The 121,896-nt window shown below is 47.4% G+C and overlaps 2 protein-coding genes across 24 annotated transcripts in view; both read left to right on the top strand.

Moving 5' to 3' along the window:
- Positions 1-609: 609 nt before the first annotated feature.
- Positions 610-70,120, top strand: PUF60 (poly(U) binding splicing factor 60). Of its 6 annotated transcripts, none has more exons than XM_040355080.1 (12): positions 610-714; positions 12,540-12,635; positions 18,043-18,132; positions 24,239-24,289; positions 33,179-33,295; positions 35,868-36,029; positions 39,470-39,562; positions 48,095-48,308; positions 58,830-59,020; positions 63,061-63,196; positions 65,763-65,998; positions 69,690-70,120. In XM_040355080.1, the coding sequence occupies exons 1-12, from the start codon at positions 694-696 to the stop codon at positions 69,987-69,989; spliced, it is 1,707 nt and encodes a 568-aa protein (XP_040211014.1). In that variant the 5' UTR covers positions 610-693; the 3' UTR covers positions 69,990-70,120. The 6 variants fall into 6 exon arrangements, with proteins under 6 accessions (XP_040211014.1, XP_040211013.1, XP_040211017.1 ...); XM_040355079.1 differs by having other exon boundaries at positions 39,470-39,652; XM_040355083.1 differs by lacking the exon at positions 33,179-33,295.
- A 25,952-nt stretch (positions 70,121-96,072) lies between these two features.
- Positions 96,073-121,896, top strand: part of SCRIB (scribble planar cell polarity protein) — a 265,308-nt gene continuing 239,484 nt past the window's right edge. For 9 of the 18 annotated variants that reach the window (XM_040355076.1, XM_040355064.1, XM_040355062.1 and 6 more), the window contains exon 1: positions 96,073-96,852. In XM_040355076.1, the coding sequence (XP_040211010.1) occupies positions 96,694-96,852 (159 nt within the window). In that variant the 5' untranslated portion in view covers positions 96,073-96,693. The remainder of the gene's footprint in view (positions 96,853-121,896) is intronic. The other 9 variants (XM_040355072.1, XM_040355068.1, XM_040355071.1 and 6 more) reach the window with 1 other exon arrangement.

Genomic DNA, 121,896 nt, shown 5'->3' with positions numbered 1-121,896 from the left:
AGGACAGAAGGACAGGGGTCTGGGGTGTGGAGGACAGAGGGACAGGGGTCTGGGGTGTGGAGGACAGAAGGACAGGGGTCTGGGGTGTGGAGGACAGAAGGACAGGGGTCTGGGGTATGGAGGACAGGGGTCTGGGGTGTGGAGGACAGAGGGACAGGGGTCTGGGGTGTGGAGGACAGAGGGACAGGGGTCTGGGGTGTGGAGGACAGTGGTCTGGGGTGTGGAGGACAGAGGGACAGAGGTCTGGGGTGTGGAGGACAGAGGGGCAGGGGTCTGGGGTGTAGTCTGGAGGACAGAGGGACAGGGGTCTGGGGTGTGGAGGACAGAGGGACAGGGGTCTGGGGTGTGGAGGACAGGGTTCTGGGGTGTGGAGGACAGAGGGACAGGGGTGTGGAGGACAGAAGAAGGGTGAAGGTGTTTTAATGTCATGTGACCTCCTTTCCATCATCTATTATTAATAGGGACACTTTTGCCGCCATGAACTGTTGTCGGCTTTCTCTGTACTCAGTAAAGTTTTGTCAAAGGAAAAAAAAAAGAAAAAAAGAAAGATCTCGAATCGCGGCCTTTCCTCGCGAGTATTCCGCCTCGCCAGCGCGAAATCTCGCGAGACGCCCCATTGTCTGCCATAGACCCCCCTCTTCAAGTCTCGCGAGATTTGCCCGTCGTGAGGAGACAGAGGAGCCGGAGGAGCTGATGGCGACTGCAATCATGTTGGTGAGTGGGAGCGGAGGAGCGGGCACGGGTGTGATATGTCCGGGGGACGGTGTGAGGGGGGATATGTTTTCTGTGTGGACCTCCTTGTAGGGCTCATAGCGCCTACATGGGCTGTAATGACGTTTCTACACAGAGAGAGGCGATCATATGGTGGGGGGATGGGAGGAGAGTGTCGGTGTGCCATACACTGAGCAGAGGAGCTTACACTCTAATGTCTCCCCCCCACAGGAGTCGCACACTATTATTATATATCTCTGACATATACCGCAGTGCAGTACAGAGAGTCTATTATATACATAGAGGGCACATCTAGTAATGCTTTCCGGTCCCTGGGATAGGACCTTTATATTATCTGCCAGTCTCCTCACTTCAGCCAATCAGAGGAAGCCTTGTACTCCTTCATAAAAAGAAGCCTTCCTCTGATTGGCTGAGCAGCACTCGTCCCGTCCTTGATTCGGGGGGGGGGTCACTGCGTCGCTTTAACTGACAATTGCGCGGTCCTGCGTGACAAAATTTGTGTCCTTTTCCTCCCACAAATAGAGCTTTCTTTTGGCGGTATTTGATCACCTCTGCGTTTTTTTTTTTGTTTTTTTTTGCGCTATAACCGCTTCCTGCCCGGCCTATAGCAGAATGACGGCCGGGCGGTGGTTCAGTTATCCTGACTGGGCGTCAGATGACGTCCAACAGGATAACAAGCTTTCTTTTGGTGGTCTATTTGTGGGATTTCTTTTTTTTTTTACAGGTTGCATGTTTTGAGTTAGAGGAGATCCAGGGCTAGAATTATCGCTCTCGCTCTAACGTTCGCAGCGACACCTCACATGTGTGGTCTGAACGCCGGTTTCATATGTGGGCGGGACTTGCGTGTCCGTTCGCTTCTGTGTGCGAGCTACCGGGGACAGGGGCACTTTAAAATATATATATATATATATATATATATATATATATATATATATATATATATATATATATATATATATATATAATTTTTTTTTTTTTTTTTTATTGTTAATTTTACTTTAACCACTTAAGACCCGGACCAAAATGCAGCTAAGGGACCAGGCCCCTTTTTGCGATTTGGCACTGCGTCGCTTTAACTGACAATTGCGCGGCCGTGCGACGTGGCCCCCAAACAAAATTTACATATTTTTTTTCCCCCACAAATCGAGCTTTCTTTTGGTGGTATTTGATCACCTCTGCGGTTTTTATTTTTTTGCGCTATAAACAAAAAAAGAGCGACAATTTTGAAAAAAAATCAATAGTTTTTACTTTTTGCTATAATAAATATCCCCCAAAAATATATATAAAAAAATTTTTCCCCTCAGTTTAGGCCGATACGTATTCTTCTACCTATTTTTGTAAAAAAAAAATTGCAATAAGCGTTTATCGATTGGTTTGCACAAAATGTATAGCAAAATAGGGGATAGTTTCATTGCATTTTTATTATTTTTTTTTTTTTTTTACTACTAATGGCGGCGATCTGCGACTTTTTTCGTGACTGCGACATTATGGCGGACAATTTTGACACATTTTTGGGACCATTGTCATTTTCACAGCAAAAAATGCATTTAAAATGCACTGATTACTGTGAAAATGACAATTGCAGTTTGGGAGTTAACCACAAGGGGGCACTGAAGGGGTTAAGTGTGACCTCATATGTGTTTCTAACTGTAGGGGGGCGGGGCTGGACGTGTGACATCATTGATTGTGATTCACTATATCAGGGAACACACGATCAATGACGGCGCCACAGTGAAGAACGGGGAAGCCGTGTTTACACACTGCTCTCCCCGTTCTTCAGCTCCGGGGACCGATCGCGGGACTCCAGCGGCGATCGGGTCCCGCGGTCACGGAGCCTCGGACCCACGGCTGGGCACTTAAAGAGGACGTACAGGTACGTGCTTGTGCCCAGCCGTGCCATTCTGCCGACGTATATGTGCAGGAGGCGGTCCTCAAAGCGGGGGTTCACCCTAAAAAAAAAAAAATTCTTTATCTACCATCCCATTCAGCATACTATCGTCAGCTACAGTATGCCTTTATTTTTTATTTTTTGCGCTGTACTTACCGTTTAATCTGTCACTTTCGTTTCAGACTCCGGCGGGGAAATAGGCGTTCCTATGAAGCGGGGAACATGTTTGACGTCCGGCTATGGCGCGTCACGCGTTCTGAAAATAGCCGAAATAGGACTCGGATATATACGGCGCCTGCGCAGTCAGCTCCTAGTCTGTGCGCAGGCGCCGTATAGCGCCGTGAAGAGCCAAGTCCTACTCCGGCTATTTTCGTGACGCGCCATAGCCGGACGTCAATCATGTTCCCCTCTTCATAGGAACGCCCATTTCCCCGCCGGAGTCTGAAACGAAACTGAAGGATTAAACGGTAAGTACAGCGCAAAAAAAAAAAAAGCATACTGTAGCGGACGCTAGTATGCTGGATGGGATGGTACATAGTTGTTTTTTAGGGTGAACCTCCGCTTTAAGCGGTTAAAAAATATATATGTTTTTTATTGTTTTACTTTAAACTTTTTACTTTAACACTTTAAAAAAAAAAAATAATAATAATTTGATCACTTTTATTCCTATTACAAGGAATTTAAACATCCCTTGTAATAGGAATATAGCATGACAGGTCCTCTTTGCAGTGAGATATGGGGGTCAATAAGACCTCGCATCTCACCTCTAGGCTGGGAAGCCTGAAAAAAAAAAACGATCACCACTTCTCAGCCTAAGCGTCGCCGTTTTTTTTTTTTTTAATGCAGAGGCCGGGTGTGACATCATAACTTTGCGCCCGGCCTCAGAACGTTCATAGAGACTCCGGCGACCATCTGGTCCGCCGGAAATATCTATGGTGGGCATCCGGGGGCCTGCGGATCTGTTCTCTGACTCACTGATCGCAGTGGTGAGTCAGTTGAAGCATCAGAGGGAGGGGGGCGTCCCGTCTTGCCACCCATAAGAATGATCAAGCGGCGGTTCTCACGGTGCACAGAATTTCCGGCTCTAAAAGATGATATCTGAAATTAAGCGTCGCCTATGGGGATTTTTAAGTACTGAAGTTTGGCGCCATTCCATGAGTGTGCGCAATTTTTAAAGCGTGACCAACAGGTCACGCTTTAAAAATTGCGCACACTCATGGAATGGCGCCAAACTTCAGTACTTAAAAATCTCCATAGGCGACGCTTAATTTTTACTCCATAGGCAACGGTATCTATTTACTCGGCGTAACTTCATCTATCACATTATACAAAAAAATTGGGCTAACTTTACTGTTTTGTTTTTTTAATTCATAAAACCCCCCCTTCCCCCCCCCCCCCAAAAAAAAAGCGTTTGAAAAATTGATTGCGCAAATACCGTGCGAGATAAAAAGTTGCAATGACCGGCATTTAATTCCTTAGGGTGTCTGCTAAAAAAAACATATATAGTGTTCGGGGGTTCTGAGTAATTTTCTAGCAAAAAAACTATGAAGTGCCAAAATAGGCCAGGTATGGAAGTGGCTTTTAATAAACATACACTCACCTGCTCCACGTTCCAGCGACGCGCCGGCCGGGGCTCCACTCCCACCCCCCCCCCCCTCTCCGGCCGGCGTCTTCATTCTAAGTGTGGGCACCCGGCCGTGACAGCTTTCGGCTTCACGGCCGGGCACCCACTGCGCATGCGCGAGCGGCAAGCCATCCGATTGGACAGGTGATCGCCTGGGACCTGTCACGTGTCCCAGGCGATCGCCTACAGGGAGGGGCTGCCAAAAGGCGATTTAGATTATTCGCCTTTGCAGCCCCTCGGCGGAAGGAGGAGGTGGAACAGGAAGTCCCACTCCTCCTGAAGCCCCCACTTCCCCCCCAAAAAAATGACATGCCAAATGTGGCATGTAAAGGGGCGAGGAGTGGATTAAGCCGAAGTTCCACTTTTGGGTGGAACTCCGCTTTAAGAAACAAGTGTCCAGAAAAAGATTTAGACTCTAAGTGGTTAAACTTCCTGCATTTACACACAGAAGTTTGATCTAAGAAGGAAGTGTTGGTTACAATGTTTCATGTTGTTACAAACTTGGCGGACTTCCCAGATTTTTTCTTTACACGCAGAAGTTTATCCCTTTTGATCTAAGAAGGAGCGTTAGTTACAATGTTTCCTGTTTAAAAACTTGGCAGACTGCCCCAATATTTTCTTTTGACAGCTGAAAGTCTCTCCACTTGTTAGTGCCTGAAGTCGGAGCGTCTTCAGTAGCGTACGGCTCTCATTCACTTCCTCATGTCGCACGACTTGGGGCAACACAAGTCGCTGTAGTGTGAACCGTCACTTGGAAAGAATCAGCAAACTCTGCTTCGGAGATCGTCGGGGGGGGGGGGGGTTGAATTGAGATCGTGATTTTTTTTTTTTTTTTAGCGATTAATTGTGCAGCTCTACTAGGTACGTGATTCGGCACAGGAGATCCACTTTGCCGCCATATGACGTCGGCAAGTGGTTAACCACTTAAGCCCCGGACCTTTATGCAGCTAAATGCCCAGGCCAGGTTTTGCAATTCGGCACTGCGTCGCTTTAACAGACAATTGCGCGGTCGTGCGACGTGGCTCCCAAACAAAATTTGCGTCCTTTTCTTCCCACAAATAGAGCTTTCTTTTGATGGTATTTGATCGCCTCTGCGATTTTTTATTTTTTGCGCTATATACAAAAATAGAGCGACATTTTTGAAAAAAAATCTATATTTTTTACTTTTTGTTATAAGAAAAACCAAATAAACTACATTTTAGTCAAACATTTAGGCCAAAATTTATTCAGCCACATGTCTTTAGTAAAAAAAAAAAATCGCAATAAAAAAAAAATAGCTACCTAGCGGGAACAGCGACACTAATACAGCGATCAGAAAAATGATCGCTTAGTGACACTGGCAATAGGGAGTAAAAGGGTTAACTAGGGCGGTGATCAATGGGTTAAAACTTTATTAGGGGGGGGTACGGGGGCAAACCTTGAACCTAACACAAACTGGCTGTCACACTGACACTAAATGCAGTGGTCAGTACATATATGATCACTGCATTCAGTGACACTGTGACAGGGGGGTGATCGTAAGGGGTTAATGTGCCTATGTGTAGTTGGGTGTGTAGACGTGAACCGCCGCATGTACCGGGGGGGGGGGGGGGTCCCGATCCGATCGGACCCCAGACCCACATCTAGGCAGGGATGTATGTACAGGTACGCCAATGTGCCTGTCCGTGCCATTCTGCCAACGTAAATGTACATGCGGCGGTCCGGAAGTGGTTAATTGTGCAGCAATTAACAAGCAATCTACTAGGTACGTGATTCGGCACAGGAGATCCACTTTGCCGCCATATAACGTTGGCAAGTGGTTAAAGTGGAAGTCCATGCAAAAACTAAAATCCCTGCATCTATAGACGGCGCCGATCCAACACTAGCCTTGTAAAGAAAAAAATGAGTATACGTACCTTTTTACAAAGCCGCTCCGACCCGATCGGTTCCCACGCTGAGCTGTCAGCCGCGGCTTCTCTTGTGTAGGCGGGTGCAGAGGACAACGGAAGCCCCATACTAAGTCTATGGGGGTGACGTCTCTTCCTATTCATTTCACAGCCATTGTGAGCTGTGTATTCTCTGCAGCGCTTCCGCCGCTGGAGATCGGGATCAAAAAGGTATGTATACTTTTTTTTTTTTTTTTTTCTTTACAGGGCTAGCTAAGTTCGTGTTCGATCGGTGGTGCAGGGATCTTAGTTTATGCGTGGACTTCTACGTTAAAGCAAAAGACATTTGATGTCAGTTGTGGCGTGTAGTAATCAGATGGTGATCTGTGACTGTGGACGCCCTCCAAGTTCTATAAACGCGTATTGGGCCAATCAATTTGGGAGAAGGAAATAAAGAAATCCTTCACGGTAGAACTTTAGTCTGCAGCTTTGCAATCCTCCCACCAACAATCTGCATAGCCTTTTTTTTTTTCTTTACAAATGGCTCAACGATGATTCTAGCATAGGGGGGGGGGGGGGGGACAATTCAGTGTCAGGTCACTTAACCACTTCAGCCCCGGACCATTTTGCTGGTCAATGACCGGGCCCCTTTCTGCGATTCGGCACTGTGCGCTTTAACTGACAATTGCGCGGTCGTGAGACGTGGCTCCCAAACAAAATTTGCGTCCTTTTTTCCCCACAAATAGAGCTTTCTTTTGGTGGCATTTGATCCCCTCTGCGGTTTTTATTTTTTGCGCTATAAACAAAAATAGAGCGACAATTTTGAAAAAAAATGAATGCGTATTCTTGTACATATGTTTCGTAAAAAAATTCGCAATAAGCGTTAATTGATTGGTTTGCACAAAAATTATAGCGTCTACAAAATAGGGCATAGTTTTATGGCATTTTTATTAATATATATTTTTTTTTACTAGTAATGGCGGCGATCTGCGATTTTTATCAGTACTGCGACCTTATGGCGGACACTTTAACACATTTTTGGGACCATTGGCATGTTTATAGCGATCAGTGCTATAAAAATGCATTGTTTACTATAAAAATACCACTGGCAGGGAAGGGGTTAGTTAACACTAGGGGGTGAGGGAGGGGTTAATTATGTTCCCTATAGTGTGTTCTAACCGAAGGGGGGGGGGTGGGACTGACTAGGGGAAATGACAGATTGCTGTTCATACATTGTATGAACAAACGATCAGTCCTTTCTCCCCCTGACAGGACCGGGAGCTGTGTGTTTACACACACACAGCTCCTGGTTCTCGCTCTGTAAGGGCGGTGATCGCGCCCGCAGGGCACTCGCACCCCTAGTGGCCGCGTGGCAAAATCACGTTATATTACGTGATTTTCACAGCCGAGCCGACCTGCCGCTGTAAAACTATGGTGGGCGGTCGGCAAGTGGGTTAAGAAGACATGCGGCCACTCATTGAAATTGGAGGAGAAGCAGTTTAATCTTAAAGCAGAGTTGCGCCTAAAAAAAAATTAAAAGTCAGCAGCTTCAGTATTTGTAGCTGCTGACTTTTCATATGGACACTTGCCGCTTGCCACTGGTCCTTGCTGTCTTCAGGGATCTGTATGTCTCCCAGAACACAGCGGGGGGCGGAGTAGGCGCCGCACGTGGCAAAGGTCACAACTCTGATCTATGCCTGGAAGTGGGAGCAGTTACCTGGATTACACAGGTATCTGCTCCCTCCTCCCCCCCAAAAGGTGCCAAATCTGAAAGCGGAAGTTCAATTTTTGGGTGGAACTCCACTTTAAAGTGATACTAAAGTCTTGTGTTTGTTTTTCTGTTAACAATAACAAACATGATTTACTTGCCTGTGATCTGCCAATATGGTTCCGGGCTAACGAGAAAGTTCCTTTTAAGGACTGCGCAGGCGCAAATTTGCCGACGGAAATCTCCGAACCTCGGCCGGCATCCAGGGCGACGTGGATTTTGAGGAAAGTGGCCAGTCGGCCTCACGTCATCGCTTAGCTCGGACCGCTCGCTCGGCCTCCTGGCTCTTTTTTTTAACATCCTCCAATCCACGGGGATGTTAAAGAATGAGCCTGGATGCCGGGCGAGGGTCGGAGATTTCCGTCGGCAAGTTTGCGCCTGCGCAGTCCTTGAAGGATCTTTCTCGTTGGGGGGGCACCTTAAGGACAAGTCACCTGCTCTGTGTAATAGTTTTGCACAGAGCAGCCCAGATCCTCCTCTTCTCTGGTCCCCCGCCTGTGATCCTGGACCCTCCCTCCTGTTGAGTTGCCTCCACAGCAAGCAGCTTGCTATGGGGGCACCCGAGCCGCAGCTCCCTGCGTCCGTTTAGACACACAGCTACGGCCTGGCACTGCCCCACTCTCTCCCGACAGGCTCACTAACTTTGCCAGCAGTGGGAGCCAATGGCATTCACTGCTGTCTCAGCCAATGAGGAGGAAAGTCCCGGACAAGTCTCTTGTGCAACATCGCTGGGTCGAGATGGGGCTCAGGTAAGTATGGGGGGGGGGCTGTTGCGGCTTCACTTCCTGGTTACCTACTGTGCATACCCAAGTCGCGCTGTGCGTCGTCACTGGTCTCCGCTGTCTTTTGGGATCTGTGTGTTTCCCAGAAGACAGCGTAGGCGCGGGAAGTGGCGTCTGTCAACGCGGTGATCTATGCCAGGAAGTGGGAGCAAATAACTTTATTACACAGGTATCTGCTCCCTCCTCCCCCCTGAAAGGTGCCAAATGTGACACCGAAGGGGGGGGGGGTGGAACTCCATTTTATAGACTTGCCACAGTGAGCAGAGAAGTCTCTACACTTGTTACATGAAAGATTCGAGAAACCCTGCAATAAAGATTGTGAGAGGAGTTGAATCGAGATCAAGATTTTTTTTTTTTAACGATTATTTGTGCAGCTCTACACTGCGGTATATGTCAGAGCTATATAAATGTATAATAATAGTTTGTGATGGGGGGGGGGGGCATTAGAGTGTAAGCTCCTCTGGTACATAGACCGATATGACTGGATCAGTGTTCCCTGTACAGCACTGTGGTATATGTCAGAGCTATATAAATGTGTGATGTGGTGGGTCATTAGATTGTAAGCTCCTGTGCTATAGAGGAGACAGATATAAATGTCTCTCTGTACATTTCTGCAGAAAGTCTTGTGTGAAAACTATATGATTAAATAGATCCAGGTATTGGGTGCGCCGGTTTAAAAGCAATCCATGTATTTTCTCCTTTGATGTGTATCTAAACTCAATAATAAAAATGTGATATGTTGCAGATTACCAATCCTTAGATGTGGTGACTGCATTTGCTTTCTTTCTTGCATTTTTTTTTTTTAACCTGGTGAAACTGCCAGTAACTCACTTCCTGTCCTAGAATGACAGCGCTCTCCCACTGTATTGTATGTTTGAAGCATTGTCACCTTGGGATAGGAGTACAGACCCCACCCATCCACCCCCTCCCCTCCATTTTCTGGGGGGGGGGGGGGGTTGAAGTTACCATTGTTTTTGATGGATACAAGGATGCTGAAATTCTGGTGGAATAAACAGGTATTTTCAGGACAGTGGGTGGAGCCATGCAAATCATTCTATTATGCCCCAAAAGTCAGGTGCACACCCAGAACCGCTGTTGCATGTTGCAAATCTAGACAATAAATTTAAAGGAACACTAAAGACAGATTTAACATGTTACTTACCTCCGCTGTGCAGTTCGTTTTGCACGGAGTGTCCCCGAATCCAGTCTTCTGAGGTCCCTCGGCGGCTATCTCGGCTCCTCCTTGCAAAAGCTTTCCACGTTCATGCGAGCTCCCTCACATGGTGGAAAGCATTTGCGAGCGCGCTCCCGTGATACAGCGGCGGGCATAGCCGCCGACTGTATCACTCGGCCCCGCCCAGTCATCCGCTGTGATTGACAGCAGCGCCAGCCAATGGCTGCGCTGCTATCAACTCGCCTAGCCAATCAACGGCCAGGCGGGGAACCGAACGAGATGACAAGCAGGCGCCTGGGACTTTTGAACGGTGAGGTAAGTAAAACGGGGGCGGTGCTGTCAGATGTTTTTTTACCTTAATGCATAGGATGCATTAAGGTAAAAATGTTTACCTTTACAACCCCTTTAATCACTGCGTTAATGTCTATTCAGCAGCTAGCATAAAATATAGGTAACAATATTAAAAAAAAAAAAATTGTGTAAAGATATGCAGTAGTAGAAATACTAACAATAACTATGTAAATAAAAATCCACTGTCGTTGAGCGTAAAGAGTCCATGTTACAAAAAATGGCATCACCCACAGTGTAAATATGACAAGCTGAGGTGAACTATAAAATCCTCCACCGCACACCAACACATCGGGTCCCTTACCGCAGAAAATGTACCACTAGGTTATAGGTGGTCAGATAAGCATGATATATCCACTATAGCTCATAGGGTCATAATAACATGGAGTAAATCCACAGGTTCATATGTAGGATAAGAGAAACAGCTCCTCATAGTGAAGTATGTTAATTCAAGATGATTTTATCAACCGCTGCACGACTGTTAACGTCGGCAGAATGGCACGGCTGCGCATATGGACGTACCTGTACGTCCCCTTTAAATTGCAGGCGCACGTCGTCGCAAGCACCGTGACCGTGGGTCCCGCAGATTCCATGTCCGCCGGGTGCCTGCGATTGTGTAACGGAGCTGCCTGTGTAAACAAGGCATTTCCCTGTTCTGCCTAGTGACAGGACAGTGATCTACTGCTTGCTGTCATCGGGATCAGTGTTGTGTCACTGGTAGCCCAGCCCCCTCGCAGTTAGAATCACTTCCTAGGAAGTGGTTAACCCCATCCCTGCCAGTGTCATTTACAAAGTACTTTTTATAGCACTGATCGCTGTATAAATGACTGGTCCCAAAATGGCATTAAAAGTGTCCGATGTGTCCACCATAATGTCGCAGTCACGATAAATATCGCAGATCGCCACCATAACTAGTAAACAAATGCATAAATCTATCCCATATTTTGTAGACGCTATAACTTTTGCGCAAACAATCAATATACGGTTATCGTGATCCCCCCCCCCCCCCCAAAAAAAATATATGTAGAACACGTATCGGCCTAAACTGAGAAAAAAGCCTTTTCCCACGATCGCGACGAGCTGCGACCGGGGCAGCGGCTTCAGCCTAGTAACGCGGGGCGCTGACCGATGGGGGGGGGGGGGATCGATTTGATCAAAATCTGAATCGATTTGCCCTCGCAACTCGATTCAAATTGATTTTTTTCCCCAGCCCTAATGGAAACCATGGCTTCTAAGGAGTTGGGCTCGGGACTCATGGAGAAAATATAACCACACAGGATATGGTGTTGCAGTTTGGAATGATTGACTCTATGATACTCTGTTATATTTGTATTCTACACCAGCATGGTTCTGGATGTGCATTTGGCTATTGTGGCGCCCACTGTTCTGAAATGAGAAATAATACATTTTTCAGATATTGGAAGGAATGGGACATTGGGAATAGCTTCTTTTTCCCTTTTTTTTATTTATTTATTTATTTTTTTTTTTTGAGGCTTCACACTGGGGCGACATGACAGGCGGCTCAGCCGCCTGACGTGTCGCGTCCCATTCAATGCAATGGAACCGTTCTAATAGGAGCGACGCAAGTTTTGCAAATCGCCTCTGAAGTCGCCCCCTAAGTCGTGCCTCTGCTGTGTGAACCGACTCTGCTATGCTTGTTTTTTTTTTTTAAACAAACAATCATCTGTCTGGTTGTGGTGGAGGATGGGCCTCTGCTAGCACAGAACACTCTGATTTTTTACCAAGAAATTTCATATTTTTGCCAAAAATGTGATAGCTTTCAGCTTGTGGTTCAATCGACGTGCTGCTGTTATTGTAGGGAGTGCTGAGAAACATACCAAGTAGTCTAATAATTGGGTCAGCCTGCTTACTTAGAACATACTACCCCCTGCTGGTGTTTTACAGCATTGCGCACAAGGCTCTGAAGCTTGGAGATGGCTCTGTTACTTCAGTCTGGGTTCAGACAGGATCGGTGCTGTACATTGCATGCGATTCGGACAGGAATGACACGACATTCCTGTTCAAATTGCTTGGGATTTTTGGAGTCCGATTTGAGCCCATTCATTTTGTATGGGCCCAAATCGCACGGCAAAGGTATCGGTATTCTGTATCGATGAGTACTTGAGTACAAGTATCAGTACTCGTACTTGCCAGTAAAAAGAATAGTATCAGTCCAGACGTAATAAAAATGTTTGCTTTGACCATGTCTGTGTTAAAAATGAGCACGGCTTCCGTCCAGCTTGGCCCTGGGGAGATGCTTGAAGTCTGACTCAATAATCAAGAACCTATTTAATCATTTGTTTTTGTTTTGGTGGTAAATGAATGTGGAAAGGTTACGCTTCTGTTTTCTGTCCTCAGGGTGTTGACTCCATCAAGCTAGAAAATGGACAGAGCACTTCGTCCAAGCTGGGTCTTCCCCCTCTCACCCCGGAGCAGCAGGAGGCTTTACAGAAGGTGAGCAATCATGTGACCTAATACTTTGCCATTGAGAGCCTGTCTGGGCACTGCCAGAGGTGCTGTCATTACAATGCACACCGATAGTCTCTAATTACTGTGTGTATGGATTATTATAACTCCTTATTATTACTGTGAAAGTTGGGATGATGATGTTTGAGTTTTTTTAAGAGGTCAGGAAGTTCCGCGGTCAATGTAAACCCGTCGTAGAGGCAGGCATTGATGATCTACTTCTAATAATGCTGTCTGTGGTGACCCGGTGGGTTCAGTACCTTGAGCCACTGACCTGGTAGAAGTGTGCAAAGCAAAGCTCCTGCTTACTGGTGCCGGGTCAGTGACTTAAAGTATTGAACGAAGAGTGGCGTCATGGCAGCCATGATTTTCTAAAGGGCAGGTAAGCAATGACCGCTTGCATGTTTCTCTCATGATGGGCTTACTTTATAGCAGAATTTTATGAAAAGAATTAAAGATGTTTTCTAGTTACTGGAGGGCTTAGTAAATGTGTTTTTAAAATGCTGATTTCAATTCCCCAAATCTGTGCTAACTTTACTTGGCCCCCTTCAACTGCAGAAATCAGGTTGGGAATTTTTGAGGCACTGTGAACCAGCCAGGCTTCACCGCACGGTGCACAGTGCTTGGGCCTGTCAGTTATGTTTTAGACACTGCTGGTTGGTGGTTTTATCGATGGCAGGAGGTGTTTTGTCACTACGGGCTGGTGATGGAGGTGAGGAGTGGTTAGGCACTGCAGGCTGGTGATGGAGGTGAGGAGTGATTAGGCTCTCTGGGCTGGTGATGGTGGTGAGGAGTAGTTGGGCACTGCGGGCTGGTGATGGCGGTGAGGAGGGGTTGGGCACTGCCGGCTGGTGATGGCGGTGAGGAGGAGTTAGGCACTGCCGGCTGGTGATGGTGGTGAGGAGGAGTTAGGCACTGCCGGCTGGTGATGGTGGTGAGGAGGAGCTGGTGATGGCGGTGAGGAGGGGTTAGACACTGGTGATGGCGGTGAGGAGGAGTTAGGCACTGCCGGCTGGTGATGGTGGTGAGGAGGAGTTAGGCACTGCCGGCTGGTGATGGCGGTGAGGAGGGGCTGGTGATGGCGGTGAGGAGGGGTTAGGCACTGCGGGCTGGTGATGGCGGTGAGGAGGGGTTAGGCACTGCGGGCTGGTGATGGCGGTGAGGAGGGGTTAGGCACTGCGGGCTGGTGATGGCGGTGAGGAGGGGTTAGGCTCTCTGGGCTGGTGATGGTGGTGAGGAGGGGGGTTAGGCACTGCGGGCTGGTGATGGGGGGGGGGTGAGGAGGGGTTAGGCACTGCGGACTGGTGATGGGTGGGGGGCAAGGAGGGGTTAGGCACTGCGGGCTGGTAATGGTGGGGAGAAGGGGATGGCGGTGAGAAGGGGTTGGGCACTAAGGGTTGGTGATGGCGGTGAGGAGGGGTTAGGCTCTCTGGGCTCTTGATTGCGGTGCTGGTAATGGTGGTGAGGAGGGGGTTAGGCACTGCGGGCTAGTGATGGGGGGGGGGGGCGCGAGGAGGGGTTAGGCACTGCGGGCTGGTAATGGTGGAGAGAAGGGCATGGCGGTGAGAAGGGGTAAGGCACTGCGGGTTGGGAATGGCGGTGAGGAGGGGTTGGGCTTTCCTGGCTGGTGATGGTGGTGAGGAGTGGTTAGACACTGCAGGCTGGTAATGGCAGAGAGGAGGGGCTAGGGATGGCGGTGAGGAGGGGTTAGGCGCTGCAGGCTGGTAATGGCAGAGAGGAGGGGCTGGGGATGGCGGTGAGGAGGGGTTAGGCGCTGCAGGCTGGTAATGGCAGAGAGAAGGGGCTGGGGATAGCGGTGAGGAGGGGTTAGGTGCTGCGGGCTGGTAATGGCAGAGAGGAGGGGCTGGGGTTAGGCGCTGTGGGTTGGGGATGGCAGTGAGGAGTGGTTGGGCACTGCGGGCTGGTGGGGAGTGGTCAGGGAGAACAAAATGGCTCCGCAGTAGAGTTTCCCCCCATCTACACATTCGGCATGTCCCTGCTGAACCGGCCGAATTTTGATCCCTGTATGGACAGCTTTGATAGGGAGCAGGGAGGGATAGGAGACAGACATTGGCTTAGCTTACCTGCAGGCACCTAGCTACCTTCAGCAGTGTGCAATCCCTCCAAAGCTTCTTCACTTCCTGGTTGTTTTCAATGTTTTTAAGAAGAAAAGGTCTTGAGATTTGGGTGTAGCAGCGGGGGGGAGGGGCTTCCATCCTGCTGAAGGTATGTGCATGCACCCACTTGGTGATTGCACTTTATATTTGTTAACAGTTTAGGTGTTTGCTTTTTTTTTTACAGAGTCACTTTAAATATTGGTGGCACCCTCCAGCTATAAAGTATGGCAGGTTTGTTGGTTGGCTGAACACAATTGCAAATAAATATGCATTTCAACTGTGTAGGTAACTGTTTAGGTGGAGGTCTTGTTTAATTCAGCTGACTGTGGTAGTTTGAAAGGTCTGGAAAATAGAAATATTTCTCAATCTCTAGTTTGATATCCGTGGCTTTCTAAGAATGATAAACACACCAGACAGCTATGTGCATTGAAGCTTCATTTTCACATTGGTGCTGTCAGAAATTTTACAGTAATGGGCATTAATTAGGGATTGAGGGATCATGCAACCAAGAGGTGGGTGGGAGTCTGGTGGACTGAGCCACATCTTCCCTCTTTGTTTAACTCCTGGGCACTTCACTCGAGATCTCCCACTATAGTTCTTGGCTCTTTATCCACACACATTGGACATTTGTTAGCGGTGTGTAGAACTAATATATATAGTGTGTATGTGTGTGTGTGTGTGTGTGTGTTTATATTGCATTGTTCTCCCCAGAGCCTTTTAGCTGGGCAGGTGCAGAGGAAGGAGAGGCTCCTGCCTTGGGCACTGTGGTCTCTGTAGGAAGGGGTTCAAGAGGGATGTGAGCGCCTCCTTTTGACAGCGTCTCTAGAACAGGACTGGCTGTGTAACAATCAGCAGATTACAATAGAGCTACTCTCCCAGTGCAGTATGCAAGGCTGCTCCTATATGAATGAAGCTTGCAAACCGCTTGCAGCCTTCATTCATAAATTAAAGCAGTAGTAACTTCATGAATGGGGGGGGGGGGGTTGTGGTTTTAAGGGTGTTTGGCCTTTAAAAAAAAAACCAATCATGTTATACTTGCTGCGTGCAATGGTTTTGCACAGAGCAGCCTGATCCTCTTCTTGAGTTCCCCGCCAAAACTCTTGGCTTTTCCTCAACCAGTGCCCCCATAGCAAGCTGCTTGCTATGAAGTCACTGGTGCATGCTCTCTCCTAAGCCCTGCTCTGCATCCATAAGACACAAAGAGCCATGGCATGCTCTCTCATTAGCTCACTGGCTGTGATTGACAGCAGTGGGAGCCAGTAAGGAGAGGGAGTCCAGGGACAGCCGAGGCTCTCGTGAACACCGCTGGATAAAGAGGTGGCTAAGGTGAGTATTAGGAGGGGCTGTGGGGTGAGCACACAGGTGTAGGAGTGCACCCCATACTAGCACATTATGAAAGACTTGCCTTAAAACAAAGCCCTTCAGCGGCACTCTGTCACCGCTGCTGGGGCTTTCATCTTCACCCAGACTTCCTTTCAGCTTTACAGGCTCCTGATGATGTCTGAATGGCAGAGCCACGATGATGTCACTCCCATGGGAACCATAATCGCAGCACATCCATTCAGATAGCAGTGCTCATTGCGCCGGTAACGTCACCAGCTGCTACAAATGGGAATATCTCCTAAACAACGCATGTTTCGGAGATATTCTTTGTACCTACAGGTAAGCTTTAAGTACAAGCTTACCTGTATGTATTAGCGATTAATCTATGTTTACTACCGCTTTAATGCTTGTGTGCAAGTATTCTGGCCTCGGTAATCACGATCTATCGCAGCTTTGAAGGTCGTCAACCTCCCCCCTTATAGTATCCTAATCTTTAGTCTGGCTATCGGGGGACCTTGTCCTAGTATTGGTACCAGAATTGTGAACTCTGGCAGCCATTCTGTGCGAACCTGTGTCGTAATTGGGCACTGCTCTCACTTGGCTTTGAGGCTTGTTCTAAGACCCCTTTCACACTGGCTCACTTTGCAGGCGCTGTAACACTAAAAATAGCGCCTGCAAAGCCACCTGAAACAGCCGCTGCTGTCTCTCCAGTGTGAAAGCCCCGAGGACTTTCACACTGGATAGGTGCACTAGCAGGACGGTAAAAAAATATTTGGAGCGGTGTGTATACCGCTCCTCCACTGCTCCTGCCCATTGAAATCAATGGGCACCACGGCTATACCGCCAGCAAAGCGTCTCTGTAAAGGTGCTTTGCGGTGGTTTTTACCCTTTCTCGGGTGCAAGCGGGGGTAAAAGCACCCCGCTAGCGGTCGACTAGCGCAGCAACATTGACGGTAAATCGCCGCTAAAAATAGCGGTGCTTTACCGTCGACCGCACCCCCGCCCCAGTGTGACAAGGATGCTAAGGCAGGAACAGGGGCTGTAGTGGATAGGACAATTGGGGCAATCCTGTCATTGGCAGCTACTTGCGCCTCATTTACACCTGCATTTGAAGGGGTGGGAAAAACATGTTGTCCCACCCCCTCCCCCACTTTTTTTTTTTTTTTTCCTATCATTTCATATTGACTGCCCAGCTACCTTCATCCCACCCAGCTGAAAAAAAAATTCTGGGGAGAACAATGTGTGTATGTAAGGTATGGATGCGTAATCTCTTCTGTGCCAAACAAAGCAAACGCAAAGGGTAGGCACATGTAGTAGTGGCCACTGACTCGACTCCCGAGTTGTACATGAATTCATGATTTTTTCTTCAGTTTGATGCTGTGTGTGGAGGGGTGTATTGTGTGGAGGGGTGTATTGTGTGGAGGGGTGTATTGTGTGGAGGGGTGTATTGTGTGGAAGGGTGTATTGTGTGGAGGGGTGTATCGTGCATGGTGTGCTGTGTACGGCTCTGGTTTTGTGTTTTTTCCTGTGATAGCTGGGTATATGTTCTCACATGTGTTAAGACATCCATATAAGAAGCTGGTCAGTTCTTTGTCACTGAAGCTGCCACACAAGCAGACCCTCCTGGGCTTCTCCCGCTTCTATTTTATAGGGGTCCCCCAATGCTGGATGAACACCGTGAGTGGGAAAGGTAACCAGGCCTTGGAGGTGGCTGCTCCTCCTGGCCCAAGTCATAGCGAGGTAAGGTAGGGGCCCTGTAGATCAGAGGGTCCCTTCAGAGTGCCAACCTCGGCCGAAGCATATGCTGTGTGATGTGGAAAATAGATGGGCTGGCGGAGGCCCTTTTATCTGTCTTCTGCAAGTTTTTTTTTTATTTTCGTTAAAGACGGTGAGGAAACTGTGCTTGTTATAGGATCTTCTTCCCTTTCTGATATCATGTCACTGCTTTGTTATAGGCCAAGAAATATGCAATGGAACAAAGCATCAAGAGTGTCCTAGTAAAACAAACTATTGCTCACCAGCACCAGCAGCTCACCAACCTCCAGGTATGTATCCTGCCGCATGACCAACCAAGATCATGTCTTCAGTATAACTTTGATTGGGGAAAGTTTTTAAACTTGTCATTTTTTTCTCTACTGTCTTTTTATATATTTCAATGTTGTGATGTGAATTATTCCTGTTTTTATTGGAATTTTCTACCATTTTAGAAGTCATTGTTTTTTTTAGACTTATGTTTCCCCCTCCCCAGAACTATCCTGTTAGGTCCCTCCTGTTCCCTGCCACTGTCAGCTATGGGGTGTCTGCCTCCTTTTTTTTTTTTCTTTTTTTTTTATCGAAATTCCCTGTAAATCTATTGTTTTCCCTTCCCATGGACCCCCATGAGCTGTCCTTATGAAGGGCTGTGTCTGAGGTCAGACAGCTGATAATGGAGCAGAACAGCCCCACGTCTTGGCTTCAGATCGGCAAACCTTAGAGCAGAAAGATGATTTTGGGGTTGATTTACTAAAACTGGAGTGTGCAAAATCTGGTGCCGCTGTGTATGGTAGCCAATCAGCTTCTAACTTCAGCTTGTTCAATTAAGGTAAATAAAAGGTGGAAGCTGATTGGTTTCTATGCAGAGATTTTGCACTCCTGTATTAGTAAGTGAGTGAGTGAAAAATTGATATAGCGCTACACATGCAAACTGAATCGCCTCTGGGTGCTTGTTTGACCACTTCTCCCTTGAGCTCAGAAGAGGTGGGTTTTGTTAAATCAACCCCTTTATGACAAAATATCCCACTTGTGTATTTTGGATCCCTCTGGCTATTAGTAGTATCAGACTTACACATTTTGGATGCAGTCTACAGCAACCCGGGCAAATTTTGAGCCATCTATCGGCAGGCTGGCTGTACTGAAGTTGATCCATCGATTGACTTGAGCACAACCAGCCTGTTTTTTTTTTTCTTGCCCGTGGCTATCACAGTATCGCTGTGGGAGGTAGTTAGTGTTGATGGGGGAATCAAGCAATTTTCTTAGGCCCCGTACACACGTCCGAGGAACTCGACGGGCAAAACACATCGTTTTGCCCGTCGAGTTCCTTGTGAAGCCGCCGAGGATCTCGGCAAGCCGAAATTTGCCATTGAACAACGAGGAAATAGAGAACATGTTCTCTATTTCCTCGCCGAAATCCTCGTCGGCTTCCTCGGCCGAAAGTGTACACACGGCCGGGTTTCTCGGCAGAATTCAGCTCCGACCGAGTTTCTGGCTGAATTCTGCCGAGAAACTCGGTCGTGTGTACGGGGCCTTACCTTCAACCCATGGTTGAAGTGGGAAAAAAATAGTTTACAGTAGAAGTTCAGCCTACAACTAAAATCCCTCTAATTCTACTCAGACACAATCTAAGACTAATCTATCTAGCCCTGTAAAGAAAAATCGCTATACAGTACATACATTTTCTGAAGCCACTCCGATCTGGTCCCACACTGAGCTGTACTCGGCGGCTTCTCTGTGCAGGAGAGGCAGCCGACAACGGAAGACCCATAGTAATTCTATGAGTGATGTAATTTCCCAGCCATTGTCGGCTGTGTCCTGCACACAGCTTCCACCGCTGGAGACTGGACCAGAGCGGCTTCAGAAAAGGCATGTATAGCGTGTTTTTTTTTCTTTTTTTGCTTTATAGGGCTAGACGGGTTAGTCGTAGATTTACAGACTTTTTTTTTGTTTTAGGGTGAGCTTGGACTTTATTGCGTGGCCTGCCTTGGTGCAGCAGTGGAGTAAGCTCATCAGAGATCGGGATACTGCAGCGAATATTAATATTATAATTACGTTAGTTTAGCAATATCTACTATTGCCTATATCTGCATGTTATAAATAGTACTATTTATATCATTTAGACATGGGGGAATTCATAGCAGGACGACCGGTGAAGCTATATGCAGGTCACACAGGGTTCTGAAGCCTGTCGGAACAAGAAGGTGGGGCATCACACCTTTTTCTTAATCCCCCTAGAGTTAACTAGCATGTAATCCTTTCAGGGGTTGTCATTATCAGTTGGGTTTTTAAACCCTTATTATTGGGGCACAGATTACAAAAGTGAACTTGGAGGATTTAACCACTGCCTATTCCACCCAAAAAAAAAGTCTTACCTTTTTAAAGTGGAAGTAAACACTCTTAAAATAATCCATAAAAAAAAAAACACCTACAAGGGAAAGGCATAATGAGCTAGTATGCATAGCACTTACCTGAAATCGAAGCCCCCAAAGTACTCCTCGTTGCCCTCCGCCACCATATCCCCTTAGAGCTTCTTCCTCGTATCGCCGATCTGGCGCTGTGTTTGGCCAGAGCGGCGATGACGTGCGTGACCGGCATAATCCCAGAATGATTCCATTCAGAATGATGCTCCTGCGCAGTTGTCTACGGCGGGAATGCGCCGTGGACATCGGTGCAGTGTTTTCTGCATATATCTCCTTAACCGTGTAGGTTAAAGGGTCACTAAAGGAATTTTTTTTTTTAGCTAAATAGCTTCCTTTACCTTGCTGCAGTCCTGGTTTCATGTCCTCATTGTTCGTTTTTGCATTCATGTTGCTGTAAATCCTCTCTGTTCTGGACACTTCCTGGTTGCCTGTTTCCTGATAACCACAGTACTGGGAGATTTCTCACGGTGGTCACTAATCAAGGAGGTGTGAGTAAAACGAAACTGGATTGGTGCTGAGGAGTTTTAGACAAAGTATCACTGCTCTCTATTGGCTGACTGCCCTCTAGTGGCTCTCTGTACATCAGAGAACCAGGAAACAACAGCAAAAACGAAACTACACTGCAGGCACATTATATGATTGTTTTTTTATCTATTTTTAATCATTTTTAAAAGGAATCAGTTAACTATTATGTCTCTATGCCCTGTAAACAGTCATTTCAGCAAAAAAAAAAATTTCCTTTAGTGACCCTTTAAAGCGGTGGTTCACCCTAAATAACATTCTACCATAAAATACAGCATACTAGCGTGAGCTACAGTATGCCTTTATTTTTTTTATTTTTTTGGCGCCGTACTCAGTTTAATCCCATAGTGAAGTTTCAGACTCCCTGCGGGGAATGGGTGTTCCTATGGAGAGGGAAGATGATTGACGGCCGGCTATGGCGCGTCACGATTCCCGAAAATAGCCGGAGTAGGTCTCGGCTCTTCACGGCGCTATACGGCGCCTGCGCACAGACGCCGTGAAGAGCCAAGTCCTATTTTGGCTATTTCCGGAGAAGCGTGACGCGCCATAGCTGGCCGTCAATCATGTTCCCCTCTTGATAGGAACGCCTACTCCCCAAGGGAGTCTGAAACTTCGCTACGGCATTAAACTGTGAGTACGGGGCCAAAAAATAAAATAAAGGCATACTGTAGCTCGCACTAGTATGCTTGATGGCATGCTAGAAAAAAATAAAAAATTCTTAGGGTGAACCCCCGTTTTAAGGAGATATTTCTTGCACCTACAGGTAAGCCTTAATCTAGGCTTACCTGTAGGTGCAAGTTGTGAAAGTGAGTTTACAACCACTTTAAAGCGGAGGTTCACTGAAAATAGCAACTATATTCTATCTTAATCAATGCATCATCTACATCACTGAATGCCACATCATTTTTTTAAAAGAAAATGTATAAATACCGTGTTTTTTCTAATCGCAGTTAGACTTCCGGGATACGTCTCCCGCGGGAGTACGCGTTTCCAAGCTTTTCCCCGGGCCCTGCAATGTATTCTGGGAGCACAGTTCCAAGATACATTGTGGAACCCCGTATGTGAAATCTCTCGATTTTCGCTGCACTAAGTGACACCGCTTTCAGGAAATGATTGCTTGTGGGCTTCACAATGCCCACAAGCAAAATGGAATCTCACAGGAACGGATTTTATAACTCCTTTTTTCACACAAAAACGGACAGCGGATAATTGCAGGGACCAAAGAAGTGAGTGTACCGTAGTAATGTTAATCCCCATAGAATGCTAGGAAAAAAAAACGATCTGCCACAGAACCCCCGCTTTAACGGAGAAGTTCACCTTCTGTAAATAAATAATAAATACTAAATGCACATCTTTTTTGCAGGTAAAAAAAGTGCATTTATTATTTTTTCAAATTGCAAACATTAAAGCAAACATTAAAGCATTGCACCCGGGATCAGCAGATCGAAAGTGCAATTTGTGGATCCTGCAGACACTCGGTAAGCTGTCTGCCCGTACCTCTGATCTGGGCAGAATCGATTGACTACGTTGTGTAGTACCAACAGCTTTTGCTTTACTTAATAGAGGCAAAGACAGAGTACAGGTACAATACGAGATGGATCGGAGGGCCCTGCTCCTTGGAGCTCACCTAACCGTGGCAGTATTTTATTTGATGGGCCTGAAGCTGAACTGCATCACAACCAATGCATTTTACATCCAGGATAGGAAATGTGCAGAAAGATTTAAAACACTCTGCAGAAATTGTGAACTTATCAATGACCATACTTGGGCTGAGATGAGTGGCCGAGAACATGTGAGCGGAAGCATTTCTTGTCCGGTAAATAAGGGAGGGTGCAGGAGAATTAAAAGAAATGGGAGCCAACAGATCAATACAACTAGCCAGGTGAAGTATCTGGATTCAAATCTAATAGACAGTAGTGGCAAAGCAAATGACGGTAGCCTGTAAAGGTGTTTGAGGAAACATTGAGTATCCTCCCAGCAGGGCAGGCCAGGGGTAAGGTAGTGTGCATTGTAGGGGCAGGGAGAGTGCAGTATTGGGTTGTCTGTCTATCCTTGCGGTTTACAAAACATTGTTCTTATGGCCAAATCCATTTGATACTGATGCCAGATCTTTCTGCTACCTCATGTCCATCACTATGATATTAGGTGTGATTATTGCTAGCGGCTATCCCTGGCCAGAGGGGGGGGTATGCACAGGAGGGGCAGCAGGATTCTTCGGCAGGTTGTGTGCCCCCTTTTTCTTTTTTTTTTCTTTAAAAATACCTTGTCACTTCAAGCAAATGGGCAACATGACATTGGGTTTGATTTACTAAAACTGGAGAGTGCAAAATCTGCTGCAGCTGTTCATGGTAGCCAATCAGCTTGCAAATGTTATTTTTCCAAATATTTTATTAATTTTTGAATAAGAACAAAAATGAATATAACAAATTCACATTTTGTAACAAACGATAATGGATGCAATAAATACCATAGTTAGCATTGAATAATCAGATTAATAACTTTGCTATATATAGTAAGTTGTATAGCAAAGGGGGGGAAAGAAAAGAGAAAAAAAAAGGGGGGGGGGTAGGGAAAAAGTGTTAGTTTAAGGCTCCATTCACATCTATGCGACAAAACGCCGGACACTTCTGCCGCTAGAGGGGAGAATTCCCATTGCTGTCTATGGAGATGGTTCACATCTCATAGACGCCGAACGCCTGTCGCCTGAAAAAAATTCCCGGACCCTTTTTTTCAGGCGACATTGGCGTTCGCCCATTGACAGCAATGGGAATGCTTTGTCAAAAAAAAGTTTCACACTCGCGGCAAAATACGCCGTTGTCGCATAGATATGAATGGAGCCTTATTGAACAAGCTGAAGTTAGAAGCTGATTGGCTACCTTCCACAGCTTCACCAGATTTTGCACACACTCCAGTTTTAGTAAATCAAACCCATTGTAGATCTGCCATGGATTGTAGTATAAAAAAACAAATTAAATGATTGCCTGACTTATTTTGTGGTTATTATACTCTGTACAGTTGTTTAATATGTTTTTATGTGCATCATTTGGGGTATTTAAAATGTTAAATCTGCATTAACACACTTATACCGCATTTTAATTTCCAGAAAAAAATGTAAAATCTGCAAGCGGGAGTTTTTCTATTGTTTTTTTTTTATGTATCGTTCAACTGCTAAGTCTGCCTTGATAGTAATCCAAGATGTGGGGCTGTCCTGTCATCATCCTTTTGTATCTGTGAAAAGCATTAGACTGTGCACCACCGCAGGGGTGATTTGTAGTGCTAGTTGCGGGTTGAGGGGTCCTATAGCTGATAAAGCCCCTAGCTAAGTGAGCCCCCCCCCCCCCCCTTATCTCTATATGTAGGCAGGTTCTCTGTTGCTTGTGTCTATTTGAATCTAGAGCAGAGAACGTATTACACAGAAGGCGGCAGCAGACTGAACTCTGTCTTTACTGTCTTTCAGATGGCAGCAGTGACAATGAGCTTTGGAGATCCTCTCTCACCTTTACAATCGGTCAATAGAAATATTCACTTCTTCTGGGGCACGGCATTCCTCTGTGGGTGGAGGGGGGGATGTTTATCTCTTTAATGTTCTTTTTTTTCCAGGGTCTGCGGAGGGAGGGGGGAGAAATACCATACCTGTCCACCATCACATTACCTATTGCATTGCCCGTTATCAGAGAGAAGTGCATAAACACAGAGCGGGCATAGAAGATGGAACCTTGTTTATATGGTCACCTCTTGGCATGTAACGTGTATTTTTCCATGACGATCAAATCCATTACATGTGTGTTGTCAGTACGCAGATCTTCCCACGAGGACTGCACCATTAATACCCCCCTGTTCTAGTTAAGTTGTTTTAGTGTCTGGTGTAATACAATGGACCAAATGGGTAAGGAAGGGTCCTCCTTGCTGCATGGAGATGATGGGATGTGATAACGTATCATCTGCTCTCGTCCCATGTCGGTGAAACGGGGGAGCATGTTATTTTGTTAGTCATTTGGAGGTGTCCTGTATAACAAAGAACTGTAGGATGTGTGGCCTAGAAGAAAGCACTGTGCTTCTCCAGGTCTGTTCTCAGATACTAGCCCTTTATCTCCCATCAGAAGGTGCAAGTCCCATTCATTACCGTGAAGACTTGGGAAGGAGAAAGTGGATGGCTGCACACTGCTGAATTGGAGATCTGTAAACGTTATCGTATTAATCCAAAATTAAAAACTTCACAGCCAGTATTTGGATCTCTGATTCAGCAGTGTCGTCATTAACTTGCGCTTTTGCAAGGATGTGTGGGCTAGTTTCCCCTCTTATTTTCCTCTCACCAACTCCCCACCACCAGCAGTGCAAGTAGCAATCTGTCCTATGCTGAGCTAGCATGGTCGACAGCATGACCCTACTTGTTTGTGTGACTGGGCCCTGCTGGTTTCTCCCTATGGAAGATTTGGCGGCTTGGCTCCGGGTAGCGTTTTTCTTCTTGTTGCTGCAGCAGCAGAGGGGTGACATAAGCTGTGTGGGTGGGTAAGACTTCCACAGTACCTGGTTGTGACCCACCCATAGAGATTAATTGGCAGCTAGTCATGTAAACAAGGAACAGATCTGAGCTCAGCCCATATACACACACACCATGCCATGAATCAAGGGAAATGTAGTGCTGAGTCCATGTCAAATGTGCTCCTCGAGTATAAGTTCCTCCCCAGCAACAGCCCATTTTTCCCCACAGAGCCAATGATGTCAGAGAATAAAATGAGTTATTCCCAAATAAGGATGAGCTCAGGTGTGTTCGCAACCCGAACGCGCAGAGCCAGCCAGGAAGCCGGCATTGCGGAGTGCTAATCACAGGCAGTGAGACCTTTCTCGATCCCTGCAGCCGCGGTTCGGGAAAATGTATTCCTGCTTGCGATTTAGCGCCGCGCAGTGCAGACTTCCTGGCGGTCTCTGCACGTGCGGATTGCGAAGACACGCCTGAGCTTATTCTTATTCCCAAAGTGAGACGTTTTATTTAAAACAAATGTCACAGATTGACACTTTTTTAAGCAATGGGAGATGGCCCTTTAGAAATAAAATAAAAAAGTGGTCTAGGATACCACGGTCCAGCTATAAAACCAATTTTATTATGCAAGAAACATTTTGAATTTATAATATTGTCCTAAAGCGGATATAAATAATTAATAAATGGGGCCCCCAGGCGGTCTATCCCATAATGTGCTAGCATGCACCACTTATTAGCCTTACTTGTCATATGATGCCCTTCAATGCTCCTGCAGGCCAGGGGTGCTGCCATCATCTTCCATTCGCCATTACAGGTCCTGCCTGTTCTCCCCACTTGAATTGCAAGGCAGTAAGGATGTCACTCCCACGCGTGTGTGCATTGGAGTGGCATTGCCTCACTGAGCGGTGCCATAAAGGTACGCTGAGCTGCTCAGGGCAAATTACAGCTGACAGGTGGGAGAAGCATTTTATGACAGAGGAGACCAATATGGTATCTTCTGTCCTAAAATCCCTACCTTTTTAAATGTGCGTTTTAATTCTGCTTTAATGCATGCATTGATATGTTATATATTGATATGATAAACTATGATAAACTGATACAGGCAGTCCCCGAGTTACAAACATCCAACTTTGCATACGACTCATACTTACAAACGCAGGGAGACAACAGGAAGTGAGAGGAAATCTCCCCCTAGGGAGGGAAATTCACTCCTGTAAGAGTTATCATGGGGAAAAAGTCACATGGACATAAAGTGAGGTGAAATCTTCTGAACAGGAGCACAGTCAGCAAAACAAACCCTACAGGGTTAACCCTTCCCTATGTTATCTTAAATAATTTACCTGTTCAGACTTGCATACAAATTCAACTTAAGAACAAACCTATACAATAAAAGCAACCTAAAAAAATAAAAAACAAACAAACCTACAAGACCCTATCTTGTTTGTAACCCGGGGATTTGCCTGTACAGAGGTTTGAACTGAACTGAAGACCAGGCAACATTTTTAAGAGTTGAATGCAGAGCATCAGAGCGTTCCATAGGTCAGAAAAGAGCTCCCAAAATCGCACACAGAAAATTGGCAAGCCCCTTCACATCCATAATGTGAGTTTGAGAGACAATGGGGTTGGTTTACTAAAGGCAAATGTGACCAAGGAGATTTTTCCTAAGACCCCTTTCACACTGAGGCGCTTTGCAGGCGCTACAACGATAAAAATAGCGCCTGCACAGCGCCCTGAAAGAGCGGCTTCTTTCACTCTGAGGGCTTTCGCGCTGGAGCGCTGCGCTGGCAGGACATAATTTTTTTTCCTGCAAGCAGTGTCTTTGGAGCGGTGTGTACACCGCTCCTCCACCGCTCTTGCCTATTGAAATGAATGGAGACCGCCAGCTAAACGCCGCTGCAGCGACGCTTTGCAGGCGGTTTTAACCCTTTTTTGTCCTCTAGAGGGGGTTAAAAAGCACCCCGCTAGCGGCCGAATAGTGCTGCAAATATTACTGTAAAGCGCCGCTAAAAATAGTGGTGCTTTACCGCCGACGCCCCCATCGCTCCCGGTGTGAAAGGGCTCTTAGCTTAGTGAATGAGGTGAACCTCTTTTGACTTCCATCATGTGCAATTAAATATACAACTTTTTTATTTTTTTTTGCAGGTGACTGGGTTTTCTTTGCAACGTGAATTTTCACCACATTGATTAAGCTAATGGAAAATTATTATTATTTGGGATTTATATAGTGCCAACAGATTGCGCAGGGCAAACGTGAGGGCAGACAGTACAGTTGCAATACAATATAGGAGGAATCGGAGGCTCTGCTCGTTGGAGCTTACAATCTGAAAGGGAGGGTCATGTGATAAAAAAGGAAGGTAATGACTGTGGGGGGATGGCTTGATCGAGAAAATAAAAGTACAGTTTTAGTTGGAGGCAGGATAAGCTTATCTGACGAGAAGGGTTTTCAGGGATCGCCTAAAAGTGGATAGGGTTTGAAATAAGCAGATAGGGGTAGTGAATTCCAAAGGGTGGGAGAGGCTCTGCAGAAGTCCTGGAGGCAAGCATGGGAAGAGGTGACAAGGGAACTAGAGAGCAGGGGGTCTTGGGAGGAACAGGACTAGGTTAGTGATGTAGCTGGGGGCCGAGTTGTGAGTGGAAGCCAATGGAGGGATTGGCAAAGAGAGAGAAGGAAGGCAGATGCTGAACGGTTTGTAAGGTGGATGAGTCTGGCAGCAGCATTCATGATGGACTGAAGGCCAATAGCCTATGTAAAGGTAAGTCAATGAGGGAGTGGATTAGAAGCTTTGTGGTGTCATTGGCTAGGAAGGGACGTATTGTGGAGATGTTGAGGTGGCGATCTTTGGACAGTAAATGAATGTGGGGTCAAAAGGAGAGTTTATAGTCAAGGATTATACCTAGGACCTTGGCAAGGGGGGACAAGTTGATGTTTGTACCATCAACTTGTCCACCCTTGCCAAGGTACCAAGGGGAAGGGGCACGTGGGGGAGGAAATATTATGAGCGCAGATTGAGTTTGAGAAAGTGGTGTGACATCCAGACTTGATATGTTGGTCAGTAAATTGGTGACAAGTTAGACTGATGGAATGAGCGGAGGGGGTAGAGAGATTTGGGTGTCGTCGGCATAGAAAAGGTATTGGAAACCATGGGAGAAGCCATGAACTGACCCAGGGAGGAGTTGTGGATCCAGAATAGGAGAGGTCCAAGAACAGAACCTTGGGGGGACCCCAGTGGAGAAAAGAGGGGTGGGGGGAAGTAGAATTGTAAGTGACACTGAAGGTGCGGTGAGATAGGTAGTGTGAGAACCAACGAGGAGCAGTCAATGGAAACCAAAGGAGTAAAATTCCCTTACAAAGTTTACAGCCCATTTGCTCTTCAGTAAGTCAACCCCAGTATCTTATTCAGGAGGACCTGTTGCCTATAGCATCCGGCCAATGGGACCCAATTTAGTCAAATTTGCATACAGAGTTGCATAGTAAATAAGAGAAGAAATGCTGTGCCGTGTGTCGGGGAGTGAGCGTACAACGCCACAACCCAAGGATAGAATAGGAACCATAAAGAGGGGATTTTAGAGGATTTGTACCACACGTGAGGCAACAGAACAAAATAAACGTTTTTATTTTACAAACCCATTAAGATAGGTAATGGGGTCTTGCTTAACTACCTTGATACAGGTACAATCCGTAATATACACAACGTAGTAAACAAATACCAGCCAGACCGCAACATCATACATTTAGTATGACATCTTGTCAGCTCGGTGCCCCCGTCTCCCCAACTTTGTTCCAGCAGGGGCAAAAATCATTGTCTGCTGCTAGAGGAGTCGTCTCCATTCCCTGGGGAAAATACGATTTTTTTTTTTTTTTAAATTAAACCTTTTATTAACTACAATTTTAGTAGATGTTGCAAAGAAATCATCCAGGTCTTTTTAGCATCATAGCATGTGTGGGCACCTTAATCAAATATTATCCAGTTAGAAGTGTGTCTATAATACAAACCTTGTTTGATCAGCTAAGAGCAGGCCGTGACTAGGAGGCCTGTACTGTGATAAGGTGACTTACTGCATGGGGTCTATCTGACCCATAGTGGGTGTGACTGTCTGTCTCATTGTATGATGTGTGAGTGTCTCTTATACTGATTGTGACGTCTTCCAGTGGAACTAAACCCCACTGTACCCTGTGCAGACCATATACCCAGAACTGACCCCACTGTACCCTGTGCAGACCATATACCCAGAACTGACCCCACTGTACCCTGTGCAGACCATATACCCAGAACTGACCCCACTGTACCCAGATCAGACCATATACCCAGAACTGACCCCACTGTACCCAGAACTGACCCCACTGTACCCAGATCAGACCATATACCCAGAACTGACCCCACTGTACCCAGATCAGACCATATACCCAGAACTGACCCCACTGTACCCAGATCAGACCATATACCCAGAACTGACCCCACTGTACCCAGATCAGACCATTTACCTAGAACTGACCCACTGTACCCAGGACTGTCAAAACTAGGTACCTGCTCCCCAAAAAGTGTCCAATAGTTGAAGAGGTGGGGGGGGGCTAATCCAGGTGCACAGTGTCATTGGCCGCTGCTTACCCTAATAACATTCCACTGCCAATGTAGGTCCATAAAATGTTGAGTCAAGAGACCCATTGAGCTGGTAGAAATTACTGAGACAATGGGCATCCCTTTTGTGTGTTTTAGTTCCACTGCAAACTGCAGCACTTGGTTACTAACCTGTTTTTAAGATGAATTGTTTTGTGTTCCGATTACTTTTATTTACTGGGTTGATCCTACCATCTGGCATCCTTCTGTGTTCTATAGCCAGGTCTGTGTATCACCAGCTATATTGGCACTAGTAACCCCTCACCCTCCGGCTTTTATAATTACAAGTGTCCCGCATAAAATTCAGCATTTTAGATAAAAATTATAATCCAGTCTTTTGAATATGTGAACACATTTTCATTTTAAACCTATAGATTTAAAAGTAACAGTCACAGGGAATAGACTGTGTTACGCAGCTGACTTCCTGTGAGTAAACCTATCGAAGGAGACTGTGCATCCTCTACCTGTAGCTTACAGCCACTCGGCACACAAGTCCCCCAGGAGACACACTGGGGGTTATTTACGAAAGGCAAATCCACTTTGCACTACAAGTGCAAAGTGCACTTGGAAGAGCAGTCGCTGTTAATCTGAGGGGTAGATCTGAAACGAGGGGAAGCTCTGCTGATTTTATTGTTCAATCATGTGCAAGCTAAAAGCTGTTTTTTATTCCCCTGGCATGTCCCCCTCGGATCTACAGCGACCGCACTTCCAAGTGCACTTTCAGTGCAAAGTGGATTTGCCTTTAGTAAATAACCCCCATTGTGTTTTATCTGTACACATTGTAACGTTTAAATTCTTTAACTTTAAAAGAGAACCTGTCCACACTAGTCAATGTCTTGTAGGAAGCATCACACACAGGCTGTACTTGCCTTATGCCCAGGTAGGCTGACCGGACGTTCTGTGCAGGTTTGAAATTGCACGGGGTTCTGCAATCTCAGCAGTTCATTCAGAATGTCTTGCAGCCCCATAACAAGGAAGTTTGTACCCTGTACAGAGGTGGGTCTGGGAGGAAGAAAGTGGATCTGCACTGAATCCGGGCACCAAAAACAATATTTAATATTACTAGAACCATTTTCATTTGATATTGTATTCAATGTAAACGCCCCCATCCATCCATCTCTACACTTATTTATTAATTACAGCTACTTGTATAGCGCCATTAATTTACTCAGCTCTTTACACCTATATATTGTACATTCATTCATCAGTTCCAGTCCTCAAGGAGCTTACATTCTAAGGTCCCTAACTCGCAATTCTATATAAACATACTAGGACCAATTTAGACAGGAGCCGATTAACCTACCAGCATGTCTTTGTCCTCATGCTTTTATTTTGTTGAGAAATCACTTTGAAACCCATTTCTGGTCGTGGACAACTTGAGTAAGGGCTCATGATTTGTGCAGCATTTATTTCCTGTGTTTCGTCAGATTTGGCGACCTGTCCGAATCGGTAACGGAAGTGATGTTTCGTCGCCGTCCTCTTGCTACACCTCACATTCCTCCACAGTAAGGATACACTGAGAAGGGGGTAAGCGGACATCTTGTTACACCCAGCAGAGTTTTGCATTTTACACGTGTTTTTTTTAACAGTAAATTGAGTTTATATAGTGAATTACAACTCCGTCTTACTGTTAAGATGTTGCATTTAAAAAGCTGCAGCAAGCCTGCTGATCTTAAAGGTTTGTCCACCTGACAGAAGTTCGCTGCTTTTAAAATTCAACATCTAAACCAGGGATCTTCAAACTATGGCCCTCCAGTTTTTCAGGAACTACAATTCCCATCATGCCTAGTCATGTCTGTGAATGTCAGAGGTTTGCAATGCCTCATGGAATGTGTAGTCCTGCAACAGCTGGAGGGCCGTAGTTTGAAGATCCCTGATCTAAACAGTAAGACGGAGTTGTAAGTCCTGTATTTCACTATATAAACTCGGTTAACTGTTAAAACGAGTATAATGCAAAACTCCGGTGGGTGTAACAAGATGTCCGCTTACCCCCTTCTCACTGTATCCTTACTATGGACGAGTGCGGGGTGCAGCATGATGGTGGTGTCGAAACGTCACTTCTGTTACACTTTCTTACGGGTCACTTAATCTGATGAAAAACCTGAAATCCATCTGCCCTTGGCTCAAGAGTGTGCTTGGCTGGGAAAATCGGGTCTGACACCATTCAAATGGATACACTCTCCCTATCAATATGGATTATTTTTAATCCTCATGTTGTCGGCATTAGTAAATAGATAGGAACCTATATTATACATGCTTGTTTTAAACTTTTTTTTTTACATTTAGTTACTTCCTAGTTAATTGCCTAGGGCAGTGATGGGGAACCTTGGCACCCCAGATGTTTTGGAACTACATTCCCCATGATGCTCATGCACTCTGCAGTGTAGTGGAGCATCATGGGGAAATGTCGTGCCAAGGTTCCCCGTCACTGCCCTAGGCAATAAACTAGGAAGTAACTGAATAAATGTAAAAAAAAACAAAAAAAACAAGCATGTATAATATAGGTTCCTATTTATTTGTTTGTTTATTTTTTAAATACAACAAAACTTCAAGTTTATTTACATAAAAAAAAAAAAAAAATGAAAACGAAAAACGTATTAGTTACAAAAAAAAAAGACATCACGTAAGGAAATTCGGTTACTTCATAGTGTGCAAAGCTAAGAGCATCGTATAGGTTGGGTTCTCCCCCCCCCTCACAGCATGGCAAATTTATTTACTAATGCTGACAACATGAGGATTAAAAATAATCCATGTTGATTAGGTGTAAGTGTAATTCCACTTGAACGGTGTCAGACCCGGTACATTGCACCAGCCTGTAGAATTTTCTTACTGCTCTGTTAGTAGAGAGCCGGGTATAGGAGTCTAGTCTACCTGTGGTGCCACCTATAAATCCAGGTGTGAGCAAGGCATGCTATATAGCAGTGATGGCGAACCTTGGCACCCCAGATGTTTTGGAACTACACTTCCGATATCTCATGCACTCTGCAGTGCCGTTGAGCATCATGGGAAATGTAGTTCCAAAACATCTGCCAAGGTTCGCCATCACTGCTATATACTTATGATATAGTTCAGCTGTAGGATCTTCCCTTACAATGTCCCGCTCACTTGGTGTGCATTGCTTTCTGTCTGCAGCAGATTCCACACTTCTGCAGTGTAATCCCTAAAATTTCTCAAAGTCTCTATGAATTGATTTATAGCGGTAGCATTGTGATGTGTCGCCTTTTTAATATGAACTGTGAATTCCATTATTTATCTGTTTGTGTCTTTAGCTGTGATAAGTAATTGTCCCTTCATCCCTCAGATGTGCCTGGACTACGTGTCAGGTACAACCCTTACGCTGCCATGTCCCCAGCCTTTACCTTTGCGCACAGGTTTATTATGGAATTGGGCTTCAGCCAACTTACCTCTGATAACAGAAGCAAGTAATTTATTATTCAAACAAATCTGTGCTGCCTGCACTTAAATGGGACAATAGATAGAAGGCAAAGCATTGGTACACTTTAGTCTGTAATTTGTACATGCCAGGGGAGAGCATATGTACTTTACATTTATAAAGAATGGGACAAAACTGTGCTCCAAGCCACGTGCCTGACGCAATACACTTCTTCAGGTTACATTCAGCATTGTGTCGGCTGGAGCATTTATAAGGAGAATTTTAAAGCGGTTCCTTTCTACATAGCAATGGATTCTATAATGAACTTGGACAGATTGCCAACCGTCACAATGCCACGTGTGCAAGGAAACCTAAAGAACACGTGAGCCTGCAGAGAAAACTGGGGTTTTGGTGAACACCAACATTGTATACTTTCTAAGATTTATGTATACAGTACATATGTTTAGGGCCAGTGGTTGTCCGCTTGAAATGTATGTAGGGCCTCAGTATGGCCCCCGACACTCCCAGAGGACCACACAATAGGAGCTTGTTTTCGTGTGTGGCTTCAAGCTAGGCTGTCCATTCAAAATGAATGGGCACAGCAACAACATTTCGGTCCTTCTATATTTTTTTTACCCACAATGAAGAGAAAGCGGGAGTAAAATGAGCCCCATTGTTGGTATGAGTGCCAACAATAACTGCCACTACTGGTGTATGTGTATGTAATTGTAATGTCCTGCATTGGTGTGAGTGACTGCAGTACTAATCCCCCCCCCCGCATCGTTCCCAGTGGCTGTGATAATTACCCCCAGCATTCGTGATGGTGGCCATTATATTTACCCCCAACGTTGGTGTAAATCAGGGGTCTCGAACTGGTGGCCCCCCAGCTGTTGCAAAACTACAAGTCCCATGAGGCATTGCAAGGCTCACAGGCTGAGGCATGATGCAACTTGTAGTTTCGCAAACAGATGCAGGGCCGCCAGTTTGAGATCCCTGGTGTCAGTGGCCATGATAATTACCCCCAGCATTGGTGTCGGTGGCCATGATAATTACCCTCAGCATTGGTGTCAGTAGCGGCCATAATTGCCTCCTCAGCATTGGTGTCTGTGGCTGCCATAATTACCCCCTCAGCATTGGTGTCGGTGGCTGCCATAATTACCCCCTCAGCATTGGTATCGGTGGCTGCCATAATTACCCCCTCTGCATTGGTGTCGGTGGCCGCCATAATTCCTCCCCAGCTTTGGTGTCGGTGGCCATCATAATTACCCCTCAGCATTGGTGTTGCAATAATTATCCCCAGCATTGATGTTCAGTGGCATTGTTGTTAAAGCGGAGGTCCACCCTAAACCTACCAGAAATGGCAGATCGTCCTAATCTGCAACTTCCTATTCCGTGGTGATCTTCTGTCTTCTCCTCCTCCGCGTTGCCTCCTGGAAAATTGGGTGCGCTGTCTTGTGGGACCTATGTGTGTCCCAGAAGACAGCCACCCATTCACAAAGCCGACTCGCGCATGCTCAGTAGGAAACGGGCAATGAATCCGTAGGGCTTCACTGCCCGTTTCCGTTTAGGATGGCGGCGCAGGCACACTATCTGAAGGACGGATCGGCCGACGTCAAGGGCTCCCTGGACAGGTAAGTGTGCTTATTAAATGTCAACAGCTACAGTGTTTGTAGGTGCTGACTTTAAAAAAAAAAAAAAAAAATTACCCCCTGCTTTAACCCCCTCCCCACACTGGGGTTCAGTGCAGGGTAATTTAACCCCATTCATTGTTTTATTTACGTTCTCCCTTGCCACTCTCTCCTTGATGACGTTTGGCAGACACTATACTCCCACTGTCAGCCGGAGATCACTCTGTATGACCATACTGGCTCCATTTCGGTACAAAACACAGAGAGCATCCTGCTGCCGTTCTGCGAAATGCCCAACAGGGCACACAGAGGGACCTGGCGAGCCGTGTGTTAAGAACCAGAGTTTAGAGATGTAGTGTGACCCCCCTAGTGCATGTAATAACCCCACAGTGCATGACTTTCAAGACCTTCAATCCTTGACAGGCTATGATGAACAAATGCAGTGTGCTTGTGACAATAGTGTGACACTCTCTCCTGCTATCATTCAGAATTCATTGCAGGTGCGGTTGACCCGCTTTTAGCGGCTTTTGCATTCCCATAGACTAGGCCGTTCTGAAATGAACAAAAGCCCATCCAATACCTAATAGCCATTGTGACCACTGGGTGTAGATCTTACTTGTTTGACCTTCTTTCAGTTGGAGTGCTGGGGCAACAAGGACAGGATAGGTTAGCCCCAGCCAGTAGCCAACAGGCTGCCCAGGGGAAGAGACCCCCCCAACCCTCAGGTAATGGATCCTGCTGTTGTTATTTATTCAGACTCCCTAACCGGTTTCCTCCTCCTGCAGGTCGAGAACGGCTAGTCGGGGCCGCTTGCTGTCAAAAGCTGGCGGTGCTTGCAGTTGGCAGGTGGTGAGATTAAAGGGGGGAGGGGGGATCAGTTTCCTATAGATGGGGGTGTGGGAGGGGGGGACACATGGTTGTCGTTGTTGCGTGCATTGCTTATATTGATGACCTCTCTTCTCCTGACGGCTGTGTTCTTTCTTTTCTAGATGGCAGCTCAAAGGCAGCGGGCTCTCGCAATAATGTGTCGTGTTTATGTCGGATCCATCTATTATGAACTTGGAGAAGACACCATTCGGCAAGCATTTGCACCGTTTGGACCAATAAAAAGCATAGACATGTCATGGGACTCTGTGACCATGAAACACAAGGTGGGTACTAGGTTTAAAGCTAAAATACAGTTTTCCATTGAAAATAGGTTGTCGGGCAGATATGATTCTTAAACGGGTTGTAAAAGATCCTTGTTTGTTGTTTAAAAAAATAAATCATACTTTCCTCCACTGTGCAGTTTGTTTTGCACAGAGTGGCCCCGATCCTGGTCTTCTGGGGTCCCTCGCGGCTGTCTCGGCTCCTCCCTACAATAGCTAACCCCCTCTGGGAAGCTCTCTCCCGAGGGGGTTACCTTATGGGCGCGCTCCCGTGTCATACAGTCTGCGTCTATAGATGCAGAGTGTATGACTCGGCCGCGCCCACGTCATTGGATTTGACAGCAGCCGGAGCCAATCGCTGCGCTGCTATCTATCCAATCAACGCAGAGACTACGTGGGGAAGAGGACGCCGGGGGACGTGCAGAGCAGGTGAATGTGCTCCGGTAAGTAAAACGGGGGGCTGGGGGGCCTGTGATAGCCCGGTGTTTTTTTTACCTTAATGCATAGGATGCATGAAGGTGAAAAAACACGAACCTTTACAACCCCTTTAACACTATAGGTACACTCCAGTCTCATAATTTAGAATGTGAAATCTCTAAATGCACAGAGAACAACCTACTGATCAGGGTCCTATCCCCCCCCCTCATCTGTGAGCAGTGTCCCCCCCCCCCCCTGTCTGTGAGCGTTGTCCCTGCTTCTTCTTGTCGGTGAGTGGGGGAAGGACCCTGATCGGTAGGCTGTGTTCTCTTTGCATTTTGAGATTTCACATTCTAAATGATGTGACTGTAGTGTACCTATAGTGTTAAAAATCCCATCTGCCCAACTACCTACCCCCCCTTATGCACGTAGGCATTTTTTCAAGGGCCTTCTAGCCAATCTTGTCCCAGTCCTGTTCTCCTTTTTGGTCCGATTCTGTGGTCCATTTACTTCAATGGAAACCATTACAAATCTCTTCAATCGGTTATCACACAATTCCAGAAATCGCAGCCATATCCAAATCGTGTCAAGTCACACTGCAACCCCACTTAAAAATCAGAACAAAATCACACTGCATCAGTGTGAACCTAGCCGAGAGTAATGCCTCCTACACAAGATCGGTTTTCCTGACGGGAAAACTGCCATGTTTGCTTTTCGTCAGGAAAACCGTCCGTGTGTATGCTCCACAGCAGTTTCCCCGACCGGTCAACTGCGAGCAAAAAAATTAGAACTTATTTTTTTTTTTTTTCCTTGCTGCGCTTCTCTGCGTTTTTTTTGCTCAGCAGTTTTCCCATGGGAAACACTGCAGTGGAGCATACACACGGCCGGTTTTCCCGACCAAAGCCATCTTGGCAGTTTTCCTGTCGGGAAAACCAGCCGTGTGTACAGGGGAAAAGCAACCGAGCAAGTTCTCTGTTTCCCCTCGGGTTTTCTTTGACCGCCGGGAAAACCGATCGTGTGTACGAGGCATTACAAAGCAAAAGAAAATGCTGGAAAGTAGTCATTGGCTTATGCTTTGAGGTCAAACATAGGAAGTGCCAAGACTTGCTGCCTTCACCAAAAAAGGGAAGGCTTTTAGGTTCCATTTCCCATGTAGGACCTCCAAAAGCATAATCTTTTGCACTTTAAAGGGTTTCAAGCAGGCAACACACTAAGAAGAACAAAATGTGTTGATTATCTGTTATTTTGGAAAACCTTATCAGCTTGACTGCAGCAAAGATGCAGAGACCAGTTATCTGTACACATCACACAACAAAAGATACCAGAAGAAAACGACTAAACAGATTTCTGAAAAATCATTCCAGACCAGCGAGCTTGTTCTATAAATCAGTGGTTCTCAACCTCCGTCCTCAAGAACTCCCAACAGGCCATGTTTTTAGGATTTCTCTTAGATAAAATAACTGCCCAAAATACCAAGCCATTGACTCTGATTTAAAGGGGTTGTAAAGGTAAAAGTTTTTTCACCTTTATGCATTAAGGTGAAAAAACTTCTGACAATACCGGCCTCCCCAGCCTTACCCCTCGAAAGTCCCACGCCGTGAACGCGCTGGCATCTTGGCCGGCTTCCCGGCTCATTCATTGGTCAATTGAAGCAGAGCAGCCATTGGCTCGCGCTGCTGTCAATCGCAACCAATAACGCGGTGGGCTGGGGGCCGAGTGATACAGTCGGCTATGGCCATCGGCTGTATCATGGGAGCGCGCCCGCTAGGACTCCACACCATGCGAGCTCGCTCGCATGAATGTGTGGAGTTCTTGCAGGGAGGACCAGAGACAGCTGCCGAGGGACCCCAGAAGACGTGGATCGGGGCCACGGGGCAAAACGAGCTGCACAGTGGGGGTAACATGTTAGTTATTTAAAAAAAATAAACATTTTCCTTTTAAAGCACCTGCGCAAGATAAAGGAAAACATGGCCTGTTTGGGGGTACTTAGGAGGTTCACCCAAAAAAAATATTTTTAACATTACATTCAGCCGAGTTGTCCTAATGACAATCGGCTGTTTTTTTTTTTTTTTTTTTTTTATCCCCGTACATACCGTATTTTTACCGCCGCTTCCGGGTATGTCTTCTGCGGGACTGGGCGTTCCCAATTCATTGACAGGCTTCCGACCGTCGCATACTGCGCGTCACGAGTTGCCGAATGAAGCCGAACGTCGGTGCGCAGGCGCCGTATAGAGCCGACTCGCAGTCCGGCTTCTTTCGGCAACTCGTGAAGCGCTGTATGCGACGGTCGGAAGCCTGTCAATCAATTAGGAATGCCCAGTCCCGCAGAAGACCTACCCGGAAGCGGCGGTGAAAATACGGTATGTACGGGGATAAAATGAAGAAAAACAGCCGATTGTCATTTTGACAACTCGGCTGAATGTAATGTTAAAAAATTTTTTTTTAGGGTGAACCTCCGCTTTAAGGACTGAGGTTGAGAACCAATGCTGTAAAGAACCTAATGTTTGCTTTTAAGCACCTACTTTATAGCTGAGCGTCGGGTATGGATTATTGGTCTGCTGTGGAAGCAGAGAATTATTGTAATTGTCGCCGGTACTACAGGGATCGCCGCTATCTTCTGCTTGGCACAGGTGCCCATTCACAAGAACACCTTGCATCTTTCCCAAGGAATGCAAAGCGTTCTCTGATTGAATGAGGTAGAGATTGTGACTTCAACACCCTTCTTCACCACCTTTTCCAATCACAGAACATGTTGGATTTATTGCGAAAAATGCAAGGTGCTCTGTGAAGGGTGCATGCCAGGGGCGACCACTTTAGTAATGGCAACTGCTACAGCAATTCTCCATTTCCTGGGGTGATCCCTCAGATATGGCTTATCCATGCTTATAGCTTTAGCCATTAGTAAAAGCTGCATTGATTTTTGTTTTTTTTTTCTTTATTAATAGTGATCCTTGAGTGTGGAAATATTGGATCCTGGCAATCTGTGGTCAAATTACTGACTGTCCTTTTTTTATTTTTCCCCGCAGGGGTTTGCATTTGTGGAATATGAAGTCCCAGAAGCTGCTCAGCTCGCCCTGGAACAGATGAACTCCGTCATGCTGGGCGGAAGGAATATCAAGGTGAGCGCAAATAAGTGTAAATCTGTACCTGAAGCTTCTCAGCACGCCCCGGAACAGATGAACTCCGTCATGGGTGGAAGGATTATCAAGGTGAGCGCATATATGTGTAAATATTAATAGGGAAGCAGCCAAAAAGCGTTGTTAATCACTTTAAAACCAGGCCTGTTCTTTTGTTTACATGTAAAAAAATATATATATGTTTTTGTTGCTAGAAAATTACCTTGGACCCCCAAACATTATATATTTTAAACAAAGGCCCTAAAGAATAAAATTGTGGGTTTTGCAATTTTTTTTTTTTTTTCAAACTCAAAAAGATATACTTTTTTTTAAAATGTAAAAAAACTTTTTTACACCATGTAAATGGATGCCAAACATCACGCTTTAAAATTGCAGAAGTCCATGTAACGGCAACACTACGTACATTATATTATTATGCATAGGCGACACTTTTTAAAATCCTTTACAGGTTACCACATTATATTTACGCAGGAGGTCTAGTGCTAGAAATTTTGCACTCAAACGAATTTGCAGCGATACCTCACTTGAGCTTAAAAAAAAAAAGGGGGGGGGGAATGATATATATATATATATATATATATATATATATATATATATATATATATATATATATATTTATATATATTTATATATATATATATTTATATTATGTGTGAGATATATATATATATATATATATATATATATATATATATATATATATATATATATATATATATATATATATATATATATATATATACCGTGTTTCCCCGAAAATAAGACCGGGTCTTATATTAATTCTGTCTAAAAAAAAACACACTAGGGCTTATTTTCAGGGGATGTCTTATTTATTTATGGTATGTACAAAAAAGTTTCTCCCCCTGTCTGCTCTGGAGTCAGCATTGTGAAATTCTGTTATCCCAAAAATAATTCTTTGTTTAGACCTTATAAAATGATGTAATCCGTTCTGTAAAAAGATAATATCATGTGCAGTGTGTCTCCTTGTGTAAGATTATTGTGGAAAATACCTTATTTACTGTGCCGCTTACCCGCTGGAGCTCAAATACTGCAGAGGGAGGGACCAAAATCCCCAATGACGTCAGCCCCACTCTGAGTACTGCAGTGGGTAGGGGCTTAATAAAGTTTTATTGAAAAAAAAACAGCTGACATCAGCCGAGAAGAGAAGAGCTCTGGCAGGTCACGTGAGCGCCCAGCAGTGCTGTAAATAAGGTATTTTCCACAATAAAGTTGCGAAAGGGAGACACACTGCACATTATATAATCTTTTTACAGAACAGATTACATGTTTTACAAGGACTTTAACTAGGGCTTATTTTTGGGGTAGGGCTTATATTGCAGCCATCCCAGAAACTCACGCTAGGTCTTATTTTCGGGGTAGGGCTTATTTTCGGAGAAACAGGGTATATATGTATATATATATCTCACACACACACATAATATAAATATATATATATATATATAATATAGTGTGTGTATATAATAATTTATTTTTACTGGTTATGTGTTTTTTTTGTTTTTGTTTTTTTTTTTGTAACATCCCTTGTGATGGCAATAAGGCATTAACCACTTCAGCCCCAGAAGAATTGGCTGCCCAATGAACAGGCCACTTTTTGCGATTCGGCCCTGCGTCGCTTTAACTGACAATTGCGCGGTCGTGCAAAGCTGTACCCAAACAAATTGACGTCCTTTTTTTTTTTTTCAACAAATCGCTTTCTTTTGGTGGTATTTGATTATCTCTGCTTTTTTTTTTTTTTTTTCTTCTTCGCTATAAACAAATGGCGACAATTTTGAAAAAAAACACTATTTTGTACTTTTTGCTATAATATCCCCAATAAGTTGGACCGATAATATTCTTCTACATATTTTTGGTAATAAAAATCGTAATAAGCGTATATTGATTGGTTTGCGCAACAGTTAGTGTCTACAAAATAAGGGATAGATTTATAGCTTTTTTTTTTTTATCGGGACTGTGACATTATTGCGGACACTTTTGACACATTTTTGGGACCATTGGCAATTATACAGCGATTAGTGCTAGAAAAATGCACTTTTTACTGTAAAAATGTCACTGGCAGGGAAGGGGTTAATTGTGTTCCCTATTGTGTTTCTAACTGTAGGGGGAGGGGACTGACCTAGCGGAAATGACAGATCGTAGTTCCTAGCCATTAGGAACTCGCTCTGCCTCTCCTCACAGAAGACAACAGGGATGTTTGTGTGTTCACACACCCACGTCCCTGTCCTGCATCTTGTGGCGGTGCTAGCGGCCATCGCGTCCACCGGTCACGATCATTGGCACCCCCAAGATGCAGCGGGCGTGCGCCTGCTATCCAATTTAAAGGGACAAACGTACAGCTAAGACGGTTCGCGGTTAAACATCTATTGGACCCCAGAGCTCTTGTCTGCTCTTAAAAGCATCTGATTAAACCAATATTGGTTTGAATAGATGCTTGTTAGTCACGTATGGTTTGTGCGTAATGTAAACAACCCATACTCGTCACTTCCGGTCTCTTTGGCCGCGTTCACACTGGGGCGCGGGCGGCGTCGATGGTAAAGCGCCGCTATTTTTAGCGACGCTTTAACATCGTTTTTGCGGAGATATTCGCCCGCTCTAGGGGCAGAAAAAGGGTTAAAAGCTGGCGGTTCGGCTGTGTTGCCCATTCATTTCAATGGGCAGGAGCGGTGGAGGAGCAGTGTATACACCGCTCCAGGAGTTTTTTTTTAACGTCCTGCCAGCGCGTCGCCTCAGTGTGAAAACACTCGGGCTTTCACACTGAGACTGCAGTGGAGCAGTTTTTCATTCGCTTTACAGGCCCTATTTATAGCCCAAAAGCTCCTGTGTGAAAGGGGTCTTGGACCATAAAGATAATTGGGGACGTTTCGGTCTCTGATTAGCCAGCGGAAGCACCTACTTTAAAGCGGAGGTTCACCCTCAAAATGAACTTTCCAGCATCCTTAAAGCGTAAGTAAACCAATCAATTTAACAGTTTGAAAAAGAAGTTACATTCCTGGCATGCCAAGTGTGCTAACTGTCAAATTGGTTGTGCTCTCAACCAAACTGTCAAACCATCCAATGGCTGGTGTCATAACTGATCACATGTGCAGCATCATGGCAGTTGAAGATTAAACAGAGGGCAAGACGCGCCTTAGCAGCCGTCAATCAACTCCTCTTCGCTTAGTAATGCCCATTCCCTGCAGGATTCCCCGCTCGGAGCCGGAAAACAAGGGCTCATATAACGATAAGTACAAGTAAAAAAAAAAAAAAACAACATACTGCTGATGTTAGCAGTATGCTACAGCTTATGTCAAAAAGTGGATTTTTGGGTGAACCTCCGCTTTAATCTGGGGCTCCCTAGTTGGAAGAGAAAGTCCAGAGAGGCTGATTAGCTGGTAGGAAAGCTTTTACATTTTCGAACATCGGCAGCTCTAAAAAAAAATAAACGGGATCAAAGTACAGGTTGGCACAGAGCAATTGCAGCTTTAAGGCTTCATTTCCATGGACGTTTTTACAGACACTTTTTTTAGCCTTTTTTACAGCTTAAAAACACCTGTCCATCATCTTTGAGCGTTTTTAACGTCTGGCGTTTTTACAGCTCTAACGCTGGAGCTTCAGAACGCACTGGTCCTGGGTTTTTTTTACAGCTCAAAAAAGTCATGGTGGGCATGAGGCCATAGACTAACATGGAGAGCTGTTTTTAAGCTGCAAAAAATGCTCAGAAAAGTGGCTTTAAAAACGTCCATGGAAATGAAGCCTAAAGGTTGCCTGCTGCACCCACCTGATTTCTCTTCCATTCATTGAAGGACACCTCAGGATCTTTTAATGGTGACTAATGGGTGATTACGCCACCAACAGAAGATCACAGTCTAAAGATGCAGCCGTGTCCTTCGTTGAGCGCAGAGAAAGATTTTACTTTGACAACAAAATCCCATTTTCTCTTTCGTTCATTGAAGGGCACAGCCTGATCTTTACATGGTGACCAAAGATCTCCTACAGGTGGCGTAAAAACCCATTGGTCACAATCTAAACATCCTGTTGTGTCCTTCAATGAACACAGGGAAATGGATTTCATGGCGAGTACACATTCAGAATTTCAGGAAGAAATCTGTAACGTGATTAAAGTTTTACTTTAAAACTGTAAAAGAAAACTTTAACCAACTCCATACCTCTAAGTTTTTATATATGACCTTGTATACCATGATCCTGGCACAATTTGTTTTTAGAGGAGGCGATTCCTGTCAGGTAAAAGTGATCCAAGCAGCTAGGCAACCGCTGGATCAACTTTTACAGGTGGCGGAAGTGTGTTACCGGCTTGTAGAGCGTTTCATCAAACCAATCTTGGTTTGATTAGATGCTTTGGAGGCCAGAAGAGAGATATGGGGTTCAAAAGATGTTCATCCCTTGTTATAGCAATAAAGTCTATACATTTTTTTATTTTTAAATACAGTGTAAAGAAACTTGTACTGTCAGCGGTGAACAGTGCATGGGGAAGTTACAAGTTCCTCTTCTCTCTCTCCCCCCCGCGCGCGGCTTTCAGCTGCTTTAAAATCATTATTGTAAAAAATAATAAAAGAAAAGAAAACACACTGACATGGTCCACCCCCCCCTCCCCCCTCCTTAAAAAAAAAATAAAAAATGCAAGAGAATTTAAAATAATTGTCAAAGATAAAAAAAAAAAAAAAAAACCTATTGACACATGTGCCGCTGTCACATGAGCTTAAAAAAAAAGTATCGGTGAGTACTTGGGGGGGGGGGGGGAAGTATTGGTACTTGTACTCAGTCTTAAAGTGGTATCGGGACAACCATATATATATATATATATATATATTTTTTTTTTTTAAGCACCCCTGTTCTCGCACACAAATGCAAACGCACACATGGGTCCGGCACGCATATGTAAACGGGGATTGCACCACACGTGAGGTATCGCCGCAAACTTAAAGGGGGGCAAAAATTCTAACACCTGACCTCCTGTGTAACCCTAAACTGGTAACCTGTAAATGTTTCTAAAGCATTGCCTATGGAAAAATTTGATATACTGTAGTTCGTTATTATTCCAAGGCCGTGCACGAGAGTGGCATGTTTGGTATCTACTTGCCGTAACATTAAATTTTTTTTATGTATATAATTGTGTTTACTATATTCATTCGCTTTGTGTTTTTTTTTATCTCTGAAAATTTAGTTTTTAATTAACCGCTACATATATCATGTGACATAAAAGAGTAACACCCACTATTTTTATTCTCCAGGGCCTCGGCTTGAAAATATAATGTTTGGGGCTTTGAAGTAATTTTCTAGCAAACGCTGATATATTTTTTTTTTTTTCATGTATGACAGAGATGTCAGAATTGGCCCGGTTTTGGAGTGGGTTAACCCCTTCCAGCCTTTCACTTTAAAGGGGTTGTAAAGGCAGAAGTTTTTTTTATCTTAATGGATTCTATCCATTAAGATAAAAAGCCTTCTGTGTGCGGCAGCTGCCCCAGCCCCCCAAATACTTGAGGCCTCTCTCTATCCAGCCATGTCCACAAGTCCCTCGGCTGTCCAGGACTCTCACTCCTGATTGGCTGAGACACAGCAGCACCAATGGCTCCCGCTGCTGTCAATCAAATTCAGTCAATCAGGAGAGAGAAGGTGTGGACCGAGCCGCAGCTCCGTGTCTGAATGGATACACGGAGCTACAGCTAGACTCTGGTGCCCCCATAGCAAGCTACTTGCTGTGGGGGGCACTCAACAGGAGGGAGGGGCCAGGAGCTCCAGCCAGGGACCCGGGAAGAGGAGGATCCGGGCTGCCCTGGGCAAAACCACTGCACAGAGCAGGTAAGTATAACATGTTTGTTGTTTTAATAAAAGAAATCGAGACTTTACAATCGCTTTAATACACCAGTAGGGTTACATGGGCTTCCTGATTATGTGATTACTGTGATTGGCTTTCACAGTAGTCATATGATGAGGACCCTGTCCTACCAGAAGGGAATATGTACCATATCATCAGCACTTTTTTATATCTGGTTTTAGTGGCTGAAGAATGGACAGAGCTTCTGGCTATAAGGCATTGAATGTTTTCCCAGTCTTGGTCAGTAGTGTTTTTGTCTTGCTTATTTCTACTAGTGATATCCAAAATGTTTGTTCCTCCTCACGCTTTTATAATGGAGCTATAAACTGATGAAAATAACACGAGATGAATGGAGAGATATTATTATTATTTTTTTTTTTTTTACTTGCATGAATCTTTGTTTCTGTTTTTTATATGCAGCGCTTCAAAGAATTGGTTCAGAGGATTGTGAATCCTTGTTTAGACACTTTCATTTATTAGGACCAATCTGAAATGCCTAGTTTTCCAGTGTGCCTCCTGATCCTTTAACCACTTAAAGGGGTTGTAAAGGTACAATTTATTTTCCTAAATAGCTTCCTTTTACCTTAGTGCAGTCCTCCTTCACTTACCTCATCCTTCCATTTTGCTTTTAAATGTCCTTATTTCTTCTGAGAAATCCTCACTTCCTGTTCTTCTGTCTGTAACTCCACACAGTAATGCGAGGCTTTCTCCCTGGTGTGGAGTGTCGTGTTCGCCCCCTCCCTTGGACTATACAGGAGAGTCAGAACGCCCACTAACACACAGCTGCTTTCTCTATCTTGGGGATCCTCAAACTTCGGCCTCCAGCTGTTGTAGAACTACACATCCCATGAGGCATTGTAACACAGACATGACTAGGCATGTTGGGAACTGTAGTTCTTGAACAACTGGAGGGCCGTAGTTTGAAGACCCATGCTCTATCTGCAACGTAGAGGGTGTACTGACACTCCTCACTCTCCTGTAGTCCAAGGGAGGGGGCGAGCACAACACTCCACAACAGGGAGAAAGCCTCACATTACTGTGTGGCGTTACAGACAGAAGAACAGGAAGTGAGGATTTCTCAGAAGAAATAAGGACATTTAAAAGCAAAATGGAAGGATGAGGTAAGTGAATGAGGACTGCACTAAGGTAAAGGAAGCTATTTAGGGGGGGGGGGAATTGTACCTTTACAACCCCTTTTAAGGATTGGGCCTAATTTTTTTTTTTTTGTCACACCGTATTTGCGCAGCGGTGTTGCAGACGACCGGAGCGTGGCGGGAGGGGGGCCTTCCCCTGCCCGAGATTTCAAATAGAAGTGGTCTCCGTGGCAGATTTGCTGCGAGAGAATTTTTTTTTTTTATATATAGAGGACAGTCTGCTGTTTTTAAAAATACAGGGGTTAGGACAGCTAGCTGCTGCCATAACAGTATTTAAAATCAAATTAGCAAAGTATAACGACGGCGGTCCTTTAATAAGGATAAGCTCTAGCGTGTTCGCACACCCCACGTGCAGAACTCGCCAGGAAGTCGGCACTAAGCTAATCACAGACAGGGAGACACTGTCCCGATACGCGGCTGCAGAGATCGGGAAATATCTCGCTGCCTGTGATTAGCGCAGTGCCGACATCCTGGCGGGCTCTGCACGTGGGGTGTGCGAACATGCTGGAGCTTAACCCTTGTCCTTAAGTTGTTAACCCAGCCATTCTCAAGCAGGGTTCCTGTCGGTGGAGGGGTTGGGGTAAGTGTGCACCATCTTTTTTTCCTAGAAATCAGACAGTTGGCTGAGAACGTAAACACCCAGGTCAGCTCTTGAGCCCCGAAAGCCAATACCGAGAGTGGGATCATAGATAAGTAATAGGACTGTAAGGAAAGGGATCTCTAAGGCTACTTTCACACTGGGGTGCGGGCGGCGCTGGCAGTAAAGCGTTGCCATTTTTGGCAGTGTATTACCGATTTTGCGGCGCTATTCGGCCGCTAGCAGGGCGGTTTTAACCCCCGCTAATGCTGAAAAATGGTTAAACGATGCAGCGGCGCTTTACCGGCGGTGCTGCTGCTGCCCATTGATTTCAATGGGCAGGGGCACTTTAGGAGCAGTGTATACAGCGCCTCAAAGTTGCGGCTAGCAAGACTTTTTTGAGCGTCCTGCCAGCGCACAGCTCCAGTGCGAAAACCCTTGGACTTTCACACTGGAGTGAAACGAGAGGACCTTTCAGGGCGCTTCGCAGGCGCTGTTTTTAGCACTATAGCACCTTTAAAAGTGCCTCCGTGTGAAAGTAGTCTTATAGTTCCATGTAATTTATCCCTGGTCTCTGTCTTCTGAAGCATGTCTTCAGTCCCGAAACACACCTGTAGCATATTCCAAATCTCTGACCATCTCTTGTAGTATTTTCTCAGTCTCCTGTAGCGTTGCAAAATATTGTGTGACCCCTTGGTGGATGTCAGTGGCTGTCACATGAGACCACCAGGGGTGTATAGTATAATCTGCTTATCAGAAATCATAGTGTGTGTATAAATAAGCAGGATCCTAGTAAAGTTACAATGACTGACGTACACCCGTGTACTGCACTTTGTGATTGCTAGTGACACCTCGCACACTATTTGCATGCAATTTAGAAGGCAGTCTTCTTTGAAATTAATGCTTTAGCTATGTATTATGCTTGCCATGTTTTACGCGCTCTCTCATCTCAGGTTGGCAGACCAAGCAACATTGGCCAAGCACAGCCCATCATTGACCAATTGGCGGAGGAAGCCCGCTCCTTCAACAGAATCTATGTGGCCTCCGTGCACCAGGATCTCTCAGATGATGATATCAAGAGTGTGTTTGAGGCCTTTGGGAAGATCAAGTCTTGTATGTTGGCACGGGACCCCACAACAGGCAAACACAAAGGTTACGGGTTTATAGGTGAGAATATTGTGCTGCCACGGAAAGGTAGCTCATTTACCACACAGTCGCCTGAATTCCAGGGTCAGGTCACTCTGCCTTCAGTACGTCTTTTGAAAGAATTGCTCCAATCAGAAGTGATTTTTAAATATGGAGTCTGGTGAATCCGGGGTCATGTGCTTGGCGGACGAGCAGTCACAAGGGCCAATACTCCATCGTTTACTGGCTTTGATGACATGTCATGAGGGACAGGAAGGATTGACTCCTCCATTCCTATCCTGCTCAGGGCAAGGTTGACCTCCAAGAATGGGTACCATCATTGAGCCCTATTTTCTTTGATGTGAGGACTATTGCATCTTCTTCCTTGGGTAAAGGCTTTTCTGCAAGGTGTTTTGGGCATTGTTCTGCCTGTCAGGTCCCCGTTGTCACTGTGGGACATTCATTTTGGTAATGTCTGTTTTTCTGTATGCCCCATTTGAACTTCTTCGGGATATTCGTGTTTTCACTTCTTATACGCATAGTTGACTTTTTGTTGGCCATTACTTTGGCTTGTAGGGTCTCTGAGCAGGCTGCAGGAAATGTATTTTTATTTTTTTGGTCCTTTACCGAGATATGTTTATGTTTAAGGCTTCAGTTTTTTTTCTTTTTTTGCCTAAGGTGGTGTCTCCCTTTTACCAGAACTAGGGTATTACCTTATTTATGTTCTAATACTAAACATCCTAAGGAGAAGGTGCTTCACTCCTTGGATGTGGTCAGTGCTCTGTGGGTATTCCAGAACCCTACAGCTTTGTTTCAGGCGTCTGATGTCCTGTTTTTTCATACTGTGTGTCTTTGCAAAGAACCAGTTGCTTCCTGATTTACTATTAAAGGGGTTGTAAAGGTAAAAAAAAATTTCCCCTAAATAGTAGGGTTGTCCCGATACCACTTTTGTAAGACCAAGTACCGATGCTTTTTTCCCCAAAGTACTCGCCGATACCTTTTTAATGTCGTGTGACAGTGACGCACTGATGGCTGGCACTAATGGATGGCACTCACTGATGGGTACTAAAAGGTGGCACTGACTGATAGTTGGGAGTCGGGACTGATGGCTGGCAGTGGCACTGATGGGCACTGATAGGTAGCACGCACTGATGGCTGACAGTGATAGGTGGCACTGATGGATGGCTGGCACATATGGATGGGCACTAACAGATGGCACTGACAGCTAAGCACTGAAAGGTAGCTGGCACTTATGGGCACTGAAATAAATGACATAAGAGTAAAAAGAACTAAATTAGTATTTTGCTATGCTGCCTGCGACTCCCATCTTGGTACACCCTGCACTCGGCCGCATAAAAGCGGCAGTGGGCATCTTGTTGCACCCAGCCCATATAGTTCGGCCTGGGTGTAACAAGATGTCCACTGCTGGCTTAATGTGGCCAAGTGCAGGGTGTACCAAGATGGGCGTCGGGATGTCAAAGCACTGACGGCTCCGGTCACCGATGATGCGGATGCACCCTGCACCTCTGCCAGGCCAGTTTTACCTGCTTGAGGACTTGATCTCCACTCCACCCACTGACTCTGCCCCTACTGAACGCCGCCTCTCCCACCCCAGGTATCGGATTAGGCATCGGTCGCATTTGTGCGATTACAAGTACTCGCACAAATGTTTGGTATTGGTCCCGATTCTGATACTAGTATTGGGACAACCCTACTAAATAGCTTCCTTTTACCTTAGTGCAGTCCTCCTTCACTTACCTCATCCTTCCATTTTGCTTTTAAATGTCCTTATTTCTTCTGAGAAATTCTCACTTCCTGTTCTTCTGTCTGTAACTCAACACCAAAATGCGAGGCTTTCTCCCTGGTGTGGAGTGTCATGCTTGCCCCCTCCCTTGGACTACAGGAGAGTCAGGACACCCATTAACACACAGCTCCTTTATCTGCAACGTAGAGGGCGTCCTGACTCTCCGGTAGTCCAAGGGAGGGGGCGAGCACGACACTCCACACCAGGGAGAAAGCCTTGCATTACTGTGTGGAGTTACAGACCGAAGAACAGGAAGTGAGGATTTCTCAGAAGAAATAAGGACATTTAAAAGCAAAATGGAAGGATGAGGTAAGTGAAGGAGGACTGCACTAAGGTAAAGGAAGATATTTATGAAAAATTGTACTAGTTTCCACTAGTGTGACTTGTCATGCGTCTTAGGAAAGCAGAGTCGCATGACAAGTCATACCCCATGATTTCCAAAGAGTATTGTTCATATCTCAGCGACTTCAATTTGCAGCAAAATCCAAAGTAGTCCCTGCACTACTTTGGTCCCACTTTGATGCGACTTGAGGTTCATAGATCTCAAGAATATACAGGCATTGCTGTTCGTCAGGCTTGTAAGGCTGCTACCTGGTCTTCCGTTTACATGTTTACCAGGTGGGATGTTCATGCCTCTGCAGATGCCAGTTTTGGGCGGAAGGCCTTGCAGACGGCTCTGTGGTGGGGTCTTGCATTGTTTTTAGGCTTGTTGCTATGTTACTCATCCCTCACGTTCAGTGCTTTGGGAAATACGTCATTGTGGATATGATCAAACCACCTGTCGTGTGATATACACTTTTAGTAAATGAGGGTTTTTTGGTTTACCTTTTAAAAGTTTTTCCTTGGCGTGCTTCACAGGACACTGGGATCCCTCCACTCTTTCTATAGTTCCTCATTGCTTGGAACAAAACTGAACTGGAGCAGAACTGGTAGGTTATGCCTCGGGGGGGAGTTGCCTTATTTTGGCCAGTATCCATTTTCCGTATATACTGGAGTATAAGCCGAGTCACCTAATTTTTACCACCAAAAAATTGAAAAACGTATTGACTCGAGTATAAGCCTAGGGTGTCCATCGGCGTGCCTCACCCTTGCCCGTGCCTCACCCTTGCCCGTGCCTCACCCTGCCCGTGCCTCAGGGGGAGTCTATGGATGGGGTGCCCGGCTTTGAAAAATCGGTGCTCCCCGGCTGTAGGTCCCCCAGACAAAAAACTTTGCACACTTGTAGAGGAGAAATGGGGCTACATGTGTGCCAAGTTACGGCCGGCCGGTGCAGGGTCCCCAAAGTTTGGGAGATCAGGCGCGAAAAAGGTGACTAGAGTATAAGCCGAGGGGGCTTTTTCAGCACAAAAAAAGTGCTGAAAAACTCGGCTTATACTCAAGTATATACGGTACTTGAATGTGGTAGCATAACCCAATCATTATGGATACAATAAAACCCTGTGTCCTGTGTCCATGTACTCCAGGAAAAGGATTTTGCAGGCCGACCAAATTTATAATTTTGCAGGGACATCTAAAAATGTTTCCATGGGTTTCTTGAAGACGAAAAGGTTGAAAAAGGCTTTCCTCCTCCCTTTTCTATAATGTCCATGGTAGGTATGCAGATCCAGAATGATAGGAATACATGTTGTCTGGCTCTCTATACTGATCCGTTAGATTTAAAACATTGAGATACTGACCTGCAACAAGTACATATTATAACCTTTCTGGATTTAAATGAGAGCAGTCTTTGAAATATGCACTGTAGTCTGATTGTGTGTACGAGGCTTAAGAGTACAAGTCAGACTTTTTGCAGACAAAGCATAGGACTTTTGTCCGAAGGGCGTTGGCCGTGAACTTGTATTGCATACAAACGGCAAAGAATTGTCTGCCAACAAACACGAAACGATGTGCTTTTTAGGGCCACTCTTTGGGCAACTTCTGCTAATGTTGTGTTATGGTTAGCATTGCTTCTGAGCATGCGTGTTTGTACTTTGTATTTGTGTGCGACGGACTTGTGCACACACGTTCGGATAATCCGACAACACACATTGTTGTCGGGAAACTTTAAAGCATGCTATCCCACATTTTGTTGGTGGAAAACCCGACAACAATTGTCCGATGGAGCGTACAAACGGTCGGATTTCTCTTCCGTTCATGGATGAACACAGCAGCATTGACCTTAGGGTTATATACCTTTCCTTCTCGGAGAGACTAGGCAGAAAAAAATAGCACTTTAAGTGTTAAAAACACTTCTCTCAGTACAGCACCTCCCAGGGGGCGTGTCCCCCGGGTACATCCCACTTTCTGGAAGCATCCAGCCTCAGTTTTAATCTGCCTAGCGTCAGGAGAGGACATGGCCTTTCTGGAGTCCATGCTCTGGAGATTTTTTTGCGATGATTTTTTATTTTTTTTCGCCTTTGTTGTGTTTTGTTCCTGCATTTTTGGATCCTGGAATCTACTATCAACTGCCGACTGAGTGACAGGCTGGATCTTGATCCTTGTAGTCCCCCCATGATCGGCCATCGAGCGTGTGCCGGTCTTTAGCTAGGCCGTCCACGACATGCCTCGTTGCTCCAGGGGTGGCCGGTGAACTACATGTTCCAGGGCACACATATGACCGGTCTCTATGGCTCTGTCACAGTGTGCCGGGCCGACAACTATGCCGTATCTACCTGCGGACATTGGGTCTGTCTGGAATGCTTCCAGCCGGTGGTCGCAGGATGGGTAAGTAGTATCCCCTTGCCGCGGCAGGGTGTTTTCGGTTGGTGCATTCCTGGGGAGATCGACTGAGGGTCCGCCCTGCTTTCCTCTCTCCCTTTCCTCTCCCTCCTTCCCCGTTCTGGGTGGCGGCTGTGAGGTGGGGGGTCCACCTGAGGGGGGGGGGGGGCTCTGCTACTGCCGGGGGGCTGTGCTGCTGTGGGGTACTGTATTTTTTAATGTGCTGGTACTGTACTTTTTTATTGTGGGATGCTGTGAAACTGTATGCTGTTTTTCACTCTGTACGGCCGCCATTTTGCCGGAGCCGCGGTTCTATATGTTGGCGGCCATTTTCCTGTAGCTCGCATGCTGTTTTTCTGCAGGTCGGCGGCCATCTTAGAAAAGTTTTGGCCTCTAGTGTCTAGAATAACGGCGCCAACACCGCAGTTTTTTCTTCCTGAGGGAACGACACAGCACAGACAGCACTCTCAGCTCTGCACAGCGGTACAGCCTGGTTCTGGGTGGTGAGTCCCCGGGGGTCCCCTGCTCTCTGTAACAGCCGGGAGGCCGACCGGTGGGTCCTGTTTTTTTTGTCTGCAGTACTACGGTGGCATATTCAGGTGGGACAGCATGGAGCCTGAACCACAGGGGCCCTCATCCGAGGCTTCTACCCCAACCATGCCAGAGTTAACCCTTAGTGCCCCTGCTCCTGTGGCCTCATTGGATGCTATGATGGCAGTCCTGGAGGCGTTTGTTGCCAGGATTGAAGCGGCAAGTGGCCAGAAGGGGGGTAAAAAGCGCCTTCTCCCTGAGCCTGCTTCTGGGGATGTCTTTGACGCAGAATCAGGTGCTGCTTCTGCATTTGGCCCTGGTTCTGTCATGTCAGATGATGCAGACTTGGCCCACGCGGACAGTGAGGATAACTCTGCTTTAGGGTCAAAGCAGGATAATGAATTTGTTGGAGCTCTGATCACGGCGGTGCGGGATACTCAACAACTTGAGGATTTGGCGGAGGCATCAGACATGCCGGTCCCTTTTGGGTTCCGCAAGCCACCCCGCACCGCGAAAGTGTTTCCTTGTGTTCCGTTTCTGGACGAACTGTTGTACAAGCAATGGGACCGGCCACAGAAGGTTTTTGCTGTACCAAAATACTTTGCGGTCCGTTACCCGTTTGAGGAGGATTTCCCAAAAAAGTGGGTATCTCCTCCGTCAGTGGACCTTCCGGTGTCCAGGCTGAACAAGGCCACCACGTTGCCTGTGGAAGGGGCTCCCGCTTTTAAGGACCCCGCAGATAGGAGAGCTGAGGCTGTGGCCCACTCCTTATTCACAGTGGTGGGGTCGGCGGTGAGACCGGTTGTGGCCGGGGCTCTGGTGTCGCAGACACTTACCGAACAGGCCAAGTCCCTGGTACAGGAGCTGGAGGCACATAATGCTCCTGAGCTCTGTGTGGACCTGGCCGACTAGTTGGTGCAAGGTCTGAAATTTGTCTGTGAGTCGGCCCTGGTTGCGCTCCCCTTGCTCTCCAGGACCTCAGCCTACGCGGTGGTACTACGCCGCCTTGTGTGGCTAAAGTGTTGGTCTGCGGACCAGTCCTCTAAGAAGTCCCTGGTGGACTTACCCTTTAAGGGTGAACGGCTTTTTGGGGCGTCCCTGGATGACATAAAAGATGCCACAGGCGGTAAGAGCACTCTGCGCCCGCAATCTGGGAAGGGTAAGGAGCCTCGCCGTAAGCAAGGGCCCTCATTTACTGCCCCCAAGCGGGTTTTTCGCCCGCCAAGTGCGGCAGGAAAATGTTTCCAGGGTGCTAAGGCGTCCACTGAAGGGCAAAAGCGCCCCTGGTACCGCAAGCCCAACAAGCCTGCGGACAAGCCTGCCTCTGCATGAAGGTCTGCCCCCGCCCACATCTCGGGTGGGGGGCCGGCTTCGCGAATTCGCGGCTCGGAGGTCTCTTCTTTCCGACCGTTGGGTTTGCGAATTAGTTTCCTCGGATTACAAGATAGTTTCTCTCTTGTCCACCAAACAGATTTTTTTCCCTCCGGCTTCCCCTGAATCGCCTGAAGGATCTGTCAGGGGCTGTCCAGGATCTTCTGGTCAGGGGAGTGATTGTGCCGGTTCCCTCAACGGAACGGTTTCAGGGGTTTTGCCCCAATCTGTTTGTAGTCCCCAAGAAGGAAGGGGTCCGTCCAATCCTGGACCTCAAGGCCCTCAATTGCTTTGTCAAAGTGCAAAAATTCAGGATGGATTCGATCAGTGATAGCAGCGCTCCATCAGGGGGATTTCCTAGCATCCCTGGATATCAAAGATGCGTACTTGCATATCCCCATATGCGCAAAACACCAGAGGTTTCTGCGCTTTGTGGTCGGGGAGGATCACTTCCAATTTGTGGCTCTCCCGTTCGACCTGGCTTCGGCACCACAGGTTTTCACCAAGGTGCTCGCTCCGATTCGCTTCGCTTTTGCATGAGAGTGCTGGGTCTGATGGTGGCCTCTTTCGAGTCAGTTTTGTATGCCCAATTCCACACTCGAGTGTTACAGAAAGAGATTCTGTCACGTTGGAACAAGCTTCCTTCGTCTCTGGATTACCAGATTCGGGTGAGTCGACTGACTAAGTCCTCCCTAGTGTGGTGGCTGACATCTCCGGTACTCCGGACTGGGAAATCGTTTCTGCCGTGTCACTGGGCGGTGATCGCGACGGATGCCAGCCTCTCTGGCTGGGGGGGGGGTGTGTCTGGGGTGTCCAGTCAGCCCAGGGGCGCTGGACTCAGGAGGAGTCCCGCCTTCCAATCAATGTACTGGAGCTCCGAGCGATCAAGTTGTGTCTCTCCAAGTGGTCTCTGGGTCTGCAAGGCCGACCGATCAGAATCCAGTCCGACAACGCCACGGCTGTGGCATACGTCAATCATCAGGGGGGCACACGAAGCTCGGCTGCAGCGACGGAGGTTGCGCAAATCCCTCCGGTGGGCCAAAAGCTACGTTCCAGCTCTGTCGGCGGTGTACTTTCCGGGGGTGCTGAATTGGCAAGCCGACTATCTAAGTCGCCAAAGGCTAGACCAAGGAGAATGGTCGCTACACCCGGAGGTGTTTCAGACTCTGTGCCAAAAATGGGGCACTCCGGACGTGGACCTTCTAGCGTCCCGTCTCAATCGGAAGGTGTCACGATTTGTGACCAGGTCAAGGGACCTGTGGGCGGACGCGTCAGACGCGCTGGTGGCGCCGTGGGGTCACTATCGCCTAATATACGTTTCCCTCCCCTGCAGCTTCTTCCTCGCCTGCTGCGCAGGGATCCTGATCGCCCCGGATTGGCTGCGCCTTCCCTGGTACGCAGACCTGGTGCATCTGGTGGCAGACGTTCCCTGGCGTCTACCCCTGAGAGAAGACCTTCTGTCCCAAGGTCCTATCTTTCACCCTGCTTTACAGTCGCAGGCTTCGACGGCGTGGCTGTTGAGAGCCAGGTGTTGAAGGACCGAGGCCTGTCGGGCTCAGTGATTTCTACCATGCTACGAGCACGGAAGTCCACTTCACGAAAGATCTACCATCGTACGTGGAAGGCCTACATCTCTATGTGTGAAGAGATGAAGTGGCACCCCTATACATACGTGATGTCCCGGATTCTGCTGTTTTTGCAGCGTGGAATGGATCAGGCTCTCGCCTTGAGTACGGCTAAGAGTCAGATCTCGGCTCTAGCTGTTTACTTTCAGCAACCCTTGGCGGCGCACTCCTTGGTGCGTACGTTTGTGCAGGGGGTCCGGCATGTGGCCCCTCCTGTGCGCCCTCCACTGCCTTCTTGGGACTTGAATTTAGTTCTTTCGGCGCTTCAAGAAGCTCCGTTTGAGGACATTCGGAAGATTCCTTTGTTGACTCTGTCAGAAGGTGGTTTTTCTGGTGGCTATTACTTCTGTCAGACGAGTATCTGAACTGGCGGCCTTGTCTTGCAAGGCTCCCTACTTAGTCATCCATAAGGATAAGGTAGTGCTGCGGCCGCAGCCATCATTCCTTCCAAAGGTTGTTTCGGCTTTTCACATTAATGAGGACATTGTTTTGCCGTCCTTATGTCCTCGGCCGAAAAACCCCAAGGAGGCCACTTTGCATTCCTTGGACGTGGTTCGGGCCCTACGTCTCGTCGGCCACCATTTCTAGGTGGATCAGACAGGTCGTGCTCCAGGCCTATGCCCTAAAGCAGGGGTTGACAAATTTGCTTGGAATCTAGGAGCCAGCTAAAAAACTTAGGCGCCGGAAAACGTGCCCCGTCCCGACGAGCTTGCGCGCAGAAGCGAACACATACATGAGCAGCGACCGCATATGTAAACGGTGTTCAAACCACACATGTGAGGTATCGCCGCGATTGGTAGAGTGAGAGCAATAATTCTAGCCCTAGACCTCCTCTGTAACTCAAAACATGCAACCTGTAGATTTTTTTTTAAATCTCCATAGGCGACGTTTAAAGGGTAAAAGTTTGACGCCATTCCACGAGCGGACGTAATTTTGAAGCGTGACATGTTGGGTATCAATTTACTCGGCGTAACATTATCTTTCATAATATAAAAAAAAATGGGGATAACTTTACTGTTGTCTTATTTTTTAATTAAAAAAAGTGTAATTTTGTCCCCAAAAAAGTGCGCTTGCAAGACCGCTGCGCAAATACGGCGTGACAGAAAGTATTGCAACGATCGTCATTTTATTCTCTAGGGCATGGGTGCTCAACCTGTGGCTCTCCAGCTGTTGCGGAACTACAATTCCCATGAGACATTGCAAGCCGCTGACAGGTACAAGCATGTCTCCCGAAGGCTGAGGCATTATGGGAATTGTAGTTTTGCAACAGCTGGAGAGCCACAGGTTGAGCACCCATGCTCTAGGGTGTTAGGATAAAAAATATATATGTTTGGGGGTTCTAATTAGAGGGAAGGAGATGGCAGTGAAAATAGTGAAAAATTACATTAGAATTGCTGTTTAACTTGTAATACCAACGGCCACCACCAGATGGCGCCAGCTTACACATCTGGTGGTAATAACTTGTAATACCAACGGCTCACCACCAGATGGTGCCCCCCTTCCAAGCCAAGTCGCCAGGACCCTATTTCTAGTCGCCATGGCGACCTGGCGCCCGGGATTTGTCGACCCCTGCCCTAAAGGGGCAGGCACATCCCATTCAGGTCACGGCGCATTCGACCAGGGCGCTTGGTGCCTCTTGGGCTTTCCGTCATCAAGCATCTGCCTTACAAGTATGTAAGGCGGCGACCTGGTCGTCAATCCACACCTTCTCAAAATTTTACAAGGTGGATGTGAGTGCATCTTCGGATGCCTCCTTTGGCCGCAAGGTTTTACAGGCGGCAGTTTAAGATTGAAGTTCCACCGTTGAGGAACTCTGGTTTGTTTGAGGTGAAGCTTGGTTTGCTGTTTTTTTTTTTCCCACCCCTCGAAATTTTTTACACTGCTTGGGGACGTCCCTAAGGTCAATGCTGCTGTGTCCGTCGATGAACGGAAGAGAAAATAGGATTTTTGTACTCACCGTAAAATCCATTTCTCTAAGTTCATGGACGGACACAGCACCCACCCCTCCTTTGTACGGCTTGTCTACGAACTGAGGCTGGATGCTTCCAGAGAGTGGGATGTACCCGGGGGACACGCCCCCTGGGAGGTGCTGTACTGAGAGAAGTGTTTTAACACTTAAAGTGCGATTTTTTTTTTTTCTGCCTAGTCTCTCCTAGAAGGAAAGGTGTGTATATAACCCCTAAGGTCAATGCTGCTGTGTCTGTCCATGAACGGAAGATAAATGGATTTTATGGTGAGTACAAAAATCCTATTTTTCCGACAACAGCCTGTCATCACACAATTCCCATGGAAATCCGATCAAGTGTACAAGGCTTTACCCTTCACTTATTTTGACATTACGGACCTGGTAAGTAAGCTGAAAGTAGAATGGATGAGGATAACGGTACTGCATTTGCGTTCAAACATGTCTGCTCCTATATTTCCTTCCTGGCAGGTTGTTATAATCTACCGGAAGAGCTGCAGATTGTGATGTGTTTTCTCCAGAGCGTGGGCTCACTGCGGTCACATTCATCCCTGCTATGTATGTATTTACAGAGTATGACAAATCCCAGTCTTCGCAGGATGCCGTCTCATCCATGAACTTGTTTGATCTCGGTGGTCAGTACCTTCGAGTCGGGAAAGCTGTTACACCACCAATGCCTCTTCTTACACCCGCCACCCCAGGTGGTCTCCCTCCTGCTGCTGCTGTCGCTGCCGCTGCTGCAACTGCCAAGATCACGGCTCAGGTATATTAACAGAAAAGTGTGTAAACACTAGAGGCTGCAAGGGATGGGGCTTTACAGGTACAGTAGCCAACCAGAGAAGAGCCTTGACATCCATTTAATGTCCTTACAAACAAGCAAGTGAAAGTAGAAGCCTCAGACCAGCGGGTGTGAATAGTGATGTCACTTTTTAATAGCGACGCAACTGCCACTTTCTCCAGTGGATGTTGCTGGTCTTTTCTGACTTAAAGCGGAGTTCCACCAAATTTATTTTTATTTTTTTAAGTAAGCAGCTACAAATACTGCAGCTGCTGACTTTTAAAATAAGGACACTTACCTGTCCAGGGCGCTCGCGATGTCGGCACACGAAGCCGATCTGTCTCTCGGGTGCTGCCTCTGCCATCTTCGGTAAGGGAATTAGGAAGTGAAACCTTGCAGCTTCACTTCCTGGTTCCCTACTGCGCATGCACGAGTCGTGCTGCGCGATCCCACTGGTCCCTGCTGTCTTCTGGGATCTGTGTGTCTCCCAGAAGAAGTGGGTGGGACCGAGGAGGTGCCAGACATGGCGTAGATACCCGCGGGTGACTCGGCTATTTATGCCCGGAAGTGGGAGAAAAATACTTGTATTAGACTGGTATCTTCTCCCTCCGCCCCCCTGAAACGTGCCAAATGTGACACCGGAGGGGGGGAGGATTCCAAAAAGTGGAAGTTCCATTTTTGGGTGGAACTCTGCTTTAATAATTTTTTTGAACATTCCTTTTCCAAGGAGCTCTGCATATGTCCACTGAGTAGACTGCATGTGTTTGAGATTTGTACTGAAGAAACAATTTACATGGGTATTTGCTCCACTAGGCCTCTATCACGCTCTGCACTTGAGCTCTACAAAATATAAAGACCTTAACTATTAGGCCTAGTGCACATTGGATGTTTTATATTTATTTAACTACTTAAGACCCAGACCTTTAGGCAGCTAAAGGACCTGGCCAGTTTTTGCGATTCGGCACTGCGTCGCTTTAACTGACAATTGTGCGGTCGTGCGACGTGGCTCCCAAACAAAATTGGCGTCCTTTTTTTCCCAAAAATAGAGCTTTCTTTTGGTGGTATTTAATCACCTCTGCGGTTTTTATTTTTTGCGCTATAAACAAAAATAGTGACAATTTTGAAAAAAATGCAATATTTTTTACTTTTTGCTATAATAAATATCCCCCAAAAAACTATAAGTCAGTTTAGGCCGATACGTATTCTTCTACCTATTTTTGGTATAAAAAAAAATCGCAATAAGCGTTTATCGATTGGTTTGCGCAAAATGTATACCGTTTACAAAATAGGGGATAGTTTTGCATTTTAATTTTTTTACTACTAATGGCGGAAAACAGCGATTTTTTTTATTTTTCTTCTTTCGTGACTGCGACATTATGGCGGACACATCGGACAATTTTGACACATTTTTGGGACCATTGTCATTTTCACAGCAAAAAATGCATTAAAATGCATTGTTTACTGTGGAAATGACAATTGCAGTTTGGGAGTTAACCACAAGGGGGCTCTGAAGGGGTTTAGTGTGACCTCATCTGTGTTTCTAACGGTAGGGGGTGTGATGTCATTGATTGTGAATCCCTATAAAAGAGAACACACGATCAATGACGGCGCCACAGTGAAGAACGGAGAAACTGTGTTTACTCACAGCTCTCCCCGTTCTTCAGCTCCGGGGACCGATCGCGGGACTCCAGCGGCGATCAGGTCCGCGTGTCCCGGAGCTTCGGACCGGGTCGCGGAAGCGCGCCCCACGGCTGGGCACTTGAAGAGGACGTACCTGTACATGCTTGTGCCATTCTGCCGACGTGTATGTGCAGGAGGCGGTCCTTAAGTAGATGAAAAAGGCAAATGCAAAATATACATAGACATGTAAGAGAAGAATTATACAAAATATTCAATGATGGCTATCTAACGTGAGATCGTAATTCCTGGAATCTCATATCAGTGAAACTACCAGGTTAGTTCTAGAAGTGGCGTAGTGCCCAATTTGTACAGATAATTGAAAAAACAGGTGGGAAAGAACTAGAAGGGGAGAGGAGACTGAGAGAAGGGGGGGGGGGATTAAATTATATATAAACTCTGGGTTGGTTTACTATGAGACCTGGTAAGATCTTCAACCATTAGGAGTCGCATCAATGAGAGCCTTCCCCTCAGATTAAAGGGACATGTTCCATAACGTCCAGATGTGCGTGTACGTCTCTCGTTTCTGCTTCGAGGTCAAAACCAAGTCCTCCATCCGGTTCACATTGGGCGTTTTTAACGTTGCTCATAGGGGCGTAAATTAGAAATGACTATTTTACCCAATTAAATGAATTAACGACCAAACACTTGATGCGCCTAAATGCGTTTACATGCGTGTACAATCGTCAAGTGTTGTTGTTTTTTAAGCCAAAATGCTGCTGAAAGGAGGAAAGGTGTCTACAAGAGCTATCACAACATCCAGTGTGCATGAGGCCTTGCTCACATAATGGAACTTATCTGCACAAAAAGATTTTTGTTACAAAAATACAAATTACATTTAAATGGTATAAATTGATTTATAGCCAAAAATAAAGTGGCTGCTTTGTGAGCAGCTCACATTGGGGGTTATTTACGAAAGGCAAATCCACTTTGCACTACAAGTGCAGTCGCTGTAGATCCGAGGGGGACATGCAAGAAAAAAAAACTGGATTTTAGCTTGTACATGATTGGATGATGAAATCAGCAGAGCTTCCCCTCACTTCAGATCTACCCCTCTCTTCAGATTTACCAGATCTACCCCTCTCTTCAGATCTACCCCCTCACTTCAGGTTTACCCCCTCACTTCAGGTTTACCCCCTCACTTCAGGTTTACCCCCTCACTTCAGGTTTACCCCCCTCACTTCAGGTTTACCCCCCTCACTTCAGGTTTACCCCCCTCACTTCAGGTTTACCCCCCTCACTTCAGGTTTACCCCCCTCACTTCAGGTTTACCCCCCTCACTTCAGGTTTACCCCCTCACTTCAGGTTTACCCCCTCACTTCAGGTTTACCCCCTTCACTTCAGGTTTACCCCCTCACTTCAGGTTTACCCCCTCACTTCAGGTTTACCCCCTCACTTCAGGTTTACCCCCTCACTTCAGGTTTACCCCCTCACTTCAGGTTTACCCCCTCACTTCAGATGCACCCCTCACTTCAGATGCACCCCTCACTTCAGATGCACCCCTCACTTCAGATGCACCCCTCACTTCAGATGCACCCCTCACTTCAGATGCACCCCTCACTTCAGATGCACCCCTCACTTCAGATGCACCCCTCACTTCAGATGCACCCCTCACTTCAGATGCACCCCTCACTTCAGATGCACCCCTCACTTCAGATGCACCCCTCACTTCAGATGCACCCCTCACTTCAGATGCACCCCTCACTTCAGATGCACCCCTCACTTCAGATGCACCCCTCAGATTTACAGCGACTGTACTTCCAAGTGCACTTTGCACTTGTAGTGCAAAGAGGATTTGCCTTTCGTAAATAACCCCCAATGTGTGGTGAAATCGGAGTAATGCCGCGTACACACGAACTGACATTCCGACAACAAAACCGTGGAATTTTTTCCAAAGGATGTTGGCTCAAACTTGTCTTGCATACACACGGTGCATACACACAAATGTTGTCGGAATTTCCGATCGCCAAGAACACGGTGACGTACAACACTACAACGAGCTGGGAAAAGAAGGTTCAACGATTCCGAGCATGCGTAGGATTTTTGTGCATCGACATTGGATGCACACTATCGTAATTTCCGACAAGAACTTTTGTTGTCGGGAAAAATTGAGAACCAGCTCTCAAACATTTGTTGTCAGAAATTCTGATCGTGTGTATGCAGCATTAGTAATTTCTGTCCAGGAGAGGAGCCGGTACAACTGTGCAAGCCTGAAGGAAAGGCCGGAGATCAGTCCACATAGCGTGCATTACCTGAGGATCTAGTGACATTTTTGTGTCTTGTTAGATTTAATTCATCTGATCACTATTTGGGAATGGCTGTGGTATAATACACCCCTCTCTTCACAGGAAGCGGTGGCTGGAGCAGCTGTCCTTGGCACACTGGCAAGTCCTGGCCTGGTGTCCCCGGCACTAACACTGGCACAGCCTTTGGGGGCACTACCACAAGCAGTCATGGCAGCACAAGCCCCTGGGGTTATTACAGGTAGGTACTTCATAAAATGTTTTTTTTTTTTTTAACTGATTCAGCAAATCTTTCCGGCCTTTTTTAGGTTAGAAGGCAACAAGCTTTGTGTCTTGTTTGCCTCTATACTGAAACAGGGTATGCACAGCGTACTTTTGTGTGAGGGCTGTGTATACCCGCACGGGAATGCACAGGTGTTTAGTGCATGCCCCCCATGCAAGCACTGACATTCACATTAATTTGAGACACAGCAGCTGCATAGACACAGCTGCAGCTCCCAATTTGACATTTGTTCAGGTGCACGGCCCTGAAGGCCAATGGTGTATGTGTGTGTGTGTTCAGGACCCTGCATCCACACTAATATGTCATATGTTATTATGCCACTGTGTCTGTGCAGCCACTGCATCCCAGTTGACATGAATAGGACTGCTAGCATGGGGATGCACAGGTTTTCTGCATGTGAACATGGCCCTCACATGGGTGTACGCTGTAGTATGCCCCTCGTGAATGAGGTCTTGGTTTTACCAAAACACCTATAATATGAGGGTAATCCTTTTGTATAGAATTAGCCATTGTTCAGCTGACAATTTTCCGCTAGCTCCTTTAAATTTTCTCTTGAAAGATGTTGGGCAGCAGCGTACTGACAAGGCCTCATTCACACAGGGTATCTAATTAACCCCTTCCTGCCACCACCTCCCAGCCCTTGAAGAGCTTCTTAATGTCACGAGGCGGGCATTCAGGTCATGTGAACGCTGTGATTTGCTGTTAAGTTTGCATTTGGAGCTTGCCGCTGGTGACTGTGCTGGGAGCGCATAGGGCAATCGCTTTCAGCACAGATAAGTGTTTACGCGAGGACACATATATTCGGGGTCTCTGCGTTAAATCCCACCAGCCAAGACACCACATATATGCGCCACGTCGGCAAGAAGAAGTTAAACAGAATGCATTCGTTTAAAAAAAATGCCTATCTTTACAACCGCTTCAATGATTACATGCCAGGATTTAAAAGTGTTGTTAAATAGGTTCTTGGAGGTCTATTTTCCTAAAAGGCCAAACAATAAGCTTTAAAGCGGAGGTCCACCCGTTTTAGCTGCTGACTTTAAAAAAATGGACACTTCCCTGTTCAGCACGCCCGCGATGTCAGCAGACGAGGCTGAGCAATCGCTCGGTCCTTGGTTGCTTCCGCTGCCATCCTCTGTGAGGGAATCAGGAAGTGAAGCCTTGTGGCTTCACTGCCAGATTCCCTACTGCGCAACAGAACAGACGTCACGAGGCTGGACTCCTGCGGGAGTCAGAACCCCGAAGTGGTGCAAATACCTGTCTCAGACAGGTATCTGCACCCCCCTCCCCCTAAAGGTGCCAAATGTGACACTGGAGGGGGGAGGGATCCAAAAAGCAGAGGTTCACTTTTTGTTTGAACCTCCGCTTTAAATGGGTTTTAAACCCTGCTGTCTTTTCACCTTAATGCATCCTAAGCATTAAGGTGAAAAAACTTATAGCAGTCACCAGCCCCCCGTTTTTATTTACCTGAAGCCTGTAATGTCCCATGGTGAGGATGTGCCGTCTTTCTGCCTGGGGTTCTTGGCTCTTGATTGGATAGATTGATAGCAGCGCAGCCATTGGCTTCCGCTGCTGTCAATCAAATCCAATAACGCGGAAGTCGGGGACACGTCCTATATTCGGCAGCTATGGACGCAGAATGCTGGACTCGGGAGTGCCCCGGCAAGGTACCCTGCCCCAGGAGAGCACTTCTAGTGGGTTATCTGATGTGGGGAGGAGCCGCTGAGGGGCCACTCTGTGCAAAACTAACTGCACAGTGGAGGCAAGTATGACATATTTGTTTAAAAAAAAAAAAACTAACCTTTAGTATCACTTTTTAAAACAACAAAAGTCATTTGGCATGCAATACACAAAGGGAGATGAAACTAAAACTGGAGCACTCAGAATCTGGTGTAGCTGTGCATTGTAGCCAATTGGCTTCTAACTTCAGCTTGTTCATTTAAGCGTTTTACAATAAAACCTGGAAGCTGATTGGTTTCTATGCAGAAGTGCACTTGATTTTGCACTCCAGATTTAGTATATAAACCCCACAGTTAACCAATGAGAGGACAGGCAAGCGCTCAAACAAAAATCTTTGTCTTGTGTACATTTGCTTGTGGAAAATATCTGTGCGATCGGGTTCACACTGTAGCCAACACAGACATTGCATGTGATTCACACCCGCACTGCAGTGCCACTCACATGCGATGTCTGTGCAATGCGGGTTCAGCCATACAGTTGTATGGCTTAACTTGCATTGGTTTCGCACAAAAAAGGTGCAGGGACTTACCCCACTTTGCTGGAATTGGATAGCATGGGTGTTCTCACCTATGCAATCCAATTCCCACAGTTCGCACTGCAATCTGTGAACCGATCTTGGGGTGTCACCAACATTGTATTGACGCCCGCAGTGGTTCGCAGATGGCAGTGTCAAGAGAGAAATGCGATGCAGGAACAGGCACCGGAATCTCACTGGTTCCCGTATCGCTACAGTGCGAACCTATGCTGAATGTCTGTTAATAACTGATAAAATTGTTTTCCTCCACAGGAGTGACACCAGTGCGGCCACCTTTACCAGTGACCATTCCTCAGGTGGGGCTGGTGAACCCCATTCTGTCCAGCCCCCCAGCAGTAACCCAGTTGGAGGTGAAGAAAGAGAAGGAAGAAGAGGAGCCGGTTCTGGAGTCGGAAAGGCCAGAGATGCTGAGTGAGCAGGAGCACATGAGTATCTCCGGGAGCAGCGCACGCCACATGGTCATGCAGAAACTTATGCGAAAACAGGAGGTGAGTGTGAGGGCGGTTTATTTTGCACGCCGGGACACAAGGTTTGAACAAACTACAGACACAGGTTTAGCTGTTATATCTTTATATCTAAAACGTCTCTCCATCACATTTTTGTTCCGTTTTTCATTCGTTTATGACATTTTGGATTTTCATCCTAGTTTTTGTCAATTGGCAAAAGTTCTGTGTAACTTTTAGTTTTTGTCACTGGAAAATTGCAGCTGAGGAAAATTTATGACGAAAATATTTTCATCAATGAAATTAACTCTGGCAGGAGACAGGGAGTAGAATGCAACACTTAACAGGTGCAAATGTATTGCAAACTTTATTGTTGGCAGATTCTGAGTAGCAGCACCACCTGTTGCAATGTGTGTTCCTTCCAGTGTTAATTTAGTCAACTAAAACATTTGTCGACTAAATGAATACTATTTTAGTTGACTAAAATACGACTAAAATAATTAAGATGACTAAAATGGAATTTTAATCAAAAGACTAAAACTAAATTGAAATTTGACTTCAAAATGAACACGGGTCTGTAGTGCATGTTCATACCTCAATACCATAAATAATAACCTATGATATTTTTCACTCCAGCAGTATATAATGAGTTTGGAAATTGTTGAGAAATGTTAAAGGGGTTGTAAAGGTAAATGTTTTTTCATCTTAATGCATCCTATGCATTAAGGTGAAAAATATCCAACGGTACCGCTCCCCCCGAACCCCCCATTTTACTTGCCTCACCCCTCCCGCGCGCGTCCCTGTGATCCTCTTCGGTTCCCAGCCTGGCCGTTGATTGGCTAGGCTGGACGGATTGATAGCAGCGCAGCCATTGGCTGGCGCTGCTGTCAATCACATCCGATGACGCGGCGAGCCGGGGCAGAGTGATGCCTGCCGCTGTATCACGGGAGCGCGCCCGCAAAAGCTTTCCACCATGCGAGCTCGCTCGCATGAAGGTGGAAAGCGCTTGCGAGGAGGAGCCGAGACAGCCGCCGAGGGACCCCAGGAGACAGGATTCCGGGACACTCTGTGCAAAACGAGCTGCACAGTGGAGGCAAGTATAACATGTTTGTTATTTTACAAAAAAAAAATGTTTTACTTTAGTGTTCCTTTAATGCATTACAATTTAATTGCACCCATTAGACTTTAGACGACTATAATGTGCGGGAGATTTAGTCTCCAAAACGATTGCAGAAGACTAAAATACCATTTTAGTCTTAAGACTAAAACAAAATCAAAATTTGCTGACAAAATTAACACTGGTTCCTTCAGTTACCCTGACACGCAGAAGCCCAGTGGCCGCTAAAGAAATGTGCGTTGCAGCTGACCATGCTGCGGCTAATTGCAAGGCAGTGGTTTAGCTTGGTCAGCCTGCAGCAGGAAGTGCTGTTACTGGCAGGATCTTCAGGTAAGTTACTTTGAAACGTATTCACAAAAATGATTGGCTTAAGAATACTGCATTTAGATGAGACAGACATACTGAAAAATAGATTTGGGGTTTACATGCGCTTTAAAAAAAAAGGGCTGTGTATTTACTGCCCCAAAATGGCTGATGTATAACTAAAAATCAAAACATTTACCAAACTGTAAATTAGATCACATTTACATTAAAAAAAAAATATTTGAATGGGTTAGAATGGCTTTGATGAGAAAAGCCAGCAAAACCCTTTAGCGCTGTCAGAGCTTTACAACTGTGCAAGACTGAAGGGGAGCCTGGCTATCGGCTCAATCCTACTTACCCCAGCTGCTGTATGCCATACGTTGGTGGTGGGGGTTTACACACACTCTCTTGGTGGCTGAAGGCTCCTGTAGCAGTAATTCTGACAAGCTGGCTGTCAGATGGAAGTGATCAGGTGGCTTTGCTGCCAGCCTATCCTATACACACGTGTCGCATATGGAATTTTTGTCTGTGATGAAAAATAAAGCTTGTTGGGGGAAAAAAATAAAAAAATTAGCTCCCCACATGTACAAACTTAAAGAGAAAGTAAACCCCGATGGGTTTTACGTCCTCTTTATTTCCCTGCAAAGGTAAAGCATAATGCCATTGGTTTCTATGCATCGCATATTAGCCCATTATGTGTCTCTTACCTGAAACCGAAGCCTGCGATGTCACTATTGTCCACACTAGCAGTGAGCGTCCATCTTCACCCCTTTTTTTTCCACGGTCGCCAACTCCAGCTCTGTGACTGGCCGGAGTTGCGTGATGTGCCGCATTCGCGCGGGAGCCACCAGCCACGGCATGACCTTTTAGAAACACCACGGTCGGCTGCCCATGGAGATATCGGCGCACATCTCTATTGTAAATATCTCCTAAACTGTGGAGGTTTAGGAGATACTTCGAGCACCTACAGGTATGCCTTAAACCACTTTAAACACATGCCGGGGGCACCTACGTGTGAAAATGTTGATTGTGATATACATTACTTATTGCTCCACAAACTGGAGTGAGAGCAATGATTCCAAGCCCTGAAATCGGCTTAGCCCTGCCCCCTGCACTCTCCTCTCATTGGCTCACTCGCTGTGTTTGACAGCAGTGGGCTCCAATGGCTCCCGCTGCTGTCTCATCCAATAAGGAGAAGGAATCCCGGGACAGCCGAGGCTCCTGTGTACAGCGGAGGCGATCGGATCCTGTCTCCTGCTTGGCTGGGATACGAGTGAGGGCAAGATGGCCCCCACCCGTCTCCATAGCAAGGCGGAAGCGACTTTAAAACGTTACTTCCACCCATGCTTCTTAAAGGCATATTTTCTTGTAATTTTTTCAAATGACAAATTTTTTTTTTTTTGCCTTTTAGTGTAAATATGAGATGTGAGGTCTTTTTTTACCCCAGATCTCATATTTAAGAGGACCTGTCATGCTTTTTTCTATTACAAGGGATTTTTGCATTCCTTGTAATAAAAATAAAAGTGACCCATTTTATTGTGTGTAAAAATTTATAAAATAAAAATAAATAAGAAAACAGCGCGCCGTCCCGATGAGCTCGCGCGCAGAAGCGATCGCATACGTGAGTATGAAAACGGTGTTCAAACCACACAAGTGAGGTATCATCGCGATCGTTAGAGCGAGAGCAATAATTCTAGCCCTAGACCTCCTCTGTAACTCAAAAGATGCAACCTATAGAATTTTTTTTAAAAGTCGCCTATGGAGATTTTTAAGGGTAAAAGTTTTTGGCGCAATTTTGAAGCGTGACATGTTGGGTATCATTTAAAAAACGTGAATTTTTTCCAAAAACAGTGCGCTTGTAAGACCACTGCGCAAATACGATGCAACAAAAAGTATTGCAATGACCGCCATTTTATTCTCTAGGGTGTTAGAAAGAAAATATATATATATATATATATATATATATATATATATATATATATATATATATATATATATATATATATGTGTGTGTGTGTGTGTGTGTGTGTGTGTGTGTGTGTGTGTGTGTGTGTGTATGTATATTTGGGGGTTTGAAGTAATTTTCTAGCAAAAAAAACAGTTTTAATCTTGTAAACACCAAGTCTGAAAAACAGGCAAGGTCCTTAAGTGGTTAAATTCTATCTGGCAGACCTGGGTGACCCCAATAAATAGAATTTTTCTCATTACAATTCCAGAAAATTTAGCTCCTTGTCATCTGGAATGTGCCCGGCTGTTTCGTTGTGTTGCATTTCCACCTTTTCTACTGTTAACTGTCTTTTCTCTCCTCTCATTCAGTCCACGGTTATGGTCCTGCGCAATATGGTTGACCCCAGAGACATTGACGATGATCTAGAAGGAGAAGTGACGGAGGAGTGCGGCAAGTTTGGCGCTGTGAACCGGGTGATCATTTACCAGGAGAAGCAAGGCGAGGAGGAAGATGCGGAAATCATCGTTAAAATATTTGTGGAATTCTCCATGGCCAGCGAGACGCACAAAGCTATCCAGGCCCTCAACGGACGCTGGTTTGCAGGAAGGAAAGTAGTGGCAGAAGTATATGACCAGGAGAGGTTCAACAACAGTGACCTGTCTGCATGAAACCTCTCGGACTTTTACCCCTCCCCCTCCCACCCCATTGTCCTTGTTCTGTTTATTTTATATGATTGTGGATTGTCTTTATTCTGCGGAGTAGAACCACAGGAAATAAAGCCTTGTTCTTTTTTTCATGATGTCTGTCCCATATTCTGCTGCTCTCAGACCCTGGTACTGAGTGAGGGATGTATTACTTGTTCCCAGTGATAATGGAGGTTCGATGCCCAGTGTGAGACACCTGCTGCTTAATGGTGGCAAAATGTGTTGGCAAAAACTTTGGCAGTCATTTACTGGACAAATACTCCCAACTTGGTTATTCATATAATTTTTGCAATACTTTTGAATTGAGATACTTCAGTAAAGAATAGATTAAAGTGATATTTAAAAAAAAAACTGTGAAGGTTTACAAACATATACTTCCACTTTTGCACAGAATGGCTCCAAACCTTGTCTTCTGGGGTCCCCTGGTGGCGCTTGCGGCTCCTCCTCGCATCGGTAAACCCCCTGGGGGGGGGGGGGGGGGTTTACCTAGTGGGCGCACTCTTGAGTCCAGCAATTTGCGTGCATAGACACCTATTGCCGGACTTTACCCCAGCACCCATGTCATTGGATTTGATCGGCGGGAGCAAATGGCTGCGCTGCTATCAATTTATCCAATTAAGGGCAGAGAGGTAGAGCACGTCTCCGCCAAGGGAACTAATGGGCTCTGGTGAGTAAATCAGGGAGGGGGGTGGTCAGTGTATCATAGGATGCATTAAGGTGAAAAAACACGAAGGTGTACAATGCCTTTAAACTATATTACTGTAAAACACAAACATTTACAAACTGGAGCTAATAAAATCGAATAAAAATCCAATCTGATGCACAGCTTTGTAAGTAAGGCTGGGTTCACACCTCCGACCAATGCGGCTGGCAGCAGAGGTCCGGTGCGTTCCTGTTCTCTGTTTCAGGGACAAATCTGGGCCGAATTTATGCCTGAATTTGCCCCTAAAACGCAGTCTAATGCCTTGCACACACTATGGCCCAGATTCACGTAGGAGATACGACGGCGTATCTCCAGATACGCCGTCGTATCTCTGAGTGTGAGGTGTCGTATCTTGGCGCCTGATTCAAAGAATCAGATACACCAGAATTTGTTCTAAGATACGACCGGCGTAAGTCTCCTACACTGTCGTATCTTAACTGCATATTTACGCTGGCCGCTAGGGGCGTGTACGCTGATTTACGCCTAGAATATGTAAATTAGCTAGATACGCTTATTCACGAACGTACGCCCGGCCGTCGCAGTACAGATACGCCGTTTACATTAGGCTTTTTCCGGCGGTAAGTTACCCCTGCTATATGAGGCGCAGCCAATGTCGAATTGTCCGTCAATTACGTCATTTGCGTAAGTCGTTAGCGAATAGGGCTGTGCGTCATTTACATTCACGTCGAAAGCATTGGCTTTTTGCGGGTTAATTTGGAGCATGCGCACTGGGATACTTTCACGGACGGCGCATACGCCGTTCGTAAAAAGTGTCATTTACGTGGGGTCACAATAAATTGACATAAAACACGCCCACATGTTCCACATTTGAATTAGGCGGGCTTACGCCGGCCTATTTACGCTACGCCGCAGCAAATTTGCTTTGTGAATACTGCACTTGCTTGTCAAAGTTGCAGAGGCGTAACGTAAATAGGATACGTTACGCCCGCTCACAAATACGCGCTCCCTACGTGAATCCGGCCCACTATCTGTTTTCCCGGAGGTTTAAAAAAAGAACCTGCTCTGTAGCTTTTTCCCCCCCCCCTCCACACGGCTGGTTTTCCTGAGCTTTGGTCGGGGAAACCCGGCCGTGTATATGCTCCAACGCAGGCTTTCCCCATAGAAAAACTGACGGCTTAAAAATCGGCGGAAATTCCGGCAGGAAAAAGGAAAAAAAAGTTCTAATTTTTCCCACCGGGATTCCCGGTGATTTTTCCTGTCGGGAAAACTGCGATGGAGCATGCACACGGCCGGGATTTCGGGGCCAAAAGCTCTCGTGGCAGTTTTCCTGCCAGGAAAACCGGTCGTGTGTACGCGACATAAGTCTCACAGCTTTCCTGTGCAATCCGCTCTGCAGCCGGTCACAATCTTCTGTCAAATAAGCATGGGTGTGAACCGAGCCTGAATTATCTATTATCCACTTGCTAACCACTCTATAGCAATATTACCTCATTTGTTTGACATTTTAAGGAGGAAGTAAACGTCCATCTTTACATTTTAAGTAAGGGGACCCCGCATCCAATTTGTAATAGCAGGAGACTGTGACCGGCTCTCTATGGAGCCGGTTCACATATCTCCGGTGCGAATTTGCACAGGAGCTCCGTGTGTCTTTTGGTCCATATTCAGCCCAAAATTCGGGCTGAATTCGGACCTGAAACGGTGAACGGGGGCGCACCGTACCCCTGCTGGGAGCCGCATTGGCATCCAGTGTGAACCAAGCCTCTGCATCACCTATGGAGATTTTTAAGTTTCATAGTTTGTTGCCATTTCACGAGCGTGCGCAATTTTAAAGCGTGACATGTTTGGTATCTATTTACTTGGCGACGGAGTAATGTCATCTTTTATACTTTACAAAAAAATTGGGATATCTTTGGTGTTTTATCGCATTAAAAGTCAATAAAGTGTTTTAAAGACCGCTGTGCACATACTGTGTGACATAAAATGTTGCAACAATCGCCATTTTATTCTCTAAGGTCTCAAGTAATTTTCTAAGCAAGAAATTGTTTATTTTTTTACTTTTACACAAAATGTTCCAGAAAAGACCTGGTCAGTAAGTGGTAATGCATTGTTCATAATTCTTTATGTAATCCATGTGAAATGAGTTTGTATCCTGTATTCTTATCTGCAATTGGGATGTAAACTTGCACATATAATATTTTTGTATTTCATTATTTTTTTTTGGATGCTTCATCGAGTTTGAGCAGAGCCCAGTCATTGCATCATTATGATTATTTATACCTCAGTTTTCTGATATGCATATCTGTTTACAGCCACTTTTTAAATGTAATTAGAATCTCATTCAATTAATCCAGATTGTATCCAGTTTTCTCGACAGTCTATAAAGAGTAAATCATTTCATCCAGTTTAATTGATTCAAATATATACTGCAGCCTTAAGGAGCATTCTTCCCCCCCCCCCCCCCTTGACCGCCAATGTAGGGCGCATTCTCCCCCCCCCCCCCTTGACCGCCAATGTAGGGCGCATCCTCGCGCCCCCCCCCCCCCCCCCTGACCGCCAATGTAATTCTTTGCACTGACCCCAATGAATACCAGAGACCTTAAAATTGTTTTGTGGTTTCCTCTAGAGTACAAAGGTTGAGAGCCTGGTGTAGTCTATCGTTGTAGCACCTAAAAGGTCCCAGATTTTGTCCCCACTGGTGTTCTTGGTAAAATATTAGGGATGTGGTGTGATGACTAAGCTTGCTGGTTTAGATCTATATGTAGGTGAATGGATAGTGTTTATAGTATTGTACTGGGTTGTGGGCATCTTCAACAAAATTGGGGGTCTCCGCTGATATATTATACAGGGTTTATATAGCACCAACAGTTTACACAGCACTTTACATCATAAGGGCAGACGGTACAATTACAATACAATTTAATACAGTAGGAACCAGAGGGCCCTGCTCACTAGAGCTTACAAAGAGGGAGGGTCAAGAGATGGGAAAAGGTCTTACCTGTGGGGGATGAGCTGATGGAGAAAGTGGAAATACAGTTGTTGGGTGTGGGCAAGTTAGGCCTCTCCTGAAGAGAAGGGTTTTTGGGAATCGTCTAAAAGTGGATAGAGTAGAAGATGGACAGATTGGGGTGTAGAGTTCCAGAGGATGGGAGAGGCTCAGAAGAAGTCCTGGAGTTGAGCATGGGATGAGGTGACAAGGGAGCTAGAGAGGAGGAGGTCTTTGGAGGAACAAAGAGAATGATTTAGTTGATATTTTGAGACTAGGTTAGTGATGGGGGGGGGGCGAGGAGGAGTTGTAGATGGCTTTGTAAGTTGTTAGTATTTTGAATTTAAATTGTTGAGTGAGTGGAAGGCAGGGGACACTGATCGGTTGATAAGATGGATGAACCTGGCAGCAGCACTCATGATGGACTGAAGGGATAGTAAAGGTAAGCCAATAAGGAGGGAGTTGGAGTAGGGTAAAGCCTCTTACACACGATCGAACTTCCATCTGACTTCCGTGGTTTTGGTTCGAAGGGCGTTGTCCGTGAACTTGTTTTTCATACACATTGCAGAAATTTGTCAGTCAACATTCACCAAGCCGCGTGTTTTTTCAGCTCTTTACTGCCACCCTTTGGGCAACTTCTGCTATTGTCTGATGATTAGCATTGGTTCCGAGCATGCGTGTTTGTACTTTAGTTGGACGGATTTGAGTACACACGATCGGATAATCCGACATAACAGATTTATTGTCAGACAGTTGGTGAGCATGAACAGCCAACTTTTGTTGTCGTTAATTCCGCCAACAATTGTCTGATGGAGCATACACACGGTCGGATTATCCGACACAACACGTCCATCAGACAATTGTCGTTAAGTAGGTTCGGAGCTTATGTGTTGTCATTGGTTAAGAAGGGATACATTTTGGAGATGTTGCGGAGGTTGAGGCGGCAAACTTGGGAAAGTAATTGGATGCGGGGCAGAAAGGACAGTCAGAGTCCAGGATTTCACCTGGGACATCCAGGGACGGGTTGACAGTCGAGCCGTCAATCTTGACAGAGAAGAGGCATGGGTGGGAGGAAATATTATGAGCTCTGTTTTGGAAAGATTGAGTTTGTATCTGTTAGTAAATAAGTGATGTGGGAGGAGACAGATGGAGTGAGCTGAGGGGTAATGAGATAGATTTGGGTGTCACCAGTGTAGAAATGGTATTGGAAGCCATGGGAGGCAATCATCTGACTCAGGAAGGCAGGGTACATCGAGAATAGGAGAGGTCCAAGAACAGAACCTTGGGGAACCCTGGTGGAGAAAGGAACAGAAGAGGAAGAAGTTCAATTGTAAGTGACCTTGAAAGTGCGGTGGGATAGGCAGGAGGAGAACTAACGCAGTCACGGAGAACAAAGGAGTGGAGTTTTTTTTTTGAGTGGGTGGTCCACCGTGTCAAAGGCAGCAGGGAGGTCCAGGAGTAGGAGTACAGAATAGTGTTTGTTGGTTTTAGTTCAATCCTATTTTATTGAAACCAGACCATATTCCAGAATAATAGTAAAGAAAGACAATGGGTTCATTCAGGCCTTAAAGTGGAGTTCCACCCATAAATATAACATTACATCAGTAGTTTTAAAAATTTTTTTTTTTTTTTTAGATGCCTTCAAAGTGTTGTTGCTAGGCAGAATAGTTAATCTTCCCTCTTCCTGCACCTAGGTGCTTAACCTACACCGCACAGACTCCTGGGAATGTAGTGGGTGTAACTTTCCAGGAGTCTGTGCACTCCCCAGTCTCGAAGAATCATGTGACTTGGACAGTACAGGTGCTGAAACCTGATCTGAAAACTATTACACTGCTTGTGCAGCACTGAGCATGTGCAAGGCTGAAATCCAGGAAGTCATACAGTTTGGCTTCATGATGCCCACACTTAAGATGGCCCCAGTCAATTTCTATTTTATAAAGTGTCTAAATGCTGTAACAACCTAACAAAACGGACCTTAGTTTACAGACTAACTTTACTAGAATACATTAAGCTTGTGTATTACATGGGGTATTTATATTTAAAAAGTGAAATTGTGGCCGCTTTAAGTTCTTTTGTATATTTAACATAATGCACATAGGCGTGTGCACAGGGTGTGCCTAAGCACACCATAATCACCCTGTGTGGTGCAGATTGCCCCAAAATAAACTGTGTTAAACGTGCACTAATGCACAGAAAAATACAGCATTAAACGGCACATAACATACTGAAATATACAATGTTAAACGTGGACTAATGAACAGAAATATGCTGCATTAAACGTGCAGTAACACACTGGAATATACTGCGTTAAACATGCAGTAATGCACGGAAATATACTGCGTTAAACCTGCACTAACGCACAGAAAAATAAAGCATTAAACGGCACATAACACACTGAAATATACAACGTTCATTAACACACAGAAATATGCTGCATTAATTAAACAGGCAGTAATATACTGCGTTAAATATGCAGCAATGCACAGAAATATACTGTGTTAAGCGTGCAGTAACGCACAGAAATAGATCCCTGATATTTCACGAAAAAGCTCCCTAATGGGGATCCTAAAATAAAGTAAATATATAATAAAAAAAAAAAACTACTGACCCTATCCTCTGCCCTACTGACACCATCAGTATACTGTATATACACATGCAAATATGTTTGAGCTTTGGGGTGCACACCCTAATGCAATAGGCTGTGCACACCTATGATAACGCAACAAGATAATAAGTAAATAAAACCGTATCATACTTGAGACATTCTCAACATCCTGCTTGGGGTCAGGATACATGTACATAGAATAGAAACATAGAATGTTTAGAAAGCCTCATACGCACGATCAGACTTGCAACGAACTTATCTGTGGATTTTTGCAGTGAACTTGGTATGCATACACACGGTAGGACTTTTTCAGCCAACAAACACGAACGTAGTGACGTAATAGACGTACTATGTGGTTTTTCTGCTCTTTACTGCCACCCTTTGGGCAACTTCTGCTATTGTCTGATCTTTAGCATTGCTTCTGAGCATGCATGTTGTACTTTGGACTTTAGTCCACACACGTTCGGATTAGACGACGTAGTGAGTGAGTGAGAAACTTGTAAAGCGCAATACATGCGAACTGAATCGCCTCTGGGCGCTGTTTCCATTTCATGGGTAAGGAACCTCTTGACCTCAGAAGAGATGGGTTTTAATCTTTCTCCTGAAGGCCAAGTGGTCTGACTCCAGTCGGATTGTGGTTGGTAGAGCATTCCACAGGCGAGGTCCCTGGACTGCAAATCTTCGATCTCCTTTGGACTTGTATCTGGCTTTGGGTATCTGGAGTAGGTTTTGATTGGTGGATCGCAGAATGCGATTGGGGTTATGGGCCTTTATTTTTTCGCATCGATATTGGGGGGCGTTGCCTTGAATACACTTATGTATTAGACAAAGTGCCTTGAAAGTGATTCTGTCTTTTACTGGCAACCAATGAAGGGATCTCAGTGAAGGTGAGATTGATTCCCATGTTTTTTTCCCGGTCACTAGTCGAGCGGCCGTATTTTGAACGACTTGCAGACGAGTGATTTGGTATTTGGGGAGTCCTAGATAGAGGGCGTTTGCATAATCGAGTCTGGAATTGATGATTGTTCCCACCATGACTGCAATGTCCTCTTTCGGGATAAAGGGCGTGAGTCTGCGTAGAAGGCGCAGCAGATGGTGGGATCCGCTGACTACTGACCCTATTTGTGCATCCATTGTCATGTAGGTATCGAAAATGACTCCGAGACTTTTTAATTTGGTGCTAGGGGTGATAGTTTTACCCAGAATGGGTGGGGGGAGTCCATGTTGATGCGGGGGGATTTTTCCAGTTGGCGTGAAACAGGAGAAGTTCTGTTTTCGAACCGTTGAGTTTAAGATAGGACATTTGTTGCTGGAAAGTTTGTCTGTTCACACAGCAAAGTTTGTCTGTTCACTTGTCCGATGAAAAACGTTGTCCGATGGAGTGTACACACGGTCAGATTGTCCGCAAAAACAGGTCTGTCGGAGGTTTGTTGTCAAAGTCAGATCGTATGTGTATGGATCTTTAGAGCCAAGTTTTATGCTTACAAAGAATAAACGCTGGTGGGATCACAACTCATTCCATAGACAATGGGAGCACTTCATATGGTGGAAAGAATAGAGACACTCCATCATGGCTGTTGGATAAAGATGGTTGGTTCGCCCTCAGCCCATGTCACAAATTTAGAAGAATACCGAAACGGACCAAGAGGTTCAGGTGATGCAAAACTGTTCCTCTTTGTTGTCTTCCTGGGCTGGCTGACATTCTAAGTCTCTTATTCGGTCTACTTCAATAGCCCAATCCACAAGAGAGGGCATACTCATCGATTTCCAATGTTGGAGGTTTACTGTCCGTGCTTCGGCAAGGAAATGAAGGCGTACATCTTTTTTTCGCTGAATTCAGTTGGCCGGGGATCATGGAGAGGAGGACTATGTCTGGTGTAGGTTGGAGGGTTGTCGCCATCAACCTGCAGTACAAGTGAAATGTAATTTGCCAGAACTTTTTGACCGGAGGGCAGTCTCATTAGACGTGGAGCATAGTTCCCCCCTAGAATCCAAACGGCGCCAACAAGCGTCTGAACGAGAGGGGTCGAAACGTTTTATGTTTGCAGGGCATCTGTACCATCTTGTAACCAATTTGTGTCCGTTGGTTTTAGCTGTTGGTAGATTGAGTTTTACGAGTGCAGTTTCCAAGGAGTGCTAAGGGCGAAATTAGACTGTAGGGGATCAAGAAGGTTGTTCTCAGTAAGATGGTTGCTCAGTCGGTTGTGGACCAGACATTCAAAGAGTTTGGAGGAAAAAGGGAGCAAGGAGACGGGGCGTAGGTTGTTAGGATTGGTGGGGTTCAAGGAGGGCTTTTTAAGTGTAGGGATGACTAGTGCATGTTTTAGAGAGTTGGGGAAGATGGCAGAATTAGAGATGAGAGTAGGATAGAGCCAGAGGGTGACTGTAGCATTTGCAAGGGAACAGGGTGCAGGTGGTTAGGTGGGTGTTGTGAAAAAAGTTTAGCAACCTCGTCAATAGTAGCCGGGTTAAATGAGGGAAGTGTTGAGTGTACCTGTGGACATGGGGTGTTAAGTAGGGGAGATAACTGTATAGTGGAGATTTCATCATGAATTGTATCAATCTTATTAAAGTGGAGTTCCACCCATAAATATAACATTACATCAGTAGTTTAAAAAAAATGTCATTAGTCCTTTAAGAAAAAACATTTTTTTAGATGCCTTTAAAGTGTTGTTGCTAGGCAGAATAGTTAATCTTCCCACTTCCTGCACCTAGGTGCTTAAGCTTCCTAACCTACACCGCACAGACTCCTGGGAATGTAGTGGGTGTAACTTTCCAGGAGTCTGTGCACTCCCCAGTCTCGAAGAATCATGTGACTTAGGTTTCAGATCAGGTTTCAGCACCTGTACTGTCCATTACACTGCTTGTGCAGCACTGAGCATGTGCGAGATCTGCAAGGCTGAAATCCAGGAAGTCATACAGTCTGGCTTCATGATGCCCACACTTAAGATGGCCACAGTCTATTTCTATTTTATAAAGTGTCTAAATGCTGTAACAACCTAACAAAATGGACCTTAGTTTACAGACTAACTTTACTAGAATACATTAAGCTTTTGTATTACAGGGGTATTTATATTTAAAAAGTGAAATTGTGGCCGGAACTCCGCTTTAAGTGATTGGCAAGGTAGAAATGTATTGATGGGGACTGGATGAAAAGGTGTTGATGAGCGTGATAAAATAAGCCGGCTTGGCAATGTAGAGGCAGGAGTTGTATTTTTGGAGGGCAGATTTATATTGGTTGTCTTTCCGAGACTTATGCCCGGTACACACGATCCGATTATCAGACGAATGATCGGCTGTTTTTTTTTTTGTATGCTAATCTCACGTCGAATCTGACGTGTTTACTTAAATCGGTTGTAAACCGCATATATAATATTTTTTTTTTTTTTTTACCTGCAAGGCAAAATGCATAATCAGCTAGTATGCACCACATAATAGCTGATTATGAAATACTTACCTCAAAACGAGGTAAACAACACTTACCTGGTTCACGCCGAGCGAGATGTCATCTTGCTCCGGCGTGTCTTCCGGGTATCGCCGCTCCAGCGCTGTGATTGGCTGGAGCGGCGATGACGTCACTCCCGCGCGTGAGATTTAAAATCGGCAAGGTCCGGCGGCTGCCAAGTCTTTCGCAGTGGATCCCCCCCTGCGCATGCGCCGCCCGCATTGAGAGGGGAATATCTCCTAAACCGTACAGGTTTAGGAGATATTCTTTTTACCTACAGGTAAGCCTTGTTATAGGCTTACCTGTAGGTAAAAGTGAAAAATTAAGGTTTACAACCGCTTTAAGTCACGAAAATTCTAGTACGGAAGAATAAAAAAACGGAAGTGATAATATGTCCAACGACCGCTGTACTGATTAAACGAAAATCGTACGATCTGGCATCGTACGAAAAAAAATTCCGTGCATGTCCGATAGAATAAAATTGAGTGAACTGTCCTGATCGGCTCTCGGAAGCTCTGTATTAACGATCCGATTATCGTACAATCGTTTGGAAAGCCGAATTTTTCTGACGATTTTCGAATCGTGTGTACGGGGCTTTAGGCCCTTTTCACACCGGCTTTCTGATCAGGTCCACCTGTCAGTTTTTCAGGCAGACCTGATCAGCAGGGCCGCAATCAGAAATTGTGGGGCCTCTTAGACAGCTTTAGGCCCGACTACCAACATTCCCCAGGGCCCACCCACTAGCCATCCCGCCAAATCCTTCGGTGCACACACGTTTATTTTAACACTCTTACAACGTCATATATCAAAATTAACAATGTATTATTAGTCATCGGTGCTTTGAAGGTTTAACCATATGAAATTATATTTTGCCCAAAAGAGTCTCTCGGGCCTCCCCTCGCGCATGTTCTCTCTCGGGTCCCCCTCGCGCATGTTCTCTCTCGGGTTTCCTTGCGCATGTTCGTTCTCTCTCGGGCCCCCCTCGTGCATGTTCTCTCCCTTTTGGGGGCCCCCCCTCGTGCATGTTCTCTCTCTCTTGGGGGCCCCCCCTCGCGCATGTTCTCTCTCTCTCGGGCCCCCCCTCGTGCATGTTCTCACTCTCTCGGGCCCCCCCTCGCGCATGTTCTCTCTCTCGGGCCCCCTCGCGCATGTTCTCTCTCTCGGGCCCCCTCGCGCATGTTCTCTCTCTCGGGCCCCCCCTTGCGCATGTTCTCTCTCTCGGGCCCCCCCCGCGCATGTTCTTTTGCCCCACCTGTACACTTGCAGCCCCCCTCATACCTGTATGCTCTCAGCCCCCCCTCATACCTGTATGCTCTCAGCCCCCCCCCCCCCTCACACATGTTCGCTCTCAGATCCCCTCGCACCTGTATGCTCTCGGACCCCCTCGCACCTGTACGCTCGCACACCCCCCCTCACATCTGTGCGCTCTCAGACACACACAGGCACACATTTATGTACACAGACACACTAACCCCTCTTCACTTGTACAACAGATCTTACTTGTTAGGTGGTGTTCCTGGTCCCAGCTCTTGCGCAGCACACACGATGGGTGCACATGCTGGAATGGCAGAAGGTGGCAGCAAAGAGCCTGATGTCGGCTCAATGAAACAGCAGCAGCTGCTGACTCGCATGCGTTCTGAAAGCCACGGAGCTCTCATACACCCGCCCCTGCCTTCTCCTATCTCTGCCAGATAGTCGGGCCCTTCTAGATGCTCGAGCCCTTTACAAGTGTGTGGGCTGTACCCCCCTGATGGTGGCTCTGCTGATCTGATCGGTCACTCCATGCATCGGCGGATGTCAGTGGGGACATGTCCGCCGACATCCACCGATACCTACTTTCCATCTGTCTGGAGGATCTGATCAGATTAAAATGGACAGGTGGTTCGTTTTCATCCGATCTCTCCAAAGAGGAGAACGGGGCTCTGACAGGTCCTTCTCTGCACTGTGAGAGGACACGGACCTGTCATCCACCTGCTCAGCAGGGATCAGAGGAGCGATTCCCCCCTACTGAGCAAAGTGGAGTCCATCAGGCGGACCGCCCGTGTGCAGGGCCGTCTTAATAGCATCATGGGCCCCTGGGCAAAGTAATGCTCTGGGGCCCCTACAATGGAGACAGTGCAGGTAAACAGACATCAAGTAGGTAAGAGGTAGAGGATATCTAGGGTGAAGAGGGGTCAGAGTGCTGGGGGGACATCTGGGATGTAGAGATAGCCAATTTTGGGATAGCCCGGGCTCAAGGACAAGCTGCTTTGCCCAGGTGTGCCCTCTCATTAAGACAGCCCTGCCCGTGTGAAGGAGCCCTTAGTCTTGCGCCACAGGCACTCTAGTGCACGGCTATCTTTTTTTTTTCTGAGACTTCTGGTGTCATCTGTTTGCCAAGGCTATAGAGGTCGGGGCCTGATTCTGTGTGTAGTGAGGGGTCGCAAGCTCATCCAGGGAGGATGACAGTGGAGTGTAGACAGAAGTGGCTAGGTTGGCGAAGGACGGGGGTGAGATTTTGTCATAGAGGTGGTCGGGAGTAGAGTAGGTTTGAGGTAGGGAAGGTTTCTATGGGTAATTAATCAGCCTCATACACACGATCGCACTTCCAATGGACTTTTCTGTGGATTTTGCGCCGAAGGGCGTTTTCCGTGAACTTGGTATGCATACACACGGCAGGACTTTTTCAGCCAACAAACGCGAATGTAGTGACGTAATAGACGTACTACGTGGTTTTTCTGCTCTTTACCGCCACCCTTTAGGCAACTGTTGCTATTGTCTGATCTTAAGCATTGGTTCTGAGCATGCGTGTTTTGGAGGTTTGTTGTCAAAAAGTCAGATCGTGTGTACGGGCCTGTAGGCGGTTGGAGGGAGAGGAGGTGGAAGGGAGGGAGAGAGGAATAGGAGTGTTGGAGAGGTTGCACGGCGTGCATAGGTAGGAGAATACAAAGTAGAGGGTGTTACCATTAGCATACCTCCCAACACTACTATTCCTTTATTCTGGCTTTCGACATTTACAAAGGCAGCAATTTAGAAATTGGATGAAAGGTTTAGCACTAGGAAACACTTTTCTTAGATAAATATGTAGCGCCGGGCTCCCAATGGCTGGGGCGCTACTATAAATTTAGGGGGTGTCTGAGCCAATAGTTGGGCTCAGATCTTACTAATTTGGTGTAAATTAGCCTCTGTTCTGGCTATGGTTGCGCTTGATAGAAATTTTCCCTTGTTGCCTGTAGGTGGCGCTACCACCTCAGGTCCATGTTGAAACTCTGGCAAACCATGGTGTGTTAAAGCGGGAGTTCACCCGAATTTTTTTTTTTTAACATTAGATTGAGGCTAATTTTACTAAGCAGAATCGGGTGTTTTTTCTTTAAATGAATGCAGTACTTACTGTTTTAGAGATCGATGTTCTCCCGCCGCTTCCAGGTATGGGCTGCGGGACTTAGTAAAATTAGCCTCAATCTAATGTTAAAAATGTATATTTTGGGTGAACTCCCGCTTTAAGTGACCCTTCTCGGCAGCAGCCCAGTGGGGGGTGGTGCATGCTGGGAAGGGATACTTAAGGGGCAGATGCAGTTTTTTGGGGGTCCTTCGCCTTGTGGCCCTCCTGGCGCGGCGCGTGTGTGTGATTTCAGCCCTGGGACCCCGTTGGTCCAAGGCTGTGCTCCTGTCAGGTAGGCCCAGCTATGCTGGCTGGGACCTATGATTCTAGAAGGGATCCCAAGCTGTCCATCCAAGTGGGGGAGACGAAGCGAGGCAGGCTGATGTCTCGGGATAGGCCTGGTGACCTCGTTATGAAAGGAATCCACTACTCAATTTGTCTTACAGTCCGCCAGATCGGCTTAAAGGGGTGTTCCAGCCTGTTTTTATGTTTATTAAAAGTCAGCAGCTACAAAAAGTGTAGCTGCTGGCTTTTAATAAACATACACTTACCTGCTCCACGGTTCCAGCGACGTGCCGGCCGGGGCTCCGCTCCTCTCCCCCCCTCCCCGGCCGGCGTCTTCATGCCAAGCGTGGGCACCCGGCCGTGACAGCTTTCGGCTTCACGGCCGGGCACCCACTGCGCATGCGCAAACGGTGATCGCCTGGGACCTGTGACGTGTCCCAGGCGATCGCCTACAGGGAGGGGCTGCAGTAAGGCGATTAAGCTAATCGCCTTACCAGCCCCTCGGCGGAAGGAGGAAGTGGGACAGGAAGTCCCCTTCTCCTGAAGCCCCCACTCCCCCCACAAAAAAAATTACATGCCAAATGTGGCATGTAAGGGGGCGAGGAGTTGGTTAAGCGGAAGTTCCATTTTTGGGTGGAACTCCTCTTTAAAGGCTCTTTTGTGGACATTGCAATTTCTACAGACACTCCCCTGGACATTGAACTTTGAGGTAATGTGCATAACCCAAAATCTAAACCAGCAGCTCCTCCGGGGGTAGTGCTACAAATAGTGCGTTTTATATATGTAGCGCTACCCCCGGAGGAGCCGCTGATTAGATTTGGGATCACCGTCTTTAAGTTACCTCTATTCTGTGTCTAGGGGTGATGGTAGTGTTGAGAGCGATAACAGAATGTCCAGGACTGTTGGTTGGGTTTTCAAATGCTTTATTTTCCCGGTCAAACACGACCAACACGTAAACTTGAGGTAGACAGGATAGGTTGGTGAAGGAAGAGCAACTTCACAGTATCAGGCTATGGATAGTAAAGGCAGTCCTGCCCTCTGTACTCATCAACGTCGCCACTCCAGCTGGAGTGGGTAGAAGTGCCCCCGGACAGACCTCTCTCACAGGCCTGGCAGCCAGAGCGCCACTTAAAGCTTCTGGGAGGAATAAGTCTCTGCCACCGACTTGGCTCTGATTAAATTAAGATGTTAGGTGAGACCTCTGCCACAGGCCTAGTGCTGAAATTGTGAACAACAGAGCGAATCCTCCCAGTATGTCTCTTGGGGGTCACTGACTGACAGTTTAAAGACAACCTGTCAGTGTCCGGCAGGGCCGCCATCAGGGGGGTACAGGCAGTACACCTGTAAGGGGCCCGGAGGTCTCCAGGGGCCCGGATGGCAATCCCCCTTTTTTCATTTATTTTTTATAATCAAACAAAAATATTTATTTTTTATATATTTTTTTTTATTTTTTTTTGTTTTTTTTAAAGGGCCCAGAGGTCCCCAGGGCCCCGTGTTGCAACCCCCCTTTTTTTATTTATTTTTTATAATCAAACAAAAATATTTTTTATATATATATATTTTTTTTTGTTGCTTTTATTACAGGGCCCAGAGGTCCCCAGGGCCCCGGATGGCTACCGCCCTTGTTTTTATATATATTTTTTTATTTTTGTAAGGGGCCCAGAGGTCCCCAGTGCAACCCCACCACTTTTTTTTTAGTTCGTCAACACCCAAAGCCCCCTGACCTCAATTCTCAATTCACAGTGGCAGCACCCCCCCCCCCCCCCCGCTTCTCAATTCGTGGCCGCAGCCCCCCCTCCACTTCTTAATTCGTGGCAGCCCCCCCTCTTCTTAATTTGAGGCGGCAGCACCCCCCGCCCCGTTTTCTCCAGGGGGCCCATGCCTGAAGCTGTGTAAGGGGCCCCATAATTCCTGATGGCGGCCCTGGTGTCCGGTCACCCAGATCCCCGATGGTTCGTCACAGTCCTGTTGGATCACCTGCCTCCGGGTTTTCCTCAGACCGATCCCCCACCGAACAGCACCCAGCCTTGGGATCTTCTCAATAGAAGTGGGGACCCAGTAAGTCACGGGGGCCCCTTTGCAGCATACGTTGCTCCGGACTATGAGAGCCCAGGGTCAGGAACTCCATGTAGCACGCGACCCCAGCCTGGTAGGCCATAGTGGTGGGGCCCGTGATGTGCGCACACCCTAAAGGTGGGTGCCGCACCTGGAACCAGGAACCCGCGAAGAACCCCGAACCACGGCCTCCGCCACAGAAATACCCCTCCCCAGCATGCCCCGCGAGGGAAAACTCCTCCAATTGGCTGCTGGGAAGAAGCGGCTCCGCCTGGACCCCTCTGGCACCACCAAATAAGGAGATAAAAGGGACAGAGGGACTTTGTTCCAAATCGGGGACAGTCCCTCGCAATCAGGGACAGTTGGGAGCTATGTGAGTAGAAGCGTGTATGCATTGCTTCAGGTCAAAAGAGGAGGTTAGACGGAGATGTTTATAAGAAGCAAGAGTGTTTGTATTCACAGGGATGTTACTGCACTTGCAGAATTTCCAGCATGTCCAGAAGAAAGTCCTACCCGTGTAATAATCCACTTTATTACCTGTTTTATACCTTCATGTCCTCGCCGAACATCATCTTCCTGCCGAGCTAAAATGCTTCTGAATTCTGCAAAGAAAAACAAACGATAAAATCGATATCAATGGGAAAATGTCCCGGCCTGGAAGGCATTGCTTCGGAAAATTTACGGGCGCTTTGTATAGGACTCTGGATTAACCCTTCGCTTGTAATAACACGCAGGACGAGCGGCAGCAGCTTAAACAGCTGTCAGCATATAAAATATTGAACAGAACGGTTACGTTCTTCATTAATATTTCATATTGTTTATTTTTCTGCTCTAAAAAGACCTGGCGACCCTCCCCCCAATGTTCCGTAGCTATGGTTTCACACCCCCCCATTATTATCTATGGGTTCTCACCCCCCTCTGTACACAATTCCCCCCCAATAATATTACCTATGTCCTCTCACCCTCTGTACACAATTCCCCCCATTATCATTATCTATGGACTCTCACCCTCTGTACACAATTCCCCCCATTATCATTATCTATGGACTCTCACCCTCTGTACACAATTCCCCCCATTATCATTATCTATGGACTCTCACCCTCTGTACACAATCCCCCCCCCCCCATTATCATTATCTATGGACTCTCACCCTCTGTACACAACCCCCCCCCCCCCCCCACCATTATCATTATCTATGGACTCTCACCCTCTGTACACAATTCTCCCCCATTATCATTATCTATGGACTCTCACCCTCTGTACACAACCCCCCCCCCATTATCATTATCTATGGTCTCTCACCCTCTGTACACAATTCCCCCCATTATCATTATCTATGGACTCTCACCCTCTGTACACAACCCCCCCCCCATTATCATTATCTATGGGCTCTCACCCTCTGTACACAATTCCCCCCCCCCCATTATCATTATCTATGGGCTCTCACCCTCTGTACACAATTCCCCCCCATTATCTATGGACTCTCACCCTCTGTACACAATTCCCCCCATTATCATTATCTATGGACTCTCACCCTCTGTACACAATTCCCCCCCCCATTATCATTATCTATGGACTCTCACCCTCTGTACACAATCCCCCCCCATTATCATTATCTATGGACTCTCACCCTCTGTACACAATCCCCCCCCCATTATCATTATCTATGGACTCTCACCCTCTGTACACAATTCCCCCCATTATCATTATCTATGGACTCTCACCCTCTGTACACAACCCCCCCCCCCCATTATCATTATCTATGGACTCTCACCCTCTGTACACAATCCCCCCCCCCCCCATTATCTATGGGCTCTCACCCTCTGTACACAATCCCCCCATTATCATTATCTATGGACTCTAACCCTCTGTACACAATCCCCCCCCCCCATTATCTATGGGCTCTCACCCTCTGTACACAATCCCCCCCATTATCATTATCTATGGACTCTCACCCTCTGTACACAACTCCCCCCATTATCATTATCTATGGGCTCTCACCCTCTGTACACAAGTCCCCCCTATAACATTATCTATGGACTCTCACCCTCTGTACACAATTCCCCCCCATTATGATTATCTATGCCCTCTCACCCTCTGTACACAATCTCCCCCCATTATCATTATCTATGGACTCTAACACTCTGAATACAGTTATCGCCCCCCCCCCCCCCATTATCATTATTTATAGGTTCTCACCCTCTGTACACAATTCCCCCCATTATCATTATCTATGGACTCTCACCCTCTGTACACAACCCCCCCCCCCCATTATCATTATCTATGGACTCTCACCCTCTGTACACAAGTCCCCCCTATAACATTATCTATGGACTCTAACACTCTGCATACAGTTATTGCCCCCTCCCCCCCATTATCATTATTTATAGGTTCTCACCCTCTTTATGCACAGGGGGGCTTCTCTGCTTTGGGGGGGGGGGGTAGATAGTGAAGGGGGTGGCCGGAGCAGAGGGGGGCAGGGGAGGGGATGCACAGTTACCAGAACTTCTCTGCTTGTGTCTCCCTCTGTAGCAGCTGTAAGCCAGTGGGTGGAAGAGAAGAAGGCTGAAGAGAGACAGAGGGATTGGTTCCATTAATTGTGCCCCCTCATCGTTCCAGTAAACTGCCTCCACCAAGCTGCCAAAAGTTCAACATGGGGGTCTGGGTCCATTAGAGGAGGGCACGGGTACCCCCTTATTGGCAGCCCTGCCCATATACAGCAGCAGAACCTCAACTTGATTTATTTCAATTTGTAGTAAATAAAATAAATGTGCGGTGTTTCTGTTAAAGCGGAGTTCCACCCATAAAATCAAATTTACATTATTGTGCAGCAATTAACATAAACCAACGACAATTCAGGGGGAAAAAAATGTTGTACTTCCCCCCCCCCCCCCCACCCCATCATCATCTATTCCCTCTCACCCTCTGTACACAATCCCCCCCATTATCATTATCTATGTCCTCTCACCCTCTGTACACAATCCCCCCCATTATCATTATCTATGGACTCTCACCCTCTGTACACAATCCCCCCCATTATCATTATCTATGGGCTCTCACCCTCTGTACACAATTTCCCCTATTATCATTATCTATGGACTCTCACCCTCTGTACACAACCCCCCCCCCCCATTATCATTATCTATGGACTCTCACCCTCTGTAGACAACCCCCCCCCCCATTATCATTATCTATGGACTCTCACCCTCTGTACACAACCCCCCCCCCACCATTATCATTATCTATGGACTCTAACCCTCTGTACACAATTCCCCCCCCCCCCCCATTATCATTATCTATGGACTCTCACCCTCTGTACACAATTCCCCCCATTATCATTATCTATGGACTCTCACCCTCTGTACACAACCCCCCCATTATCATTATCTATGGGCTCTCACCCTCTGTACACAATCCCCCCCCCCCCACCATTATCATTATCTATGGACTCTCACCCTCTGTACACAACCCCCCCCCCCCATTATCATTATCTATGGGCTCTCACCCTCTGTACACAATTCCCCCCATTATCATTATCTATGCCCTCTCACCCTCTGTACACAATCCCCCCCCATTATCATTATCTATGGACTCTCACCCTCTGTACACAATTCCCCCCCATTATCATTATCTATGGACTCTCACCCTTTGTACACAACCCCCCCCCCCATTATCATTATCTATGGGCTCTCACCCTCTGTACACAATTCCCCCCCCCCCCCATTATCATTATCTATGGACTCTCACCCTCTGTACACAATTCCCCCCCATTATGATTATCTATGGACTCTCACCCTCTGTACACAATTCCCCCCATTATCATTATCTATGGACTCTCACCCTCTGTACACAACCCCCCCCCCCCATTATCATTATCTATGGACTCTCACCCTCTGTAGACAACCCCCCCCCCATTATCATTATCTATGGACTCTCACCCTCTGTACACAACCCCCCCCCCACCATTATCATTATCTATGGACTCTAACCCTCTGTACACAACCCCCCCCCCATTATCATTATCTATGGACTCTCACCCTCTGTACACAATCCCCCCCATTATCATTATCTATGGACTCTCACCCTCTGTACACAACCCCCCCATTATCATTATCTATGGGCTCTCACCCTCTGTACACAATCCCCCCCCCCCACCATTATCATTATCTATGGACTCTCACCCTCTGTACACAACCCCCCCCCCCCCATTATCATTATCTATGGGCTCTCACCCTCTGTACACAATTCCCCCCATTATCATTATCTATGGACTCTCACCCTCTGTACACAATTCCCCCCATTATCATTATCTATGGACTCTCACCCTTTGTACACAACCCCCCCCCCCATTATCATTATCTATGGGCTCTCACCCTCTGTACACAATCCCCCCCCCCCCCATTATCATTATCTATGGACTCTCACCCTCTGTACACAATTCCCCCCCATTATGATTATCTATGGACTCTCACCCTCTGTACACAATTCCCCCCATTATCATTATCTATGGACTCTCACCCTCTGTACACAAGTCCCCCCTATAACATTATCTATGGACTCTAACCCTCTGTACACAATCCCCCCCTATAACATTATCTATGGACTCTCACCCTCTGTACACAATTCCCCCCATTATCATTATCTATGGGCTCTCACCCTCTGTACACAATTCCCCCCCCCCCCATTATCATTATCTATGGACTCTCACCCTCTGTACACAATTCCCCCCCCCCCCCCCATTATCATTATCTATGGACTCTCACCCTCTGTACACAATTCCCCCCATTATCATTATCTATGGACTCTCACCCTCTGTACACAATCCCCCCCCCCCATTATCATTATCTATGGACTCTCACCCTCTGTACACAACCCCCCCCCCCCCCTCCATTATCATTATCTATGGACTCTCACCCTCTGTACACAATTCCCCCCATTATCATTATCTATGGACTCTCACCCTCTGTACACAACCCCCCCCCCCCCCATTATCATTATCTATGGGCTCTCACCCTCTGTACACAATTCCCCCCCCCCCCATTATCATTATCTATGGACTCTCACCCTCTGTACACAATTCCCCCCATTATCATTATCTATGGACTCTCACCCTCTGTACACAATCCCCCCCCCCATTATCATTATCTATGGACTCTCACCCTCTGTACACAATTCCCCCCATTATCATTATCTATGGACTCTCACCCTCTGTACACAATTCCCCCCCCCATTATCATTATCTATGGACTCTCACCCTCTGTACACAATTCCCCCCATTATGATTATCTATGGACTCTCACCCTCTGTACACCCCCCCCCCCCCATTATCATTATCTATGGACTCTCACCCTCTGTACACAATCCCCCTCTTATTATCATTATCTATGGGCTCTCTCACCCTCTGTACACAATCCCCCCCCCCCCCATTATCATTATCTATGGACTCTCACCCTCTGTACACAATTCCCCCCCCATTATCATTATCTATGGACTCTCACCCTCTGTACACAATCCCCCCATTATCATTATCTATGGACTCTCACCCTCTGTACACAATCCCCCCCATTATCATTATCTATGTCCTCTCACCCTCTGTACACAATTCCCCCCATTATCATTATCTATGGACTCTCACCCTCTGCATACAGTTATCCCCCCCCCCATTATCTATGGACTCTCACCCTCTGTACACAATCCCCCCCCATTATCATTATCTATGGACTCTCACCCTCTGTACACAATTCCCCCTATAACATTATCTATGGACTCTAACACTCTGCATACAGTTATTGCCCCCTCCCCCCCATTATCATTATTTATAGGTTCTCACCCTCTTTATGCACAGGGGGGCTTCTCTGCTTGGGGGGGGGGGGGGGAGATAGTGAAGGGGGTGGCCGGAACAGAGGGGGGCAGGGGAGGGGATGCACAGTTACCAGAACTTCTCTGCTTGTGTCTCCCTCTGTAGCAGCTGTAAGCCAGTGGGTGGAAGAGAAACCTGAATCAAAGGTAATTTTTTTAATAAAATAATAAAAAATGCAGCACTAATGGCAAGAGTAACTAATGTTTATTATACATTCTGCAATAGCAAGAGATTGTTTAAAAAAAAAATCATATATGTGGGTGGAACTGGTCAGGTATGGCACAGTCAGGATGCATCCCGGGACATTCCCTCAGAGTCTGCGATGATTGGGAGGTATGGCACAGTTCACACAGAAACTCAAAACCCGCCGGGAAGCCATCAAATCCAACCATAGGTGGCAGAGGCATTCCACACCCCTCAGACCCAGGTATACATGACCCTTGCATGCATGCATACCTATGATTGGCTGTGAGCTTTAACTTACCAGTGGGATAGCTCAGGCGAGTTTCACCTGTCAGAACACACCTGAGCTCATCACTGGCCAGGGGGTGTCAGCACTATTCACTGGCTGGATCATAAAGCTGGCTGCACAGAATTACAGGAGCTTTGCCAAGCCAGGGAGCTGAACTGTACATTGTAGCCAAGAGCGATCAACAGGACAGAGGGTGCCCCCCCCCCCCCTCCATGACAGGATCACACAGTGCTCAAGGTGTTATATCAGGACAGAGGGTGACCCCCAGGACAGGATCACACAGTGCTCAGGGTGTTATATCAGGACAGAGGGTGACCCCCAGGACAGAATTGCACAGTGCTCAGGGTGTTATATCAGGACAGAGGGTGACCTCCCCAGTACAGGACCACACAGTGCTCAGGGTGTTATATCAGGACAGAGGGTGACCTCCAGGACAAAATCACACAGTGCTCAGGGTGTTATATCAGGACAGAGGGTGACCCCCCAGGACAGAATCGCACAGTGCTCAGGGTGTTATATCAGGGGGGTCACCCTCTGTCCTGATATAACACCCTGAGCACTGTGCAATTCTGTCCTGGGGGTTCACCCTCTGTCCACAGAGGATAACCCCCCAGGACAGAATCGCACAACGCTCAGGCTGTTATATCAGGACAGAGGGTGAACTCCCAGGACAGAATCGCACAGTGCTCAGGGTGTTATATCGGGACAGAGGGTGACCCCCCAGGACAGAGGGTGATCCCCCAGGACAGAATTGCACAGTGCTCAGTGTTTTATCAGGACAGAGGGTGACCTCCCCAGGACAATATCACACAGTGCTCAGGGTGTTATATCAGGACAGAGGGTGACTCCCCCCTTAGGACATGATCGCTCAGAGTGTTATATCAGGACAGCGGTTGACCTCCCCAGGACAGGATCACACAGTGCTCAGGATGTTATATCAGGACAGAGGGTGACCCCCCCAGGACAGGATCACACAGTGCTCAGGGTGTTTTATCAGAACAGAGGGTGACACCCCAGGACAGGACCACACAGTGCTCAGGGTATTATATCAGGACAGAGGGTGACCCCCCCAGGACAGAATCGCACAATGCTCAAGGTGTTATATCAGGACAGAGGGTGACCCCCAGGACAGGATCACACAGTGCTCAGGGTGTTATATCAGGACAGAGGGTGACCCCCAGGACAGAATCGCACAGTGCTCAGGGTGTTATATCAGGACAGAGGGTGTCCCCCAGAATAGAATCACACAGTGCTCAGGGTGTTATATCAGGACAGAGGGTGTCCCCCAGAATCGAATCGCACAGTGCTCAGGGTGTTATATCAGGACAGAGGGTGACCCCCAGGACAGGATCGCACAGTGTTTAGGGTGCTATATCAGGACAGAGGGTAACCCCCCAGGACAGAATCGCACAGTGCTCAGGCTGTTATATCAGGACAGAGGGTAAACTCCCCAGGACAGGATCACACAGTGCTCAGGGTGTTATATCAGGACAGAGGGTGACCTCCCCAGGACAGGACCACACAGTGCTCAGGGTGTTATATCAGGACAGAGGGTGACCCCCCCCCCCCCAGGACAGAATCGCACAGTGCTCATGGTGTTATATCGGGACAGAGGGTGACCCCCCAGGACAGAGAGTGATCCCCCAGGACAGAATTGCACAGTGCTCAGTGTTTTATCAGGACAGAGGGTGACCTCCCCAGGACAATATCACACAGTGCTCAGGGTGTTATATCAGGACAGAGGGTGACTCCCCCCCTTTGGACAGGATCGCTCAGGGTGTTATATCAGGACAGAGGTTGACCTCCCCAGGACAGGATCACACAGTGCTCAGGGTGTTATATCAGAACAGAGGGTGACCCCCCAGGACAGAATTGCACAGTGCTCAGGATGTTATGTCAAGACAGAGGGTGACCTCCCCAGGACAGAATTGCACAGTGCTCAGGGTGTTATATCAGGACAGAGGGTGACCCCCGAAGACAGGACCACACAGTGCTCAGGGTGTTATATCAGGACAGGACCACACAGTGCTCAGGGTGTTATATCAGAACAGGATCACACAGTGCTCAGGGTGTTATATCAGGACAGGATCACACAGTGCTCAGGGTGTTATATCAGGACAGGACCACACAGTGCTCAGGGTGTTATATCAGGACAGAGGGTGACCCCCCAGGACAGGATCACACAGTGCTCGGGGTGTTATATCAGGACAGGACCACACAGTGTTCAGGGTGTTATATCAGGACAGGATCACACAGTGCTCAGGGTGATATATCAGGACAGGACCACACAGTGCTCAGGGTGTTATATCAGGACAGAGGGTGACTCTCCCCCTTTGGACAGAATCCCACAGTGCTCAGGGTGTTATATCAGGACAGAGGGTGACCCCCCAGGACAGGACCACACAGTGCTCAGGGTGTTATATCAGGACAGAGGGTGACCCCCCAGGACAGGACCACACAGTGCTCAGGGTGTTATATCAGGACAGGACCACACAGTGCTCAGGGTGTTATATCAGGACAGAGGATGACCCCCCAGGACAGGATCACACAGTGCTCAGGGTGTTATATCAGGACAGGATCACACAGTGCTCAGGGTGTTATATCAGGACAGAGGGTGACCTCCCCAGGACAGGATCACACAGTGCTCAGGGTTTTATATCAGGACAGAGGGTGACCCCCCATGACAGAATCGCACAGTGCTCAGGGTGTTATATCAGGACAGAGGGTGACCTCCCCAGGACAGGATCACACAGTGCTCAGGGTTTTATATCAGGACAGAGGGTGACCCCCCAGGACAGGATCACACAGTGCTCAGGGTGTTATATCAGGACAGGACCACACAGACAGTGCTCAGGGTGTTATATCAGGACAGGACCATACAGTGCTCAGGGTTTTATATCAGGACAGGACCACACAGTGCTCAGGGTTTTATATCAGGACAGGACCACACAGTGCTCAGGATGTTATATCAGGACAGAGGGTGACCTCCCCAGGACAGGATCACACAGTGCTCAGGGTGTTATATCAGGACAGGATCACACAGTGCTCAGGGTGTTATATCAGGACAGGATCACACAGTGCTCAGGGTGTTATATCAGGACAGGATCACACAGTGCTCAGGGTGTTATATCAGGACAGGACCACACAGTGCTCAGGGTGTTATATCAGGACAGGACCACACAGTGCTCAGGGTGTTATATCAGGACAGGACCACACAGTGCTCAGGGTGTTATATCAGGACAGAGGGTGACCCCCCAGGACAGGACCACACAGTGCTCAGGGTGTTATATCAGGACAGGACCACACAGTGCTCAGGGTGTTATATCAGGACAGAGGATGACCCCCCAGGACAGGATCACACAGTGCTCAGGGTGTTATATCAGGACAGGATCACACAGTGCTCAGGGTGTTATATCAGGACAGAGGGTGACCTCCCCAGGACAGGATCACACAGTGCTCAGGGTTTTATATCAGGACAGAGGGTGACCCCCCATGACAGAATCGCACAGTGCTCAGGGTGTTATATCAGGACAGAGGGTGACCTCCCCAGGACAGGATCACACAGTGCTCAGGGTTTTATATCAGGACAGAGGGTGACCCCCCAGGACAGGATCACACAGTGCTCAGGGTGTTATATCAGGACAGGACCACACAGACAGTGCTCAGGGTGTTATATCAGGACAGGACCATACAGTGCTCAGGGTTTTATATCAGGACAGGACCACACAGTGCTCAGGGTTTTATATCAGGACAGGACCACACAGTGCTCAGGATGTTATATCAGGACAGAGGGTGACCTCCCCAGGACAGGATCACACAGTGCTCAGGGTGTTATATCAGGACAGGATCACACAGTGCTCAGGGTGTTATATCAGGACAGGATCACACAGTGCTCAGGGTGTTATATCAGGACAGGATCACACAGTGCTCAGGGTGTTATATCAGGACAGGACCACACAGTGCTCAGGGTGTTATATCAGGACAGGACCACACAGTGCTCAGGGTGTTATATCAGGACAGGACCACACAGTGCTCAGGGTGTTATATCAGGACAGGACCACACAGTGCTCAGGGTGTTATATCAGGACAGGATCACACAGTTCTCAGAGGAAACAATCATCACAGCAGCCAGTCTGGTTGGCAAGTTCTCGCTTTGCATCTGCCAGCCACCTCTCTGCTATCGATTCCTTTAGTCTGCACAGAAACCTTTGCTTTTTGTGACGTTTCCGCTCTCGATTAGTCACGCCTGGCCGGCGGATGATCAGCGCAGCCCGCGTGACGTGCGGAGTCCGGAGGCGCGGTCAGGTGACGCCATTCCCCGGATGTAGAGGGGCGGGGCCGAGCTGTGTGGAGTTCCCGTCGTGCACCGAGCGGCGGCCCGAGTCCCTCCTGACAGAGACTGGAGAGCCGGAGAGAGCGGGGGGCCCTAAGAGAGCGAGTGGGGGGCCACAGCACCTAGGAGGAGGCTGTATACAGGAGGGCTTCTCAGTACCACACACTCCTCTATAGATACAGGGGTCCCTGACTACCACAGAGCCCTCTACATACAGAGGGTCCTTTATTTACAGGGGGGGGCACAGTCCCTGGTTGGCATAGTAGTGAGTTGGTAAAGGATTGGGGGAGGGTGTCAGTCCCTGGTGGGCATGGTAGTGGGTAAAGTATAGGGGGGTCAGTCGCTGGTTAAAGTATAGAGGGGTCAGTCGCTGGGTAAAGTCTAGGGGGGGGCTCAGTCTGTGATTGGGTTTAGTAATCGCGGCGGGTGCCCCGCTTGGCACAGCACTGCCCCCGTAGACAGAGGGTGTCCGCACCCAGCTGGGGGTCTATGTAGTATACATGAGGTGCCCCACATGTTGCGGTGGCCCGGTCTGTGGTATAGAGGAGGGCACAGCCCCCGGACGGTGTATGTTGTATAGGCGGCGCTGCCCCCACCGGACACCATGTTGAAGTGCATGCCGTTGTGGCGCTGCAACCGTCATGTGGAGAGCGTGGACCGGCGGCACAGCTCCCTGCACACCGTGCCCGAGGAGATCTACCGCTACAGCCGCAGCCTAGAGGAACTACTGCTCGACTCCAACCAACTCCGAGAGCTGCCCAAGGTGGGTACCTTACTGGGGGGAGGCACTGTGTATGGTCTGTGGTTTCACGGGAAATGAGGGGCACTGGCGGGGGGGTTCATTGAAAAAGAGGGGCACTGGCGCTGCCGGGGGTTGTTTGGAATGAGGGGGCACTGGCGCTGCCGGGGGTTCATTAAAAAAGAGGGGCACTGGCGCTGCCGGGGGTTGTTTGAAATGAGGGGGCACTGTCGTGGTCATTGAAACGAGGGGGACGCAATCGCCGGGAGTATGGGACTGGAGGGGGTTGTTGAAACGAGGGGCACTGGTGGGGTCATTGGAACGAGGGGGACTGGCACTTCCCGGGGACATTTAAATGAGGGGATGGGCACTGCTAGGGGTTGTTGAAACGAGGCAGACTGGCACTGCCGGCGGTCATGGAAAGGAGGGGGACTTGCACAGCCGGGGGTCGTTGAAACGAGGGGGCACTGGCGGGGGACGATGAAGCGAGGGGGGGCACTGCCGGGGGTCGTTGAAGCGAGGGGGGACACTGGCGGGGGACGTTAAAGCGAGGGGGGACACTGGCGGCGGACGTTGAAGCGAGGGGGCACTTGCGGGGGACGTTAAAGCGACGGGGGACTTGCGGGGGACGTTGAAGCGAGGGGGCACTGGTGGGGGACGTTGAAGCGAGGGGGGACTGGCGGCGGTCGTTGAAGCGAGGGGGGGACTGGCGGGGGTCATTGAAGCGAGGGGGGGACTGGCGGCGGTCATTGAAGCGAGGGGGGACTGGCGGGGGTAAATTGAAGCGAGGGGGGACTGGCGGCGGTCGTTGAAGCGAGGGGGGACTGGCGGCGGTCGTTGAAGCGAGGGGGGACTGGCGGCGGTCGTTGAAGCGAGGGGGGGACTGGCGGTCGTTGAAGCAAGGGGGGACTGGCGGGGCTAAGTTGAAGCGAGGGTGGACTGGCGGCGGTCGTAGAAGCGAGGGTGGACTGGCGGCGGTCGTAGAAGCGAGGGTGGACTGGCGGCGGTTGTTGAAGCGAGGGGGGACTGGCGGGGGTAAGTTGAAGTGAGGGGGGACTGGCGGCGGTCGTTGAAGCGAGGGGGGACTGGCGGGGGTAAGTTGAAGCGAAGGGGGACTGGCGGCGGTCGTTGAAGTGAGGGGGGACTGGCGGCGGTCGTTGAAGCGAGGGGGGACTGGCGGGGGTAAGTTGAAGCGAAGGGGGACTGGCGGCGGTCGTTGAAGCGAGGGGGGACTGGCGGCGGTAAGTTGAAGCGAGGGGGGACTGGCGGCGGTCGTTGAAGCGAGGGGGGACTGGCGGCGGTCGTTGAAGCGAGGGGGGACTGGCGGCGGTCGTTGAAGCGAGGGGGGACTGGCGGCGGTCGTTGAAGCGAGGGGGGACTGGCGGCGGTCGTTGAAGCGAGGGGGGACTGGCGGGGGTAAGTTGAAGCGAGGGGGGACTGGCGGCGGTCGTTGAAGCGAGGGGGGACTGGCGGGGGTAAGTTGAAGCGAGGGGGGACTGGCGGCGGTCGTTGAAGCGAGGGGGGACTGGCGGCGGTCGTTGAAGCGAGGGGGGACTGGCGGCGGTCGTTGAAGCGAGGGGGGACTGGCGGCGGTTGTTGAAGCGAGGGGGGACTGGCGGCGGTCGTTGAAGCGAGGGGGGACTGGCGGCGGTCGTTGAAGCGAGGGGGGACTGGCGGCGGTCGTAGAAGCGAGGGGGGACTGGCGGGGGTAAGTTGAAGCGAGGGGGGGCTGGCGTGGGTAATTTGATGCGAGGGGTGGCTGGCCGGGTTAAGTTGGGGGGGCTGGCCGGGTTAAGTTGAAGCGAGGGGGGGGCTGGCGGGGGTCGTTGAAGCGAGGGGGGGACTGGCGGGTTCGTTGAAGCGAGGGGGGACTGGCGGCGGTCGTTGAAGCGAGGGGGGACTGGCGGCGGTCGTTGAAGCGAGGGGGGACTGGCGGGGGTAAGTTGAAGCGAGGGGGGGCTGGCGGGGGTAATTTGATGCGAGGGGGGGCTGGCCGGGTTAAGTTGAAGCGAGGGGGGGGCTGGCGGGGGTCGTTGAAGCGAGGGGGGGGCTGGCAGGGGTCGTTGAAGCGAGGGGGGGACTGGCGGGGGACGTTGAAGCGAGGGGGGGACTGGCGGGGGACGTTGAAGCGAGGGGGGGACTGGCGGGGGACGTTGAAGCGAGGGGGGGACTGGCGGGGTCGTTGAAGCGAGGGGGGGACTGGCGGGGTCGTTGAAGCGAGGGGGGACTGGCGGGGGTAAGTTGAAGCGAGGGGAGACTGGGGTCTGTGATAAGTCTGGTACCCCTGATGGGCAGAGCCTGCCAGTTGTTTTCTATTGGTGCTCAGAGATTGTTGATAATCGGTAACAATTTGTTGATTTCACTATCTAGCCGGTCCCGGTATGTTTGCTGCTGCTGCAGAACTTCTTTCCCCGTCCTTCCCTCTTGTTGTTTTCCGGTCCCCCTTCTTGTTGTTTTCCGGTCCCCCTTCTTGTTGTTTTCCGGTCCCCCTTCTTGTTGTTTTCCTGTACCCCTCTCTCTGTATTTATGTTTTAGCAGCGCTGAGATCTGTTTTACCCGCTCAGGCCTCTGGAAGGGGCACTGCCCTGCTAATTGGTTGAGACGTGTCTGTCCCAGTCACCCGTCTGACAGGCCCGGCTGCTGCAATCACCTGACTCTCTCTCTTTGTAAAACTTTTTTTTTAATTTATTTTTTTATGAGTTTCTCCCGTCACATGAGACGTCCTGGGGCTGCCGGTGTTCCTCCATCGTGTCTCCCCCCTCGGGTTGAACGCTGTTCATTGATCGGAGGGAGCCGGTGTTGGGGACTGCATGGTGTTTTGTTTACTTTCAGGGTGGTGCTGTCACTCTGCACCTCGGAATACGTCCCCCCCCCCCCCCCCGGAGGTTGGTTGGTGCTGGCAGTGCGGAGGCTGCAGACAGGATAAAAGCCACCCTGTAAAATAATAGCAGACTTGTAATTAGCAGATTAGTCTGATATCCGGTTGCATGTGTGAGGTGTGTGTACAGAGCGCTCACAGTTCAGGGGATCGGCCGGGGCTGCTGCATTTCTCATCCGCGTCGCCCAATATCTGGAGAGGCGATGCCAGTCCTGCCCAATATTATATACAGCGGCTCTATTTATAGGCAGAAGCGTCTGTGTACATTTAAGTGTATTGCAGAATACTAAATGTGTATGTCACTGGGGGGGGGGGGTGTATTTACTAAAACCGGAGAGTGCAAAATCTGGTGCAGCTCTGCATAGAAGCCAATCGGCTTCTAACTTCAGCTTGTTCAGTTAAAGTACAGTAAAGCCTTTGTGTGAGAGCGCTTTGCAAGACGAGCGACATTTTTAAATACTTTTTGATTGGATGTGCAAGCGTTGTCTTGATGTGCAAGCGGTGTCTTCTTGACGTGCAAGCGGTGTCTTCTTGACGTGCAAGCGGTGTCTTCTTGACGTGCAAGCGGTGTCTTCTTGACGTGCAAGCGGTGTCTTCTTGACGTGCAAGCGGTGTCTTGATATAAGAGTAGCATCATGTCACAACTGAGTATAAAAAAGGAGAGGCGCCTCTAAGTGTAGCAATCTGATTACATTTAATGAAGGTACAACATTTAGCAACTCACATGGTTGAGGATTAAAAGAGGCACATCTAAGTATGCCGGCATCCGGGGTAAAGCTGTCCACATAGACCGTCCCCCACACTGCTGACTCTTACCGCTGTCAGTCTAGGGGGGGGGGGGGGGAGGACCGTGTCAGTATGTTTTTTCTTTTATTTACTTTTATTTGCTACAATCATTATATTTTTTTTTCAGCCCTCTTGGGGGGCTTTGGTGAGATATCAGGGGTCTTAACAGACCTCTATCATCTCCCCTTTGAGACAGGGAAAGGGACTAAGGACACATGTTCCCCAGTCCCTTTCTCAGCAGCCTCAGCTGCGCTGAAAATGAATAGAGTGAAGGCAGCGTCTTCTCTTCATTCATAAACTGAAACATTGTAATCAGTTTACAATGTTTCAGCTATGTGAATAGACAGAGTCAGTGAACACAGAGAAACATGCGGGGGGACACGGAGGAAGAGAGAAACATGGCGGGATACACTGAGGGAGAGAGAAACACGGTGGGGGACACGGATGGATACACGGAGGGAGAGAGAAACACAGGGGGGGACATGGAGGTCAGATACCTGATGAAGGGGTCCTGCAAGGTTTAGAAACGTTGCTGGAGCCTTGTAGGACCCCTTCATCAGGCATGTAAAGTCAGATACCCGATGAAGGGGGTCCTGCTAGGTTTAGAAACGCTGCTTTTTTTTGTAACTGTGATGTGATCGGTGAATAAACCTTTGAACCCCGTTCTGGAGATCCTTGGAGGGCTGATGACGTACTTCTCACTTTCAGTGTCTTCTGTTTCCAGCCGGTGGTCCGCTGCTGCAGCACCCGCCTGCATATACAGCCGTTTTCAGGAATGTGTGTGTTGGGAATATTGTGTTTTTGGGGTGGCGACTCAAGATTGTGTCACTTTTGTGGGTGTGGAATGCTTCAAGGGGGCGGTGGTGGTCATAGCGCTGGGCGCAATATGGGCATTTTCATACTTTGAGTTTCAGGGTGCAGGAAGAAAGAGGGGGGTTCAAAACTAGGGTTGTCCCGATACCACTTTTTTGAGACTGAGTACAAGTACCGATACTTTTTTTCAAGTACTCGCCGATACCGAATGCCGATACTTTTTTTTTTTTTGTCATGTCATGTGACAGTGGCAGTATTTTTTTTTGGGGGGGGGGGGAGTGGATTGTCGGTGTTTTTTAAATATATTTATTGCAATTTTTTTTTTAATCAGCCCTTTTGGGGGTCCTTGGAGAGATATATCAGGGGTCTTACCAGACCTCTGACCTCTCCCCTTTAAGAACGAGAAAGGGACTAAGGACACAGATTCCCCAGTCCCTTTCTCAGCAGCCTCAGCTGAAATGAATAGAGAAGCTCCTCTCCATTCATAAACTGAAGCATCGTAAACACGGACTCTGTTCATTCTGAAAGGGTAGCTCCTACCTCCGCTCTCCATCCTGACAGATTGAGGGGGGAGAGCGGCACGGGGGAGAGCTGCACGGGGGAGAAGGCGGCACGGAGCACGGGGGGGACAAGGCGGAGCACGGGGGGGACAAGGCGGAGCACGGGGGGGACAAGGCGGAGCACGGGGGGGACAATGCGGCGCGGAGCACGGGGGGACAATGCGGCGCGGAGCACTGATTGCCTAGCTATCGGGTGAAGTATCGGAGCATTTCCCCCCGAGTACAAGTACTCGGGGAAATGCTCGGTATCGGTACCGATACTAGTATCGGGATATCCCTAGTTCAAACGTAAAACTAAATGAATAAAAAGCTAAGCAGAGCATTGCATATTTGCTGTAGAAGCCGGCGTACGCTACATATTTCTGCCGATTCGGGTATCCGGGCAATCGCTGGCCAGCAAGGAATCAGAGCAGGCTAAACACTGGGCAGTTTATGTACTTTGTTATGTTTTCCAATACGTGTGTTTGCTTCCAAGTGGCCGTCTAACGCGATTACTTGCTTTTTACCTTCATGGATGTTGCTGACCAGCGAAGCTGCATTTGTGTCTACAGTGCATTACTTCTCCAGTTGTATAAAGGTTCCTAGTTTTAGGTAATTTTTATACATGCAAACTGTTCGTGTGTGTGTGCGTTTTTTTATTTTTTATTTGCTGTTTTAAAGAAAATGCATGGAAATGTCCCCCCCCCCCCAAGCTGTGCCATGAATAAGGTACTGTTTGGAACTCCTCATGAAAAATATGACTTCTTCTGTGTGTAGGCATTAATACTCTGCAGTAGAGCTGCACGATTCCGGCCAAAATGAGAATCACAATTTTTTTGCTTGGCATGAAGATCACGATTCTCACGGCGTAAAATCTTTTACATTTTATATAAAAAAATTAAATGGGCTAACTTTACTGACTATTTTTTTTTTTTTTTTAATTCATTAAAGTAATTATTTCCAAAAAAATTGCATTTAAAAAGACTGCTGCGCAAATACAGTGCAACATAAAATATTGCAACAACCACCACTTTATTCTCCAGGGTCTCTACTAAAAAAATTATATGTTTGGGGGTTCGAAGTAATTTTCTAGCAAAATAAATAAATAAATGATTTTAACTTGAAAAGAGCTGTCAAAAAAAGGTTTGGTGTTTAAGTGGTTAAACGTTCCTAATTTACATACAGAAGTTTATTCCTTTTGATGTAAAAGTCAATGTGATACAATGTTTAGACTTGACTTTCCACTGATAAAGAATGTTTTCAAAACTTGGCAGATTGCCCAGACTTTGGACCATATTCTCAAACAAGTTACGCCGGTGTATCTACTGATACACCGGCGTAAATCGAATTTCCCGCCGGCGTATCATTGTTTTGTATTCACAAAACAAGATACGCCGGATTTAGGCTAGGATCCGACTAGTGTAAGTCACTTACACTGTCGGATCTTAAATGTAATTCGCCGCTAGATGGCGTTTACGTCAGGTCTCATTTGTTTATGCAAATGAGCCTGATACGCCGATTCCCGAACAAAATCGCGTCGCGTAACCGTCGTTAGCGTAAGGTTACCCCTGCTATATGAGGGGTAACCTTACGCCAGTCCCACGTATGCCATGTTAAGTATGGCGTCGGGTCCGCGTCGTCTTTTCCCGTCGGGTACGTCGTTTTACTAAGTCGTTCTTGAATACGACTTTACGTCAATGACGCACACGTCGGCGTCATTGACGTTTTCCGTCGAGAACTGGAGCATGCGCACTGGGCTATTTTAAGCCCGGCGCATGCGCAGTTCGAACGGCACGGGGGCGCGCTTAATTTAAATACAAGCCGCCCCCTTGGAATTACGCGGGGATACGCCGGGCCATTTACACTACGCCTCCGCAAACTACGGAGCAAGTGTTTGGGGAATACAGCACTTGCTCCTGTAAGTTGGGGCGGCGGAGTGTAAATGGCTTACGTGCCGCCGCCACAGGATCTACGAGAATCTGGCCCTTTGACTTTTGGCATAGAGGAAATTCTTTGCATACCAAAGTGCAGAGAGAAAATTATTTTCATGTCAAAGATCTGAAACCCTGTGTCAAGAATCGCAACGGAAAAAAGATCGCGAAAACGATTCTTGACGATTAATCGTGCAGCTCTACTCTGCAGCCTCATAACTGTATACCCTTCAGATCTAAGGTACTGCATTCTCTGACTGCTAGTTTTATCCGATTTTGGAGTGAGATGTAATGGGGTTACTACTATGCTGCTCTTTGTTCTCCTTGCTGGAGGTGAAGCTGTACCTGAGGACCCACAGTGCAAAGATCTCCCTGCTTCTTTGCTTTGAGCCTCACAGCTATATATGTGTCATTTAAGGCATTGCTGCCTCTGACTGATAGTCTCATCAGGTTCGGAGTGAGATGTAATGAGGTTACTACTATGCTGCTCTTTGTTCTCCTTGCTGGAGGTGAAGCTGTACTTTAGGACCTGCAGTGCAAGGATCTCCCTGCTTCATGCATTCTGTGTGTCTGTGGCCCTCTGATACCTCCTGTATTGTAACTGTACTGTCTTCCCTGGTGTTGTAAAGCGCTGCGTAAACTGTTGGCGCTATATAAATCATGTATAATAATAATAATCTGTGCTTATTCACTTCTGCTACTACTTCTTAATTTAATTACCCTACCAGGTGTGTGTGTGTGTGTGTGGGGTAGGCTCTGATGTGATGAAGCAAAGCTATGCTTCTCTACCAATATGGCCACCTCCACACAGAGAAACTGAGCAGGAGCAAGGCATGTTAAATAAGTAATGGGGGGGAAAGATCAGCTATAGGGAGCCCGTAGGCCCGGGGTAGGCAACCTTGGCCTTCCAGATGTGGTGAAACTACAAATCCCATCATGCCTCTGCCTCTAGGAGTCATGCCTGTGATTGTCGGTGTCTTGCAATGTTCATGGGACTTGTAGTTTCAAAACAGCAGGGATACTGTTCTCCTTGCTGGTGAGGAAGCTGTACCTTAGGACCCACAGTGCAAAGATCTCCCTGCTTCTGTGCTTCGAGCCTTGTAGGGATGTATGCGTCATTTAAAGCGGAGGTCCACACAAAAAGTGAACCTCCGCTTTTCGGAACCCTCCTTCCCCTCCAGGAGCACATTTGGCACCTTTCAGGGGGGTGCAGATTCCTGTATAATACAGGTATTTGCACCCACTTCTGGGAATAGACTGCCGCGGCAGTCACGCCCCTTCGCGTCACCCCCCCCGCTGTCTTCTGGGAAACACACTGGTCCTAGGAGACAGCGGGGACCAGTGAGGGCGTGGCTCGCTCATGCGCAGTAGGGAACCGGGCAGTGAAGCCGCAATGCTTCACTTCCCGATTCCCTCATCGAGGATGGCGGTGGGGGCAGCCGAGAGATGAGCGATTGCTCGGCCTCGGCTGCCGACATCGCAGGCGCGCTGGACAGGTAAGTGCCTGTAAGCTGCTGGCTTTCGCTTTAAGGCATTGCTGCCTCTGACTGATAGTCTCATCAGGTTTGAAGTGAGATATGACGTTGCTACTATGCTTCTCGCTGTTCTCCTTGCTGGAGGGGAAGCTGTACCTGAGGACCTGCAGTGCAAGGATCTCCCTGCTTCATCCATTCTGTGTATCTGTGCTTCTTCACTTCTGTTACTACTGCTTCATATCATTACCCTACCAGTTATGTGGGGGGGGGCTCTGATGTGATGAAGCAAAGCTTTGCTCCTCTACCAATATGGCCACCTCCACACAGAGAAAGTAAGTAATGGGGAAAGATCAGCTATAGGAAGCCTGTAGGCAACCTCTGCCTTCCAGCTGTGGTGAAACTACAAATCCCATCATGCCTCTGCCTCTAGGAGTCATGTCTGTGATTGTCAGGGTCTTGCAGTGTCTCGTGGGACTTGTAGTTTCAATACAACTGGAGGGCCGAGGTTGCCTAACCCCTGCTGTAGGCAATACTGGTGACTACCGTATTTATTGGGGTATAGCGCGCTCCCGCGTATAGCGCGCACTCCTAAATTTGCCCAGAAATTCCTGTGAAAAAAATATTTTTGTACTTACAGTTTGGTGTCTTGCACGGCGTCCATCGGCGGCCTCGTCGGGTCCGGCGTCCGTCTGCGGCTTCGGGTGTCCTCTTCGTCGGGTCCGGCGTCCTTCTGCGGCGTCCTCCTCGCTCGTTTCCCGCGCCGAGTTTGAATACTGCGCCGACATATACCGAGCGCAGTACACTCGCGTATAGTCGGCAATGCTCGCGCTGACGTCCTGGACGTGAGCGTGAGTGTAGCCGAGACTGCCCGACTATACACGAGTGTACTGCGCTCGGTATATGTCGGCGCAGTATTCAAACTCGGCGCGGGTATTGGCGTATATCGCGCACCCACGATTTTGTCCTGATTTTCAGGGCAAAATAGTGCGCGGTATACGCCGATAAATACGGTAGTTTGTTTTGTCTCCAGGTGCTTTTTTCTGTACACGGCTTTTACAGTACAGGTCAGATTTAAAGCTGAAGTCTAGGTATGGCTTTTTATTGTCGCTGCTCCTCTCCACCTTGTCCAATCGGGAAGCGCCTTGTTTCTATTTAAAAAAAAAATATTTAATTTAAGGGGTTGTAAACCTCAGACATGAAATATGAACAAAGCCTATCCCTTGTCTCAATTAAGAGCAGTTGGTAGGGGTGCACTGGTACCGGATTTCTATCAGCGAGTACCAATACTTTTGGTCAAGTACTCGCCGACTTCCTGTAGATATCTGGATTTTATACATGCGAGGCGTTGTAGCGGGAGGATCCCTTCTATTCCCGCTGCTCGTGTCTCGCTCTGCCTTTCCTCCGTGTTGTCTGCTGTACTACGCTTGTTCTTCCGACTCCTAATCCATTATTTATTCCGTAATTGTGGTTGAGATACTAGCAGAGGACGCGGTGTGATTCTGTAACCCCTTCCTGACCGGAGATCTTGGTGACGGATGATTTGTCATTCTGTGACCCCCATCCTGTCAGTGGCGCAGACATGTTCCATGTTTGTCCTCATTCACTTGCCGGTAGTTGTATTGAGGGATTTATATTTATTTTTTAGGTTGTGATACACATGCTTGCACTACTGTTGGAATGATATCTTTTGGCTTTAGGGATTTTGTCTAAGGCAGGGGTTGCATTCGGTCTTTTGGTACCTTCTGGGCGACCCGGGGGGGGGGGGGGGGGGGGGGGTGGTTTGGTGCTTATTCAAACTTCACATTAAAAAGCGAAATTTACACTTTTGATTGCCCTTTTTTTAACAGGTAACTTGCTGCCCTTTAGCGGATGTTTAGCAGTGCCATTAAAGTAGTTCTAAATCCTGGAGGTTTTTCACTTTAATGCACACTATGCATTAAGGTGAAATACCTTCTGTGGCCCCCTTATTTCTTACCTGAGCCAGAAACTGATCCAGCGATGTGCACGAGAGCAGCGGCTCCATCTGCTGTCTTTCTCTTCATTGGACAGATTGATAGCAGCTGGAGCCATTGGCTGAGGCCCCCTGTCTGTGTCAATGAACGCAGCAGCAGGATACGGGAGCAAGACTTCCCCTTCCGTGCCTCCATCGGTGAGGCTTCCCCCCCCCCCCCCTTCCACTCCTCCATCGGTGAGGCTTCCCCCCCCCCCCCTTCCACTCCTCCATCGGTGAGGCTTCCCCCCCCCTCCACTCCTCCATCGGCGAGGCTTCCCCCCCCTCCACTCCTCCATCGGTGAGGCTTCCCCCCCCCTCCACTCCTCCATCGGTGAGGCTTCCCCCCCCCTCCACTCCTCCATCGGTGAGGCTTCCCCCCACCTCCACTCCTTCATCGGTGAGGCTTCCCCCCACCTCCACTCCTTCATCGGTGAGGCTTCCCCCCACCTCCACTCCTTCATCGGTGAGGCTTCCCCCCACCTCCACTCCTCCATCGGTGAGGCTTCCCCCCCCACCTCCTCGACTCCATCGGCGAGCCTTCCCTTTCCCCTCCTCGACTCCATCGGCGAGCCTTCCCTTTCCCCTCCTCGACTCCATCGGCGAGCCTTCCCTTTCCCCTCCTCGACTCCATCGGCGAGCCTTCCCTTTCCCCTCCTCGACTCCATCGGCGAGCCTTCCCTTTCCCCTCCTCGACTCCATCGGCGAGCCTTCCCTTTCCCCTCCTCGACTCCATCGGCGAGCCTTCCCTTTCCCCTCCTCGACTCCATCGGCGAGCCTTCCCTTTCCCCTCCTCGACTCCATCGGCGAGCCTTCCCTTTCCCCTCCTCGACTCCATCGGCGAGCCTTCCCTTTCCCCTCCATCGGCGAGCCTTCCCTTTCCCCTCCATCGGCGAGCCTTCCCTTTCCCCTCCATCGGCGAGCCTTCCCTTTCCCCTCCATCGGCGAGCCTTCCCTTTCCCCTCCATCGGCGAGCCTTCCCTTTCCCCTCCATCGGCGAGCCTTCCCTTTCCCCTCCATCGGCGAGCCTTCCCTTTCCCCTCCATCGGCGAGCCTTCCCTTTCCCCTCCATCGGCGAGCCTTCCCTTTCCCCTCCTCGCCTCCATCGGCGAGCCTTCCCTTTCCCCTCCTCGCCTCCATCGGCGAGCCTTCCCTTTCCCCTCCCCGCCTCCACCTCCACCTCGGAGCCCTCCCCCTCCCCGCCTCCACCTCGGAGCCCTCCCCCTCCCCGCCTCCACCTCGGAGCCCTCCCCCTCCCCGCCTCCACCTCGGAGCCCTCCCCCTCCCCGCCTCGGAGCCCTCCCCCTCCCCGCCTCCACCTCGGACCCCTTCCCCTCCCCGCCTCCACCTCGGACCCCTTCCCCTCCCCGCCTCGGACCCCTTCCCCTCCCCGCCTCCATCTCGGAGCCCTCCCCCTCCCCTCCATCTCGGACCTCTTCCCCTCCCCTCCCCCTCCCCGCCTCCATCTCGGAGCCCTCCCCCTCCCCTTCCCCTCCCCGCCTCCATCTCGGAGCCTTCCCCCTCCCCTTCCCCTTCTCAATGAACTACCAGAGCAATGTCGATCGCTCTTGGTAGTTCACTGAGCTCCCTTTCACAGTGTAAATGCCTGCCCGCGTCGGTGGTATGGACAGACTGTACCGTGGCATTACATCCACAATCTGCTGATTGCGGGTACAATGATTTACAGGTCCAAACCCCACAGTTATGACCTTTTTGTATCTCTGGACCTTCCCTCTTAGATTGTAAGCTCTAATGATCGGAGCCCTCTGATTCCTCCTGTATGAAACTGTATTGTAATTGTTCTGTCTTATGTCATAAAGCACTAATCCTGTATAATAAAAAATAAATAATCTTTTTGTTTAGCTGCAAAAAATTTGCATTTATTTTTTAAATAAAAGTGAACGTATCCCTTTTAACAGATTTTGCAATTTGCTGAGTAATCAGGATTTGACTTTTATTGGTTTTGTTGCCATTTAAATCTCTGACTTTATAGCAGCGACCTGTCTGGATGGCGGAGCTCTGCATACCGGCGGTGATTGTTCATAGCGTGACGTCACCCCGAGGGAACGTACCGGGCTCAGAGGAAACGTGTCATTTTAGGGACAGTCTACATATCAAGGCATCATCTTCTTTTGGCTTTGGTTCGCTTTTTTAAAAGGTAATTGAAGGTCAGGTCCAGGTTCTCAGGACTGATGTTCCTTGTGGTTGCTGGTTGTGTGACCTGCTGGCTTCCTAAAGCAGACCTTGGACTAAAAAACAAACAAAAACAACCGGGTCCATTTACTGTGTGAGTTGCACAGATGTCTATGGAAATCGCACCCCGAAGACGCCAGAAGTAGTACAGAAACTACTTTTGGGAATCGATTGCGTCGCACCATTTCGGACGGTGCCTTTGCCGCCGATTTCACATGCCAAATCGTGGAGCTGCATGATTCTGGATAAAATGAGAATCGCGATTTTCTTTTTGCTTAGAATAAAGATCACGATTCTCTCGGGTCTCTGCTAAAAAAAATATATCCTGGAAGCTTGGTGAGCTTCCAGGATATAGTGACATTGATTACCAGGGCTTGACAAATTTGCTTGGAATCTAGGAGCCAGCTAAAAAAGTCATGAGCCAGTAAAACGCGCCCCCGTCCCGCCAAGCTCGCGCGCGGAAGCGAACACATACCTGAGTAGCGCCCGCATATGTAAACGGTATTCAAACCACACGTGAGGTATCGCCGCGATCGTTGGAGCGAGAGCAATAATTCTAGCCCTAGACCTCCTCTGTAACTTAAAACATGCAACCTGTAGAATTTTTTTAAACGTTGCTTATTCCACAAGAGGACGCAATTTTGAAGCCTGACATGTTGGGTATCAATTTACTCGGCGTAACATTATCTTTCACAATATAAAAACAAAAATTGGGATAACTGTTGTCTTATTTTTTAATTAAAAAAAGTGTATTTTTTCCCCCCAAAAAAAGTGCGCTTGTAAGACCGCTGTGCAAATACGGTGTGACAAAGTATTGCAACGATCGCCATTTTATTTTCTAGGGTGTTAGAATAAAAAAATATATAATGTTTGGGGGTTCTAATTAGAGGGAAGGAGATGGCAGTGAAAACCGTGAAGAAAACACATTAGAACTGCTGTTTTACTTTTAATGCCAACGGCCACCACCAGATGGCGTGAGGTCACAGAAGTAAGCTTGGGCCTTCACAAGTCTGCAAAGCCGCGGCCTCCATTACTGACCGTCGTGGGCCTGCTGCGATCGGGAAGGTGAGGGTGCACAGAGACACAGGATCCTGCGCCTCCGTGCGCACCCACCTCCCCCGCCGCGCAATCACTGGTAATTGAGGCCGTGGCCTTGTAGACCGCATAGCCGCGGCCTCAATTACCGGCGGGCGCCAGGTCACAATTTCTTATCGCAATTGCGATCGGGCGCCCGGATATTGTCGAGCCCTGGATTAGTCCACACCGCTTGGTGAGCTTCCAGGATATGGTGACATGGATTAGTCCACGCCGCTTGGTGAGCTTCCAGGATATGGTGACATTGATTACTCCACACCACTTGGTAAGCTTCCAGGATATGGTGACATTGATTAGTCCAAGCCGCTTGGTGAGCTTCCAGGATATGGTGACATTGATTAGTCCACACCACTTGGTGAGCTTCCAGGATATGGTGACATTGATTAGTCCACACCGCTTGGTGAGCTTCCAGGATATGGTGACATTGATAAATCCACGCGGCTTGGTGAGCTTCCGGATATGGTGACATTGATGAATCCACACTGCTTGGTGAGCTTCCAGCATATGGTGACATTGATTAGTCCACACCGCTTGGTGAGCTTCCAGGATATGGTGACATTGATTAGTCCACACCGCTTGGTGAGCTTCCAGGATATGGTGACATTGATTAGTCCACACCGCTTGGTGAGCTTCCAGGATACTACATGCCTCCCTATGGGAAGAAGTTATACCGGAGCTTTCTAGTACCGATTCCCTCTGGTGATTCTATTGCCAAGCAGCCGGCACTAGTCCCTTTCACTCTTTGCTGTTTTTTTTTTTCTTTTCAGTAGCGAGTCTAACAGATGAATAATCATTACCCCCCTCAGCGAGTACAAGTTATTATAAGTAGATGAAGTTTCTTATTACAAAGTCAGCTGGAATGGAATGTGAGGAAAATGTGATTATAATTCCGAAGCCTCACAAGAAGCAGAACTGGTGTCATTACTATTTACAGACATGCAGAATAATCAGGACTTCAATATAGGGATTTTTTTTTTTTTTTTTTGCAGTTTCAACAAATGCTGCAGATTAGCGGAATCCCAAACATCGGCCACTAAGCGTGACAGTGGTGGATGGGAACTCAACTGGACGGGTTTAGGTTTTGGTGGTCCATTACACTCTCCTGAAATTCTGTAGGATTTTCTGGGCTCTTCATAGAGCTGCACGATTAATCGTGAAGAATCAAAATCGCGATTTCGCTTTTTTGGAATACTTCTAGTTGAGGTCCGTTAGCCGTAGGAGGTCTGGATTGGCCACCTTGTCCCAATGTCCTCCCCAGAAATGTGTTCGGTCTCCCCTACAGTTTTGCACATTGCTAGGTCGGTTTAATATCTCTCCTTTTTGGATCCTGGCGAATGGTCCTAAAGAAGCTAGATATGGGAAACGTGTCGACCTTGGGGAATCTAAAGTTGTGCAATTTACTATTTTAATGGAAATTCTGAGAAGATATTATGAATCATCCAATAACAAAACCTTTTAAATATTATTTTAAATAATAAAATGGAATATATAATTTTATGCATGCGTCATCTCCTGTGTACCAGTAAAGTCCATCAAGTTTTTCTTGTTTTTTTTTTTTTGAGTACATGTATAGACTCTACTGTGTGTGTGTGTGTGTGTGTGTGTGTTTTTATTGGTTTGGTTTTCTCCAGTTCTAATTGTTATCAGGCATGTTATGTTTCTTCCAGGTGACCAGCAGGTATTTCCCAAGTGTTAAAGTGATTGTAAACAATCTCCTTCTAAACCCATTCAGTTTAAAATAGAAATGAAAGGCAAAACATTTGTGTATAGATATAAAAAAACATAACGAATCCCTAAACAATCCCCCCATTTTTATTTTTTATAAGTGATCACATCCTATATTGTAAGCTCTAGCGAGCAAGGCCCTCTGATTCCTCTTTGACCAAATTGTAAAGGGGTTAACCTGTAGGGGGCGCTTAAGGGATTGTGTTTCCCAGGGAGTGACTACTACTGTGTGGGGGCGTGGCTTGGCGTGTGACGTCACTGATCGTCGTTCCCTATGACAGGGAACAGACGATCAGTGACACTCGCATTAGGAAGCACGGCGAAAGGTTTGTTTACACTTACCGCTCCCCGTTCTTCAGCTCTGTGACCCCGGCGGTGATCGGGTCCCGCGATCACGGATTTTAGGACCAGGTCGCGAGCGTGACCCACGCCTGGGCTCTTAAAGGGCAATGTACCTGTACGTACTTGTGCCCAGCCGTACCATTCTGCCAACCATGGACGTCGTCCTCCCAGAATTACGCTCCCGCACGCCCCCTGGGGCGCGCACACAGGAATGTCTGTGACCTGAACCCGGCGCATCACAGATCGTGGTAAATTGCCGCTGATAGCGGCTGTTTACCACGTGATCGCTCCGTCCAATGACGGAGTGATCACATGTAAACAAACCGGCGTCATTTGATGACGCCGGTTCGTCCCTCCTCTCTCTGTACCGATCGGTACTGTGTGAGAGGAGAGAGCGGGTGTCAGCAGCGCTGTGGGCTGGATCTGTGACTATTGCAGTCACAGATCCAGCCATCTCTGCACTACCCGCTGCGCAGTACTCTGCACTACCCGCTGCGCAGTACTCTGCACTACCCGCTGCGCAGTACTCTGCACTACCCGCTGCGCAGTACTCTGCACTACCCGCTGCGCAGTACTCTGCACTACCCGCTGCGCAGTACTCTGCACTACCCCCGAACAACTTTCAGATATTGGCACCATAGCTTGTGGACTCCTATAACTTTCATAAAGACCAAATAATATCCACTAATTTGTACTTATTTTTACCAAAGATATGTAGCAGTATACATTTTGGGCAAAATTGATGAAGAAAAATTACAAATTTGCTAAATTTTAGAACGGAAACAAAGAATTTTTTTTTTTTTTTTTTTTTTTTTTAATAGAATTTTCAGTCTTTCTATTATAGTGCAAGAAAATAAAAACCCAACGGTTATTAAATACCACCAGAAGAAATCTCCATTTGTGTGAAAAAAAAAGACAAAAATTTCATTTGGGTACAGTGTTGTATGACTAGAGTAATTGTCATTCAAAATGTGAGAGCACCGAAAGCTGAAAATTGGTCTGGTTATTAAGGGTGTTTAAGTGCCCAGTGGTCAAGTGGTTAAAAAAGTGGTATCAGGACAACCCTACTTTGTATAAAAAAAAAAACAGGGTGAACAGATATCTGCGCTAACTTAGGCTGCATTCACACCTAGGTGACAAAACGCCTGAAGCGCGACGCTCGATATGCTGGAGGGGCGAATTTCCATTGCTGTCTATGAGCTGGTTCACATCTCACGCCGAAACGCCAGACGCCTGCCGCCTGAAAACAAGTCCCGGACCCTTTTTTTCAGGCGGCATTGGCATTCGGCCATAAACAGCAATGGAAATAATTTGTGAAAAAAAAAAAAAGTTAAACAAATCGCGGCAAAATACGCAACGTACGCGGCGTTAGTGTGAATGCAGCCTTAGGAACACAATGGTTTTGAAACAAAGCAGCTAGCACAGTTTGTAGATAAAGCAAACAAAAATAATTAAGTCCAATAGTTCAGTGAATAACATAAAAATAATAATAAAAAAAATGATATATAGTCCAAATGAATATGATCATCAATTAAGTTGAAATAAAGGACCTCCACCAAGGCTTCAGTGTGCAGAAAAAGGAAACGCACCACGCCACCGTGCCATCAATCTGCTTACCAGAAAGATGTCATTGTATGTTGGTATTGTATTTATGATTTCATTTGCCCCCCCCCCGAACTCTGCACTCTGTATGTAATGCAATCCTGGTATTTAATGCCCCTTTAAGACCCTTCTACTGTTTGTGAAATCTGAACGGGGTCGTGGTTGAGTTCCTGCACCTATTTTCTGAGAAAAAAAGCTCTGTATTTGCTGGACTATTACTGAATGTCTGAAATAAGGGAGCGAAAAACAGCTTTTACAGCTACTGATACTCCAAGTACAATGTTATCTGATATCTCTGTACGCATGGATTGCATATGTAAATGCTCTCTGCTTTGTGTAAATAAAAAGACAAAACAAAGGTGCAGCACACTTGAAAGGAGGATTGCATGGTTTTGTGGTTCGGCAAAAATAAAAAAATAAACCTTCTCTCCCCCCCCCCCCCCCCCCCTGTGTTCGCTACCGTTACAAGGTTCCCGAGCTGTGGAGAGGCAGGAAACGACCGCCTTAGGCTGCATCCCAGCCCAGAGGCGATTCGGTTCGCATGCGCCGCGCTTTATAAGTTTTTTTTTTCATTCATTCATTCATTCATCCACACCTGAGCGTCGGTCTGCGTATTTTTTGTGGATTTTTTTGCGGATTTTTTGCGCTTTTTTTGGCGTTTTGTCGCGCGTATTCATGCTTATTTGCGCGTTTGCATACAGCGTTGTCCGACGTTTTTGTACTTTGACGTTTTTTATTTTAGCCAATAGGAAAAACTATCATCTTTTCATCACTTGTTGCTATGTTGGTAGATTTTTTTAATCTTCTGCATGGGCGACAAGTTCTATTGATTTAAGCGACGAAACGCCCGTAGCAAACGCCCGTTGTCGCGCAAGTCGCTTGAATCGAGCGTTTCCATTACTTTCTATGGGAAATGGAAACGCTCAAATACGCCCAAACCGCCTGATACGCGCGACAAAAAAGGGTCCGGAACTTTTTTTGGCTACAGGCGATGGGCGTCAGGCGCATCAGCGTTCAGATGTGAACCATCCCCATAGACTTTCATGTATTTTTGTCCCTCTGGCGTTTGTGAGCGTCGCGCTACAGGCGACAAAACGCCTAGGTGTGAATGGGCTCTTAGTCTGTCGGAGCTTCGCTGAAAGATTGAGACAGGCACTTGGCGGATCCAGACTTTATTGTCGGGATGACGGGGTGCCTGGACTGATTTCTGTGATGTCAGCAGAGAGTGGACTTCAGGCCGCTCTCTGCTGAAAACGGGTCACAGGAGTGCAAAACGAATTGCACTCCAGTGATCCATAGGGGAATTCCAGCCCAACAAGCTCAGGCTGGACTTCTCCCCAGGAATTAAGGCAGTGGTCTCCAAACTGCGGCCCTGGGGCCGGATGTGGCCATTTCCTTCCCTTTATCAGGCCCTTGGTGCACTATCCCATCCACTGTCACCAACAATAGGGCATAATTCCTCCCACTGACACCAAAGAAAGAGCTCATATCCTCCCACTGACACCAACGATGGGACACAATTCCTTCCACTGACACCAACGATGGGACACAATTCCTTCCACTGATACCAACGATGGGACACAATTCCTTCCACTGACACCAACGATGGGACACAATTCCTTCCACTGACACCAACGATGGGACACAATTCCTTCCACTGACACCAACGATGGGACACAATTCCTTCCACTGACACCAACGATGGGACACAATTCCTTCCACTGACACCAACGATGGGACACAATTCCTTCCACTGACACCAACGATGGGACACAATTCCTTCCACTGACACCAACGATGGGACACAATTCCTTCCACTGACACCAACGATGGGACACAATTCCTTCCACTGATACCAACAATGGGCACTATTCCTCCCATTGACAACAATGATGGGGCACAATTCATTTTATTGGCACCAACGATGCGGCACTAGTCCTCCCACTGACACCAAATATAGGGCATTGTTTACTAACTGGACATTTTCTACTCCCACTGGCCCTAGTCCAGCCCTCCTAAAGTCTGAAGGACAGTAAACGGTCCTTTTTGTTTTGGAGACCCCTGCATTAAGGTAAAAATACCTTTTTGTTCTGCAGGAGCACCCACCTTTTTTCTAACCTGCACCCAATTTGATCCAGCGATGTGCACGAGAGTAGCGGCTCTCTCCCTCCCTCCTCCCTGGGCAGATTAATGGCAGTGGCACCTGCTGCTGCCAATCAAAGCCTGTGACCAGGGGGGCGGGGCTGAGTTGCCCGGTCAGTGTCAATAGGCGCAGACTGGGCGTCTTGGGAGTTGGCATGCATGGGTGGCCCCCATGGAAAGTGGCTTTCCATTGGGGCACTTACTGAAGAGGACGAGCCAGGAGCGCCGGCGGGGAACTCCCAGAAAAGGAGGATCGGGGCTGCTCAGTGCAAAACCATTACACAGAGCAGATATGTATAACCTGTTTATTAACTGCTTGCCGACCAGCCGGCAGCAGGTCGGCTCCCCTGCGCGAGAGCACGTAGCTATACGTCGGCTCTCACGCAGGCCACTAGGGGCGCGTGCTCGCCCCAGACTCCCGTGCGTGTGCCCGGCGGGCACGATCGCCGCCGGGCACACACGATCGCTCGTTACAGAGCGAGGACCGGAAGCTGTGTGTGTAAACACACAGCTCCCGGTCCTGTCAGGGAGAGAAATGCTGATCTTCTGTTCATACAATGTATGAACAGAAGATCGGTCATTTCCCCTAGTGAGGCCACCCCCCCTACAGTTAGAACACACCCAGGGAACGTACTTAACCCCTTCCCCGCCCCCTAGTGTTAACCCCTTCACTGCCAGTGGCATTTTTATAGTAATCCAATACATTTTTATAGCACTGATCGGTATAAAAATGCCAATGGTCCAAAAAATGTGTCCAAAGTGTCCACCATAATGTCGCAGTACCGAAAAAAGATCGCTGCCATTACTAGTAAAAAAAAATATTACTAAAAATGCCATAAAAATACCCCCTATTTTGTAAACGCTATAACTTTTGCGCAAACCAATCAAACGCTTATTGCGTTTTTTTACGAAAAATATGTAGAAGAATACGTATCGGCCTAAACGGAGGAAAACACAATGTGTGTTTTTTTTATATATATATATATATATATATATATATATATATATATATTTTTGGGGGATATTTATTATAGCAAAAAGTTAAAAAATATTCATTTTTTTTCAAAATTGTCGCTCTATTTTTGTTTATAGCGCAAAAACTAAAAACCGCAGAGGTGATCAAATACCACCAAAAGAAAGCTCTATTTGTGGGAAAAAAAGGACACCAAATTTGTTTGGGAGCCACGTCGCACGACCGCGCAATTGTCAGTTAAAGTGACGCAGTGCCGAATCGCAAAAAGTGCTCTGGTCTTTGACCAGTAATATGGTCCGGGGGTTAAGTGGTTAAAAAAAAAAAAAATAATTAATACAAAGGTTTTATGTTGCATTATTGTTCTATCACCTTTGTGTGTAATTGTTTTGAACACCTTTGCTGGGGGGTGACAGACAGTCCACAGTGCAGTGTATGGAGCATTGTAGGGGGATTGCTGTGATTTGTCTCTGGACAGAACAAGAGGCGGCTCTGTGACTCGGTATGAAGGGAGGAAGCTCCTGTCTGCGCTGTGGAATGAGGAAGAAGCCTCACTGAATTCTTGGGATCCTGTACAAGAGAGACTCCCTCCTCCTTCCGCAGCATCCTCATCATTAACCCCCTCCTCTCCCTGTCCCTCCTCCGTCTGCCCACAAACTTCCAGCAAAAGCTGATCTGATGTGATTGTCCTGTCAGCATTATCCTCCTTGTTATAGAACTGAGGCCAACACAAGTATTAGACTCAGGAAAAAGGGAGAGATTGTCATTGCAAAAAAACTTTATTTTTTAATTTTATTTTTTTGGACCTTACAGGTCAATATGTGGGACTTTCCTCAGCTCATTGCAGTAGTGGTGAACTGTCCCGTATGAAGGAAATTTGTTTTGCATTTGAACTCCAGTTCTGCATTGCAAAAAGCGTGGAAATGTAACACTGCAGCTGCTGGCTTAAAAAAAAAAAAAAAAGGACACCCACATGTCCAGCGCGCCCGCGATGTCGTCAGCCGAGGACGAGCAATCACTTTCTACATTGGTGATCAGTGAGAAGAATGTTCCTTACATTGGTGATCAGTGGGAAGAATGTTCCTTACATTGGTGATCAGTGGGAAGAATGTTCCTTACATTGGTGATCAGTGGGAAGAATGTCCCTTACATTGGTGATCAGTGAGAAGAATGTTCCTTACATTGGTGATCAGTGGGAAGAATGTCCCTTACATTGGTGATCAGTGAGAAGAATGTCCCTTACATTGGTGATCAGTGGGAAGAATGTTCCTTACATTGGTGATCAGTGAGAAGAATGTTCCTTACATTGGTGATCAGTGGGAAGAATGTCCCTTACATTGGTGATCAGTGGGAAGAATGTCCCTTACATTGGTGATCAGTGGGAAGAATGTCCCTTACATTGGTGATCAGTGAGAAGAATGCTCCTTACATTGGTGATCAGTGAGAAGAATGTTCCTTACATTGGTGATCAGTGAGAAGAATGCTCCTTACATTGGTGATCAGTGAGAAGAATGTTCCTTACATTGGTGATCAGTGAGAAGAATGTTCCTTACATTGGTGATCAGTGAGAAGAATGTTCCTTACATTGGTGATCAGTGAGAAGAATGTCCCTTACATTGGTGATCAGTGAGAAGAATGTTCCTTACATTGGTGATCAGTGGGAAGAATGTCCCTTACATTGGTGATCAGTGGGAAGAATGTCCCTTACATTGGTGATCAGTGGGAAGAATGTTCCTTACATTGGTGATCAGTGAGAAGAATGTTTCTTACATTGGTGATCAGTGAGAAGAATGTTTCTTACATTGGTGATCAGTGAGAAGAATGTTTCTTACATTGGTGATCAGTGAGAAGAGGCTGCCTTATGGCCGTACACACGATCCGAATATCGGATGAAAACGATCGTGGAAGAATCGTACGATTTTCGGATAGTGTGTACACTACTTTACTTTCGAGAGCCGATCACGACAGTTCATCCGATTTATTATTCGATCGGACAAGCGCAAAAATTTTCCTCGTACGATGCCAGATCGTACGATTTTCGTTTTAGTTAGTATAGTTGTCGTCCGAAAATACAATACAAATACATTACAACACGTGACATCACTTACGATTTTTTTTTTTTCTTGTCGCACGAGAATTTTCGTGACTTTAATAACCTATTCAATTTCTACTTGTGACCATTAAGCGAAAAAAGTCGTACGATATTCGGATCGTGTGTACGGGACATTAGGCATACAGGACGCTGTACATACAGGACGCTGTACATACAGGACGCTGTACATACAGGACGCTGTACATACAGGACGCTGTACATACAGGACGCTGTACATACAGGACGCTGTACATACAGGACGCTGTACATACAGGACGCTGTACATACAGGACGCTGTACATACAGGACGCTGTACATACAGGACGCTGTACATACAGGACGCTGTACATACAGGACGCTGTACATACAGGACGCTGTACATACAGGACGCTGTACATACAGGACGCTGTATTAAGACGCTGTACATACAGGACACTGTATTAAGACGCTGTACATACAGGACACTGTATTAAGACGCTGTACATACAGGACACTGTATTAAGACGCTGTACATACAGGACACTGTATTAAGACGCTGTACATACAGGACACTGTATTAAGACGCTGTACATACAGGACACTGTAATTGCTTTTATTATCTCTCAGGTGGAATATGTTTTAGTCGGTGTGATTGTTTTGAATATCCTTTATAATATCCTGTTTCCTCCAGTGATCATAGAGCACGTGTGCTTATAATGTCTTCTGCATGGATTGGTGCTTGATATCCTTTTTGTACATAGTCCCTTTTATATCCGCATTCTGTATGTCGTCTGCTGGGTGTTTTTTTTTTTCTTTTTTTTCTTTTCTTTTTTTTTTTAATGTCACAAACGCATTTCATTCATCCTTGTACACTGCAGTGTTATGCGGTGTACTGCGTTAAAACACACTGTGCTACATAAAAAATGCAGGCTGTCACCCTCTGTACTGCGGTGCAGACCATGTAGAACAGGGTTGTCAAACTAAATTTCTTCGAGGTTATGGTTGCCCTGAAAGAGGCAGTTGTATTTGTAAGAGTACATACATTTATCCAGGGTTTTTCTTATCTCCAACAAATTGCACTATCAGTGGGAGGATCTTAAAAGAGCAGTAAATACCAGGAGTGTGTTATGTGCAGAGTTCATGGTGGCGCTATGTACCATGTGCAGGATTCAGGCGTGTACTGTGTGCAGAGTGCAGAGTTCAGGGGGTGAAATGTGTACAGTGTGCAGGGTTGAGGTGCATGCTATCCACAGTGTGCCGGGTTCTGGCTTAAAAAAAAAAAGCCCTAGATGAGAGGGCCGCATAAAATGGCCTGGCTGGCCTTGTGTTTGACACCTGTGATGTAGAATCTCCGCAGAGATTGTGATGTCATCTGTCTGCCTCTCTGCCTCAGCCAATTAGAGGAAAATTTGTATTCAAGAAGAAGTAAACTGCTTGTTTAAAAAAAAAAAAAAAAAAAAAAAATCTGAACTGCAAAGTAAAGGCGTAGGCCCGGATTCACATACATCGGCACATTTTTATGCCGGCGTAGCGTATCTAATATACGCTACGCCAATGTAGCGCAGAGAGGCAAGCACCGAATTCACAAAGCACTTGCCTCCCAACTGCGTTGGTTTCCCTCGGCGCAAGCCGTCGTAAGTGGAAGTGGGCGTGAGCCATGCTAATGAGGCGTGACCCCATGCAAATGATGGGCCAAGCGTCATAGAAGTACATAAAACTAACGGCGCATGCGCCGTCCAGTGGACGCATCCCAGTGCGCATGCTCAGAATCGCATCGAAACAACTGCCTAAGATATGTCGAATCACTGCCTATGACGTGACCGTAACCTACGCCCAGCCCTATTCACGAACTACGTAAACTACGGCGGCTGTGTTCCCTGGTCCATACCTTAGCATGAGTTGCCCCTCCTATATGGGGAATAACTTCACGCCGGACGTACGACTTACGCAAACCGCGTATATGATGCGCGGGGCGCAACTACGTTTGTAAATCGGCGTATCTCCCTCATTTGCATATGTGCATCGAAAATCTATGGGAGCGGCAAATGCGCCCGGCGTAACTATGCGCCCACGATACGACGGCGTAGGCAAGTTACGTCGGTCGTAGGAAGCCTTTTTTCAGGTGTATCTAGTTTTGTGGGCACGGCGCACAGATACGAGAGCGCATAGTTAGACTACGCGGCGTATCTCGAGATACGTCAGCGTAAGCGCTTTGTGAATCCGGGCCATAATGTGCTAGTATATCATTATATGAAACTTACCTGCAAACGAAGCCCTCGTTGTCACAGCTGAAGGCCGCGTCCATCTTCACCCATCTTCCTTCCCGATCTGCGGACTCGGGCTGTGTGAGTGGCCGAAGCCGCGTGACGTCGCTCCTGCGCCGGAAGCCGCCGTTCACGGCACAGGACTCTGAAGGAATGGCACGAGTGGCTGTTCCTTCAGAGCACCGATAACGGCGTTGGCTACATCCAGGGCTGGACTGGGACAAAAATTTGGCCCTGGACTTCATCCAGACT

This window comes from Rana temporaria, chromosome 5 (genome assembly GCF_905171775.1).
Source record: "Rana temporaria chromosome 5, aRanTem1.1, whole genome shotgun sequence".
NCBI classification, from domain to species: Eukaryota; Metazoa; Chordata; class Amphibia; order Anura; family Ranidae; genus Rana; species Rana temporaria.
Note: the sequence above shows the minus strand (reverse complement) of the source record. Positions and strands in the feature narration are given on the sequence as shown.

Coding starts and splice junctions, on each gene's coding strand:
- PUF60 (XM_040355079.1), top strand. CDS start 694: ATGGCGACTGCAATCATGTTG. Junction 48,309..58,829: donor CAAAGGTTACGGGTTTATAG/GTGAGAATATTG, acceptor ATGTATTTACAG/AGTATGACAAATCCCAGTCT. Junction 65,999..69,689: donor AACTTATGCGAAAACAGGAG/GTGAGTGTGAGG, acceptor CCTCTCATTCAG/TCCACGGTTATGGTCCTGCG.